The sequence below is a fragment of the Dasypus novemcinctus genome, chromosome 17, assembly GCF_030445035.2.
Source record: "Dasypus novemcinctus isolate mDasNov1 chromosome 17, mDasNov1.1.hap2, whole genome shotgun sequence".
Lineage (NCBI taxonomy): Eukaryota > Metazoa > Chordata > Mammalia > Cingulata > Dasypodidae > Dasypus > Dasypus novemcinctus.
The window spans coordinates 53,996,339-54,140,517 of record NC_080689.1 but is presented as its reverse complement, the minus strand read 5'-3'; the positions used below and the strand labels follow the sequence as shown (position 1 = coordinate 54,140,517).

At 45.3% G+C, this 144,179-nt stretch overlaps 1 long non-coding RNA gene across 2 annotated transcripts; it reads right to left on the bottom strand.

The window, feature by feature from the left end:
- Positions 1 to 38,932: 38,932 nt before the first annotated feature.
- LOC111765723 (uncharacterized) lies at positions 38,933 to 123,698 on the bottom strand. Of its 2 annotated transcripts, none has more exons than XR_011646113.1 (3): positions 123,180 to 123,698; positions 113,839 to 113,902; positions 38,933 to 39,209 (listed from the first exon to the last, which is right to left on the bottom strand). It is a non-coding gene; the product is annotated as an uncharacterized lncRNA (long non-coding RNA). The 2 variants fall into 2 exon arrangements; XR_009181164.2 differs by lacking the exons at positions 38,933 to 39,209; positions 113,839 to 113,902 and adding exons at positions 122,227 to 122,625; positions 122,757 to 122,839.
- Positions 123,699 to 144,179: the final 20,481 nt, after the last annotated feature.

The window sequence follows — 144,179 nt, the reverse complement described above, 5'->3', positions numbered from 1 at the left end:
CGGCGCCCAGCGCAGGCCCTGGCCCTGAGACGAAGGATGAACGAGCGAATGAATGAGAGAAGCCGTGTCACATGCTCGTTAAGAGCTCGTTGAGAGCTCCACTCTCAAGTGAAGCCGGGACCCGGGCCACGTCCCTGCGCGCACCAGGGCGCTGAGGCAGGTGGCGCAGGGTTGGATTCCGGGTCGTCCAGCAGCTGTCTGCGGGATGTGGGCTAAAGCCACACAACTCCTCTAGAAGAAACAGCTCACCCTCCACTCCCTCCAGTCGTTTCTACTTCCCGCTGAAACACAAACCACGGGATTGTAATTTCTTCCATCCTTCGACCCCCAGCCCCGGGGCGAAAACGGCGCTAGCCTGCAAAGATGGTTTCAACATCTTAACATCCGATCGATTTCGTTTTTTATTTCAACTTTAATATCTGCTCTGGTCACGGCAGATAGAAGAGGACTCCCTGCAAAGTCTTTTTACTTTGTCACATTTGTTACATTTTTATGTGTCGTCTTACTTTGGAAAGAAAGCGTTCTTTTAAGGGTTCTGTGAGAAGGGAGTCTTACTTAGGCGTGGATGACTTGAATTACAAAGGAAGGCAATTTACTATAGATTTCTTGCTGGAAAAAAGTCATCTTAAAACACGTCATGACAAATATTTGTGCAAATCAAAATGCCTTGGTAAGGAACTTTAGGGAGCTGTCCAAATTTTGAGAGCACAAGGATTTCACCACTTGAAGTGGGCCATCTATTGGCTCAAGCATGGAGGAGGGTTGGTAGAGGGGCGTGTCAAGTGAAGGACTACCGGTATTTTTATCTGATCTTGCAGAATGCGATTTTACTTCTCTATATGCACCGAAGAAAATGATACCTACCGAAGCACTCTCTGATTTGCCAACCAGCCCCTCTTTTTGGTTCGACTACCACTTTTATGCAAAAGACTCTCAAATCAAGTTCCAGCAATGAATTTCCACTGCCCTGTTTTACATTCCCACCTGGACATCCTGCAGGCATCCCAACTCCACTGTCCAAAACCAAACTCGTGATTGCCTCCCTCCAGCCTGCTCATCTTCTTTTTTTCTGTTACCCTCATTGACTGTGCAAATCATCTCTGCTTGAAACCTCTAGGTGACTGTTGATTTTTCTCCCGCTAGTGTATTCTTTCACCTGATCAATTGCCAAGTCCCACAGACTGGTCTTTTGCAGTATTTATCACATCCACACCTCCCTTCCATCCTCACTGCTACCTTTCTCCTCACATCTTACTGGTTCTCGTAATTGGCCTTTCCACCTTCAATGCTCCTCTTGTCCCAACCATCCTTTCTTTTGCCTTGTCCCCAAGCTAGTCTCACTAGTGAATACTGTACAAGTTAGGATTAGGTTCAGCTTCAGTCCAGGAAGAAAGAAGGAGCAGTGAAGGCGATGCCCTCTCCTTTAAAGGAGACATCCTAGAAGTTGTGTACATTATTTCCCTTATATTTCACTAACTAGAATTTAGTCCAGTGAGCATACCTGTTTGCAAGAGAAGTTAGGTAATGTAATCGTGATTTTGCACAGGCATGACCCACTTAAAAATGGGGGGGGGGTTCTGTTATTAAAGAAGAAGGCAAGAATGATGTTGGACGACTAGCAACCTCCTTCATATCATTTTTTATTTAAGAGCTTTCAGTGGCACACCATTGAATTAAGATGTTCTTCATCCTGGCCTGATCCAGCCTCAGCTTACTTTCCAGGTTTGCATCCTCTACATGTGCATAAAAAATGAGACTATGTGCTGCTCCCACATTTTCTTGCATCCCATCCAGTCCCAGTTCAGATACCACTCGCCCCTCCAAGCCTTTTACTTTAATTAGAGAAATTGTGGGTTAACAGAAAAGTCTTGCATAAAATACAAGTTTCCATGTACCACTATATTATTAACACCTTACTTTAGTGTGTTATATTAGTTACAATCCATGAAAGCATATTTTTATAATTGTGCTATTAACTATAGTGCCTGATTTATCTTAGGGTTCAGTGTGTTGTATAGTCCCATGGATTTTTTTCCCAGTCTGTCTTAATCCCCCTTGCTCCAGTTTTGCTTACTGCCCATAACTTCTTTTTTTTTTTTTTTTTAAGATTTATTTATTTATTTAATTCCCCCCCCCTCCCCTGGTTGTCTGTTCTTGGTGTCTATTTGCTGCGTCTTGTTTCTTTGTCTGCTTCTGTTGTCGTCAGCGGCACGGGAAGTGTGGGCGGCGCCATTCCTGGGCAGGCTGCTCTTTCTTTTCACGCTGGGCGGCTTTCCTCACGGGCGCACTCCTTGCGCGTGGGGCTCCCCCACGCGGGGGACACCCTTGCGTGGCACGGCACTCCTTGCGTGCATCAGCACTGCGCATGGCCAGCTCCACACGGGTCAAGGAGGCCCGGGGTTTGAACCGCGGACCTCCCATATGGTAGACGGATGCCCTAACCACTGGGCCAAAGTCCGTTTCCCCCCATAACGTCTTGTGCTGTTCTGTTCTGGAGCACCCCAGAGCTGTGTTAGTAGTTAACTCTCAATTAGGAGTAGGAAAGCCCTTGCACTGGTGGTGCTTTCACTGGACATAAGTAAAGCGCTGAATGAGAACATGCTGGATATATCTGTCATTGAATTAGTAAGACCTTCCCTTAGGAAGGTCTGGTCCCTTGGGGCCTCTTTCCCCTGGTTGCCCTATAGCTGCTCTGCCTACTTGTGAGGCACACCAAGAAAAAGGTGTCCTTTCCAGGTCTCTGAAACAGTGGATGATGCTTCTATTTCTATGAAAAGGCTTCATGTCCTGCCTTCTTTTTCTCTCCTTTCTTTTCCTAACGTCCCTCCTTTTGCTCTTCCATTACATTTGTCTTTTCATATATTTTTCATGCCTACTGCTTGAAGGTATTTAGTGCAAAAACAAAAACAAAAAAAACCACCAACAACAAAAAACAAACAAGCTGGTTATTAAGTCCTGTATTAGACACCTTCCCCTCTCCAACACTAATGTGTGTTCTTTCTGGGTTCTAGATGTATAAATCCCAAATTACAGAAATACTTTAAAGGCAATCCAGTCTGATGATTCTGCTTGAATCCTGTGATAGGCTGGAGTATTGTTCAGCAAGTGTTTCGTCCCACTTGGCTGAGCATGTGCTTACTTGCCCCATGGACTGGGGACTTGACTGAGTGACTTACTTGGCCAATGGACTAAGTGGATGCGATGCGAGCAGAAGCATTCACATCTTCTTGCATAGTTGGCCTTGGGCTCCTGCACATGCCACCCAGCCTGCCCCAGGTAGGTGGGGGCTGCCCCTTCAGCATGGCTGCAGGACAAAGACAGGGGAGTGTATCTGAATCTAGTCCACAGTTTTGAGCCAGTTCAGCTCAGCCCAGGTGTCTCTCCACCTAAAGGAGTGCACCACAGTAAAACCCACAGAACTGTGTGTGAGAAAAAAAAAAAAAAGTTTGTTGTTGAAACTCACTGAGTTTTGGGGTCATATACAATGCTGCAACAGGTGAGTGATACAAATCTTTTCTTCAACATTGGTTACAACAGAGAAAATGTGGCATTGGTGTGGGAAGGGTGGCCATGGTGGCTCCTGGGTGCGGGGAATGGGAGATAGAGATGAGATGTGGAGGCATTTTTGGGACTTGGAGTTGTCCTGGGTGGTGCTTCATGGACAATTACGGGACATTGTAGATCCCCCCAGGGCCCACTGGATGGAACGTGGAAGAGTGTGGGCTATGATGTGGACCATTAACTATGAGGTGCAGCGATGCCCAGAGATGTACTTACCAAATGCAATGGATGTGTCATGATGATGGGAGAGAGTGTTGCTGTGGGGGGAGTGGGGGGTGGGGGCGGTGGGGTTGAATGGGACTTCATATTTTTTTAATGTAATATTTTTTAAAAAATGAATAAAAAAAAACTTAACAAAAAAAAAAACATTGGTTACAGTTATCTATTACTGCATAAGGAACCAACACAAAACGTAGTGGCAAAAAACAACAGCCATTTTCTTACGTTTGTGATTTCGTAGGCCAGATATCCAGAAAGAGCATAGCAGGGTGGCTTGTCTCTGTTCCTTGATGGCCGGTTCCTCCCCTGGGGTGGCTTGAATGGTTGGAGGTGGCTGGGACATGTCACCCCAGGCCATATGCCTGTGGCCTTGGTTCTGCCTTCCAGTTCTCCACATGTACCTCCTGAGGCTGGAATGTCCAGGATGGCTCTTTCCCTCACAGAACTCCTTCCTCGCCTAGTTTGGCTGGAAAAGCTGGGGCTTACTGAGCAACTCACTCACTCTCTACCCGGCTAGCTTGGGCTTCCCTACAGCGTGGAAGTCTTGGTGCAGTCAAGTTTCTTACATAGTGGTTGACATCCCCCAGAGTGTTCTAAGAAATCTAGAGGCAGAAGTTGCAAGATTTCTTCTGACTTAGCCTCAGAAGTCTCAGGACATCATTTCTTTCCCAATCTGTTGATTGAGCAATTTGCTAAGACCAGCCCAGATCCAAGGGGATGACAGGTAGGTCCACCTCTCCATGGGAGAAGGAGCAAAGGAATTGCAGCCATCTTTGATTCACAGTAACATCTCTGCTTAAATGTGTATGCGTTCTAAGCCAGAGCAACACATCTAAGTTGCTATCTCCAGAAGTTCCCCAGCCCTTGACTTTTTTTGGACAACCCTGCTAGTACGGTTCCTTTGGCATCATGCCCCACCCCCCCATGGGGCATGATGGGATGGCTTCCTCATCTGTTTGCTCATTGTTTTTGCTCATTTTGTGCTTGTTGTTTGTTTGTTTTAGGAGGCACCGGGAACCGAACCCAGGACCTCCCATGTGGGAGGCAGGCACTCAACTGCTTGAGCCACATCCACTCCCCTGGCATCATGTTTTTAAACCATGTTCTTACAAACATAGCTGCACCACCTATCATGAAAAAGATTCAGTTTCTCTCATTAAAAATAGGTATGGATTTCTTGCTTATTAAAAGATAAGATCGTTATTCCTACCTTGTCAAATTGTCTGTTTATCACTCCTAGTAGGCTTATATATCTGGGAATAGTTTGTGCCATATACAAATGCCACCTTTTACTAGTAAAGGTTTTCTTAGTTCTAAGTTTGTATCTGATGCCAGTTACATATTTTCTACATTATTAGTATTTCATTAGAATCACTAGTGGCATCACCATAATCACATGGTAGAAATTATTTCCTGCTATGAATGGACTGAAAAAAGAAAATTGTATTCTTCACTGCAGGCAAAATTAGAGTATTCTAGAGTATTTCTTTACCTTCACTGAGAGACACCAGAGAGTTTAACTAACCATTATATTGAAAAGGCTGAACTTCAGTTTAGTTCTTTCGAGTCAGCAAAACACAGCTTTGTAGAAGGTACAATGTGATTTTTTTCTAAAAAAAGAGTATTTACTTTTCAAATAGAACAGATTACTTAGCAAACAGAGCAAGCAAGGTGAAAATCCAAATTAATAATAAATCCTTTTTCTTCTATGATGGTTAACTTTGTAACTTCCTTAACATTAAAGTACTCATGACTTTAAAGTATAATCCTTCCTGGAGGCTCCCTCAATATTATCTCCAAAAAATGAAAGAGAAGAAAAAAAAAATGAAGAAAAAGAGTCTGTAAAGATGCCCCTAGAGTCAAAAAGGTCAGGCCTAGATTCAGATAAACAATTTGAGTCAATACTAAAAGGGAATTTGGTCAGAGTGAGGGTACAGGCAGAATGAAACAGAAATAAGATGTCCATTTCTATGGTTTCAGAGACCAGCTAGAGATGTGTTAACTGACATTATAGTCTTAGCTAGGATTTAAGACATGAGGAGCATCAGAAGAGATGAGTCACAAGATGGGTCTGTGTTTTGTGGATTCTCAGGGTAGGATTTAATTCAACAACACAACCAGATGCTTACTGTGTTGCTAACTACGCTAGGCCAATGGAGTGAATACGAAGAGGAGAGTAAGAATTACTCCGGGAATTCCTTAAAACACACATTCCTGGGCTTGGAGCAAAGTGTAGGAATCTGTATTTCAGCAAGCCAACCTCTTCCTCCCTCCTCCTCAGGTTATTCAATCAGGAAGTGTTTACAAGGGCATAGGATTAAGAGAAGTCCATGAGGAGGTCCAGGCCTTCAAAGGCCTCCCTCACGTCCTACTGAGTGTAGTGCTAAGTGGTGAGATGCAGGTGAGGGCCGCGGGAGGGGTGTTGATGGGGTAGAGAAGAAATGGATTTCAATTAGAATGAGTTCTACATCTCACTACAGCTTGTGCCTGGTATAAGAATCCACTGGGGTGAATTAAAGTCTATTGGGGGAAGCGGACTTGACCCAGTGGTTAGGGCATCCGTCTAGCACATGGGAGGTCCGCGGTTCAAACCCCGGGCCTCCGTGGCCCGTGTGGAGCTGGCCCATGCGCAGTGCTAATGTGCGCAAGGAGTGCCCTGCCATGCAGGGGTGTCCCTGAGTAGGGAAGCCCCATACTCAAGGAGTGCGCCCCGTAAGGGGAGACGCCCAGCACGAAAGAAAGTGCAGCCTGCCCAGGAATGGCGCCGCACACACGGAGAGCTGACACAGCAAGATGACACAACAAAAAGAAACACAGATTCCTGTGCCGCTGACAACAGAAGGGGACAAAGAAGATGCAGCAAATAGACACAGAGAACAGACAACCGGGGCAGGGGTGGGGGAAGTGGAGAGAAATAAATATTAAATCTTAAAAAAAAAAAGCGCCTATTGGGGGAAACAGATGTGGTCTCCTGAAAAGATAACTAACCTTTTGGGTCCCCAACAGAGCTCTCATCAGATCATCTGGAGAAGGTTTGGAAAAGACAGATTCCTTTGCTCCACCCCCGGAAAATTTGTTTTTGTAGCTCTGGGATAGGACCTAAACATCTGTATATTTTCAATGCTTCCAATTAATACACTGAGATAAGACAACCAATGCGATGGAATATGGATTTATATGTATATATAAAGCATAATTTTGAAACAACACAGAAAAATTTTCTATGGACTCCATGTTGAATTTAATGTGGCCTTTCTTAGGTGTGGCAATGGTGTTTTGCCTGGTAGGAGACAATGGCCTTGTTCTTGGGAGACCATGGAGAAGTATTTAGGAGTGAAGCGTCATGGTATCTGCAAATCACCTCTGGGTGGCTTGGCTAAAGGGACACATGCAAATATAAGGAGAGCAATGCAGTGGGGGAAGCAAGATGTTAATGTCTGGTCAAACTAGGTGAGGATTATACAGACATTGAAACTTTTTTGTAGGTTTAACATTTTTAAAAATTAGAAAACAGTAATTTTTTTTAAAATTTTGCAAAAGAAAATAGATGATAGGGTGAAAGCTCCACATTTGATTTTGTTGTGCAACAGATTTGAGAAGCCTTAGTAGAAATTTATGTTTTACAGGAACTTGGAGCAGGGAGAGGTTGCTGTGGACTAGAACTGTGATTCTCCACTCATTTTCTGCTAGGGCACACGTGACAAATCACACTGACATACAGCCCACAGCCACGGGTGGACCCAGGCTTAGATGCTATTCTTGACTACCAACCTGTAATGCAACACATTTTCTCCCACTGGAGAAAGAACATTATTGGCCTACAAGTAAATGATGTTATAGGGATAACTTTGAATTCTCTCAAATTTATTTTAAAAATAATAATGTCCTAACTTCGCTGTACTTTTAGGTGGAAGGGACTAGAAATTTTAATAAATCACTGATATGCAAAAAAATATAGACTCTTTATTATATGTAATTGATCTAATATTTGTCCTGCACAGTCACATCACTGATTTATTGTGGGAAGGGGAAAATGGCTTAACTTGCCAATGAATGTAATGGCAGTCTTTTCCAGATTAAACAATCTCATATGGATAATTCAGAGTCTTTGGGTAAATAACCAGTGTTTCAGACTTCTTCTTTATCAATAAGTGACTCGGCAATAAATGTGATTATAGAACTTGTAAGGGAGGTTATAGGTGTTTTTATGTTTGGTTTCTTTTGCTTTTTAAATGAGGAAGAGTACAGCTCTACTTTATAAGAAAAATGCATGGGCATTGTGGTCGATTGCAAAGATAGCCCCATTCTTTACCTCTGCCTGTATCCTTACCCTTTGCCATGATCCATTTCAGGGCTCTCAAGCTCTGAATCTGGGCTCAGCATGCAGTTTTTGACTAATGGGGTATAACTGATCTATGCCCCTATACCCTTCAGAGACAAGGAGAGGTTTGAAATAGAGTTACACAAGGGGCTTTTCTCTTGTGCCTGTGCCGTTCCCATGAGAGCATGCCTAGGCTAGCCTCTTTGGGGGTAGGGGGTGAGAGACACACAGAGCACAGCTTGCCTAGTCATCCTAGTGCATGCGATGTTCTAGATCAGTCAACAGCAACTGTTGTTCCCCAGATATGGAAGCAAGCCCAGCCAAGATCAGTAGATTACGGTATATACCACCAAGATTTTGTGTTGGAAACTGAGGCACAGTGGCCTCACAAGAAGAGACGTGCTGTCTCCATGGCTCCGCTTGCCCCCTAAGGAATGCAGTAATTAAGAGTTCTTGGCAAATGAGATGAAGCTGTTAAAGGCTGAAAGAAAAGATGAGCACATACCTTTTGTAGTGAATAGAACACTTAGACTTTGTACCTTGAGATAAGATTTTTTTAAATTCCTTAGACTATGGGTAATGCTGCTTGATGTCACGTAGGCTACGTGTTCCTGCTTGTTGGCACATAGGCTATGTGTTCCTGCTTGTTGTCATGTACACTGGGGTATATAGAGAGCCTCTTGTAAACAACAAAGTCGTCTGAGGAGTCATTACTCGCAGACCCCCTGATCCCAGCTCGCTCGTTCCTTCACTCCTTTTCTCTTTCTTTCACTCCCGATACCCTTTGGGTCCAAATCTCAACTATTTTGTAGTTGTTTCATTAGTCCAGGTACTTCAGGAAGCAGATGCCAAGATGGGATAAAATGTACAGGGATTTTATTAGAGGAAAACCCGATGTGAGAGAAGATGGGGAGGGAGCTGTGCAGCTGGGAGAGTCATCAGCAGGCAATGCAAATCTGACCCTGCCTGAAGGACTGAGGGGGTCCTAGGATGTTGTAGGTCATTGTTGGGACCTTGGATTTTACTATAAGTGAAAGGGAATGCTGCTGTGGGGTTTTTAGTGGGATTTGGCTGATTTAAAAGAATCTGCTGTGTTAAGCATAAGAATATAGGGAGGATACAAGAAGAGAAAAACAGGAAGACCTGTTAGGAAACTATTGTCATTATCCTAGTGAGATGTGATGGTGGCTTAGGTTAGGAGGTGGGGGAAATATTCAATTCTGAATGTATTTCAAAGGTAGAACCAAAGGGATTTGCTAGTGGATTGGATATAGGATTGTGGCAGCAGAGAGAAGTTGCTGTTTGTGGTGTTGAAGGCCAGGATGTGAGAATTCTCTGAGAAGGAAGATTTATTATGACCAGCCGGGTCCAGTGGACTTTTGACCAAAAGACCGAGTCCTGAGCCAGTCTTGTAGGTTGCTTTTATATAGAAAGTATAGGGGAGTTAGGAAGTGTTTGGCGTGAAAGTTTCGGTTTGTTAGGACTTGGTGACTTTCTGGGAACTAGGCAGGCTGGGCTGGATGGCATGGTTACAAGAGGAGGGGTTGCAGTTCTTATTGTATGCATGCACACAAGGCTTATGCTGAATGTTGTTTTGTGAACTTACGCACACAGCCCATATCATTCCCCCCTTTGATGCATGCTTAACTTAAGCTTTGACATCAGGATGAGAGAAAGAGAAGGAACAAAGATGATGCCATGGTTTTAATCTTGAGCAATTTCCAGGGTGGAACTGACGTGTAAGATGGGAAAGGTTGAGTGGAGCAGATAGCTTGGCCACGTGAGTGGGTAGGAGGGAGATTGAGATGTTCAGTTGTGGACATGTTAAGTTTGAAATGTCTATTCAGTCATCCAAATGGAGATGTTGAGTTAGCAGTTGGGATCTGAGTCTGGAGGTCAGGAGAGAAGTCTTGGCTGGTACGTATTTGTCATGGTGAGCAAGCCTAGGCTGCAAAGTATCACTGAGTTAGTTAGCAAAAACAAAAGTTTATTTCTTATGCACAGGGCTCTGCTGCATGTCATTTTCACTCTGGAATGCTGACTAATAAAGGCTGTACTACCTGGAATGTTGCTGTGGCAAGAGGAAGAAAAGAGCTGGCCAGTCTCAGACCTGTAGTTACAGACTTCCACTTGAAGTGGCCCATAACTTTTGCTCCAATTTCATTGACCAAGTCATATGGTCATAATTAACCCCAAATGGTGAGGAAGTTCAGTTCTCCTGTGTTCCCAGAAAGAGAAGAACCAGAAATATGGGTGAGCCACACCAACACCTACAAGAGCTGGAGGAACAGGGGAGGAAGTTATCAGCACATAGTTGGCATTTAAAGCCATCCCTGAATGAGGTAACCAGGGAATGAGTGCAGATAGAAAAGATGAGAACCCCCAAGTCTGAGCTCTAAGAACCTTCAATATCTGGAGTATAAACATAGTCACTATAACAAGCCTAAGATAGCAGTTTTGTTCCATGTGGTTACTTGGGTGATTTGTAACTCTGGGATGAAGAAATGAATCAATAGTATTGATACTTTAGTATAAATTGTGTTTATGGAAGTATAGTAACAAGTTTTTAAATTTTTATGCTGCTTTGTATATGGTTTGTTCCTTATGATTCTATTAAGTGATTAAGAGAATCTGATTTATTTATTAAATTTGTAACTCTGCTTTATTAGATTTATAAGAGTCTCTTAATTAGGAGGATTTTACTTGTTAGATTTATGAGTCTGCTATTTGTGTTTGAAGTACTTGGAAGAATCAGATATATTTGTGACTATAGTTTGAAATCTGTAAGGGAATTTCATTAATCAAATTTGTAAATGTGTTCAATGTTTAAGGAGAAATTAATCTGTCAAATGTATAAGCATATTGAGAATAAAAGAGCAAGTGAAAGTGTTTTTAATTTCAATTTTAACACAATTACTATATTTATAAATAAAACAAAATTTTTATGTTGAGCTTAAAGTCTTTAGAAAAAAACTGTGTTTATAGAATTATAATCTAATTCATTATTAGTGACAATATGAGTGACACCAAATACACACAATGGCAGCTCATGGATGCTAGAAACCCAACTAACCCTCCCTCTCCTTCTAGTCCTTCTTGAGATGGCATGGAGGGGCATTTCTGTGACCCTGAGGTGATGTAGGGGTCCCTCAGGCACTTGCTGGTCCATCTCTAAAGGCTGGACTTAGGGCTTGGCACTTGCCCATTGTCTATCACTGTTCTGATTGACCTTTCTTCCATGCTGATGGTCATATGTCTTTTCTGACTGGCAGGGACCCAACTGATTATGAAACATATTGAACATCACCTGGGCTAGTAGGTGATACTGGTCCCATCTGGACTTTGGGATCACAGTCATGTTCCATGCCTTGCCTTTTGGTCTACAAGTCACCATGTGCAGAAGTTCTTTATCTTGCCTTGAGATTTCCTCTAGACAGTCCAACTCTCCCAGCACCTTTGAGACTCCCAAGGACATGTAGGAACTTCTGGATCCTCTGCACTTCCAGGAGCATTGTAGACACTATAATGTGGTGTAGAGGTTTGTTGAAGCAGGGAACAGTATGGAGTACTGGTGTGGTTTGTTGAATGGTGTAGCAATATGGTGTAATAGGTGTTTGGATGGTGCAGCAGTTTGGAGTGGTGAATCAGACTGTGTTTATATCCTTCTCTGCCATTTTTTAGTTGTGTGATCATGAGCAAGTTACTTAACTTTTCTGTGTCTCATTTCTTTTTTGTCTTCCCAAAGAAACTTTATTTTTTCATAAAGTTGAAATGCAAGTTACATGACCATTTTTAATTCAGCACAATAAAATTTTTAACCACAGAATGTCTATAAGAATGATAGCTTTAATGATGTGGACCATTGACTATGGGGTGCAGTGATGCTCAGAGATGAACTTATCAGGTGCAATGGATGTGTCATGATGATGGGAGAGAGTGTTGCTGTGGGGGGAGTGGGGGGCGGGGGCGGTGGGGTTGAATGGGACCATATTTTTCATAATGTAATTTAAAAAATAATAATAAATAATTTAAAAAAAAGAATGATAGCTTTAATAAATATCTGAACTCAAATTAATCTTTAAAAAGTACACTTTTCATACTATTTGTCATTGACTCTGTTAGACTCTTGTGCAGCTACATCTCTAAAATGCTTTTATACCTATTAGTTGTACTACTCCAGTCAGCCCCTCTGAAAATGACTGCTGCTCATGGACAGATGATACACACATACAGACATGACTAGAGGAACATGCAACCATAAAATAGCTTCTCCCTAAAACAACAGATACAAATTGATCGCAGACTCTGCTTTTCACTGCAGCTGAGAAGGCAGCATAAACCTCAACCCAATCTGGGTACCCGGCCATCCTGGGTGATTGTCAGTGGGTGAGGTACCCTGTGGTGCTGCCTTCCAGGTGCAGCCCCTGCCACCGGGGAATGGCAGGGTCTGGAGGGTGGGGGGGGTAGATGCCACCATCATCACAGGGCTGGGGTGGACAGTCTCTACATCTCTAATGCTGCCAAAACCTAAATTCAGGGACTCTACTCCTCCCCAGCTGAAGGTACACAGACATCTTCCAAGCCCCCCAGCTACCGAGCAGCCCTGGCAAGGGGTGGATGGGGGTGGGCTGTGGGTGGGATGTCCATCCCCTTGCGTTGGGAGTTGGAAGCTGAAGCCCCATTTCTGCTGGTTCACTGGCTGGCAAGTGGTTATTCTGTCCCCCTCCCCATCTGCTGCTGTCTCCTCTGTCCAGTGGCTTTACCCAAACTTTAATAAGACATACCAGGTTATGTCAGTGGTCAAAGGAGAAATCGCCCAGGAAAGCAAGATCTGCTTTCTAGCCAGAAGCAGAAATCCCATGATTTTTTTCCTTTGCAGTTGTGTGAATGCCATACACACACACACACACACACATATATATATACTTTTTTTTTTTTTTTTTTTTTAATTTTAACGATTCCAGTTTCGTTGCTTCTTATCACAGTATGGATAGGGGTGCGCCAGATAGCTGGCTGGTTTGCTTCAAAGCGCAAACCAAGGCACTTCTCCTGAGCTCTATCGGGAGGTGGGAGGTAAAGGAGCAACCTGACAGCTCGCTGTGGGGGCCCACTCCTCTACCGGCCGCACACCCTACGGCATGAATTTGCCATCAGCTTGAGACAGTGCTGCGGGCTGTGCAACGACGGGACCCAGTAACCGCAGAAGCTAAGGGGACGTGCAGCCTGAGGACTGGCGCGGGGCGCGCGCACGTAGCCCTGGCAGAAGGGGGCGGTCTGTGTGTGCCATCCCACGAGCAGGTGACTTCTTTGCCTCAAGAGACTCTTCATGGAGTTGCCACAGCCCAAGTACTTGCGGAAGGGTCTGTTGACCTTTCTCAGACTTTGAAAGATTTGCGGTTTGTTTGGGGTTGAAACCTACCATACCTTGACTATTGTGACTGACCTGAAACAGCGAAGCTCAAAGCTGGAAGAGGATTGATGGCTGAGCTGTCACGTGCCGTTTCCAATTTCTTGAGTGCTGTGAGTCATTGTTTGGGCGTTGTAGTATATTCTGGAAAAGTCACAGTTTCTAAAGTCCAACAACACTGGAGGGGCGGGGTTCCTGGGAAACGTGCGGAGAGAGGCGGCAGCTCAGGCGAGATGGCGCTGCCAGCCACGGATGCTCTGAGACCCTGGGTTTGAACTGGAAGAAGGGTTTCTATTAATAACATCACTAGTTCCGTGATTGCCAGCGTGGTCAGGCTCTTCCTGAGCTGAGTTGCTTTTATCTTATTTTTTTTTAAGATTAATTTTTAAAATTTATTTCTCTCTCCCCATCTCCCCCCCCCCTCCCCCCGCAGTTGTCTGCTCTCTTGTGTCCATTCCCTGTGTGTTCTTCTGTGACTGCTTCTATCCTCATCAGGGGCACAGGAATCTGTGTTTCTTTTTGTTGGTCATCTTGCTGTGTCAGCTCTCCATGTGTGCTGCGCCAGTCCTGGGCAGGCTGAACTTTCTTTTGTGCTGGGCGGCTCTCCTTACGGGGCGCACTTCTCGGTGCGTGGGGCTCCCCTAGGCGGGGGACACCCCTGTGTGGTGTGGCAGTCCTTGCGCGCATCAGCACTGTGCATGGACCAGCTCCACACGGGTCAAGGAGGCCTGGGGTTTGAACAGCGGGCCTCCCATGTGGTAGGCAGACGCCCTATCCATTGGGCCGAGTCCACTTCCCCTGGGTTGCTTTTAAAAAGAGGCCTGCAGGAGCAGTGGATTGGGGCTTGTCAAGTTTAAAGAAACCTCAGGTGCTTGGGCCTTCAGAGTGGCTTAGAATGAATGTACCTTGTTTTTTATTTTTTTTAATTTAAAAAGTTGTTTTTATTTTTGCCTCATTTTTTAAAACGTTATTTCAATTTTGAAAAATGAAATAACAGATAAAAGGCAGCTTAACAAATTATGGAAACAATACTTCAAAAAAATCCTCTTGAGGCACATTCATCTTATTTAATCCTAAAAGCAAACTCAATTGTTTCTCCACTGTTCTGAAAGATGAATCAATGAACACAGATTAATTAAATGACATGACCAAGGTCTCCTTGTTCATGAAGAAAATAAGAAAAAAAGGCTTGATCATATTCATGTCTCATGAAACTAAATCCTATCTTTTTTTACCTTTAGTATTGATATAGTACCTTCTTTGCCTTTAATACGAAAATAGCACTATATTATTGTTAACTATAGTCTGTATATTACATTAGTTGTGTTTTCCCCATGTGTCACCATATTCTTAACACCTTGTAATAGAGGAACATTCTATTATAAATACAAATAATACAATTATTTGTATTATTAACCACAATTCTCATCTACCTCCCAAACCACTATATTATGCAGTCCCTAGATTATCCTCTAGTTGTCTTTGAATTAACATTAACCTCCCTAGACTACCCTTTTCTACCACAATCATGTTTATAAATCTGTAGTTGTACTTATTATAATGTGTATACATCCACTCTATCCATTTCCACATATTTCCAATCAACCTTATTAAACATTCTACATACATTTAGTATCAGCTCCCCCCTCTCAACCTACGTTCTGTCTCCTACTTACCTTTACTCTATAGTTTAATTCCATAAATTTACTCATCGTATTTAGTTCATATCGGTGAGATTATACAGTGTTTGTCTTCTGTGTCTTGCTTATTTCACTCAACATAATATCCTCAAGGTTCATCCATGTTGTCATACACATCCCACGTTCGTTTCTTCTTATAGCTGAGTACTAGTCCATCTTATGTATATATCACATTTTTAAATCCATTCTTTGATTGATGGGCACTTAGGTTGTTTCCATCTTTTAGCAATTGTGAATAATGCCACTATGAACATGAGTGTGCAAATATCTGTTCATGTCCTTGCTTTCAATTCTTCAGAACATATTCCTAGTAGCAGGATTGCTGGATCATGTGGCAATTCTATATTTAGTTTCCTGAGGAATTGCCAAACTGTCTTCCATAGAGGCTACATTTGACCCACAGTGAAGGAGTATTCCTATTTCTCCGTATTCTCTCCAGCACTTGTAGTTTTCTGTTTTGTTAATAATGGCCATTCTGTAAGGCATGAAATATCTCATTTAGTTTTGATCTGCATTTCTGTAATAGCTAGTGATGTTTAGCATGTTTTCATGTACTTTTGGCCATTTGTATTTCCGCTTTGGAAAAATGTTTATTTAAGTCTTTTGCCCATTTTTAAATTGGGTTGCTTGTCTTTTTATCATTGAGTTATATGATCTCTTTATATAAGTGGAAATCAAAGTCTTATTGGATGTGTGGTTTCCAAAGGTTTTCTCCTATTGTCTGTGCCTCATTTTATCTTCTATAAAATGGAGCTAATATTAGTATACCTCATAGGGCTGTTGAGAATCAAATGAGCTATTACACAAAATAATTAGCCTAACTCCTGGTACATCGTAAAATACTTAATAAATGTTAGTTAAAATAATAATTATACAATAAAACTTCTATTATTATTTTATGTGATATTGTTTAATTACTAAACTGGTTAACATGTCATAATAAAGGAAAAAAATCACTTCAAATCCTAGTTTCATTCCAGGAAAAAGAATTTTAATTCTTGTTCATGATGTGTCTCAAAAATGCAAAGAAGAATCCCAGCAAAACCTTCTATGTAGCAGGGGCAGGTTAGACATTCCTCCATCATGCCTCATTTTATTTTTCTCCCCTCAAGTTCTGTCTCAGCTTTCCTGAACTCACCTGCAGTAGAGGAGTGCTGGGAAACAAGTCACCATCTACAGGAAGGCCCTGGCAGAGGACAGCGGGTTGAAAAATCCAAACTGCGCCTTGCAAGGACAACACCAATCAACGGAAGAGGACTGGGCATTTGGCCCTGCTTGACAGCTGGCCTTGGCCCTTGGCAAGTCCCCTGCTGGTCTGGCACATTGCAGGAGTGGACAGGCCATCCTGACCCCTCTCCACAGGAACCCTTTTCCCATGCCCAGGCAAGGCCAGTGTAAATGTCCCATGTCTCTCTTTTGAATCACCTCCATGTTCAGGATGCCTGAGGCCAGGCCAGCTGGGGACACTGACTGACATGAACTGGAGCCAAGTCCCTGTCCTGAGATGAAAGGCCAAGGGATCCCGTTTAGCAGGCTAGGAGGAATGGCTATCTGCAGAGGAGATGAGGTTAGCACCAACAGTGGGAGGTCAGGTTAGTGTTTTGTTCCCTGGGTATGATCTGATGAGAATGGTACTTCCCCTCCCTAAAACCCATTACCGCTGTCTAACCATGAAAAAAGCATCGGAACAAAAACCAATTGAGGGGCATTCTGAAAAGCACCTGGCCAGCACTCCTCAAAACTGGTAAGGTCATCAAAAACAAGGAAAGTCTGAGGACCTGTCACAGACACTAGGGGCCAAGGAGACATGACAACTAAATGTGATCTGGTGTCCTGGTTGGGATCCTAGAACAGAAGAAGAACACTGGCTAAAGAGTCTGGAAATCCGAGTGAAGTAATGTGTCAGTATTGGTACACTCATTGTGACATATGTACCATCCTAACAGAAAATATTAAGAATAGAGGAAGCTGGGTGTAGAGCATATGGGAGTCTCTGTATTTTCTTAATACTTTTTCTGTAAATCTAAGACTATTCTAAAATGAAAAGTTTATTGTGAAAAAATCTGCCTGGAAGAGATCTGCAGTGAAGTATCTGCCTGTTCACAGTGGTTGTCTTTGGAAGTGGAATGGAGTTGGGGCCTGCTACTTTGAACCCCTTCTATGTGCAGAATTAGGGGTTGGAGGGACCAAGGTGGGTAAAATGGGCATGTCTAGCCCTTGCAGAGTTTACAGTCCATCAGGGAAGGGCTTTATATATTTCTGCATTCTGTTTGATTTTTTTCTCAATAATTATGACCTATTTTCATAATTAGATTTTCTGAATAATCATAAATATAGCAGAAATCTGAACGAAAGTGATGAGCAGAAGCTTCTCCTTATGAACCTTGATGCTATACAAATGCTATAATACAGGTTTGCATTGAAGAAAGCAGAGCAAAGGGTCTCAGATGATAACCTTAAGAAGAGGATCTCATAGATGGATTAGCTTGAGGAAACATCTTTTATTTTACATTTTCTTATAAAATTCTTAAAAATAGTTTTTAAAAGAACAATACTCTGTGTCTCTTTAAAACCACCTGTCTCTAGATTGGAAACAGCTTTGTTTTGGCCAGGAGGTATATCAAATCTGTGCTTTTAGTGCAGTGTACTGTGAAGAATCCCACCTTGCACAGATAGACTGTAGTAAAGGAAAGAAGAATGCAAGTTGTATGTTGTGTAATATTCTGTGTTCTCTTAAATTAGGCTACTCCAAATAGTGTTCATTGTTTTGTCTTAGGCAACTCACATCTAGACTTTTTTTCTTTTAAAAAGTTAAAGCTCAGCTGGTTCATCATCATTTTCAAGTATTCCAGATTTGTGTTTGGTTCATGTACCATTTAAACCCCAAGACCCTTCTTTTCATTTAAAGCTTTCTCATTTAGCCATAGATCTAAGGAGAACAAGTTCATGTTGTATATTTGTTTAATATTCAATAAACATTAATTAATATCATGAGCATATCATGAAAGGAAAGTGGATACAGTATAGACAGTTGGTAAACATAACCCCTGCCTCAAAGCTGTTGATAGCTCTAGCCGTTTCTGTTAGAGACAGGTTATTACATAATTAAAACAAAATTTGTTTAATTGATTTTTTTGTTTGTATATGTGTCTTCTAGAATAAATTTTGGTAGAAAAATAAGCACTGGCATCAATTCTTTTCATGGAACACCACATTTCTTTAGAACACAGTTTATGATACTCTGGCCCAAGTCATTGAAACAATTTATTCCAAATTACATTTATATTTTACTTCAAGAAAACCCAAAAACTTACCTGAAGATTTCTTTGAATATTAGGCTTTTTCAGGAAATTAATCTGTTTATGCATCTCAGTACCAAACCTCTTGTATCCTACTTAAGACCACTAATTTTCCAAATTCCAAATGGATAAATAGAGACACATTGTATATTTCCTGGGTAATTCTTAGAAAAAAAAATCAATAAAACATGTTAATCTGACTCTTACTAGTATCTGCTTGTAGCAGTTTGATATTATTGATGAAATCCAAAAAGAAATATTGGATTATGTTTGGAAACTGGTCTTTTCCTTTGGGCACATTAGAGTGTACTGTCAGTTTTACTTTTACTTGTAAAATAATGGTTAAGGCTTTAATTGGGCCATATCAATAAGATGTTGCATCCCTGCCCCCTTAGTGGTTGGGAACTCACAGAGAAACCACGCTGCAGAGAAGGGAGGTTGGAGGGAGTCCCAGGAAGTAAGCACACAGTGGAGCTTGGTTGTGAGGAAAGAGAAGCAAGTTCTGGGAAGAGAGGAACCCAGGAAGCCTGAACCCTGGCAGACGTCGGCAGCCATCTTGCTCCAACATGTGGCAAAAGACTTTGGTGAGGGCAGTAACTTATGCTTTATGACCTGGTAACTGTAAGCTTCTACCCCAAATAAATACCCTTTATAAAAATGAACAATTTCTGATATTTTGCATCAGCACCCCTTTGGCTGTCTAATATACTGCTTCTTTGTTTTGGCATTCTCAATTTGTTTTCCACAACATGTGACTTGACTTGAAAACTTGAGGAGTGCCTTCATCGCCAGCATTGACTTAGGCCTCTCCCTCCAAGAGCCATAGTCTCCTTTTACTCTTTCTACAGATACTTGTTCATGTCCTGAGTGAAATTAATCCTCCTTTTTTGCATTTAATCATAAGACTTCTTTTTTTTAGATATAATAATAATGTCTGCTACTTAACAAAAATAATACAGGCTTACTGTAAAAAAAAATTTTTTAAAAGACTTAATTTATTAATTTATTTCTCTCCCCTCCCCACCCCCCAGTTGTTTGCTCTCTGTGTCCATTCACTGTGTATTCTTCTGTGTACGCTTCTATTCTTGTCACTGGCTCGGGAATCTGTGTCTCTTTTTGTTGTGTCATCTTGTGTCAGCTCTCTGTGTGCCCTTTCTTTTGTGCTGGGCGGCTCTCCTTACAGGGCACACTTGTGCCTGGGGCTCCCCTACGTGGGGGACACCCCTGCGTGGCACGGCACTCCTTGCGTGCATCAGCACTGCGCATGGGCCAGCTCCACACGGGTCAAGGAGGCCCAGGGTCTGAACCACGGACCTCCCGTGTGGTAGGCGGACACTCTATCCTTTGAGCCAAGTCCGCTTCCCGTAAAAAAACTTTAAAACATTTAAATGTGCGGATCATAGCACAAGATCCCGCTCATAAAGAACTGTTAATGTTGTTTATATTCTTGAAGTTTTTCTAGGCATATATATGTATATATTTTTTTATTCCCCTCCCCTTGCGGCTTGCTTGCTGTCTGTTCTGTGTGTCCATTTGCTGTATTTATTCATTTTTCATTTATTCCCCCCTTCCTTTGTGGCTTGCTTGTTGTTTGCTTTCTGTGTTTATTTGCCACACGCTCTTCTGTGTTTTTTACTTGTCTCCCTTTTTTTTGTTGTTGGGTCACCTTGCTGAGTCGGCTCTCCGCGGCACTTGCGGGCCGGCGGCACTCCGCGGTGTGCGGGCGAGCCTAGGCATATATATTTTTAATATATACAAATGCATCCATAGCAGAGATTGCTGTCTGCCTACATGGCACCTCCCCTTGTTCTTTTCTAAACAACCCATTTTATCCAGGAAATTCAAGCTATTTCCTGTGCCAAGGATTGACTAACCAGTGGTCATGTGATACGATTCTGGCCAATGAGACTCAAGAGGGCGTCTGCTGGGGACTTCTGGGAAAGGTTTCTCCCAATAAAGGGTCACAATTCACTGGGCAGAGGCAGCCTCTCTCCCTCCATGGATGTGGTCATGTCTGAACTCGATACTCAGAACTGCGGCCCGTTGGCCTTGGATAGGAAATCTGGTCGTGCAGTCCAGTTTCAATCCTGGCTATCCACAGTTTAGTCAGGTCTGTGACTGTGAGATTGTTGTTTCTCTGGCTTCGTTGAATATGTTTTTCTTTAATGGCGTCTTCCATCTGCCCTGATGCCACCTGCCATTTCCTTTAGAGCCTGAAAATTCTGCAGTGGAGGCCAAGAACTTCCTGTTGCACTGCTGTTGTCACTCTGTGTCAGTTCTGCCATCCCTCACCCATGGAAGTGCCACAGTCCCCAGCAGGCTGGGGGGAGGCAGCCTTTAGGCTTTTAAAATCTTACAGTAAAGCGATCTTTGAGTCAGCAACAAAATCCATAAAATAAACAAAATACATCCTGAGGCATGGTATCATGTCTTAGCTCGCTGTTTACTCTTCTGACTTTCTTGGAACTGTTATGTGCCTTCCATTTTCATTTCATCTATTGCTTTCTCTTTGATTTGTTCTATTTTCTATGGAATCTCAGTTGCAAGGTGAATTTGTCGATGTCACCACAAGGTTCTCCAGTCTTGCGTTTCATTCCAAATGAATGCTTACAGTCTTTCAAACTTGAAATAAATTAGCTATAATCCTGGTTTTTGCCTAGCTTTGAAGCAAAAGATAGCAGAATGAATTAATTTCTGGAGAATAATTAGATTAAAAAAAATTTTGTTTTGTTTGTCAGAAAAATTTCAGAATTACCCTTAAAAGATATTTTTCTTTTGGAAAGTTGAATAATGTATCAGGATTATTTTCACCATAAGTAAGCAAAATCAGTGAAAATTGGCTTTCAGATGAAGATCTTTATTATCTGTCATAACAAGAAGTCTGGAGAGGGAAGGAGTTCTGGGTTTAACTCAGAAGTTCAGTGACACTATCAGAGACCAGGTTCTCTCCATCATTCTGCTCTACCATGCCCAGCGATTAGCTCTTGTTTTCAAGCTTATCTCCTCATGATTACAAAATAGCTGCAGCATCACATACTCACAGAATGGCATCCCAAGCCAGAAAAAGGAAATGTCCATATCATCTGTACCTTTTTTAAAATGAGGAATATCTTCCCAGAAATCCCCTTGCAGCCTTTCCTCATGTCTCAGGCCCTGTCACATCCTATGCCTTTGTCTAAACAAACACTTTGAAACCCAGGAATTAGCCAGCTATGATGGGATTAGACTAATCAAGAATCATCCCTTACCTCTCTTAAAAAACAGGGAACATGACAAGTGACGACAGAATGGGGTTGCTGGGTGGGCAACCAGTAGTGACTGCCAAAGATAGAACAGCTCCCCAGACTTGATCAGGTTGTATTTAAGGAATTGGAGACTCTCACAAATGGTGTTTTAGTTATATTATGATTTTGGTTTTAATGGGATTACTAAGAGATTTTTCCTTTTAAAAGTTATTTGGCTTAATTGTTTTTTTTTTCTTTAAATGACTGCTTTTTACACTTTTAGTTGTCTCTTAATTGTTAATAGGGCATAGGCTGTAGACAGGGAGATATGGATCCAAATACAGCTCTGCTGCTAACCAGCAGCAACACCTCTGTAAGCCTCAGTTTTCTTGTCTATAAAATGAACCTGATAACGTACATTCTTAGCTTGCTGGGGGAACTGGAAATGATATGCAAGAGCATTTAGAACAATTCCTGGCACTGAGTATTGTATAAATATTTGCTCTTCTCATTTTAGATACAATTCCAACAAAATAGCTTATCTGGTTTCCTAACCTGCACCAAATCAGATAAAAATAGCAAATTAGAAAGAGTGTAATGGCTTACAGGAATCTTGTTTCGGCAAATACGCCTTATGGAAATCAACGCTTTCTCACAAATGCCTAAAAGAATGAATGCAGGGGAGCAGATGGAGCTCAGTGGTTGAGCACCTGCTTCCCAGGTATGAGGTCCTGGGTTCAATCCCCGATACTTCCTAAAAAATGAAAAAGAATGAGTGCTGCTGGGCTCTAACGTGGCCATGTTACTCTTCCTCCATGCTGCTATCACTGTATTTTCTAACCTTTTTAAATGAAAGATTCACTTTATGGTCCTTATCGTGAAAGGTGGGGAGAGGGCTGTGGTAGGCAGAATAATGGTCCCCCATAGAAGTCCTTCTCCAAGTACTGGAACCTATGACTATGTTTGATTTCACAGCAAAGGGGAATTAAGGTAGCAGACCTTAAAATAGGGAGATTATCCTGGGCTATCTGGGTGGGTCCAATGTAATCCCAAGGGTCCTTCAGTGAGGAAGGGGGAGGGAGAAGAGTCAGTGTCAGAGGGATGTGATGTGAGAAAGACTTGACCAGCCACTCGTGGCTTTGAAGATGGAAGGGCCCATGAGACGAGGAAGGCAAGCAGCCTCTGGAAGCTGGAAAAGGCAAGAAAACAGATTCTCCCCTAGAGACTCCAAGAAGGAAAGCAGCTGTGCTGCCACCTCGATTCTAGCCCACTGAGACACATTTTGGATTTCTGACCTTCCAAACTGTAAGATAATAAATTTGTGCCACTAATGTTTTGGTAATTTGTGATTGCAGCAATAGAAAACTAGGGGACAAAATGTAATTTCAACCCAGGCAAAAATGACATTTAGGAGGTAAAATTGACCCTGAAGAGCCCCAAATACCATGTTATGTCAATCCTTAACAAACAAAAAGGCAAATACTAAACAGCTAAAACAGTTGGCTCACCATGTGCCAGAGAGCCAGCTGGTATCATGGGACTGGGAGGCGAAAGCAAACCTCACCTCTCCATCAAGACCCACTGGACTGTTGCAGCTGGACGAATACATTTTCGTGGAAGACGGATAAATGGAACGTCACCGTTTTATTGAAATACAGGAATGGATGCGGTCAGAATGAGAGGTGTTGATATAGTTGCTGAAGGAAGTAGAAATATAACTGGTGGGTATCAGCAAAGGAAGAAACAGTAAAATGGTATGCATAAATAAAAGAAAAGGATGTCTGAATCCACGGTAGTCTGGGGCCACTTAGGGTAGAGGAAAATAGCCTGAGCATCTCGCCTGCTGTGTTTATGGCATGAACATCAAAGTGGCATTAAGTATGTTTCTAATGGTGTATTTAAGAAGGCAAGAAAAGAGGCAAGATATTTTAGCAAAATATTACATCCCAAATGACAACTTTCTTTTTAAGCTTCTGTGCTAAGAAAGAAACCTCAATTATCCAAATTGCAGCTGATATCCCCTTTCCACATGCAAGACACATGAGGCATGGCTGGGTTGGGGTGGGTTTGTGGCTCAGCACACCAGTGCGCCCAGGATCGCTGGGGGTTGAGGATTTTGTTCAGGTCTTTGCTTCAGTCCCAGGGCTCTGAGGATTGTCCAGACACTTGTGCGGCTGCCCAGCCACCGAGGGGGCGCCCGGGGCCAGGGGAAGGCTGCCCAGGCCTGGGGAACTCTTTTCAGGGCTGGAAAGGAGCCTCCATATTTTGTTCCTCTTCCATTACTGTTACCATTAATGACGTCACACTTCTCTGAGGATGGAATGTGATTCCAGGTGATATTTCTTCATGCTGATGACAGCTTTAGCCAGTAGGTTTCTATAGTCCTTTGTTGGTGTTTTGGTTCTTAGCCCCTCTGTGGAATCCCTGCCAAACCATTTTTTTTAAACTTTTACAATAATCCATTATAATTTAAGGGGTTTTTGATGAAAGAAATCTGTATTAGTCAGGGCCCCCCAGAGAAACAGAACTGACAGACAGGAGAAATATATATATATATATATATATAATATATGTAATATTTATAATATAATTATATAATGTGTAAATACTAGGAGTTTGTTTTTTTTTTAAATAGGAATTGGCTCACATGACTGTGGGGATTGGCAAATCCAAATTCCATAGGGCAGTCCTCAAGTTGGAAACTCGAAAAAGGTGAAGTTTAATTCCCCAGGAGAGGCTGATTGGCTGCAAAAGAGAGAGATTCTCCTTTCTGCCTGCTGAGATCCTCAGTTCAACCTTTAAGGCCTCCAAATGATTGCATGAGGAGACTCCTATTGCTGAAGGCGGTCTCCTTTGCTAGTTTTAGATGTAATCAGCCATTGATGCAATCAACTGACTAATGATTTAAATCCACAGAATACCTCCACAGTCACAATCAAGCCAGTGCTTGCTTGTCCAAACAACTGGACACCTAGCCAATTAATACATGAACTTAACCATCACACCATCTTAACCCGTTTTTCTTTATTTAGTTATTTTACCACATTCCTTATTTCATGTTCATATCCATAGAGTCCCAAAGAACAGCAAATCCTTAACTTTGCAACAAGGCTTACCTATCAAAGCTAAAAATAATAACAATACAACAACAACTACCTTTTACTGGGGCTTTATATTGTGCAAGGCACTAAGCTTTTTATGATTTAATTTTCCTAGTAATCTTATATAGTAAACACCTTTAAGATCATCATTGCAGAGATGAGAAAACTAAGGCTTGCAGAGATTAATGAACTTATTCAAATCACACAGCTAGTGGATGGTGGAGCCAGGGTTCAAATCTACCTAGTCTGACTCCAGATCCAAATTTTTAACCACTCCTGCTAATGTACAGAATTTACTTGGGAGCTTCTGAACCCTGGCACACCACAGATTGCAGGCCAAATCTGACCCTTGTGCTTTTGTGTGGCCAGCGAGCATGACTAGAGCAAACTCACACTACATTCCCCGCCCCTTCTGTTCCCCCTCTGCTCCCACAGTCTTACTTCCTGGCCTGTGGCCATATCTCACTGGTGCTGTCACATCGCACAGTCGCTTGCTAGGCAACTGCTCTGTTCTGCCCTTTCATCATTTTTTTTTTTTTAAGTTTTGGGAAAGAGGTGTTATTATATTTGCAGCTATTATTTCATAAAACAAGTACAAGGTGGAAAATGAAAATGCTCCTCTGGGTGGTAAGAGGTGAAGTTCATAAACTTGATTTAGTTGAAGCAAAGATGGAAATCAGTTGGCATGCTGAATAATAGGACTATTTAACCTTGATATGGATGTTTATTTGCTTTGAGGTGGCTGACTTTTGTGCTTAACTGTGAAGGAAAAGAGCAAAATGAAAAAAATATATATATAACATGGTGGAAATATATCTTCAAAGTGGTGTTCTGGGAAGCGGATGTGGCTCAAGCAGTTGGGCTCCTGTCTACCATATAGGAGGTCCAAGGTTCGATGCCCAGGGTCCCTTGGTGAAGGCAAGCTGGCCCATGTGGAGTGCTGGCCTGAACAGAATACTGCACCGCACAGGAGTGCTACCCTGTGCAGGAGTGCTGGCCCATGCAGAGAGCTGGCACAGCCAGATGACACAACAAAAAGAGACAAGGAGAGATAATAAGAGATACAGCAGATCAGGGAGCTGAGATGGTGCAAGAGAATGATCACCTCTCTCCTACTCCGGAAGGTCCCAGGATGGGTTCCCAGAGCAGCTTAATGAAAATACAAGCAGACACAGAAGAACACAGAGAAAATGGACACAGAAAGCAGACACTGGGAGGGGAAAGGGGGGAGCTGTGTTGGTGGGGAATAAATAAAATAAATAAATCTTTTTTTAAAATGGTGTTCATAAAGCAAGGGATATAGTATCTTTAAATCTCTGGAAATATACCACTTTTGTATATTATTTTGAAATCTCTAAAAATATATCAAGTTTATATATTTTAGTATAGTTTTAAGGAGCAGAAAATTAAGGGAAAGAGCTATTTTTATAATAGGAATGCAATCGATTTCAAGCAACTGCCTGCTGGACTAATAATGGCCTGAACAGGGGCTTATTTTTCTCACATTCCACAATGTAGAAGTGGGTGGCTGCTGACATTGGTTCAGTAGCTCAGCACTGTTGAGACTGACACGTCTGTGGTTCTCTTTGCCTTAGTTCCATGGTTTGAAGATGGCAGCTGCCTCCATATTTAAGGAAAAAAGAAGAAAACTATGCACTTCCTTTTTATCAGAAAAGCAAAAGCTTTCCCTGAACCCCCAGCAGATTATGCTTACATCTGACTGGCCAGAACCATGTCCTATGGCCCCCCCTAGCTGCAAGGGAGCCTGGGAAAGCAAGAGGCTGGCTCCATTGCTGCTTTGAACAAATTTAAGGTTCTATTAGAAAGGAAGAAGTGGAATAGATTTTGGGTAGACAATAAATTGTTTCTGCTACCCTAATAATCTTTGTTCTTTGATGCCTTCTCAGGGCTTAGGATAAAACTTCTATAATAGAAGGCACTCAATAAATATTAATAATTGGACATGCAGAAAGAGAAATATACCTTTATCTCCTGCTCCTTGAGAGGATTCTTTCATCAGCTGGCAATACCGAGTTTTTTCTAATTGCCATATGATTGCCCACTCTCCCCTTAGGTAAAAATACCTACTATCGTTTATTGAGTGCTCACTATGTTCTAGGCACTAATCTAAGCACTTTATGTATATTCCCTTTCATCCTTAACACAACCCTATGTTGTTACTGTCCTATCTTATAGAAAAGCAAACAGGCTCAAAGAGGTTAACTAACTATAATTTATCCAAAGTCACAGAACTAGAAAATGACAGATTTGGGTTAGGATTATGGTCACCAGTTTTAGCAAAAAATATACAGGATTCCTAGCTAAATTTACATTTCAGATAAGCAAGAAATAGTTTTGTGGTTTTTTTTGTTTGTTTGTTTGTATTTTAGTATAAGGCTGTCCTATACAATAGTAGGGATATCCTTACATTAAAAAATTATTTGTTGTTTATCTGAAATTCAAAGTTAACTGGGTGTTCTCTATTTTATCAGGCAATTCAAGTTAATAGCCCAGACGATGTGACTTCAGAGCCAGTACTTTTAACCACAACTCCATCCTGCCTGAACTGCAATTATCCTATGTAGTTTCTTGCTTATTTACTTAATACCCATGTCCCTCACTAGAATATAAGCTTCATGGAAGCAGGACCTGTTCATTTCATTCAGTGCTGAATCCTCTGGGCACAGAACAGTGTCTGGTATGGGGTAGGTGGCCAATAACTAATTGTTAAAGAAATGCAGGTGATGTTCTGCTCGGCAGCATTAACTGGCTTGGGTGTAGAGAGCCAGCTGTCAAGCATTCGCGTACCTCCTGCAGTGGCCCCCCCTCCAAAATACATACATGCACCTGTTCAAGTCAGGAGTGGTCATGGGACTTAAGGTCAATGAACTGTGGTTGGAAGTGATTTGTGTCTTTTAAAACCAGTGTCTGATTCATCGTGTTCTTCTTTAACTCTGCCATGTGCTTGACAGTGTTCAGTTAGAGGCTGCTCCATCATCTTAGGTCCTGGAATGAAGATGATCTGGAGCAGAGTTGAGCCGCCCCTTGATGGGCAGTGGTTTGAGTGTGAAATAAATCTTGGTTGTTGTAAGTCATTGGTGTGGGTGGGGGAGGAGCATTTATTATTAGAGCCTACCCTTGACAGCTTATATTCTTGACTGATAAACAATTTAGGATTCAGGGGCCAACTGGTGCTTGGAGAAGCTTCTAGTTACCTTGGAGAATTAAATGTCTGACTCCTCCTCAAATGCAAAGTAGAGATCACATGGGTGTGCATCTAGGTATAAAGTTATTTGTGATATCTAGGTGGAAAGCTAATTGTGAAGCCACTTTGAGCTATTTTTTAAACAAAATAGCAGCCAAAATTTTTACGATGAGCATGGGTTTAACTGGAACCCTCAAGTAACCACAGTTTGTTCCTAAACTCTCATATGAGGAACATTAAGTCACCAGACAATAAATTCAAATTAGGTATGTGACTGAAATAATATTCATCACTGTATTAGTCAGCCAAAGGGGTGCTGATCAAAATACCAGAAACTGGTTGGTTTTTGTAAGGAATATATATTTGGGGTAGGAGCTTACAGATACCAGGCCATAAAGCATAATTTACTTCCCTCACCAAAGTCTATTTTCACGTGTTGGAGCAAGAAGGCTGCCAATGTCTGCAAGGGTTCAGGCTTCCTGGGTTCCTTTCTTCCCGGATCTTGCTTCTCTCTGGGTTCAGGGTTCCTCTCTTCCCAGGGCTTGTTTCTTCCTGGGCTCAGGGTTCCTATCTTCCTGGGACTTGCTTCTCTTTCCTCTGTGAGCTTACTTTCCAGGGCTCCAACATCAAACTCTAACATCAAAAACCCAAACTCTGTCCTTTGCCATGCCTTTTATCTGTGCCCTAATGATGTGGCCCAATCAAAGCCTTAATCATAATTTAATCATACCCAGGTACAGACCAGTTTACAAACATAATCCAATATCTATTTTTGGAATTCCATAACTATATCAAACTTCTATACTCCACCCTCTGAATTCCAAAAAGACATTACAATATTCTAAAAAGAAACCTTAAATCAGTAACAATGCAAGCACTAAATCATATCACAATCAATTTAAAGAAAATATAGTTTCTCTGGGGCAAATTCCTATATTGCTGCAGGCCTCTGAAACTTGCAAAACAGTTTATCTGCTTCCAATACACAAATGAACAAAGGAAAAACACTTTTGTTACTATAAGGAGAATTTGGGAGTCATGGGTCCTCTACATTTCAGTAAACCTGCAGGACATGCTTCATTAGATGTCAAAGTCTGAGAGTCATTCTTAAGACATGTTTTTTTCTCCTTGGGGCCTTATGGGAACACACCCTTTCCACATTCTTGCCCAAAAGGCATTTTCTTGTTTCCACCCTTATCAAGCATCTGAGTGTTGACCAAGCTCCAGACCTCATCCTCCAAGAGTGTTGGGGTGATTGCCACACCTTTCCCAATTTCTGGGTTAGTCTTAACCCCCCTAGTACAGTGATGTGAAGACAATATTCCCCCTAACCTTTGACAAACAGGCTCAACCCTCTCAAAGCAACGAGTTGACCACCTGGCCTTCCTTAACCTTTGGCATACAGGTTTAACCCTCTCAGAGCAATTAGTTGACCACCTGGCCTTCCCTAACCTTTGGCATGCAGGCTCAACCTTCTCAGAGCAATGAGTTGACCAGGTCCACCCCTCTCAGACCTGTAGGGTGCTGACCTTAACTGCCATAATCTGTGGGGAATGTGCTCTACCCTCGCTGTACCCTGGGGCAGCAAAACTCTCCCAGAACATTGGGTGGGAACATCCACCCTCTTGAACTGCTGGTGCAAACTCGCCCTCTCTGTGCATATGGGTGGGGTTCCTCTCTTGGCCCAAGGTGATGTCCTAATTCCAGATCTCAGCTTCCATGGTTTTCCTCTTAAAGCTGTTTCTCCCTCAATCTCTCCTTTCCACGTCTCTTTCAGTCCAAACTGACAGTGGTTTTGTTCATACAGCTCTCTCAAAAACCTTGTTGGTTTAGCATGCAAGAAGCAAGGGTCAAAGCCATCAGACAGTAAGACTTTCCACAAGGCTTTCTGAAATAACTGCATCTTCAATGTTGATTTACAAGTTCCAAGTTTAGTTGAGTCCTCTAATGGGACACTTTATTCTGGTGCTTGATTTCCAGAGGCTTGGAATTTCCAGAATTAGTTTCTGTTTTCTTTGTGCCTGACAGTTCGGCGCTCAGTTATATCTCTCTTGTAGCATTTTGCTATAAGCTGCAAGCAGAATCCAAGCCACATTCTCTGGGTTTACTTTGGAAATTTCTTCAGCTAAATGCCCAGGCTTGCCATTTTCAAATTCTTCCTTCCATAAAACACCGGGAGTTAATTTTGTTAAGTTCTCTGCAACTTTAAAACGCAGATCACCTTTCCTCCAGTTTCCAATAATGTTTCATCATTTACTTCTAAGGCATCATAAAAAGTCTTTTTAGCATCCATATTGCTATCAGCAGTCTTTTCAAAGCAATTCAGGCCTTTTCCATTATGCATCTCATAATTCCTCCAAAAAATACCCCTTACCCATTTATAAAACTGTTTCAGCATTTTGGTAATTGCAAAAACACTTCCCCACGCCTCGGTACCAAATTCTGTATTAGTCAGCCAAAGGGGTGCTGATGTAAAATATCAGAAATTGGTTGGTTTTTATAAAGAATATATATTTGGGGTAGGAGCTTACAGATACCAGGCCATAAAGTATAATTCACTTCCCTCACCAAAGTCTATTTTCACATGGTGGAGCAAGTTGGCTGCCGACATCTGCGAGGGTTCAGGCTTCCTGGGTTCCTCTCTTCTAGAGTCTTGCTTCTCTCTGGGTTCAGGGTTCCTCTCTTCCCAGGGCTTGCTTCTTTCTGGGCTCAGGGTTCCTGTCTTCCTGGGGCTTGTTTCTCTTTCCTCTGTGAGCTTACTTCCCAGGGCTCCAGCTTAAGGCTTCAGCATCAAACTCCGACATCAAAACTCCAACATCAAAAACCCCTCAACTCTGTTCTTTGCCATGCCTTTTATCCGGGAGTCCACACTACTTAGCCATGCCCTAATGACATGGCCCAATCAAAGCTTTAATCATAATTTAATCATACCCAGGTACAGACCAGTTTACAAACATAATCCAGTATCTATTTTTGGAATTCATAACTATATCAAACTGCTATACCATCTCATAAAGCTTGTGGGTATCGGCTCACACTCACAAATTTTATGACCCCGATTAAGAATATGGTGAGTCACTTGTTTTGTTTAGCATGTGTTATTCCTGGTGAATTAGTGGAGATTCTTTGGTTGCAAGTTAAAGAATTGGTGAGAGGTAGCTTGAGGGGGGAAAAAAAGGAGAATTATAATGATGCTGGGTGTGTAGAACCCAAGGGCAGGAATGCTTCAGGACTCAGGAAGGTCTAGAATCAGAACTGGAAGGCTCTTGGGACTTGTCCTTGTATCTGCTTTTCTCTGTGATTCTACTTCACCTTCATTCTCTCTGCAGCCTGGATTTCTCTCTTTTGTGCCCAAGATAGAATATGTTCACTGCTTTCCCCTCTACCTGGCTCCCAAGTTTACTTCACATGTTAATTCCTATTTGAGTTTGCAGCCTCTTACTCCCAATTCCATATTCCCAAGAAAGGGAAACTGACCAGTGCATCTTGGGCCATGGCCAACGGACAGGTACAAGCATGGCCTATTCTGGAGAAGAGTGTCTAAGCATATCCCCCCAACAGTTCCGTTAACATCTGGAGACACCCATTACATTAATCTTCCCTCAAGCTGGCACAGAGTTTTATTATGTTTAGTGAAAATAAAAGAAGATACAATGACATGACTTACATGGTTGGCAGATGAGTCAGGCACGCTTCCTCCCCTTTTATATTTCAGAATACTCCATCTTGGGAGAGCTTGGTTGCTCCCTCACAGGGCAGAGTTCTTGTCGATGTTTCATTTTCAGCACAGCCCTCTGTTGGGCTCCAGCACTGAGGGGAGTCCATGAGGTATTGCGTGTTTGACTACCAAGTGCTCATTAAGGCATTGGCCCACAGTCCTGAGCTACTTGCCTCACTTTCTCTGAATCCCACAGACCCTACTTGGCACTGGTAGACTGTCTTGTGGCAAAGGGAGTCCTTTTCCACTTGGCTTTTGTTCTGTGTATTACCCTTTTTGTTATTTTTTTTGGCCAAGGAGAGATCTTCTTTACCTCCTCCAGAGGACTCTGCAGACCCCTACCCTCTGGCATTTTCCACAATGCCTCTGAGTTGCTGGGAGTTCACAGGGTCACATTTATCCACAGTCAAGTCTAATGGGTATGAATTTTTTTTTGTAATATTAAACTTTATTTTTAGAGAGGTTTTAGATATACATTTACAGAAACAATAATGGGTATAAATGTGCTTCACAACATTCAGCTTCAAGAAACATATTTCTTCTTTTTTAAAAAACTCAAATGAGTAAATTCATTTGTGAACCTGCCAACTAATGGGAAGCCCAATGTAGCCATTACTGGAGCTGGCCCCTATTGCCACGGGGTCAGATGGGGATCCTGGGGTTTACACGAGGCCAGGAAGCTTTGAGGAACCTGGTCCTTGGTCCATGTGAATGGTCAGCACAAGAGTTGCATTCTTTGCTATAGGATGTGGCTGATGAGCTGCAGCTGGCCCCTACCACCTGTGCTGCACGTGGGCTTGGAGAAACACTCTGTAGAGCTCACTTGGCTCTTGGGTCTCAAGGCCACAGGGCTCTGTAAGAGGTGGTGCAGGCCTCCACCACAGGGTGTCCCTCTCCCTAGAGTTCTTCTGTCTCCAGAGCCTTTGCTTCCCCTCTGAATCAGGTAACACCTGCTCCTTTAATCTTTAGAACTTTAGATTCTAAAGTTTAGAGTCTAAACTTTAGAACACCCATCTCATGTCTTTGAGCCTGGACATTAGAAATCAAAGGCCTGTAAAGTCTCTCAGGAGGCAAGAGAAGCTCCTACTTCCAGGATATTGGCATGGGCAGATGTGGAGGTGGGTACTGTTATGTAAAATAAAATGGCCACCTGCGTTTTCCAAGAAAGAATTTTTCAGAAGACAAAAACAATTGACCTGCAGGGACTTCCTGAGAAAGATGGAACATTGGCACATACCCTACAGAAATGCAGATAAGCGATATGGGGTGATGAACCAGTTTTGGTCCAGGAGAGGGAGCTTATCAGATTGGACATACCATACTAACCACAGTGTATCTGCTTTCCCCTCTTTAAGATCCCCCTACATAAAATGGAACTTAATGCCAGAAAACCTTTCCTTGCTTGCTTCCCTCTATAGGTGCTCCCCCCTTTCAACTTCCTTAGTAGAGCTCCCCTCTACTTTCTGAATTGATGCTGCCTGACTCATGAGTTGCTCAATAAACCTGTGAGTTCCTAAATTTCATGAAAAGCTTTTCTTTTAACAATACCATTTTTTCCTTCTTGGTGAGTCTTGAAAGCTAGATGCCACTGATTTCTTCATGATGAGAAGCTGCCACACGCACCTGTTTGCACAGCACCTTGCAGTTTTCCCACCATGAAAGGAGAGGAAGGCCTCCACCCAGGCTGCAGACCGCAGCCTTGAAAGGTTCCCTTCCAAGTTCCCCATCCCCAGAGGCTGCAGGAACAGTGGCAATGTTGGGGGAGGACCCCTCCCTGTGCCACTTCCTATTGAGGGAGTGAGCGTGGGAGTGTCTTGACAAAGTTGAAATGTTCTAAGCCATGACTCCCAGGAATGAGCCTCTCTGGTGCTGAAGGATTATTACCAAACCTTAACTGGTGATGCATTTGGAGAAAGACCTTGATCAAAGGGGTGAAATATTAAATAAAATAGAGTTTTATGGCTAAGAGATTTCAAAGTGAGTTGGGAGGTCATTCTGGAGGTTACACTGTGTTAGCCATAGTAAGCAAAGCCTCAAACCAAAGTGCTCCTGAGGGTCCTAGGGATGAACAGACACCATAGACAAGCTGCATGTCCATGTAAAATCAATACCCTCCTTTGTGAGCTCTATCTGAGAACATATAAAAAGCTATCTCCCCAATATAACAATTATACTCATTTATAAATCCCCTAATCATGATTCTTCTATTTCTTTTATTTGAACCAATAATTTTCAATTTACTTGTTAAACATATTTCTCAGAGACTTAAAGCCTTTGGATTGTTCCTATGCCAGTGGAGCCCTGAAACCTAGCTGGGTTGTGGCCAAATCCTGCTCTCCAGAAAATGATGATGATGAACCAGACCCAGCCCAAAAGCAAGTAGTGTCTTCAAACACAAGCGAAACAATTCCTTTCCTCTGCCCCATAATGTCTACATCCCTTCTCAGCCTGGAGAGGTCAGAGTGGACATCATCCCAAATCCCTCAAGACTGAGGAATGAACAAAAGTAAGGGAGGTGTATAACTACTGTCTAAAGCGGATTTATTGTTTTGTAGTTATTATCTTATGTTAACTTAGTAACTTGTAACATTCTTAATAAAAATAGGACAATTATTTAAAAAGTGCTATCATCAATTGTAACAAGTGTTGCACATCAATGCAAGGTACTGGTGATGGGGTGGTACAAGGGAATCCTGTATTTTATGCATGCTTGTTCTGTAAATCCACAACTTCTCTAATTAAAAAAGTGTCCCAAGAATGCAGTACATTACTGAGCATTTATTTATAATGATTAGGTATTAAATAATAGTTGATTATTCATTGTAACACATAAAGAAGAGGCCTTCTGGCTACGCGCTTCCCCAGGAGACATAGGACTTGAGCTTTTGGAATATTTTTTACAGCCCTGAGCTCCAACTGGAGCTCTTTTGACCCTCTAAATTGTAAGCCCACAAAGGTCAGCATCCCCCGTCTTCATCACCTCTGTCCTCCCACTGCACTTGAACTCTACAGGTCTCCGTAATGAGTCCATGAATTGACTTCTTTGTGCTCCCAGCTCTTCATTTAATCATTCAAGTGAAGAGAAAACTCTTGCCGCATTGCCCTGTAGACCTTCAGGAAGGAAACACTTGTGATGTTTTACATCTGACCCAAGATCAGTATGGCACAATTCCCAGGAGAATCTTGTGAACAAATGCGTTGAGTGTGTCCACAACCCTTCCAGGGAGTGGGAAGGAAATGAGCTGACTGTGCACACAAAGGTCCAGAATTTGAAGCCAACATCCCTCCCTCCAGTGGGGGTTTCCAGTTAGGTTCCGTCATTCTCTGAACTCCCGCTCTCCAAATATAAAAACTTGGCAACGTTATTATTCAAAATTCTCTGTGTGAATCAAAACCACTCTATAATAAGCTGTGCTTCGGCAACACCGTTGAAGTTTCAGGACTCCCAGTGGCAGGGTGGAGCGTGTGCTGCTGGCACCTCTCAGCTCACCTCCAATAGAAGCACCTCCTGGGCCTGTATTGTTCACACATTGTGAAGATGCCTTGTAAGAAAGTTGAAAAGCCTGTGAGGAAAGTAGTTGAGCCTAAGAGGCCTGAAAAAAAATCCATAAATTAGAAGAAAAATTGAAAAGTGATCAAGTGTATTGTGAGGTGAAAACATGAAAGGCATAATAATAACCATGCACATTTCCCCATGTGTCATGCATACAATTTATTTTCTGTACGTTTTATGCATTAATTTGGAATCTCAAACAAACAATTGCCTTGTTCATTTATGTTAGTGTGTATGTGTACCCTATGGAGTATAAAGAGTGTTTATATGTTGGTTGCGATGGAGAAGGAAATGTAACTCAAATCCAACAATGTCCAGCATTATTGTCTTACACACAAAAGTACCCCCTAATGAACTCATTAAATGTTAATTAATTAGGTAATTGTTAAATGCTTTAGACCAGTGGTTCTCAGACCTTACAGTGCATCAGAATCCCCTTGAGAGCTTGTTAAAACTCAAATTGATGGACCTTACCACCAGAATTTCTGATTTAATAGGTTTAGATTGGAGTCTGAGAATCTGTGACTCTAAGAATTTCCCAAGTGATCAGATGTTCCTGATCCAGGCTCGCACGCTGATAACCACGGGGCCGCATTTTTCAGAGCTTCTTGGTGGACTGTAATGTAAGAGTTTGAGGGCTTTAGTGATAGGGAGAATATTGGCTGGAGTTTGGGGATAGGCTGGAATACATTATCATATTCCCCTACTTGTCAACTACTGAAAAATAGATGTTCACTATCTGAAAATTTACAATCTGGCATAGTTATTGGAACAGACTTGAATGAAATTATCCATTATGCCTTTGCAGCCAACTCAGGCTTCCTAGGGAGTTCACTCACCCACTCTCAAATCAGCACAGAAGCATATCCTCCAGGTAGTCTGTGGAGGGCCTGCCTGCCCAGCAGGCCCAAGGCTCGGGGTCAGAAACTTTCCTGAGGGATGGGCCAAGCTGGGAAGAGAATAGCTGCCTGAAAGGGGATTCACAGCCCTGCAAGAAGAGCGAGAAAAGCCTCTGCATTATTACACTGCTCAATTAAAAGCCCTTTCATTACTGGGGAAAACAGTTCAGAGAAGTCTGGCCTGGAGCCTGCAGCTGAGGAAACCAGAGCCGTGGGCAAGTTATTAAGTGCCTTGTAAAAGCCCCACAGGGCCACTCAAGGAGTCCCAGGCTGGCCACTGGGGAGAAGGAACTGAAGGGCCCCTTGGCCACTACTGGGGAGTGGGGAAGGGTCAGTGCCTCTGGGTGGGCGCTGCAGGCCAGTGACACCAGGACCCACACCAGACCCAGGAAAAGGAGGAAAAAGGGAAAGAATGAAGTGAGAGTGTTCCATTCTCAGCTTTAGGATGCCAAGTGGGGATTTAGACATTTTGGAGAAATGGAGCAGACTAGGAAGCATTTGCTCTAAGGGTCAGGAACCCTTCTCACCTCTCATACCTCTCTTGCAGTATTGTTTGTCAGAACTTGTCACGGGCTTCTTGAGACAGGCCTAGAAACTAAAGTTTCTTCTTGGTATTAGACCAGAAGCCGTGCACATTCAAGTTTTCCCATCCTGTGAGGTAAGCTAGATTGAGGTTCCAAGACTTTCAAACACTGTTTGTATTTATTTAAAGACTGCAAAATTCATTCTGATGCTCCTCTCTCACATTTGTTAGTTCTTGGTCTTCCCATCTGGAAAATGGGGCTAGGAAATACCTGTCCTATCCACTGGTATGAGGGTATGTGGGATCAGTACACTTGGAAACGTACATGAACGGATTACTAGAATATTGACTGAGAGTGCAAGTTTGTGTCTTGAGATTGTAAATTCTTAACTCCAGGAAGCAGATGTGGCTCAAGTGATTGGGCTCCCATCTACTTTACAGGAGGTCCAGGGTTCGATTCCTGGTGAAGGCAAACTGGTCTGTCAGGAGTGCTGGCCCACGCAGAGAGCTGGCACAGCAAGATGATGCAACAAAAAGAGACACAGAAGAGAGACAATAAGAGATGCAGCAGACCAGGGAGCTGAGGTAGTGTGAGAGATTGAGCACCTCTCTCCGTCTCCAGGAGGTCCCAGGATCAGTTGCTGGTACTGCCTAAAGAGAAGACAAGCAGACACAGAAGAACACACAGTGAATGGACAGAGAGCAGACAACACTGGGGGGAGGGGGCAGTTTGAGTAAATAAAATAAATAAATCTTAAAAGAAAAATTCTTCACTTCATGGGGGCAGGGCGTGCTCTGATTTTTCACTGGGATCCTTAACTCTTAAAATAGTGAATGACTCATAGTAAGCACTCCTAAACAAAAGTTCGTTGAATGAATAAATGAATGGAAAATAAGAAGAAAAAAACCATAAAATTAGAACTTCACAACTGAAGGGGTCCTTAGAGATCATTTCAAATCTGAATTTTTAAGTCCCAACAAGATTGATCCTTCTCTTCAAGCTATTGCAGCCTCAAGGATCAACAAGCAGGCATACAAAATGGAGCTTGGCCCAAGTCTCATATGCAGTTTCTCTCACTGCTTTGCAGGGACATGAAACTAATTTTGAAAACACCTTTAGCTCTAATTACTGGCTCTTTTTTTTTTTTTTTTGGCGAGAGAAGAAAAAAACAGAACACCAACATACCAGTCCAGCCCTGAACATGACATGTCTGGTCCTATTTCATTTTTTAAAAGTAAAAAATATGTATTTTGAAACCTTCTTGCAATTCCAGGTTCATGGTGGGGTCAAAACACACATATCATCCATGAGCCCTTCTCAGTCGTAGCAAGAGCCAGATTGTAGTTGGCATCAGCTTGTTCTCCTGAAGGCTTCTCCAACATCTTGGACCCACCAGCAGATCATCTCTCTGCTAGAACAAGCTGGCTGGCAATTGTCAACTGGAAAGGACTTCAGCTGTCTTGTGGTGCCTCTACTAACAGAGGTTGTGTGGCTTGCCAAGGTCACCCATATCCCAGCCCCAAGGACACTGCTCATCGACTGAGCCTGAACAGGCCCTCAGGGCCTGCCTTGCCGTGGGATGTGAGTGAGGTAACCCAGCAGGCTGTGGGTCAACGGCAGGGGAAGTTGCAACCGTCCCCTGCAGCTCCTCACTCTGTACTTCTCACCTGCTAGAGCACGAGAGGCGACGTCTGTTCGTGGACGTCCTCCAACCTTCCTGAGCTTTCCCTGGCTCTTTCCTCAGCACAGGAGCTTTGAAGGAGGAGATGCTTGCAGGAGCAGAAGGAAAGGTGCACAAGGATGTTACCTAGGGCAGTTAACAGGAGTTACCTCAGGCAGTGGGATTAGAGGGGCGAGATGGAGATGAATTTTTCCTTTATCCACCTCTGTGTTGCTTGACTTGTTACAACCAGCATGCATTACACACTTTTTCAAGTCCAATAAAAATGAAAAAGCAAGTTGCAAAAGGATACACATAGTATGAGATCATGCATATAAAATGCAAAATCACACATTAAGCAATACTATGCAGTTTACAGATCTATACCTCGGGAACAAAAGCGTAAAACATGCCCCAGACTACACATCAGCTGGGAGAGCAGTTAGAGAAGGGAGCGGTGGGATCAGAGGAAGGCAACTTCAACTAGGTCTGTAACATTTTGTTCCCTAGGAAAAAAAAAAAGAAGCAAACTCAAAGCAAATATGGCAAAAAGTTAATGTTTATTGGAGTGGGTGATGGGTACTTGGGTGTCACATTATTCTCCGTAATTTTCCATATGTTTGAAATATTTCAGAAGCTAAAAGCTTAATTACAATCAAGGGGGAAAAGGAAAAAAAGACTGAGTTTACCCTATTGGTAATTGTCCAGGTGTAAGAAAGGAAGCAAGCCGAGAGGAAGGAAGGCAGGAAGGATTAAAATGAGTTTTGGAGACTTCATTTGCTTTCCTGATTTTCCTTATTCTTCCACAGTGTCTTGTTCTGAAATAAAACATTCAAGAGGCAGAATTAATGTCCTCTGGAGAAATGGATGAACACATGGATGGATGAATGGGCAGATGGACAAATGGACGGACGAACAGTTTAAAGAGCCAAGACACCAGGCTCTCCATCACTGAGACTTACAGAGGCTGGCCCCTGGGCTGTGGGGCTGCACCATGGCTGCCACCTGTGGCTGTAAGACAATGGATTCATGAAATTGGGCCTTTTGCTTTAGCCTGCCAGGCTACAAGTACCTGCACGCCAGGATATCACTGGCGTCCTTCCCCAGCTCTGAGCTGAGAGCTGTGGCTGTGGGGACTGGCAGGGACTGGCAGGGACAGTGTACTACCTCAATTCTTCCTCAAAAGATTCTCTGGATATATAATGATTAAGGCTTTGGCTGGGCCACATCAGTAGGACGTTGAGTCCCTGCCCCCTTGGTGGGCAGAGACTTGCAGAGAAACTGCACCGCAGAGAAGGAAATTTTGAGTTTTGAGCTGGAGCCTGGGAAGTAAACACACAGAAGAAGAACACAGAGGAATAGAGATGGCTCCTTAGACACAGCAGAAGCCCCGGGGAGAGAGACAGGGCCCTTTGCCTGATAGTCTACAGCTGGCCTTATGGAAAGAGCACAGCAGCTGAGCCCAGAGAGAAACAAGCCCTTGGAAGAGAGGAACCCAGGAAGCCTGAACTCTTGGCAGACGTCCGCAGCCATCTGGCCCCAGCACCTGGCAATAGACTTTGGCGATGGAAGTAACTTATGCTTCATGGCCTGGTAACAGTAAGCTTCTACCCCAAATAAATACCCTTTATAAAAGCCAAAAAAAAAAAAAGACTTTGGAAAATGGTGGATGGGGCAGGTATTTTTGAATTTACTCCTTTTCTTGGGGTGTGCCTCCTGGGACTGGGGAGTTGAGGGCCTGGCCAGGGCTCCAGCTGAGGGCATGTCCCCTGGCTCAGAGGTCAGTACTCGTCCAGCGGCCAGCCCTTGTGGGCTCTAAAGCCAGCAGGGACCACGTGCTCAACCCACCCAGGCAACAGCAAGTATGGACAGAGCTCTTACTAAGCTCCGGAGGCTGTACACGTGTCAGATGTGATTTCATTCTCCCAGCAGCCTAGCAGTTAGGTGAGTTGTGTGGCTGCGAGGCAGGTGCTAAGAGATGTGTGGAAAACGAACCTGCCGAGGCAGGTCAGGATTGGGCTGGGAAGGCCGCGGGGGGCGTGCTAAGGATCTCCCCACCCGGTGATGGGAGCTATCAAGGGCTTTTAATAGGGGGCTAAGGGACTGGGGGAGGGCAGCCTGAAGGGCTGGCAGGCAGCGGGGAGCTGGCCGCCGTGACTGCGCCTGAAGGACGCTGGGGAGAGACGACAGCTGGGGCCCCAAGGAGAGGAGAGCGCTCCCCGCTTCGCAGAGCAGCAGCTGCAAGAGGACCGGGGAAGGGGAGCCGAGCGGAGGCGGCTCTGGGCCTGGGGATCTTGCGCCTGTCCGCCTCCTCTCCGGGACTCATTTCCCACGTCTGGAACATGACGGGCTGGACGCCGCCTCTCCTGCTACGATGACGGTGGGTTACATTTCCGCTGCCCCGAGGGTGGGGAGAGCCAGCAGTGTGCCTGGCAGCACCGGGAGCACCAGGGACACTGCCACGCGGCAGGGAGCGGCGGGACACGCGGGAGCCTGCTGGCCACACAGCAAGCAGAACGGCACTGCTCGAGGCAAAGGGCAGCAGGCGCTGCCGAGGCGCCGCGTGGTGGCCAACGGGCTGCCGCGGGCGCAGGCACCGCATCCCCTCTTTACGGTCCCGTCTTCACAGCCCCGTGTTTTCTCAGCCGGGAGGCGCCAGGCCTCTGATCAAATGGCTTTTGCCGTCCTCCTTACGGTCAAGTTTAAGCTTGGGTTAGCGAGCAGGAAAGAGCAAACAGTGCAGCAGCCTCACAACCACCCCGTCCCTGCAGCCTCAATCTCCTCGTGTGCGAAGGAGGGGGTGGAATCACCTAAGGGTCCCTCCTGACCCCCACCTTCTGGAGCCAGCGGTCAGAACGACGCCCTGGAGACCACAGCCAGCAGGGCGGCGCTCTCTGCCTCGGAGCCTGGGCGCCTCCTGCCTTTCCTGTGCAGCCTGGGAGTTAGAGGCTGAAAGCTCTGATGACTGAGTTCAAAGCCTGACCCTTTCTTATCCACTTTCAGCTGTCTAGCCTCTGCAAGTAATGTGAACTCTCTGTGCCTCAGTTTCCCCATGCCTGGCAGACGAAAGGTCCATGTGGCCTTGGACACTGGGGATGATAATGCTACCTACGTCATTATTAGGAATATTAAGTGAGGAAATAAAAGTAAAACCTTTAGCACAGAGCCAGGCACACTGTAGGAGCTCAATTAACATCAGTATTTACTGAGAACCAGGCACTGTACAAGCCTCCGGGCTGAACTACTTACCTATTAGCCTGACATGCAGGGCCCCTGCCCCGACAGACCTACTGTATGGAGGGGAGGTGGATACTTAATCAGTGCTCGTGCATCAGCAGGGGTTAGCCAGTGTGCATGTGCTCTGCTAGGGAAGCAGGTGTGTTGCAGGAACACATAAAAGGGGCACCTGCCCCAGATTTGGGATTCAGGGAAGGCTTCTTGCTGCCTCGAATGCTTGCCTTTGTCTGGAATATATTCCTTCCAATATCTGCCTGGCTCACTTCACACATTAGTCAGGGTGTGCTCAGGCATCACCTCGCCCAAGGAGCCTTCCTTGATCTTTAGGTCCAGAATAGCCCCTACCACACCCCTTTCATTTTTCTTCCCCTTATCCTACTCTATTTTCTTTATAGTACTTATACCATTCACTATTATACTATAGATCCCCCTTTTTATAAAAATTTATTTTATTTCTCTCCCCTTCCCCCCCCAACCCTGGTTGTCTGTTCTCTGTGTGTATTTGCTGTGTCTTCTTTGTCCGCTTCTGTTGTCAGCAGCACGGCAATCTGTGTTTCTTTTTGTTGCGTCATCTTGCTGTGTCAGCTCTCCGTGTGTGTGGCGCCATTCCTGGGCAGGCTGCACTTTCTGTTGCGCTGGGCAGCTCTCCTTACGGGGTGCACTCCTTGCACGTGGGGCTCCCCTACATGGGGACACCCCTGCATGACACTGCACTCCTTGCGTGCATCAGCACTGCGCATGGGCCAGCTCCACACGGGTCAAGGAGGCCCGGGGTTTGAACCGCGGACCTCCCATGTGGTAGATGGACGCCCTAACCACTGGGCCAAGTCCGCCACCCCAGATCCCTTTTTAAAAGGACATGTTTATTAATCATTTACCTGTTATAAGGTAAGTTTGATGAGAGAGGGGGCTTGATCTGCCCATTTTTCATTCCCTCCTCTAGTCCCAGTGTGCAGGGCAGTGCCTGGCCCACAGTGAGCTGTCTGTAAATGCCCCTGGTGAATGAAGCAGCTCCAGACTGGATCCTGCAGGATGGCCGGGGATTGGCTGGGGAGAGGGGAGAAAATCCAGGTGTAGGAAACAGCATGTACAAAGGCCAAGAGAGGAGAGCGAGCAGAACATTTTAACATGACAAGTATGCTAGCCAGGGTCCTTTCCGAAGCAGAAGCCAAGAAGGGATTAGACCTACGAGAGATCTACTGGCAGAAAGTTCCTGAAGGACAAAGGAGGAGACAGAGGAGGCTTTCCAATCATGATGCAGGTCTGACACCTGTAAACGGAGAAGGGGGCGGGGGGGGGGGGAGGGCGGGATGGACAGTGTTGTGGCTGGAATCCTGTCCTCCATAGCATGTCTGAGTCACCCCCGTCATGTGGATGAAACTCCTTGGTAACGAGGATCTTTGAAGGTCCTATTATGAGGCCAAACTGAATCAGGGAGGGCCTAAATCCAATGTGATGAAGCCCTCCTAAGCAGAGGACATGTGGCACAGGAGGAGTGAGTGAGGAGGAAACAAGGAGACTGGTGGCCATGTGACAGAGGCAGAGACTGAGGTCTGGGTTGCCCACAAGCCACCAACAGAATGCTCCGGCCTTCAGAGACAGCAAGATCCTGCCGACACCTTGACGGGGACTTGTAGCCTCCAGAACTGAGAGACAATAAATTCCTGCCGATGAGGCCAATCAGTCTGTAGTAGCTGTTACAGCAGCTCTGGCAACCATGGCAGATAGGAAGAGCCCCAGTGCTCTAACTTCTAAGAGTTTCCACCAGGCCATGGGGAGCCCCAGAGCTGAAGCTGTCCATCAGAGGAACCCCGGACAGGCAGGAATGGGCCTGGACAAGTGCTCTGCTTCGCTCAGTCTTTGGCCGGAGGCAGCTCGGGGGATGTGTGGCCTCAGTGTGAACGTGCATGGGTCCAAGGCGCGGGCACTGAGGCTGGTGGAGCATTCTGCTCCCTGCAGCAGGGCATTTCCATGGCTGCCCCAGCGCGCAGAGGGCAAGGAGGAAGCGTGAGAGACGAATCCGGAGGGCGAGGCAGGAGCCAGGCCTTGAAGGGTCCTTTAGCCCATATGAAAGAGGTGGACTTTATCTTGAGGGCAAGGAGAGGTCGTGGTATGGCTTTGTGCAGGGGAGGCATCTGACTAGATTTGCAGGTTAGAAGGATCACGATGGCCTCAGTGTGGAAAACGGAAATTCAAACCTGTTCAAAGGCTAGAGCCGTAGTCCAGGCTGCAGGGGCTTGAGGTGATCAAGGCACACCTTGTTACCTGAGGGGAGGGGTCAATGGTAGGGGGATGGGAGGGAGAGGCCATGGGGGTTGGTCTTGGGAGCATGAGGCTGGGAAGTAAGTGTTCGTGCTGTCGCTGGTGAGAGGTGACGAAGCTGGATTGATGGTGTTGGAGAGAGGAGGACTGAGAGGAGAACTGACAGGCGGGTTGGGGGTGGCTGCCGGTTCAGGGTTCTCACAGAGGTTAAGGATGAGGCCCAGGTTTCTGACTTGCAGGTTAATGGGGCACAGCGGGACCATTCCATTCTTCTTCTAGCCCACAGATCACCGTTGAGAGAATCAGAGGAAGGGGCCACCGGGGCAGTGGCAGCCTCTGCCGAGGTGAGGGCCTGCAAGGGGAAGGGCTGGGGTCCCCTCCCATGCTCCCTCTCGGCTGGGTGCTCCTGTGCACAACACAATCTGCACATTCACACACAGTGGCCCTGAGATAGGAGACAGAGGGGAAAGCTGCCGAGCTGGGGCTCAGTAGGGTGGGTCTGAGGTGTCTCAGAGTAATGTGAGATTGAGTCTTATTTTTTTTTCCTATTGAGTTGAAATTCACTTACTGTAAAATTAATCATTTTAAAGTAAACAGTTCAGGGGCATTTAACCCTTCAAAATGTTGTGCAGCCATCACCTCTATCTAGTGCCAGAATATTTTCATCACACGTGGTACACTTGGGGTGGACAGCATTCAAGGTTCCAGCAGTCAAAGCTTGGTGTGTTTCCGGGAAGTTACGGGCTCAGAAATCCCATCCAGAGCCATGTCACACGGCTAGGCTGTGTCATACTGCCACCCCAGACCAAACCAGGGTTCTGTTAGTGAAGAAGGCGAGAGTGGATAGTAGGTAGGCCAGAGGTTCATAAGCTTTAGTGTGAATCAGAATCACCTGGAGGGCTTGTTAAAACTCAGATTGCCCTCCCCCTCCCCTGCGGCTTCTGATTCAGTAGGTCTGGGGTAGGGCCCTGTACTTTACATTGCTAACAAGTTCCTGGTTGGTGCTGAAGCCTTGTGGAGCACACTTTGAGAACTGCTGACAACCAGCAGAGTCTGCTGCCCCAGGTCATAGCACTAGCATGGGGTTAGGGTTAGGGCTAGGGCTAGGGCTAGGGCTAAGGTTAGGGTAGTTTGCTTCTGTGTAACATGCAGAGCGGTGGCCAATTGGCCAGTGGACATCAAATGGCTCTTTTATAGAATGGTCATCATTGACTTTGAGAGACAACCCCAGTGTGGCTGCCGTGTCACCTAGTTTGGATTTGCCCTCCCCACAACACACCCTCTTCCCACAGTCCTCCCACTCTATCTGACACACATACGGAGAACTGACCTCAGAATCTTCCAGCCGAGCCAGGAATGTTTTCAAAACTTTTGTTTAGAGACCTCTGAACAAGGTCTAGAGAAGTTCAGACCAGGCTTCAACCTGTCAGCCTTGTTTGAGAGGTTTCCAGCTGTTCCATCTGACAAGCAGGTTCTTCTAGAGATGTGCTGTCTACCCTGTGACATGAATCAGAATTTGCTGCTATCTTTTGCTATAAACATCTAAAGCCATTTGCTGTGTGAATGTCTAAATGTCCTGCATCAAGAAAAGCCTCCTATGCAGACAGGAACCCACTGTGTACTTTTAACAATGACGTTATTTTAAATGCATACTACTACAGTTGCCACTAAGAACTGTCTTTGAATATTTGGGGCTTTTCAGTTATAAGGGAGGACCTATAAAGGTTGTCATGGATCCTGGCCCAAAGTTAGAAGCCCCTGCTAAATCATAGAGAGGCAGTATTTTGGCATGTCCTGTGTATTCAACACTCGAGTAGATTGATAATGTCTTACTATGTGCCAGGCTCCTTGCTGAGTACCAGAGAAGCAATAGGTCCCAATCTCCCAGCAGTCCTAGGATATTCATTTTATAGATAAGGAACTAAGACTTCGCCAGATTAAACCACTTGTCAAAGGACACAATTAATGGATCTGGGATTTGGACCTAATACTCCTTGACTCTAAAACCAGTGCACTTAACTGTTGTGGAGGATCTAGAAGTATAGGATGTGAGGCTTGGTTTCAAACAAGCATGCAGTTCAGTTACAGGGGCAAGCCTTAAATGCATGAGATAATTGTGAATTAAAGGAAAACACTGTATAATAACTACTGAAGTGTATGATGGCATCTGTCTTATAGGTAGTAAGAGTTTGTATCAGTTAGGATTGACTAGATTTTGCTGTATAACAAACTGTCCCAATATCTCAGTGACCTAAAAGAACAAAAGTTTGTTCTGAACTCATGCCTTATGTTCATGAGAAGTCAACAGAGGTGCTCTGCTCATTGTAATCACTCAGAAACCCAGGCTGACAGAGCTGCCCCCATCTCAGATGTTTCCAGTTGCTTTGTGAGGAAGATTGATGAATCATGCACAGACCTTCAAAGCTCCTGCCTGGCAATGACACACCTCAGTTCCATTCAGTTTCACTCACCAAAGTGAGTGATATGGCCACACCTGCCTTCAAGGAGCAGGAAAGTGCAAATCCTACATGTGCCAGGAAGAGTCCTGGAAATATCTGGTGGACCACATTTATGACTTCCACCAAGTTCATAGAAAGAATCATGTACACTTTGGGGTAGTGAGTACCAGTTCAAGTCAAGGCCTAGAATGAAGTCTTCATTTTTACATAGAAGAATCTAGGTCTGAAAATAGGTCAGTAAACAACACATTGGTAAACTAATTGGAATACAAGAAAAACTCCTAATTATTCTATCACCATGCAGGCGACATGGACCATCTCAGTTCCGCCACGCGCCAGGAACCATTCATTGACTTGCCTGATGTTCCTTCCTTAATGTGATGTTTTCAGATGAAAAAGCTCTTATTTCCTGCAGCAATTCAGAATTAGGTCCCTTTGATCATTTTTGCATTGTGTGCCTCCTATCACGTCAGGCTTGTTGGCCAAAGACCAGGAAGTCAGGTCTAGAGGACCCGGGACCTCAAGAAGAGCCCCAGGCCGCATGCTGCCACCTCCAGAGGGGGGCTCCCTGGTCAACCAGCCCTCCCTGTGAAAGCAGGTTAGTGGAGCACACAGAGCCCTGGGCAGTGAAATGGAAAGTGAAGTTGAAAACACACACAGTGATTAAAACAAAACCTGGCAATTATTGTCCAGATTCGTGTTCCTCAAGTTTTTTAAAGCCATACCTTCTGTAGCAGTTTGATATTGTTTATGAATTCCAAAAATATATATTGGATTATGTTTGTAAACTGGTCTGTCCTTCTAGGCATATTAGAGTATATTGGATTCAGAGATTTCACATTCACTTGATTAAATAATGATTAAGGCTTTGATTAGGCAACATCAGAGGACATTGAATCCCTGCCCACCTCACAATGAAACTACAGGGCAGAGCAGAGGAGTTAGAAGGAGTTTTGATGCTAGAGTTTTTAGCTGGACTCTAAGAAGTAAGCATACAGAGGATAAGAGCAGCTTAGCCCAGAGAGAATCAAGCCCCAGGGAGAGAGACAAAGCCTGTCGCCTGATAGTCTATATAGCTGGCCTTGTGGAGAGAGCAGGGCAGCTGAACCCGGACAGAAGCAAGCCCCTCGAAGAGAGGAACCTAGGAAGCCTGAACTCCTGGCAGACATCGGCAGTCATCTTGTTCCAACATGTGGCAACATACTTTGGTGAGGGAAGTAACTTATGCTTTATGGCCTGGTAACTGTAAGCTTCTACCCCAAAGAAACACCCTTTATAAAAGCCAGAAGATTTCTGGTATTTTGCATCAGCACCCCTTTGACTAACTAATATACCTTCTTTAGATTAACATAAGACTCTCAACTCACCTCCACCCAAGATTTTGATACATTGGAAAGCACTTCTCATGTCTGTGTGTCCCCACTTGCCAAGTGGATTTTATTGAATTTTACATTATGTACTTTCTTTTTTTTTTTAATTCTTTTTCTTTATTTTTTAAAATATTTTTTTTATAAAACTTTATTTTTTATAAAACTTTATTTTTTTAATTTATTTTTTTTATAAAACTGAATTTTTCCAAATATAAAATTCTATATTCTTCTTGTAAAAGCACCCATGAACTCCCACACCAGAAAGTGTGTTACTCCCTAGGGATAGGAACCCCAGTTGAGCAACTGTGAGCCCAGCGTAGACAAAGGGGTAATAAAACATATTGGGTTAGAATAAAACTTTGGAGCCAGCAAACATAGATTCAAATCCAGATTCTGCCTTCAATAAATGTATGGTCTTTGTAACCTTTCCACGCCTTATTTTTTCCACCTATAAAACAGGAACATAAATACAGTACTATCTGTTCTGTGAGGGTCACCAGGAGAAACCAGATGATAGAACATTTAGCACCTGGCACATAATGAAGACTCAACAAATGGTGACCACATTGTAACTTGTTGATCAAAATAGAATATAACCAGTGGCCAAATGGAACTGAGAATTCTCACAATGAACCATTTTCACTTCTATGTGCTTCTCTGTTTCATCTTTTTTAAAGGCCTCCCGCCCACTATTTATTCTGGAGGGTGGTGACCATAGATCAAAGGCGTTTAAGAGGTTTTGTGTGAGCTCGTCATTGACAGATAACTAAGTCATTAAAATACTATTGCAAATGAAGGAGTCACAGAATTGTGGAATGATAGATCTGTAGGACTTGTAGAAACCTCAGACATCTGCCACTTTTATCTGACTGATGAGGATACTCAGACCCAGAAAAAAGAAGTGCTTTCCGTGGTCCAAGAGCTCATGTGCCGCCTATGTGAATGGATGATTCCTGGAGTTGTGCAATGCACAACCTGTGCAGCCACATGGCCCTGCAAATCCTGCTGGCCACAGGGATGGAACAAAATGGCCCTAGCAGAAGGCATCTCAGAACTTCCTCTGGGGATATTGAGACAATGACCCTCACTCTTCTCCCATTCCCTGGAACAATATAGCTCAAGAAGCTATGGATACTGTCTTATAGTCACATGGGGAGAGCCTACAGAGGAGAGGGATAACCTAGAAGAGTGAGATGAAGCAAGAAATACAGACACTAAAAGGCATGGTTCAGTTCCTGTAATTCCCGAAATCCAACCATGCCTGTAAGTTGGATTGCATAGACTGCTTTTTGTTTGTTTGCTGGAGTCAGACATTCTGTCACTTGCTATCTTATTATAATTAACAGAGGAACTCAAAGTGTGATGAGTGTCAAAAGAGGAAGACTTTGGATTACTAATGTTTCCTGAAGGAGGTTGTATCAAAGAAGCACCTAACAGGAAGAAATGGATATAGACAGGCTGGGAAGGGAGAGCCAAGGGAAGGAGAAGACCTCAAAGATACAAGATAGGGAAGCCTGGGATGGGTGGAGACTCACAGATAAAAGGCATGGCAAAGGACAGAGTTGAGGGTTCTTAATGTTGGAGTTGATGCTGAAGTCTTAAGTTGGAGCCCCGGGGAAAGAGACAGAGCCGTTCACCTGATAGTCTACAGCTGACCTTGTGGAGAGAGGCAAAGCCTAGAGAGCCTCATGGTCTACAGCTGACCTTGAGGAGAAAACAGAGGAGCTGTGCCCAGAGGAACCCAGGAAGCCTGTACCCTCACAGACGTCGGCAGCCATCTTGCTCCAACATGTAAAAAACTTTGGTAAGGGAAGTAACTTATGCTTTATGGCCTGGTTTCTGTAAGCTCCTACCCCAAATACATACCCTTTATAAAAACCAACAATTTCTGGTATTTTGCATCAGCATTCCTTTGGCTAACTAAGGGCAATAGAGTCAGGAATGAAAATGTAGGTTCCAACCAGGCTGGGAGTTTTGTTCTTTAATGTTGCTGGAAATAAGTGGAACTGGCAGAGCTGAGTTTTAGGATGAATTCTGTAGGGAAAAAAGAGAGATCTTGTTCTGAGGCTATTGTAATTGTCCAAGCAAGAAAGAGTCCATGGCTTCTAGGATGACCAACTGTCCCAATTTGCCCAGAACTGAAGAGTTCCCCAGGATGTGGCACTGGGAGCTGTGCGTTCAGGTGATTCTAAAGGCAGGTCTTTTTTTTTTTTTATTTTTAAAAAAGATTTATTTATTTATTTATTTCTCTCCCCTTCCCCCCCCCACCCCTGTTGTCTGTTCTCTGTGTCTATTTGCTGCGTCTTCTTTGTCTGCTTCTGTTGTCAGCGGCATGGGAATCTGTGTTTCTTTTGGTTGCGTCATCTTGTTGTGTCAGCTGTCCGTGTGTGCAGTGCCATTCCTGGGCAGGCTGCACTTTCTTTCGCGCTGGGCAGCTCTCCTTACAGGGCGCACTCCTCACCACGGGGCTCCCCTATGCGGGGGACACCCCTGCGTGGCAGGGCAGTCCTTGCACGCATCAACACTGCACTATGGGCCAACTCCACACGGGTCAAGGAGGCCCTGGGTTTGAACCGCAGGCCTCCCATGTGGTAGACGGACGCCCTAACCACTGGGCCAAGTCTGCCGCCCTAAAGGCAGGTCTTTTCCTAAGCCAGGGGTACTTAAACTTTTTTGTTCCTTGGACCTCTTTGCCAGTCAGGTGAAAACCATGGACCCCTTACTAAGTCCACACTATACTGTGTATTATTTAATAATATATCACACCCACACCAACATGTCTCCACAAGAATAATGTTTTTTTAAAAATTTAAGTTCAAGCTCATGGACCCCTGGTTAAGAACCCCTGCCTTAGATGGAGTCTCAAAGCTGCCTACCAGCCCTTCTCTGTGTTCCTCTATCCCACTTGCCCCTTCCACTCTTCAAGCCCAGCTCCACCCCTGAACCTGCTGTGTGATAGGGGCAAAGTATTTTATAGTTCAGGGTCAGTTTCCTCACCAGAATAATGACAGAAGATTAGATAAGTTCGCACACATAAAATATTTAGCACGGGGCCTGGCATGCTGTAAGTACTGCCTAAGTGTTAGTTGTTCCTACCACCGGATTTTGGCTGCACACTTAGGCTGAAGCAGTGTTCTCACGCCAGAGGACACAGCACCATGGTACTTGCAAATCAGTCCCACTGGGCACCAAATTGTAACAAAGATTTTCACTTTCACAAACATTCAAACACTTCACCAAAAAGGATAAACCGATGGCAGAGAAGCACATGAAGAGATGATGACTAACCTCACTAGTCATCGGGGAAACACAAATAAAACCTCAATGATATGCCACTGTATATGTAAGAAAATGTCTACAATTGAAAGACTGACAGCCAAGTTTTGGCAGGAATGTGGAGGAACTAGAATTCTCATACACTGCTGATGGGGATGTGAAACGTTTGGAAAAATCATTTGCGGTATCTTTTTTTTTCTTCTCTTTTTTTGTCAGTTTCTTAAAAAGGTAAATATATCATATGACCTAGCCGTTCCATTCCTAGTTATTTGCCCAGGAGAAAAGAAAGCATATGTCCTCACAAAGATTTGTTACAAATATTCATAGCAGCTTTATTTATTAGTAGCCCAAAGCTGGACTCTGCCCAAATGTTCCTTTGGAGATAAATGGCTAAACAAACTGCAGTATATCGTTCAATGGAATATCCCTCTGCCATAAAAAGGAATGAACTATTGATTCACATAACAACATAGATGAATCTAAAAATTGGAAAGCGGATTTGGCCCAAAGGATAGGGCGTCCGCCTAACACATGGGATGTCCAAGGTTCAAACCCAGGGCCTTCTGACCCGTGTGATGAGCTGGCCCACAAGCAGTGCTGATGCGTGCAAGGAGTGCCGTGCCACGCAGGGGTGTCCCCTGTGTAGGGGAGCCCCACGGGCAAGGAGTGCTCCCCATAAGGAGAGCCGCCCAGCGTGAAAAAAAGTGCAGCCTGCCCAGGAGTGGCGCCGCACACACGGAGAGCTGACGCAGCAAGATGATGCAACAAAAAGAAACACAGATTCTGGGTGCCGCTGACAAGAATAGAAGTGGAAAAAGAAGAACACACAGAGAATGGACACAGAGAACCGACTACTGGGGAAGGGGGGAGCAGGAAAGGGGAGAGAAATAAATAAAAAAGAAATCTTTAAAAAAAAATTATTATGCTGAATGAAATAAGCCAAACAAAAGGGTACGTACTGTGTGATTCTGTTTATATAAAATTCTGGAAATTGCTAACTCATTTATAGTGACAGAAAGCAGGTCAGGGATTGCCTAGAAATGGAGAAGAGAAGGCAGAGAGGGGCAGGAGACAGAAAGTACAAATAGGGAAACGGACTTGGCCCAGTGGTTAGGGCATCCGTCTACCACATGGGAGGTCCGCGGTTCAAGCCCCGGGCCTCCTTGACCCGTGTGGAGCTGGCCCATGCGCAGTGCTGATGTGCGCAAGGAGTGCCCTGCCACGCAGGGGTGTCCCCCGCGTAGGGGAGCCCCACGCAAAAGGAGTGCACCCCGTAAGGAGAGCTGCCCAGCGCGAAAGAGCAGCCTGCCCAGGAATGGCGCCGCCCACACTTCCCGTGCCGCTGACAACAACAGAAGTGGACAAAGAAGAAGACGCAGCAAATAGACACAGAGAACAGACAACAGGGTGGGGGAGGTGGATTAAATAAATCTTAAAAAAAAAAAAAAGTACAAATGGGCTTGAGAAAACTTTGGAGGTGATGGAAATGTTTATCACCGTGATTGTGGTGATGGCTGCACGGGTGTAGACATAGGTCAAATTTATCAAGTTGGACACTTTAGATACATGCAGCTTATTGTATGTCAATTTTACCTCAGCAAAACTACATAAAAATTATTTTGCAGATTAAGACTCTCAGCCGTTTGCAACACCAATTGCATAAAAAGGGAACCCAGCTGACTTGGGTATGAAATGAGTCATCTGACACCTTAAACATCACCAACCTAGAGAAATAACTTAAAGGGATCCGGCTCAAAAAATAAATATGAACATGAATTTATGTACAGTTATTCTTTGGAAATTTTTTGTAGTTTATTAATAAACAACAAAATATGTCACCCTGATGATACATATGAATATTCCCCAATGCTAAAATAATTGCCTCCTTTTGAAAGGCTTACAACAATTCCAAACAACATTAGTTTAACAATAAGCCTAGGATTAAAAGAAACATATCTTAAAAAGGAAAACCAAACTAAACAAACAAAAAAACCCCAAGAGCAATTAGCACCAATTTGGTAAAATGAAGATGATGACAGTCAAGGGCTTTTTAAACCACTTCCTGAAGCTATCTCCCCACGCAAGGTTCTGGGCTGCAGTAGAGGGCTTTGTGTTTAAAGCAGACTCCTCTCTGGTCTAATCCAGCGTTTCACAAAGAGCAGCAGCTGCTAAGGAGCTCCTGGCCACGTGAGAGAAATTGTAAGTAGACGGCTAAGAGGCTGTTTTTCCCCAAAGGGGAGAGTGTGCCAAACCCTAGTAGGAAAGAGCTGGGGAGGAAACTTACGCCAAAGTAAGGCAGCAAAAATAAAGAAGTAGCCCAGCTCACAGTGCATGAGGCCCCTTGGAACTGAAATAAATCTTTCCTATAGAAGCAGCAAATGGTATGGCTGTCAAGAAGGGGACATTTGCGGCAGGCAGCAAGGACATCAACTAGCGCTGTGTCCCAGGTGAGCTGCCGGACCTTTCTATGCCTCAGTTTCCTTGCCTGTGAAATGCCCACCTCAGAGGGTCGCTAAGAGGTTAAAAATTGCTAAGAGCCTGAAAACGTTTTGAAAAAGCAAAAGCATTGTACACAGGTAAAGCATGTCATGAAAATGAGCACCGTGTGGGTGCCTGTCAGAAATCAGAGCGGACTTGGAGAAATCTAGGCTCTATGGGGTTTCTTGAATAATGTCCCACAACCAAGAAGATGAGGTGATGCTTTAATTTCTGCCCATTGTGTAATGAAAACAAAGAGATATTTGTCTTGTTTTCCAATTATGCAGACTCCTACCCCCCTGGAGATTCTGATTTGCCCCCCTTCCCCCCATGCTCTCACCCTCCAACCCTTCTGTGTTCAGGAGACTACAGTCTCCCTGAGGAGATGGGAATCAGTTTTGGTTGGTCTTAGGGTCTGACAGGAAATTGCCAGTCAGGGTCCTTCCCCTTGTCTCTCTCCTCCTCAGAGCTGTAGCCGCAGGACCCATGGCCAGTCCCAGCTGACTCCAGACTCTAGAGCCATCTGCCCGTCTCCCACACTGCCTGGTCTCAGCACCCCCTGCCTCAGAGTTAGTGGGGGAGCCCCTATCCTGTCCCAGTGCCTGAGCCTCTGTCATCATAACCTGCCCAGAACCTCCGGCTGCTCAGGAGGACTACTTTGCCCTTTCCAAGCACTGTTAATTTCCCCCCTCCCTGCCACAGGAGTTGGGTTTGGCCCTGAAATCTGGCCTAGTGCCCAGAATTCTGGACTGTTGTCCTCTGTGCGCAAACATGCCTGGTGAGCGGACTCGGCCTGTCAGGACTCCCGCATAAACCGTGGTTTCTCAACCTCCGCGCTGTTGACATCCTGGACCGGGTAATGACTCGTGGGGCCAGTTCCTCTGCACTGGGGATGTTTAGCAGAACCCCTGGCCTCTACTCACCAGATACCAGTAGCTGCCCCCGCCCCCAGCTGTGACAACCCAAATGTTTCCAGACATTGCCGAATGTCCTCTGAGGGGCAAAAGCGGCCCCGGCTGAGATCTACTGGGATAAAGCCTCCTGTGAGCACGCCAGTGCTGCCCCCCGGCGCCCCCGTTTCCCCCACACGGTCTCAGGGACGTTTGCTTGGCTGGCCTGCCCCTTGATGTTAATCTTTTAGGGCTGCCAGAACAAATGACCACAAATGTGGTGGCTTAAAACGGCAGAAACCTCTTCTCCCACAGGTCTGGAGAGTCTGCCATCAAGGTGCCGGCGGGGACATGCTCCCTTTGAAGGCTCGAAGGGAGGTCCTTCCTTGCCTCGTCCAGCTCTGGAGGCTCCTGACGTTCCTCGGCTTGGAGACGCCTCACTCCAGCCTCTGCCTCTGCCTCGTCTTCCCCTCTGTGCCTCTGCGCGTCCAAATCTCCCTCTCCTTTCTCTGATGAAGACACCAGTGATTGGGTTGCGGGCCAGTGCAGGATGATTTCATCTCAAGATCCTTACCTACATCTCCAAAGCCTCTACTTCCAAACAAGGTCACAGTCTAAGTTTCCTGGTGGATGTGAACTTTATTTATTTATTTATTTATTTTTATTTTCTCTCCCCTTCTCCCCCCACCCCAGTTGTCTGCTCTCTGTGTCCACTCACTGTATGTTCTTCTGTGACCGCTTCTATCCTTATCAGCGGCACCGGGAATCTGTGTTTCTTTTTGCTGTGTCATCTTGTTGTGTCAGCTCTCCGTGTGGGCGGCGCCATTCCTGGGCAGGCTGCACTTTCTTTCGCGCTGGGCAGCTCTCCTTACGGGGCGCACTCCTTGCGCATGGGGCTCCCCTACGCGGGGGACACCCCTGCGTGGCAGGGCACTCCTTGTGCGCATCAGCACTGCGCATGGGCCAGCTCCACACGGGTCAAGGAGGCCCGGGGACGTCCCATGTGGTAGGCGGGTGCCCTATCCATTGGGCCAAGTCTGCTTCCCAGATGTGAACTTTAGAGGAGGCACTACATCCTCTAAGGGACACTGCTTGAACTCTGGGTGGCCCAGTCTCCCAACCCTCTTCTTGGGCTTGAGAAAAGCCCACCCAGTCAGGACTGAGGACAGACACCCTCCACGGCTGTTCTGATCATTAGGGCTTGGCTCACTGGATGCATCCGCCTCAGACTTTACATTGGCAGAATTGGTCACCACAGCCAGCTCCCCTGGGCAGAGATGGCAGTGTCAGTGGAACCAGTGGCCACCGGGGGTTTGGCTCAGGTCTTTTCCCCATTTTCCAGACTTGGTTCCCCTGTTTTCCTGGCGACTCTGTGGTTACCAATATCCTCTCAAGAAGTTCCTTTCCTGCCTAGCTCAGCCAGCACCGGTTCCTGGGACTGAAGGTTGCTAGGGATTCTCTCTATTTTTCACCATTCCCACTGTGGGTTTGACCCCAGGGACGACCCACCTCAGCCCCAGGGCCTACCCCCTCCTGACACCCCCTCTCTGCTCACAGTTGGCCTTCATGCCTAGCCAGGTCCTCAGAGGATGAGAGGACAGGAATGCCTTTCTGTTTCAACTGCATTACAATCCTTCTAGAACATGGGCTCCCAGCTCACAAACGCCAGGCTTGCAAAGGAGCCTCCACTGTTCCCACCCGAGTGTGGGCTGCCACCTGAAGCGCCAGAGGAGCTTTGTTAGTTTAGTGTTGAGTTTCAGACGACCTGCGGACCTGGAGAGGAAGAAGGAAGCTAGACTTGCTTTATAGGACTTGACTCCAGGGAAAAGTGTTTCTCCTTTGCCCAGAGCTTTGTAGAAGAATAAAAGAAGGAACTCACAAAGGGAAAAAATCAATAGATTTTACTACACAAAAATGAAAACTAAATGAACATGAAGTAATGCCTTAAATAAAGTGAAACTGTTTATAAAAATAGTTGCAATAAATACAACAGGCAAATATTTGCTAGCCTTATGTGTAAAGAATTACGCAACTCCTTAAGGAAAACATTAAACTTCATGTAAATAAAGATAAATGGCACATCATATTGTTTGTCAAAAAAAAGTCTTATAAGCCTAAGAAAAATGGTTAGCTGTTTAAGAAAGAAAATAAATGAAAATTAAAATAATGAAATCTGATTTTTCATCTATCAAATTAGAAATCATGAAAAAAATATAACATTTGATGTGGATGATTCTGGGGTGAGCTCTCCCTTCAACTCTGCAGAAGGGAGTGTGGCTGGCAGGCCCTGGGGAGCAGCTTGGGTGCATGTGTCAAATGCCATAAGAAAAATGTTCGTGTTCTCTTGATCTGGAAACTCCCCTCTTAGAAAGCATTGCATTTAGTATATAGTGTTGAGGATTGAATTATTCCCCCACTGAAAAAACATGTTAAATCTTAAGTTGCATTCCTGTGGCTGTGACCCCTTTTGGAAATAGGACCTTTGGAGGGTGTGGTTATTAGTTAAGGTGTGCCCAAATTGAATGAGTATGGGTCTGAAACTGTAAGACTGAAAGCCTAATAAAGAGAGGAAATTCAGAAACACCCAGTCAGGAAAACCTGAAGCCAGAAGCAGAAGAAGCCAGAGAGGAGAGAAAATAATGGCTGTGTGACAGAAGACAGCCATCCCGAGAATGCTACTGGCCTCAGGAGAAAGCATGACCTTGCTGACACCTTGATTTTGAACTTTTAACCTTCAAAACTGTGGGACAATAAATGCTTGTTGTTTAAGCTAACCCACTGTGTGGTATTTGTCATAGCAGCTCTCGCAAACTGAGACCCAGAGCACATTGGATTTGTGCACAAGTGCTGGAGCTAGGCTGCTTGGTTCAAATCCTTGCTCTGCTGTTTGACTGCTCTGGGCCTCAGTTTTCCTGTCTATATCCTTGGGCATAGTAAAACATTTCAGGGCTATTACTGGATTAAATATGTGTTAACACTTGTAAAGTGCTTACCATAGGTAGTACATGGCACATAGCGACTTCTCAGTAAATGTTAGCTATAAATGCAGCACTATACTATTTAATAGCAACACACATAAGAAATAACTTAAGACTTATACAAAGAAAACCACACAACATTGTTAAAGGAAATCAAAGAAGACATAAATAGAATATTCCATGTCCATGAATTGGAAGACTATCATTAAGATGTCTGTCCTACACAAGTTGATATACAAGTTGAATGCAATCCCAATAAAAATTGCAACAGCTTTTTTTTTTACTGAATTGCAAAAGCTAATTATGAAATTTATTTGGAAGGACAAAGGCCCCCAAATAGCCAAAAACACATTGAAAATGAAAAATTAAATTGGTGGTCATGCTACCTAACTTTAAAGCATGTTACAAAGCTACAGTGGTCAAAACTGCATGGTATTGGCACAAGGACAGACATATTGACCAATGAAACCGAATTGAGGGTTCTGATATAGATCCTTGCATATATGGTCAACTAATACTTGACAAGGCCACCAAGCCCACTCATCTGGGACAGAATGGCCTCTTCCTCAAATGGTGCTGGGAGAACTGGAGATCCATATCCAAAAGAATGAGAGAGGATCACCATCTCATGCCCCATACAAAAATTAACTCAAAATGTATCAAAGATCTAAATATTAGAGCCAAGACCACAAAGTTACTAGAATATAATGTAGGAAGCATCTGTGAAATCTTGTAATAGGAAATGGTTTCATAAACTTTACACCCAAATCACAAAACACAAAAGAAAAAAATGATAAGTAGGACCTCCTCAAAATTAAAAACTTCTGTGTTTCAAAAGAGTTTATCAAGAAAGTGAAAAGGCAGCCTACCCAATGGGAGAAAATATTTGGTAATCATTTATCTGATAAAGGCCTAATATTCAGCATATATAAAGAAATTGTACATCTCAAAAGTAAAAAGACAATCCATTTTAAAAATGTGCAAGAGATTTGGATACCTATCCAAAGATGAAAAACACATGAAAAGATGCTCTACATCTCTAGCTACTAGGAAAATGCAAATCAAAACTACAGTGAGATATTATCTTATACCTATTAGATTGGCAGCTATTAAAAAAAACCCAGAGAACTACAAGTGTTGGAGAGGATGTGGAGAAAAGGGAACCCTCATCTAGTGCTGGTTGGAATGTATAATGGTGCAACCATTGTGGAGGACAGTTTGGTGGTTCCTCAGGAAGCTTAACATTAAGCTGCCGTATGATCCAGCAATCCCACTGCTGGGCATGTACCCAGAAGAACTGAAAGCAGGGAAACGAACAGATATATGCACAACAGGGATCACAGTGGCATTATTCACTATTGCCAAAACTTGGAAGCAACCCAAGTGTCCATCAACAGATGAACGGATAAGCAAATTGTGGTATATACATACAATAGAATATTACTCAGCTGTAAGAAGGAATGAAGCATTGACAAACAGGACAACATGGATGAATCTTGAAGACCTTATATTGAGTGAAGTAAGCCAGTCACTAAAGGGTAAGTATTATATGACCTTACTGATATGACCTAAGCAAATTGAGCAAACTCACAGAGCTAGAGGTGGAAGATAGGTTATTAGGAGACGGAAAGGGAGTAGAGTGTGGTGAACTGATGCTCAATATAGGCAAAACCTGTGATAAGGTGGAAGGGGGGTGTTGGCAGTGGATGGGGGTGATAGTGGTGCAGGGATATGATTGGGATCAATGGTGCTGGAATGTGAGGATGAGCAGGGTAGGGGGTTGGGTTGGTTTATCCATAGAACTGGGGGAAGGGCTGGAGGAAGGAACAGGTAAACTCGGGATTTGTAGGTCTGTGGTTAAAACTACAATGGTGGGAATGTTATTTTAGCAAATATGGCAGGGGAGGGTTATTGGTGCAGGGCATCTGTGAATGGGGGAATATGTGGGAAAAAGCGCACCTGGGGGATGTTTCTATGGAATGTGGAAGTGTTCATCTTGTCATAGGGTGTTATTGCAGTGGTTGGAAACCCATACAACAAACAAGAAAATATAAAACTCCCATCCTGGGGAGTCCTGCTATGCTCTCAGTTAGAGGGGCAAGAGTCTCTTGAGAACATAGGAAGTACCTAATAAAAGAAACTAGACCAATATGTCAAGCCCTCAATATTAATGCATGTAACTATGAACTTTATTCTTCAAAAATTGCAACCTAGTGGTTACCATGGGTTCTGAGGGGAAGGGAGGGAAGAATGGATGGAGCATGGGGTATTTGTAGGGCACTGGAATTGTTCTGCATGATCTTGCAATGATGGATACAGGCCATTATGCATTTTGTTAGAACCTATAAATGTGTACGGTACAGAATGTGAACCATTGACCATGGTTAGTGGCAATGCTTCAATATTTGTTCATCAATTGTAACAAATGTACCATACTCATGTAAGTTGTTATTAATAGGAGAAAATGTGAGAAAATGGGGGAGGGGGTGGGGTGTATGGGAATTCCCTATATTTCCTATGTGACTTTTCAGTAACCTAAAGCTTCTTTGAAAATAAAGTGAAAAAAAAAATAAGACACTGAAGGAACATACCGAAGAAATTGTCACTGTACATAAAAAATAACAGTTCTTATGGAGATGAAAGACACAGTATAGAATGTTTTAATTTTTAAAATTATTTTTTATTTGTTTGTTTATTTAGGTTTCATTTTGGGGGAGGTTTTGGATTGCAGAAGAGTTGCAACTGTGGCAGGGGAGGACCACTGATATGGGATGTCAGTGACGGGTGGGGAAGGATGCACCGGGGGCATGCCTCTATGGAATATGTGTTCAAGTGGTCTTGGGGTGTTTTCTAGGTGGGTGGAGACCCACACAATAACCAAAAGAATATTTAAGTCCCATCCTAGGGAGTCGGCTACACTCTCTAATAGAGTGGCAAGAATAGGCAGTGCCTAGTAAAGGAGGACAGACCAGTATGCCAGGCCCTTGATATTGATGCTTCTACTAATGAACCTCATCCTTGTGAAATTGAAACGTATATTGCCTAAGAGTTACCATCTGACACCTCCTTGTTGCTCAAATATGGCCCTTCTCTAAGCCAAACTCAGCAAATAAACATACTAACTCCCACTCCCGGCATGGGACATGACCTCCAGAGATGAGCCTCCCTGGCACAGAAGGATTATTACCAAACGCCAACTTGTAATGCATTTGGAAAAAGACCTTGACAAAATGGGGGAGATATTAAATACAAATGAATTTTTATGGCTAAGAGATTTCAAAGTGAGTCAGTAGGTCTTTCCAGAGGTTACACCTATGGATGTCTTAGAAGGATCTCACTGACTGACAAAGTAGATACTACCCCAAATAGCAGCGCTCCTGAGGGCTCTGGAGACATCTGGATACTACAGGCAGGGCAGACAACCCCAGGAATTTGGCACTCTGTCAGTGGGCCTTACCTTGGAATATATGATAAGCTATTCCCCCAAAATATCAGAGTTGAACTCATTTATAATTTTCCTACACATAGTTCTCCTGCCTCATTTATTTGAACCTATAATTAGCACTATACTCATTTAATATATGTCCCAGAGACTTAAATTTTCTGGCACTTCATATGCTGATTGAGCCCTGAATCTGAGCAGAGATGCAGCCAACACCTACTCTTTGTTTCATCAGACTTACACAGAAAAACTAACAAAAGGATGATAATGGACAATAACTGCGATACTTAGGCTAATGTGTCAACCCAGCCAGGTAATTGTGCCCATTTGTTCAGTCAAGCAAGCACTAGGCTAATTGTAACAGAAGGACATTTATGGATTTTAGTTATCAGTGAGTTTACTGCATAGATGGTTGATTACATCTACAGTCAACCAGGGAGATTGCCATCAGCAATGAGTGATGTTTTATCCAATGGGCTAAATGCCTTAAAAGGGGAAGTGATTTCAGCATTCAGAGAGAATTTCCCAGCTTGTCTTTGGACAGCAAATGTTTCCTGGAAACTCATCAAGGCCCTTCATTGGACTTGCAGCGGAGACCCTGGTTTGCAGCCTGCCTGCGGAACCTGGATTTGTGCCTTCCCACGGTCATGTGAGAGACTCTTACAAAATCTCATACTATTTACAGATATCTCCTGTTGATTCTATTTCCCTAGAGAACCCTGATTAATACAATGCCCACCCCAAAAAACAGATTATCTACAACTGCAAGCAAGACACTTCTATCCATCTGCCCCACAGGACCTAAGCCCCTCTCAATCAGAAAGAGAGTGGGCATCACCACCCCCAAACCCTCAAGACTGAGGAATGGACAAATGTAAGGGGGAAATGCAACTATGGAATGAAGTAGAATTATTATTATTCTGGTAATGGAAGAACTTGTAACATTGATATAAAGACAGTGGTCACAGAGGTTCTAAGGGGAGGGATAGAAAAGAATAGGTGTAACATGGACATTTTTGTTTTGTTTTTTTATAAAGATTTATTTATTTATTTCTCTCCCCTTCCTCCCCCACCCCGGTTGTCTGTTCTCTGTGTCTATTTGCTGCATCTTCTTTGTCTGCTTCTGTTGCTGTCAGTGGCACGGGAATCTGTGTTTCTTTTTGTTGTGTCATCTTGTTGTGTCAGCTCTCCATGTGTGCGGCGCCATTCCTGGGCAGGCTGTACTTTCTTTCCTGCTGGGCGGCTGTCCTTACAGAGTGCACTCCTTGTGTGTGGGGCTCCCCTATGCGGGGGACACCCCTGCGTGGCAGGGCACTCCTTGCACGCATCAGCACTGCGCATGGGCCAGCTCCACACGGGTCAAGGAGGCCTGGGGTTTGAACAGTGGACCTCCCATGTGGTAGACGGATGCCCTAACCACTGGGCCAAGTCTGCCGCCCAACATGGACATTTTTGGAACATTGAAATTGTTCTGTATGACATTGCAATGACAGATACAGGCCATTATACATTTTGTCCAAACTTAAAAAGGAAAAAAAAAAGAAGGAACTTAAATGTTCCCAAATAAAAATTATTAAAGAAATAAATCATGGTACAGTTATACAGCAGCATATTATGCAGTATTAAAAATAGTATTTGAGGGGAGTGTATGTCACTTAAGTGATTGAGCACCTGCCTCCCATGTACAAGGTCCCAGGTTTGATCCCTGGCACCTCCTAAAAACAAAACAAAACAAACATGCACTTGGGGGATTGTTGCTGTTCCTTTATTAAAAAACAACAACAACAAAAAAAAACAAATGAAAAAAACAACTCTCACTGGGGATTGGATATAGCTCAGTAGTTCAGTGCCTGCTTTCCATGTACAAGGTCCTGGGTACAATACCCAGTACCTCCTAAAAAAAATAGTACTTTAGAAGAGTGTTTTATGGCTTGGTGATAAGGGAAATGAGTTTCCCAACCACATACCATAATTAAAAGAACTTGGGGGAAATGAATGTGACTCAACCAGTTGGGCTCCCATCCACCATATAGGAGGTCCAGGGTTTGATGCCCAGGGCTTCCTGGTGAGGGCAAGCTGGCCCACGCGGCAAGCTGGCCCACATGGAGTGCCAGCCCACACAAGAATGCCACCCCATGTGGGAGTGCCACCCGGTGCAGGAGTGCCACCCTGCACGGGAGTGCCAGCTGATATGGGAGAGTTTGTGCAGCAAGATGATGCAACAAGAGATATAGAGGAGAGAAGATAAGAAGATGTTGCAGAACAGGGAGCTGAGGAGGTGCAAGAGAGTAATTGCCTCTCTCCCATTCCAGAAGTTCCCAGGATCAGTTCCCAGAGCCACCTACTGAGAATACAAGCAGACACAGAAGAAAACACAGTCAATGGACAGAGAGAGCAGACAATGGGGGAGGGGAGGAGATAAATAAGTAACTAAATCTTCAAAAATAAATAAATAAATAAAAGAACTTTGTCAGATATTCCCAAAATTCAAAACTCCAAATGAATACCATGATGCCCTTTTAAAATTAAATAAAAAAAATACGTATCTAAACTCTTTCAGATGTTTACTTTATCTTGATTACTGAAATTCTCCATGTTGTTTATTCTCTTTTCAAAAATATATTTTACCTCATCTACCATTACTCCATCCATTTTCAAAATATCTACTTGACTCGCTTTTAGAATGTACACTAAAAATTAATTTATCTGCGAGTACAATGATCTCCCTCCCTTCTGGGTCCCAAAACAATTTCTGGAAAGTCAGGTCTGGGTTTCTTCCCAGTCCTTCTGGGAGCTGCTGAGTTTTAGAACTGGGAATTGCAGAGAGCACAGAGGAAGCGGCCACTTGAAAGTCTTCGGGAACAAAGTCAATGCAGGCCCTGCTTGCCAAGATTTCTCAGCAATTGCCAGCGGTTTATTGGTGCTGACCTGGAAAAGACAGTTGAGGGGGGACCCAGCTGCCTTGGGGGAGGTGGTTGGCAAGACCTGTTTAGTGGCCACTCTAGGGAACCCCACAAGAGAAGGATCTAATCTTTCTTAGATCTGAAGTCAGTGAACTCAAAAGGAAGTGAGGGATGGGATATGTAAAGGACAACAGTAAAATTAGCTTCTTCTCTGTACTGAGTGCCTACTGATTAAGGTATTTCCATATAATTATAACTTTTACAGCATGTCTGTGAATTCAACAGAGGAAGTTCAAGGCCAGTAAAATTGAGAGCTGGGATTCCAACCCAGTTTGCCCTCTACAGAGCCCCATCTCTTTCCACTATGCCACAACATCGCTTCCCAACGATGACAAGAACATGATTTAGACATCTATATCAAAGCATAGGAGCACATTTTATATTCCCAAAGAACAGATATAAAATATTCTACTGCATTAATAAAAGTTTTCTATCTCACCATGGAACACTGCCATTGGCTTTGCCCATCTGACCACGGTCAGCTGCTGCCATGGTTAACCCAGCTTCCCCAAAGATACCCTCACACCCCCAGTCTGGGGGGAGGGTTGTGCCCTCTACTGCATGAGTAGTCCACAGTTTATTTATCTGTTCACCAGTTGATGGACATTGAGGTTGTTCCTGGTTTGGGGCAATTATGAAAAAAGCAGCTGTAAACATTCACTTACAGGTTTTTGAATGAACGATTTATCTGGGGTAAATGCCTAGGAGTAGAATTGCTGGGTCATATGGTAAACATATATTTAACTTTATAAGAAATTGCCAAATTGGCAATGTCATCTACATGGTGATGTAAGACATCTGCTGGAAAGGTTTCACCTCAGAAACAACTAATAAAAGGTCAAATCCCACTTGCTTTGAACTGTGGATAGCAACAGAGACTGGAGAAGGACTCCACAAATGCTCAATCAAAGAAAAAGGAAAAAAAAAAAACGCCAGAAAACATAGGGGATCCATGACTCAGACCTGCCCATCTGCCCTCCCCTCACTCACCCAGCCAGCGCAGCTTAAGTCATGCGGAGGCAGCACTCCCTGGGCACCTCCCACCACGGATGCCGACCATAGAGCCACGCACAGCAGTGAATCAGAACCCCACGCATATCCAGGCACAGGGATCCAAGTCTGCAGAGACCTAGGGTGAAACACAAGTCACTGACTAGTGTGTGCATGCTAAAAGCCCCCCAAGAAATAACAGCCTTAGCAGAACTGTTGGCAAGAGGTGAACACACTGAGCCCAGTCTCTGATAACTGGACCTCCTAAACACACACACACACACACACACACACACACACACACACACACACACAGACCTTTATGGATTGACCCAATCTGGCTCCTCAAGGCAGGATACTCTAAAAGGGAAGTAACCAGAAGCAAAAAAGCCTCACGGAAAAAAAAAGGGAGGGGGGCTGCTGAACTGCTATAAGGCAAAAAGGGTCCCAGAACTGGTAAGTGTTATAAAAAGGACCACTGAGGGAGAGAAGTTAAATCATAGGAGCTGGGGATAAAATTTTGCACAAAACAAACAGAATAGATGAAGATTCCAGGAGAAGGAACAGAGGATAGGAAGCTTTCTCCTGGAGGTAAAACAATTGCACACAAAAGGGCAATCTTAAAAGTTGTACAACATATCCAGAGCAAGAAGCAGAAGCAGAAGGCTTGAGAAAATTTGAATGGGAAACATGGGTTACTCTAAAAGCCCAGTATAAGTTGGACCAAGCACTTAACACAAAGCCAATCAACAAAAAAAAAACCCTAGACAAGGGGAGAAACTTGCCTTCAGAATGACCACATCAAAATATTTAGATGCCAGGGATTTCATCAACATGGTGACTTAATACAACCTCTGAAAAAACCTCCCCAAAGGTACAGTGAATAAATGGACAAATCCCACTTGCTTAGAACTCTGGAGGATGATAGAGACTGGAGAAGGACTCCACAATCACTGAATTGAAGAAAGAGAAAAATATCAGGTTGGAAACTTCTGTCCCAGGGCTGCCAGTCCTCTTCCCTCCCCCTCACTTGGTCCCACTCAGCTTGGCAGTTGCTCAGAGGCAGTGGCCTGGATCTCTCTCACCTCCCACTGGGAACATAGATTATAAAGCAACTCACAGCAGTGTGTTAGAACCACACACGTATCCAGGAATGGGGACCCAAGTCCACAGAGACCAAGGGCAGAACACAAGCCAATTAGGAGTACTGCATTCAAAAGGGTCCCCAAGAGTTGGGGAAGAGACCACAGTAGAACAGTAGTTGCCACGTGGTACACTCACTTAATCAATCCAGTTACTGTTGGCTCAACCACCTTAATGCAAAACGGACTTTTCTGGAGTGACTTATCTTTCTGGATTGACCCATTCTGGCTCCCGGGGGGCAGGACACCCTAATGAGGAGGAAACAAGAGGCAGAAAAGCCTAACAGAGAAAAAAAAAAAGTTGGGGTGGGGCGGCAGTTAGAATGAACCATTTTAAGATGGGAGGGTCCCAGAACTGAAAAGTGTAAGGAAAAATGGGAGTCTGAGTGAGAGAGAAAATTTTTTAAAATCATAGGAGCTGGGGAGAAAATCTTGCACAAAACCAAACAGAACAGATTAGGATTCCAGGAGAAGCATGGAGGAAAGGACACTTTTTCCTGAAGGTGAAACAATTACACAGAAAGTATAATCTTAAAAATTGTACCCCATATCCAGGGCAAGAGTCAGATGAAGAACACTTGAGAAAATCCAATCAATGAAACTCGAGCTATTCTAAAGGTTCAGAAAAAGACCAAGTGGCAAAGTAGGGCCTTAATGCAAAGCCAGTCACCAACAGAACTCTAGATAAGTGGGAAAAACTGACCTTCAGTGTTAACTCATCAAGATGATCAGATACCTATATATCAGCAAAAACTTACAAGTTATACTAAGGAACAGGAAGATATGGCTCAGTCAAAGGAAAAAATTGAAACTTCAGAGGGGCACAGAATTTGGAACAACTAATCAAAGAAGTTCAAACAAATCTCCTAAATCAATTCAAGGAGATGAAGAGAAGTATGCATAAAGCGATAAAGGATATTAAGAAGAGAAAGAGTGAGCATGAAGAAGAATTTGAAATTATAAAAAGAAACACAGAAATCACTGGGATGAAAGGCACCATAGTAAAGATGAAAAATACACAAGAGGGAGCATTTTGGGGACCTTGAGTTGTCCTGGATGATATTGCAGGGTCAGATGCTGAACTTTGTATATCCTGCCATAGCCCACTGGATGTACTGGGGAGAGTGTGAACTACAGGGTAAACTGTTGTCCATGTGGTGCAGCCGTGCTCCAGAGTGTGTAAACCAGGTGTGATGAGTGTGCCACAATGATGGAAGGAGTTGTTGGTGTGGGAGGAGCGGGGTGGGGGGGTATACAGGAAGCTCTTATGTTTTTTAATGTGATTTTTTTGTGTGTGATTATGTATCTTCAAAAATATATAGTTTACAAAGGGGGTGGGGTGGAGAGTGGGGTATATGGGAACTTCTTATGTTTTTTATGTTTTTTAATGTAACGTTCTCTGTGATCTATTAACCTTAATTTAAAAAGTGTAGAAACAAAATACACTAGAGGCATATAACAGACTGGAATAGACAGAATAAAAAATCAGTGAATGCGAAGACGGACAATTGAAATCATACCTTAAAAACAAACAGAGAAAAGAATAGAAAAAATTTAACAGTGTCTCTGGGTTTTGAGTGACAGCATGAAGCACACAAACATACATGTCATGTGTGTTCCAGAAGGAAAAGAAAAGGGAAAGGGGGCAGAAAGAATATTTGAGGAAATAATGGCCAAAAACTTCCCAATTCTTATAAAAGTCATAAATATACATGTCCAAGGATCGCAATGTACTCAAAACAGAATAAACTCTATGTTTTCATTTCCTTGGCTTCTTACAGCAGATACCATGAAATAGGGCCAGCTTAAACAATGGGAACTTAGTCACTTACAGTTTTGAGGCTGGGAAGTGTCCAAATCAAGAAATCATCAAGACAAAGCTTTCTTTCCAAAGAGAACTGCCAGTGATCCTTGGCTTCTCTGACACATGGCAAGGCACATGGCAGCATCTACTGGTCTCTTCCTTCTCTTCTGGATTTCACTGCTTTCAGCTTCTTGCATCTGTGGATTTCTCTCTCTCTCTCTGTATTCATTACATTTATCAAGGACTCCAGTAAAAGGATTAAGACCCATCCTAAATGAGGTGGTCCACACTGTAACTGAAGTAGTTTCATCAAAACTTCCTACTTACAATGGGTCCACACTCACAGGAATGGATTAAATTTAAGAACGTGTCTTTCTGGAGTACATATAGCTTCAAACCACACACCCTAGTAGACCTACTCTGAGACATACTAATCAGCATGTCAAATGCTAAAGATAAAGACAATTCTGAAAGCAGCAAGAAAAAGAAATCCATCACATACAGGAGATCCTCAATAACACTAAGTGCCAATTTCCCATCAGTAAGCATGAAGGTGAGAGGCAGAGTTATGATATAGTTAAGGTATTGAAGGAGAAAAACTGCCAAATTCTTTATCTGACAAAACCGTCCTTCAAAAATGAGGAAGAGGGGATCAAATGTAGCTCAATGGTTGAGCACCTGCTTTCCATGTATAAGGTCCTGGGTTCAATCCCTCCTTTTAAAAAAATGATGGAGAGTTAAAAATATTCACAAACAGAAACAGAGAGTGTTCATCACCAAAAGACCTGTCCTATAAGAATTACTAAAGGGAGTTCTTCAGGTTGAAAGGAATAGACAGAAAAGTGTCATGGAGTAGTATGAAAAAACAAAGATTATCAGTAAAGGTAACTTTATCAGTAAAGGTGAAACCCAATAGTTTTATATCCTCAATATATAACTCTACTCTTAAATTCCTATAAGGGTCAGAATAAAATTAAACCAGAAAAAGGCATATATCCTGTTAATAGACATGCAAAATATAAAGAGGTGATGTGGGACAAAAATAACATAAAGAGGGGAAACAGAAGGATATGGGAGTATACAGAAGGATATGGATGCTATAGAAACCAATTTGGTAAATTTTCATATTATAGATGTAGGTTGTATAATACAAACCCCCAGATAACCATAAAGAAAGTATTTTCAAAAGCATACAGAAAACAGAAATGAGAAAGGGATCAGTCAGATACATCACAAAAGATCAAATATACAGAAAAAGAAGTTGCAATAAAGGAAAAGAGAGACAAAAATATATGACATTTAAAAACCAAAGGACTAAATAGCTGAAGTAAGTACTGACTCTACAGTAATAGCACTGAATGTTAATGGATTAAATTGTCCAATCAAAAGACACAGATTGGCAGAATAGATATAAAAGCATGATACTATTACATTTTGTTTACAAGAGACTCATTTTAGATACAAAGACACAAATATGTTGAAAGTGAAAGGATGGAAAAAGATATTCCATGCAAATATAACTCAAAAAGAGCAGGGGTAGTTATACTAATATCGGACAAAATCTAATTTAAGTCAAAAGCTGTTACAAGGGACAAAAAAGGACACTAATATTAATAAAAGGGTCAATTCACAAAGAAGAAATAACAATCATAAATATTTATGCACCTAATCAGGGTGCCCCAAAATACATGAGCCCCTTGTATTACAGTTAGCCCAGTGCTTCCTTGACCAAATAACTGGGCACAATTACCTGGCTGAGTTCACACAATAGCGTAACCATCACACGCCACATTAACAAAACGAAGGGGAAAAAATACATGATTGTCTCCATTGGTGCAGAAAAGGCATTTGACAAAAGCCGGCATCCTTTCTTGATTAAAACACTTAGAGGAAAGTGGCTATGGCTCAATGGATTGGGCTCCCATCTACCATATGGGAGCCCTGGGTTTGTGTCCCAGAGCCTCCTTGTGAAGGGAAGCTGATCCGCACCCATGGAGAACTGATGGCCTGTGCCCTTGGAAACCTGGTACAGCAAGATGACGCAACAAAAGGAGATAAGCAGACAAGCAGAAGAACGCGCAGCAAATGGAAATAGATACAGAAGATCACACAGAGAATGGACACAGACAGCTAAAAAACAGCAGGAGAGGGGAGAGGGGTAAGTTTGTGAAGGCTATGTACAGTGTGAGGGCATTTATGTAAATTTAAAAAAACACAAAACAATACTGATGATATTCAGAGATATATACATGAGTGTGTAAAACAAAAACAAAAACAAACAAAAACACTTAGAAAAATAGGAATAGAAGGAAATATCCTAAACAAGATAAAGGGTCTATATGAAAAACCCACAGCTAAAATTATTCTCACTGTTGAAAGTTTGAAAGCTTTCCCTTTAAGATCTGGAACAAGACAAGGATGACCATGTCACCACTGTTATTTAACATTGTATTGGGAGTTCCAGTCAGATCAGTTGGACAAGAAAAACAAATAAAAGGCAACCAAATTGCAAAGGAAAAGTAAAACTTTCACTATAGGCATATGGCACAATCCTATATATAGAAAGCTCCAAAAAATCTACAAAAAAGCTACTATAGCTAATAAACAAATTCAGCAATGTGGCAGGGTAGAAATTACATGCAAAAGTCAGAAGTGTTTCTATCCACTAGTAATGAACGATATGAGGAGGAAATCAAGAACAAAATTCCATTTATGAAAGCACTTGAAAGAATCAAACATCTAGGAAAAAATTTAACCAAGGATGTAAAGGACTTATACATAGAAAACTACAAAACTGCCAAAAGAAATCAAAGAAGGTCTAAATAAGTGGAAGGACGGACATTCTACGCTCATGAATTGGAAGACTAAAAATTAAGATGTCAGCTCACAATGATTTACATATTTAATGCAATCCCAAACAAAATTCCAAGAACCTACTTTTCAGAAATGGAAAAGTCAATTATCAAATTTATTTGGAATGGTAAGGGGCCCCAAATAGCCAAAACCATCTTGTAAAAGAAGAATGAAGTTGGTGGACTCTCATTTCCTGACTTTAAAGCTTATTACAAAAAAAAAAGAAAAGAAAAGGAAAAAAAGAAAGCTTATTACAAAGCTGCAGTAGCAAAACATCATGGTACTGACATAATGATAGATATATACACCAATCAAATTGAGAGTTCAGAAATAGACTCTCACATGTGTGGCCAGGTCCATGCAATTAGGAAAGAACTATCTCTTCAACAAATGGTGCTGGAGAACTAGATATCCATATGCAAAAGAATGAAGGGGAACCCCTATTTCACACCTTATATAAAAATTAAGTCAAAATGGACCAAAGACAAAAATATAAAGCTATTGGAGAAGATGTAGGGGAGCATCTTCAAGATCTTGTAGTTGGCAGTGGTTTTTTAGACTTTACACCCAAAGCACCAGTGTGAAAGAAAAGATAGATAAAAGGAGCAGCATTAAAGTTTAAAACTTTTGTGCCTCAAAGGCTTTTATCATGAAAATGAAAAGACAATCTACTCAACAGGAGAAAATATTTGGAAACCACATATCCAATAAGGGTTTAATATCCTGAATACATAAAGAAATCCTACAACTCAGTGATAAAAATATAAACGCCATTTAAAAATGAACAAAAGGAAGCACTGCTGCTTTCTCAGATAAAGAGGCAAAAATCTCTGGAATATAAAGGCAGTACTAATAAAAGGAAACAGACCAATATGCCAATTCTTTGATATTAATGCTTGTTTCTTGTGAACCTTATTCCTATAAAATTGAAACTCAACAAGATAACAAAATTTTTTAAAAACTTTTTTTAAAAATTGAAACTTAGCCTAACAACCACTAATGAATAAAGTTACCTCCTGGAAACTTTGTTACTCAAATGTGGCCTCTCTCTAAGCCAAATACAGCAAATAAACTCCCTACCTTCCCCCCTGACATGGGACATGACTCCTGGGGATAAGCATCCCTGGCACCAAGGGATTACTACAAATTGCCAAGCATGACACATTTGGAAAAAGTCCTTGAATAAAAGAGGGAAACATTAAACACAAAAAAAATTTTTACAGCTAAGAGACTTCACTGTGAGTCAGGAGATCATTTCAGAGGTTATGCTTATACAGGTCTCAGGTCGATCTCACTAACTGCCACACTAACAAAGCCTCAAACAGGGGTGCTCCCAAAGGCTCTAGAGTCGCCAGACACTATAGGCAAGGCACACAACCCCATGAAATCAGCACCCTGTTGGTGGGCCTTATTTTGGAATATATGATAATCTATTTCCCCAATCATCCCCAAATCCTCAAGATTGAGGAATGAACAAACTTAAAGGGGGAATGCAACCACAGACCAAAGTAGATGTATTGTTATTGTAGTAATGGAAGAAGTTGTAACAATAATATAAAGATAGTGGTTACCAGAGGTTCTGAGGGAAGATAAAGGGAAGAATGGGTGGAAGACAGGGCATTTTTAAAGCATAGGTATTATTCTGCATGATACTGCAATGAGGGATACAGGCCATTATACATTTTGTCAAAACCTATAAAACGTACAAAGTGTCAACCATAATGTAAACTATAGACCTTAGTTAGTAGCATGTTTCAATACTGGTTCATCAATTGTAACAAATGTACCACACTAATGTAAGATGCTATTAATAGGTAAAAATGTGTGTGTGGAAGGGTGATCTATATGGGAATCCCCTATACTTCTGATGTAACTTTTCTGTAATCTAAAACTTCTCTGAAAATAAAGTTTATTACTATTTTAAAATGGACAAAAGACTTGCATAAACATTTCTCCAAAGAGGATATACAAGTATCTAAAAGGCACATGAAAAGATTCTCAACATCATTAGCTATTAGGGAAATGCAAATTAAAACCACATAAGATACCATTTCACACCCACTAGAATGACTACTATTAAAAAAAACAACAGAAAATTGCAAGTGTTGGTGAGGATGTGAAGAAAGTGGAATACTCATTCATTACTGGTGGGAATGTAAAATGGTGCAGCCACTATGGAAGATAGTTTGGCAGTTCCTCAGAAACCTAAGTACAGAATTACCATATGACCCAGCAATCCCACTTCTAGGTATATACCCAAAAGAGATGAAAGCAGGGACTAGAACAGATATGTGCATACCAGTGTTCATAGTAGCATTATTCACAATTGCCAAAAGCTGGAAGCAATGCAAGTATCCATCAGCTGATGATATGGTATATGCACACAATAGAATATTATTCAGAATTTAAAAGAAATGAAGTTTTGATTCATATGGCACCATGGATGAACCTTGAAGACATTATGTTGAGTGAAGTAAGCCAGACACAAAAAGACAAATATATATGATTTCACTGATATGAAATAATTAGTATACACAAACTCATAGAGTCAGAATCTGGAGCATAGGTTTGCGCCAGGTTGGGGCTAAGAACGGGATGTTAATGCTTGAGTTGTACAAAGTTTTTTTATTGGGGTTGATTGAATGATGGTGATTGTAGCACAACACTGAGTTTGTAAATAACAGCATGGAATTAAATATTTGAATGTGGCTAAAGGGGGAAATTTTAAGATGTGTATATATAGTATTAGAATAACGATTTTTAAAAAATACAACTGTACAACACATTGAACCCTATTATAACTATAATGCACTATAGTTAATAGTACAATTAGAATTAATAGTACAATTATAAAAATGTTCTTTCATGAATTGTAACAAATTTACTACACTGAAGCACAGTGTTAATAATAGGATGGTATATGGGAAATCTGTAGTTTATGTATTTTATGCATGACTTTTCTGTAAACCTACTTCTTCAATTAAAAAAAAGATTGCCTACCTGTTTTCCAAAGTGGCTGTTCCATTTTGTATTCCCAAAGAAATGCACGAGAGCCTTGAACATGGTATTATGTTTTTTTACTGTAGCCTTCTGATAGGTGTGTTGTTGTATCTCATTGTACTTCTAATTTGCATTCCCCTAATGACTAATGATTTGAGTATCTTTGCATGGGCTTATTTCCTACCTTCTTTAGTAAAATGTCTGCTCATATCTTTTGCCCACTTTTATTGGGTTGTTATTTTCTTATTGTGGATTTCCTTGAAGATCTTTATTGACGTATAATTGACACCTAATAAAACTGTACATATTAAAGTATACAGTTGAAGTCTTGATATGAAACCATCCCCCCAAAAAAGATGAACATATGCATCCCTTCAGAAGTTTCCTCATGTCCCTTTATACTCCTTTCCCCAAGCCCCTTCCTGCTCCCTCCCCATCCTACATAACCACTGCTATGCTTTCTGTCACCATACATTAATTTGCCTTTTCTAGAATTGTATATAAATGGAATCAAACAGTATGTACTCTTTCTGTCTAGCATCTTTCTTGTTTAATTATTTTGATATTTATTAATGTCGTTACATATATTAATATTAATAGTTCATTCCTTTTCATTACCAAGACATATCTTGAATGGATACACCCCATTTTGTTTATCCATTTACTTGTTGATGATGGTTTGGATTGTTTCTAGTTTTTGGTCATTACAAACAAAGCTGCCATGAGCTTTTTTGTATCAATACACTGTCATTTATCTTGGGCAAAAACAGGAAATGCCTAAGAGTGGAAGGGGTGGGTCACATAGTGGATACATGTTTGACTTTTCAAGAAACTACCCAACTGTTTTCCAAAGTAGTTTTACCATTCCACATTTCCATTTTAGATAATAAAAGTAATTTTAAAAACATAATAGTTTTACTGGTTATGGCTTGGCTGGTCTTTGTCCCCATGCATAAGGAAGCAACCTCTGAATCTTTGGAATGTCCAGTGATAGGGCCCAGGACCACACCTGAAAGTTACAGTCTCTTAGGAGATTGCAAGGAATAATCTCTGGAATCTCCAGAAGAAACCAGCCCAGTTGACATCTTGATTTTAGATCCTTCAGACTCATTTCAGACGTCTGGCCTTCTGAACTGTAAAAGAATAAATGTGTGTTCTTAAGCCACTGTTTGTGGTAATTTGGGGAAATGATGTTTTAGGGCCACTTGAAGGTCTAAGTCTAGGAGGGTCCAGAGCCCTGAATGAGGGGCCAGCAGCCAGATGCAAGGGACAGCTGACTTACAAATGCTTTCACACAGGAGTTTGCTCTATTAGATGTGGGCTCCTGGTGCACAAAATCCCACCAGGTGGAACCTTCCTCTTTCCAACCCATGAGCTCTCAGCGTTGAGCCTGGCAACCACGAGTGCGCCACACATGCTTTCTGAATAAAAGCAGTGGTCCTAACTGATGGCCAGAGAGTATAGGCCAGTGCCACATTGGCAGAGGCCCTGGTACCGAGGCACACAGAGGAGAGGTCCAGGGCATTCTCCTGTGACTTCCTCTCTGGTGACAAGAGCGCCAGCTGGCTCACATCAACAATGGGGGTCCATCCAAGTTGTTCATACTCCCTCTGATCTGACCAATAACACTCCCACAGAATCACCCAGGGGGAATCACCTGCCTTTTTCCACCTCTTTCTGGGGTAAAGTGACTCTTTCTTGGATTGGTGGCACCTGGCAGGGAGAGTGGTCTCTGCAGGCTTTGTGGCCAAAGGACTTGGAGAATCTTACCCTCCAAGAGACAGGGTTGGGGGCACTGGCCCATCACATGGAAGGGAGGGAGCCCTGCCTCCCAGCTCCCCAGCCATCTTTCGGGTCTACGCTGGGGTTTCTCACTGACAAGTACCCTGACACGGCCCTAGCGCACCTCCAGAGATTCCTGAGAGAGCTGAGGGTGGCCCCAGGAGGCGGACCCATGCAGGTGGCAGAGGGCTGTGGGTTTGCTGTAACTAACTTCTTTCTCTTAAATTAGGATTATATAATTTTTCCCATGTGCACTTTTCAATAGCTTAAGGTAAGTGTTCTCAAAAGGCAGGCCCTGGACCAGCAGCCTCAGCAGCATCAAGGAACTTGTTACTTGCACAAATGATCAGGCTGCCCCATTGCTACCAACCTGGAAACACTTGTGTGTGCTTTTTTTTCCCCAAAGATTGATTAATTGATTGATTGATTTCCACCCCACCCCCCTTGCGGCTTGCTTGCTGTCTGCTCTCTGTGTCCATTCGCTGTGCGTTCTTCTGTGTCCGCTTGTCTCCCTTTGTTGTGTCATCTTGCTGTGCCAGCTCTCCCTGGACGTGGGCTGTCAGCTCTCCGCGGGCACAGGCTGTCAACTCTCCATGGGCGGGGACCAGCTTGCCTTCACAAAAGGCCCTGGGACGCAAACCAGGGCCTCCCATATGGTAGACGGGAAGACGGGAGCCCAATCGATTGAGCTACAGCACTTCCCTGTGTGTGCTTTTTAAAATAATTTTAAATTTACAGGACAGTTACAAAAATAATGCAAGCCCCATTCAGAGAATGCCAACATATTCCCATCCCCCCAGATACTCAGATTTACCAATTTAAAAATGTTGCCACCTTTGCTGTTTCCTTCCTCCCTCCCTCCCAATTCTCTTCTGACCCTTTGCAAACAGGTTACACACATCATTCTCCTTAAGCACATAATAAATACTTCCACGTACATTTCCTATGAACAAGGATATTCACTTATGTGAATATTAAGTGCACCTTAAGTGCAGTTATCAAGTTCAAGAAATTTAACATTGATATAAAGCTTACATTCTTTTTTTTTAGTAAAGCTTACATTCTATATTCCATTTTTTTCTTATGTCTTTTGAGCCTTTTCTCCTCCATTCTTGGATTCCATCCAGTATCATGCATTGCATTTAACTATCATTATATCTTTTTTAGTTTTCCTTTTTTTTCCTCATTGTGGAAACATATATAAAGCATAAATCTTCCCATCCCACCCCTCTCTCCCTCTCTCCCTCACTCTGTCTAATGCGCGCGCGCGCACACGGCCGGGAAAGGTCAGTGTCCTGAGCAGCGCAAGTCTTCAGAAGCTCATTCACAAAATCATACGGCTTCCCTCCCCCTAACGTTCCAACAGGAGCCTCCTGCTTCCACACGACTTTCACACAGCCCTGATTCAACCCTTTGTGAGGCCCTTACTTTTGCATTCCAATTGGGTACAAAGCTGAAAGCTGTTTTCCCATTATCTGTCAGATGAATGCTTGGATTAGCGTCGGAGCTGCCCAGCCGTGTTTGGTAATCCGAAACAGAGACGCTGGAAAGCTCAGGGCAAATTCTGGTTTCCTGGAAGGAATCCAGCGGGAAAGCAGGAGAGAAGGGAACGCTGGTGACACAGCGCCACCCTGTGGCGGTGAGAGGAAGAGCCGCTCTTGTTAGGCTGCTGCTTTAGATCTCAAGATTTTTTTTAAAAATTTGCATTCAAACTTTATTTCAAATTCAAAAAATAAGATGGACAAAAGGCAGCTCAAAAAGTTATGGAAGCATGACTCCTAAAAAGTTCCGTCCGTGCACTTGGATGTGGCAGCCTCACGTTGGTACAGGTGTGCCGGGCCTTGGTGGTAACAAGATAGCGGTACCACACTGGGGAGGAGGGGGGGGAAAGGGGGAAGGGGGGAGGGGAGGAAGGGGAGGAGAGGGGGAAGGGGGGAGGGAGGAAGGGGGGAAGGGGGGAGGGAAGAGGAGGGGGAAGAAGGGGGAAAATAAATCAATAAGTAAATCTTAAAAAAAAAGAATCCAGGAGCAGCTTCTCTGGGCGGCTGTGACTCAGGGGCTCTGGTGAGTTGCAGTCCAGATGTGAGCCAGGGCCAAGTCTCTGAAGACTTCTGTGGCTGCCAGCAGGAGGCCACAGGGACCTCTCCGCAGGACCACTTCCTCCCAGAACAAATGACCCGAGAGAGAGAGAGCAAAAGGTACAGTCTTCTATCATCTCAGAGTGACATTCTGTGTGGGTTGCAAGGTGACTCCAAAAAGATAGGTCCCCTGGAGCAGGTGTAGCTTGAGCTCCTGCTTCACATGTACGAGGTCCAGAGTTCAATCCCTGTTACCGCCAATAAAAGATAGGCCCAGGTCCTAATCTCTGGGGTACGTGTAGATGTGACCTTATTTGAAAATAGGATATTTTTACATGTTTTATTAAGGACCTTTAGATGAGAAATGTCCTTTTTTAAAAAAGATTTATTTACTTTATTTTTCTTTATTTATCCCCCCCTTCCCCAGACGATTTTCTCATCTGTCTGTACACTGTTTGCTCACCTCCAAGAGGCACCGGGAACCGAACCCAGGACCTCCCACATGAGAGGGGAGTGCCCAACAAACTGAGCCATATCTGCTCCCCGCAGGCTGCAGCATCTACTGGCTTGTGGCATCTGCTCATTGCGGTGGGGGCAGCATCTAGCTTGTTGTGGCGGGGGCGGTGTCTGCTCGTCTTCTTTTAGGAGGCACTGGGACCCAAACCCAGGAGCTCCCATGGGGTAAGCAGACACCCAACTGGTTGAGCCACATCTCATTCCCAAGAAATATCCTTTTAAAAGACAGAAAAGGAGAAGACACAGAGACACAGAGAAGGCAACGTCATGATGGAAGTAGAGACTGGAGTGATGTGTCAAAGCCAAGGAACTCCAAGAATTGCCGACAACCACCCGAAGCTAGGAGAGAGACATGGAACGGCTCGTCCCTCGGGGCCTCTGGAGAGAACCAACTCTGCCGACACCTTAATTTCAGACTTCTAACCTTCTGAGCAGTGAGAGAATAAATTTCTGTTATTTAAGCCATCCCATTTGTGGCCATTTGTTACAGTAGCCCTAGAAAAGGAATACACATCCAATCACTTCTGCCATATTCCATGGGTCACAATGACCAACCTGGAAAATAAAAATCACCTGGAACCTCACTAGCCGTAAATAATCACTGTCACCACAGAAGGTGGTGCCTTTATGACTTTTCTCTATGTATGTGTGGCAATATTTTTTCCAGCTCTTAATTCATGTATGATTCTCTCCTTTTCTTCAGCTCTACTTTCAGCTGGGAAGTCAGACTTTGGTTAACTTCCTTTCCCTGTGGAAGATGTATACTTGATTTCTATTATAATTATTATTATTTTTAGAGGAGGGTTGAAGCTGGGACCTTGTGCATGGGAAGCAGGCGCTCAAACACTGACCTGCAACTGCTCCACAGATTTCTATTATTTTTAAGGGATCCCTTAAATTTGGACACGTTTTTCACATTACCAAATATGAAGTTAATCAGAATCTTTATCCCCCCTCTGAAACAATTCGAGGACATTAAATATTAAATCTAATCATCACCGTCCATTTTATAAGTTATTATTCTCCAGGACATTAGTTCTGTGGTAGTTGGAGGCTCTTATGGACCCAAGAAAAATCAATTTCTTGGAGCTAATCCATTCCTGTGGGTGTGAACCTATTATAGGTGGGAACTTTTGATTAGGTTGCTTCAGTAGGCATGGCCCAGGGTGGGTCTTAATCCTCTTCCTAGGGTCCTTTATAAATGGGGTGAAAACAGAGAGAGAAACAGAGAAAAACCCCCCAAAAGCTGAAAGAGAAAGTCCCAGAAGCGAGAAGCTGAAATCAAGGGAACATAGAAGCACAGAGAAAAGCCCAGAAACTGAGAGAGGAAGCCACGGAAACCAGGAAGCTGAGAATGACAAGACCTGGAGGAGAAGGGAGAGGCCACCGTGTGCCTTCCCATGTGACAGAGGAGAGGGTGTCATCCATGCGTTGATTTGGACATTTTTCCCAGCCTTGGAATTGTAAGCCTTTAAGTTAATAAATCCCCATTATAAAAGCCAACCCATTTCTGGTACATTGCCTTGGCAGCCTTTAGCAAACTAAACCAATTTCCGTTTCATTTTTATGTTAGTTTTATAAATAAATTTTGTTTTTGAGATTTGCCTACTGGTTTACCTATTTCTTTATTCACCATCGCTTCTTGCATCCCAAAGCAAGATGCAATCTTTGCTCTAGACTTGATACCTGGCCCTCCCACCTTCTCTCCCTCCCTTCTTTATTTCTTTTCTTGAAAGCTCAGCATTTCTAGGAATTTGTAATAGATGAATTTTCAAATCATCTCATTTCTATCTTGATGGTAGTCCTTTTAGGCAGGCTTGAAAAAAAAACACTTAGATCCATTGAAGAGATTACGTGTCCTAAAGGGGCAGGAGGTGAACAGGTCTCTAAGAAGCAGAGAGAGAACGGGCATGAAGGGAGAAGGAAGGGTAAGCATCAGAAAAAGGGGCAGGACTTCAGAGTTGATGGCTTCAGAGGGTGCATCGAAGTGAGACTCCAGCCTCACCCAGATTCCTGTGCCCCAGCCAGACACCGAAGCTTGCAGGAGCTGTGTGGACAGTGAGAAGGTTGTATCAGTAGGACCTAGGTTTATGTATCATTGAAAATCACAGGAGCACCTCGATGTGTTTGCAGCTATGAAAGGCCAGGAAACTGGACACAACGGTGGTGGTGGGAAGACCTAGAATAACTGAGGGTGAGTTTCCCACCAGGAAGGCTGTGGCTGCTTGAGGTTATTTTATGAATCGTAAAAGGAAAAAGATTGTTTGTAAACTAATCTATTTCTCTGGGTGCAGTACCCTTTGATTGCATTAAATTCAGGGAGATGTCTTTAATTAGATTTCCTATTAAGATTAAGGTTTGATTCAACCACGTCAGGAGGGCATGGCTCAGGTTGAGCCCCGGGCCCCCTTGCTGGATCTGATATAAAGAGACACACAGAGCAGACCCAGGAAGGGAGAGCGCTGTCATTTTTGATCCTGCCATGTAATAAGAAAGGAGAAAGCTTGGGCAAAGAGAGCAGAACAGCTGAGACTGATGTAGAAGGCCTAGAAAGAAACGAGCCCTGTGAGGAGACAGAGGACTACAGGATCACTTGAGCACAAAGCCTCCAGAGGCTGGGCCCACAGAGCTCAGGAGGAGAGGAAAGCCCAAGGGGAAGGAGAGACCAAGCCAAGGGCGCCCGCCATCTTGCTTCAACATGTGGCAGCTGGCTTTGGTGAGAGGGCACCTCTCATGGTGCCTTGAGCTGGACTTTTTATGGCCTGGAGCTATAAGCTTTTACCCCAAATAAATACCCTTTATAAAAGTCAACAGATTTCTGGTACATTGCATCAGCACCCCTTTGGCAGACTAATACAAAGGGTGAGGGCAGAATTAAGTCAATTAAAAGAAAACAAAAGAATTAAATATTTCTTGCTTAGTTTGCAGAATAAGATTCACCCACACAGACATGTATTCTTTTAAAAATCATAGTCACCCTTTTTTCTATCTTGCTTTTTTCACATAACTTATTTTATAGGCATGTTGCTGTGTCAATATCTATCTTCAAAACCAGGTCAGCAAATGATTCCACCATGTCGGTTTTCACACATCCTGAATATGTACTGCTTCACTGGCTCGGAATACAAAGTGAGGGTCTCATACTTTCACAGCTCGAAGACGCTAGGCCCCAGGAGCCTTCCAAGAGGCTGCTTCTTCCCTCCCAGGGAATCCTCAACCCTCTTTTTGTTTGTTTTTATTGATTATTTTACATTAAAAAAAATATGAGGTCCCCATATACTCCCCACTCCCCTCACCCCACTCCTCCCCCCATAACAACAACCTCCTCCATCATCATGAGACATTCATTGCACTTGGTGAACACATCTCTGAGCACCACTGCACCTCATGGTCAGTGGTCCACATCATAGCCCACACTCTCCCACAGTCCACCCAGTGGGCCATGGGAGGACATACAATGTCCAGTAACTGTCCCCACAGCACCACCCAGGACAACTCAAAGTCCTGAAAACACCCCCATATCATATCTCTTCCTCCCACTTCTGACCCCCAGCAGCCACCATGGCCACTTTCTCCGCATCAGTGCCACATTTCTTTGGTTGCTAATCACAATAGTTCATGAATAGAATATCAGTAAGTCCACTCTAATCCATACTCTATTCCTCCATCCTGTGGACCCTGGAATGGTTATGTCTACTCCACATCTATATTGAGAGGGGGCTTAGATTCCACATGGACGCTGGATGCAATTCTCCTGCTTTCAGTTGTAGGCACTCTTGGCTCCCTGGTGTGGTGGTTGACCTTCTTCAACCTCCATGTTAGCTGAGGGGTAAGTCCAATAAACCAGAGTGTAGGAGTTGCAAGTCTCTTGAGGTTCAGGGCCTGGCTATCACATGGTCAGTCCAGAGATTCAAGTCCCCTGGGTATACATTAAACCCGAGCACCAACTACCATTCTGGTAAAAGTAACAGGAGAGGCTTGTAGACAAAGATCACATCTGAGTCCAGCTCCACCACACAGAAACACAAACTCCAAAGTAGGGCCAACAGACATGGCACTGAATTCCATCTGCCATGACCATAGCACCTGTGGGTCTCTGTAGCTCTCAGAAGAACCAATACCTGAGTTTGTATCTACTTTCTCTGTCTCTGGGACTCTGCTGAGGTGTGCATAAGGGCGACCCCTCTGATAACCTCCTGGCTCTTTTTGTAGACTCATGGCCATATAAACTCATTTGTCCTTTCAATTTCCCCCTTTTATTCAGGTCAAAAAGCATTTTTAACTCCTGGTATTATATGTAAACTGAGATACTCTGCTGGTCCAAGTTGACTCTTTTGTTCAAAGTCATTTTCTAGTTACATCATCAGCCAATACTTGGTAGTAATCCCTTGGCACCAGGGAGGCTCATCCCCGGAAGTCATGTCCCACACTGGGGGGAAGGCAGCGCATTTACATGCTGAGTTTGGCTTTGAGACTGGCCACATTTGAGCAACATGGAGGGTCTCAGGAGGTAACTCTTTTTTTTTTTTAAGATTTATTTATTATTTTCTCTCCCCCCCCCCCCCCCCCGCCGTTTCTATTTGCTGCATCTTTTCTTCTTTGTCCACTTCTATTGTTGTCAGTGGCATGGGAATCTGTGTTTCTTTTTGTTGCATCATCTTGTGGTGTCAGTTCTCCATGTGGGCAGCCCCATTCTTAGGCAGGCTGCATGTTCTTTTTCGTGCTGGGTGGCTGTCCTTACGGGGCACACTCCTTGCGCAGGGGGCTCCCCTACGTGGGGGACACCCCTGCGTGGCACGGCACTCCTTGTGCGCATCAGCACTGCACATGGGCCAACTCCACATGGGTCAAGGCGGCCCGGGGTTTGAACCGCAGACCTCCCATGCAGTAGACGGACGCCCTAACCACTGGGCCAAGTCCTTTTCCCAGGAGGGAACTCTTAGGCACACTGCAGCTCTAGGCCTTGTTCTTATTTCGGGTGCACAAGCTCACAAGCATAGTCATTAGTATCAAAGGCTCATTGTTGGACCTTCCTTCTTTTATGGGTCTTTGCCGTTGCACTTGGGGATTGTTGCTGTTCCTTTAGGGACTGTGATAGAGCTCCCCTGGCTAAGAACTCAGCACTCCCTCAGTTGTTGTTTTAATTGTAACCACTATGAAAATATCCAAACATTTTTATGTACCTTGGATATATGCCCTGGAGAACTCCCTGCCCACCATGTGTCCCCTGTCAATAACATCCCACACCAGTATTCCTCCCCTGCCATTGTTGAACCTCTCTGTGATCCAAAACTTCCTGAAAAATGATGCCCAATATATTGCTCAACCCTCTTTAACCTCCTCAACCTCCTCAACCTCCAGGCACCTGCTCCACTCAGCAGCCAGGCAGGCTCCTGGTAGCTTCCGCCTGGAGCAGGGACACAGGGACACCTGTACCTCCCAGGAGCCTGTGACTTCTCGGCTGCCACCAGGTGCCACCAGCGGTTTAGCAGTTGGGTGCATTCCTTGGTCCCCATGATGGTGGGGAAGCAGACTGTTTCCCCAGTCCTAAAATGGAGTTATGCGTTTCCATGTACAGGTTTTGTAAGACTTAAATGGGGGAAGAAGGACTAAATAGTTTATAGGAATCCTAAGGGCATTCACCACTATTCTCATTGTCCCCCCACCCCCAGGAATGTGGTAGAATTGCCCTTCCTGCCCTCTTACTGAGGCTGTGAATGATTTAGGGACCAAAGAAATGTGCGCAGAAGTGACTGGGTCACTTCCAGGCAGAAAACACAAGAGTCAGGCCTGTCTGTCCTGCCCCAGCCACTGCGCCCGGTCCACAGGGTGGCTCGTTCCTAGCTTGGTCCTGAGGGGAGACCAGCGAAGGAGAGCCCCAGGCACCCCGTAAAAGCAGCATGAATGGAAAATAAGCCTTTGTTGTTTCAAGCACAATTGAGATTTGGGCTTCATTTGCTACTACAGTGTAACCTAAGCTCTCTTGACCAATCTTTTTTTTGTCAGAAAGTATGAACTTATTCGTAGTTAGAGAGGCTTAATTTTAAAATAGAAGGGAGGTTCATGCCCACTAGAATGGCTCTTTTTTAAAACACGGAACGAGTTTTGGGGAGGATGCAGAGAAGGGGGAACCCTCCTATCGCTGCAGCGAATGTACACTGGTGCGGCTGCTGTGGAAAACAATCTGGCGTCTCCTCAGAACGTTCTGTGTGGAATTATCATATGACCTGGGGATCCCTGTGGTAGGTCTGTACCCAGAAGAACTGAAAGCAGGGACTCGGTATTTGCAAACTGATGTTTATAGCAGCATTATTCGCGATAGTCAAGAGGTGGAAACCCAAGTGTCGGTGAGCAGATGAATGGATAAACAAAACGTGGTTAACCCCACCATGACATATTCTTCCGCCATGAAAAGAAATGAAGTTCTGATACCTGCTACAAGATCTTTGAACCTTAAAGACTTCACGTTAAGTGAAATAAGCCAGACCTAAAATGACAGCTATTGGGTGACTTCTCTTTTATGAAATAACTAGAATACACAAATAGAGACCAAATACCAAGTTCCAGGGGTGGAGGTGGGGGTGGAGTGAATGGGGAGTTAATGCTTAATGGGTTCTGTTTGGGATACGAAAAAGTTTTGGAAATGGAGGGTGATGATGGTAGTACTGCATAGTGAGTGTAATGAATGCCACTGAATTCTATCCTTGACAGTGACTAAAATGGGAAATTTTCTGTTGTATGTATGTTATCAGAATTTCAAAAATCACAACAGCTTGGAGAGATGTGTACAAGTAATCAGGACTGTTTCAGCGTTCTTGCCCATTTCTCATTCAATGACAAGGGTTTCAGTTGCCTTAGATAGAACAGCTTCCAAGATAGACCCCGCACAGAACACTTTCCTGTTGTCCCTTCAGTGAGTCAGGCTAATTATTTTGGGATAAATCTGCCATCTGACCTGTACCATCAATGGCCCTGACAGAGGTCTGGATTTCCCATTCTTCCATGCAAACTTCAGACAACTTGGAGATTTCAAAAGCAAGATGTCAGTCTTGGCTCCAGAAAGGCTGAGCTAGTCAGAAAATGCCATGGGCCACCTAAAGAAGGTAGAATTCTTGGAAAGGTGAATATCAAAAGCTTTTCTCCTGCTGGGCATTAGGGAGAAAGACAGTGCCAACTTACCTACTAGGCAGGTAGACATGGTACCCAGGGCCTGTGATACTTTTAGGTGCCCACAGAAATATTTTAATTTCCTTTATAAATGAGAAGAATGAACTCTTAGATTGAAGAAAAGGTTTTAATATATAATGTTAATACAGTGATCTTTATACCAACTCAGTAAAAAATAGAAAATTTTAAATATTTTTTTATGTTGGAAAGGGCCCATGAAAGCAAAAGTGTCTATGGCCACCAAAGTCACAAGTGGCCCTAGAGAAAGCTCTTCACAACTAACACAAATCAACACAAATGAATACAGACATGGCATTGTTGTCTCCTGGAATATCTTTTTCCTTCATGGGCATGTTAAAAGTTCCACAATTATTAAAAACTGGCCACAGTGATAGTTGAGGGGGAGACCACCGCTCCAATCCAGCTACAGTAAGTCTGGATTGAAGGACACAAATATTCTCTACGGGAAGGTATGTTGTGCAGAATCTGAATTCCTGCCTAATTTGTCTCCAGGATCAAAGCAAAAGGAAATCATGAGGACACTGGGACAGAGCCTTGATCAAACCACACCTGAGCCCACCCCTAGACTTTTTTTTTTCAAGGTACCTGGGCTGGGCATTGAACCTGAGACCTCATATATGGGAAGTCAGTGCTCTACCACTGAGCCACATTGGCTTCTCTGAGTTGGTTTTTTCATTTGTTTTGCTTGTTTTTGTTTTTTTCAGGAGGCACCAGAAATCAAACTTGGGATCTCTGTGTGGAAGGTGGGAGCTCAACCACTTGAGCCACATCTGCTTCTCCCACTAGATTTTTGAGTTACATAGTCCTGTATTTTTCCCTTTTACTCTTCACACCAGTTTGAGGTGCCTTTTCTGCTACTTTCAATCAATGTTACTGATACTAAATATACTATTATCATCCTCTCTTTATAGACTAGGATCAGAGGGGTTAGGTCGCTTGCTCAAAGTCACAGAGCTGATAAGTAGAGGAACCAGGATTTGATGCCAGGCAGTGTGACTCCAGAAATTATCCAGATTTATCTTAACATGTGCTTTGCATTGATATCAAATGCTTTGTTTTCACATTAAAGTTCAAACCACGTGTTACCTTATAAACTCCATAACTGTGAACATATCTGAGCAGAAAGGAGCTGATGCATATAAAAAATTTGTCCTATTTTATACATTCCTTTTAAAGAGCTACCTCATTCTGGGAAAGCATACTGGTATCATGTAAAAAAGAACTCCCTTTTCCCACATTGAATGTAAAATGGTGCAGCTGCTATGGAAAATATTTGGCAGTTCCTCCAAAAGTTAAAAGTAAAAATACCTGGGAAAACGGATTTGGCTCAACTGATAAAGCATCCACCTAGCACATGGGAGGTCCAGGGTTCAAACCCAGGGCCTCCCAACCCATGTGGTGAGCTGACCCACGCACAGTGTTGATGCGTGCAAGGAGTGCCGTGCCACACAGGGGTGTCCCTCGCGTAGGGGAGCCCCACATGCATGGAGTACACCCTGTAAGGAGATCCGCCCTGTGCGAAAAAAGCGCAGCCTGCCCAGGAGTGGCACCACACACACAGAAAGCTGAAACAGCAAGATGATGCAACAAAAAGAGACAGATTCCCAGTGCTACTGACAAGAATGCAAGCAGACACAGAAGAACACACAGTGAATGGATACAGAGAGCAGACAACAAGGGGGGTAGGGGGATGGGGAGAGAAATAAAGAAAAAATAAATCTCTTTTTAAAAAAGTAAAACTACCTGGAAGCAGATGTGTCTCAAGCTACTGGGCTCCTGTCTACCATATGGGAGGTCCAGGGTTCGATTCCCAGGTCCCCTGGTGAAGGTAAGTTGGCCCACACAGCGAGCTGGCCCTAGCAGAATCCTGACCTACGCAGGAGTGCTGGCCTGCGCAAAAGTGCTGGCCTGTGCAGGAGTGCTGGCCTACATGGAGAGCTGGCACAGCAAAATGATGCAATAAAAAGAGACACAGAAGAGAGACAATAAGAGACACAGCAGACCAGGGAGTGGTTACATAAGTGGTTATCAAGAGACTGAGCACCGGAAGGTCCCAGCATCGGTTCCTGGTGCTGCCTAAAGAGAAGACAAGCAGACACAGAAGAACACACAGTGAATGGACACAGAGAGCAGACAATGGGGGGTGGGGGAGGGTAAATAAATAAATAAATCTTTTTTTTAAAAAAGAAGACATGCCTGATCCACTTACAGTTGATGGAGGTATATATATATTTTTAAAAGTAAAACTACCTTGTAACTTGGAAAATCCAATTCTAGGTATATGCCCCCCAAAATTGAAAGTAGAGACTCAAATAGATATTTGCACATAGCAGCATCATTCACAGTTGCCAAAATGTGGAAGCAACCCAAGTGTCCATCAACAGATGAATGGGTAAACAAAGTATGATATATACCGACAATGGAACATTATTCAGTCATAAAAAGGAATGAAGTTCTAAAACCTGCTTCAACATGGATGAACCTTGAAGACATCATGTTGAATGAAATAAACCAGATACACAAAAGGACAAATATTGTATGATTTCACATACATGAAATAACTAGAATGTACAAATTCACATAGATAGAAATTACAGTGCAGTTTACCAGGGACATGGAGTTAGAACGGGATATGGGGAGTTAACGCATGATGGATGCAGGGTTTCTGTTGGGTGATGTAAAAGTTTTGGTAGTAGATGTTGGTGAGGGTAGCACAACATAGTGACTGTGATTGATCCTGCTCAATTGTATGCTTGGGAGTGGTTGAGGTGGGAAATTTTATGTTGTGTATGTGTTTCCACAATTAAAAAACAGAGAAAGAGATGAAAGGGATGGCAATTAAATGCAGTACACGATCCTGGACTGAGTCTAATAATGGAGTCTTGAACTTGAAAACTCTACTTCATGTGGTTACGTAACTGGTTATCCTTGATCTTAGGGAATGTACATGGAAGTATTAAGCGTTCAAGGAGCACAATGTGAGCAACCTGTCGGCACCCAGTTTACTGTGCCAAACTCTTGGTCAGAACAAAAGACACCCACTACCACCTGCAGGGGAGGTCTTGCTGCAGGAGGGTAGCAAAAGCACAACTAGCACAGACTCTGACAGAACAACATTTACTCACACAGAGAAGAGGCAAAGCAAGGTCAGTGTTTTCATTTCCTAGGCTGCTCAAAGCAACTACCATGTACAGCGGTTTGGCATTGTTTATGATTTCCAAAAATACATAATTGGATTATGTTTGTAAATGGGTTTGTTCCTCTGGGCATAAATAAATTATGATTAGGGCTTTGACTGGGCCACATCAGTAGGATGTGCCCCTTGGTGTGGGGACTCACAGAGAAACCATACTGCAGAGAAGGGAGGTTGGAGTTTGAGCTGGAGCCCAGGAAGTAAGCACATGAGAGATAGCAGAAGAGCAGAGCCCAGAGAGAATCAAGCCCCAGGAGAGAGATGAGACTTATCCCAGCCTATAGCTGATATTGGAAGAAGCTGGGACCACAGAGCCTTAAGAGGAAGAGGAAGCCTGAACGTCAGCAGCCATCTTGCTCCAACATGTGGCAACAGATTTTGGTGAAGGAAGTAACTTATGCTTTATGGCCTGGTAACTGTAAGCTCCTTCCCCAAATACATACCCTTTATAAAAGCCAACAGATTTCTGGTATTTTGCATTGGCACCCTTTTGGCTGACTAATACACCATGCAATGGTTGCCTTTAACGATGGGAATTTATTAGCTTACAGTTTGATGTCCAAATCAAGGCGTCATCAAGGCCATTTTTTTTTCCTGAAGACCAGCTGCCAGCGATCATGAGCTCCTCTGCTACCTGGCAAGGCACATGGCAGCATCTGCTGGTCTCTCCCTTCTCTTTGGGTTTCAATGATTTCAGCTTCTTGCTTCTGTGGCTTTCTCTCTTTCATGTCTGAATTCATTTCATTTTCATCCAATAAGAGGATTAAGATCCATCCTGACTGAGGTGGGTCATACCTTGCCTGAAGTAGCCTCTTTAAAATGGCCTACTTACAATGGGTGCACACCCACAGGAATGACTTAAATTTAAGAACATGTTTTTCTGGGGAACATACAGGTTCAACTCACCACAGTCAGCTTCGCTGGTGGGCGTCCGTCCCGCTGGCCAGCAGGTCCCCATCCACGGCCTAGGCTGGGACGTGGTCTGCACACACCTCGTGCTTGTGTTGTATGGGAAGAACCCTGCTCCCCCGCCCACTGCTTCCCACCAGTATCCAATAACACATACACACTTTAGCCAGACAGTCTTCAGTGAATGCTTCATGGGCTCAGGGCAAAAGGGCAAGGAGTGTGCTGGGAGGAAACTATCCACAAAGGCATGAGTTCTAGCCACCTCCTGGGGCTCTGGAAAAGGGAGTCAGCCCACATTTATCACCCCGTCCTAGGAGCCAAGCTGCCATCCCTGCTCCCAAACACAGGGTTGGCGCATCCCCTGCCAACAACCTACTCTCAAATATTGAGAAAATGGATAAAGAGATGATAGATGAGAGAGAGAGATAGAAAGAAAGAAAGAAAGAAAGAAAGATAGATAGATAGATGATAGATAGATAGATGATAGATATAGAATGAATGTTAAAAGTTGGTAAATCTGAGTATCTAGGTGAGGATATATTGGAGTTTTCTGTATTGGTTTTGTATTTTTTTTCCAACTGTCCTATAAATTTGAAATTATTTCAAAATAATTTTTTTAAAGATTTATTCATTTATTTATTTTCCCCCTTCCCCTCCTTTTCCTCCTTCCCCTCCTCCTGCCCTGTTGTTTTTGCTGTCTGTGTTGTCTTCTCTTCTCATTTTCTCTCCTCTAGGATTCACCAGGATTCAATCCTGGAGACCTCTGATGGGGAGAAAGATTCCCTGTCAATTGCACCACCTCAGTTCCTAGTTTCTGCTGTGCTTCACCTTGACTCTCCCCTTGTCTCTCTTTTGATGCATCATCATCTGGCTGCATGACTCACTTGCACAGAGCACTCGCTCACCACGCAAGCGCTCGCACAGGCACTCATGTGGTCACTGGCTCACCATGCGGGCACCGCAAGGGCACTGGCTTGCCGCACGGGCACTGGCTTGCCACATGGGTATGCTTTCTCTTCTTCTTTTTGACCAGGAGGCCCCAGGGATCAAACCCAGGTCTTCCCATATGATAGGCAGAAGCTCTATCACTTGAGCCATATCCGCTTCCCTTTAAAAAAAAAAATCCTCCCTTTCCAAATGCTGAAAAGAATTTGCAGATCAAGAATTTGAAAGGCCCAACTTCACTGCTTCCCACCTGTCTCCCTCGACCCTTCTCTCACCCACTTTTTTTTTAATTGTGGAAAATATATATGTAACATAGAAATCATTTCAAGCATTTTTAAGTGGACAATTCTGTGACATGAAGTACACTCACCATATTGGGTGATTTTCACCACTATTTCCAATACATTTTCATCATCCCAAACTATAACTCATACCCAGGAAGCCAGGGGTTCTTACCTTTTTTCGTTCCACAAACCCCTCTGCCAGTCAGGTGAAAACCACAGACCCCTTACTAAGTCCACAAATAATACACTACATTGTCTATTATTTAATAAATATATCCCACCCACACCAACACGTCCCCACAAGAATAATGTTTTGCTGAATTTTCAATTCAAGCTCACGGATCCCCTGAAATCTTTCCATGGACCCCCTGGTTAAAAGCCCCTGTATTAAGCAGTAATTCCCATTCCTCCTGCCACCTGGTACCCCGCTCTTCCACCTCTGTCTCTGTGATTTTGCTCATTCTAAGTATTTCTCATAAGACAAGTCCTTTTGTATGTAACTGGCTTATTTTGCTCAACATGATGTATTCAAGGTTCATCTATGTCACAGTATGAATCGGCATTTCATTTCTTTTTATAGCTGAATAATATTCCATTGTATGTATATACCCAAGCTGTGTGACTCAAAAAGTGAACCCTAATGTCAACTCTGGGCTATAAATTAATAATAGCATCATAATATATTCGTTCATCAATTGTAATCAAGATACCAGACAAACGTAAAATGTTAATAACAGGGAAAACTGTGTATGTAGGGAGGGGGTATGTGGGGCTCCACTTTCTGCATAATTTTTCTGAAAACCTACAACTGCTCAACAACAGAAACAAACCACATTGACATGCCACTGCACCCCCACTGGAATAACTTTTTTTTTTTAACTGGAAAATAACAAGTCCTGATAAATATGCAGAGAAAGAGGAACCCTTGTACATTTCTGGTGGGAATGTAAAATGGAGCAGTTTCTGTGGAAAACAGTTAGTAGTTCCCAGAAAGTTAAACACAGACCTACCATATGACCCGCTAATCCTCATTCTAGGTATATGTTCAAAATAATTGAAATTATTTAGTGAAATAAGCCAGATACAAAAAAGACAAATCCTGTGTGATTCCACTGATAGGAAATAACTAGAATATGCAAATACGTAGAGACTGACCACAGGTTACAGGCTACTGGTACCAGGGACTGGGGGACGGGGAGGGGGAAATGAGTCCTTGCTTGGTACAGAGCTTCTGTTTGGGGTGACGGAAAAGTTTTGGTAACAGTTGGTGGTGATGGTGGCACATCATTGTTAATGTAATTAATACCATGGAATTGTGCACTTGAAAGTGGTTAAAATCCACACTTCTGTGGGGAAATAAACATGTAACTAATCACCTGTCACTTGGAAAACAGTGTTGTGGACCGCCTGCAGGCCTGCTGAGCTCTCAAAATTCACGTTCTGTGTAATCTATGATGACCTCATGCAAGCAGTGTTTGTTTCCATTTCTTTTCCCCCAGTCACTTGCCATATTTTGATAATGCTCTAAATTACAGGACCTAGAACTGGTCTTTAATTAGAATGATTTAATAGGGCTTACTGACAAATACCATAGAATTAAGGGAGCCACTAATGAAATGCAGCATCGTTGTATCTGTTCTCAGGTGGCAGCTTTTAAGATGCAATTAGTACCATGCAAAATATTTCTTTAGGATATTATCTCATTTATCCATTCCATCTCCTAATGAATGCTGTACCTCCAGCTGCTTTTCACTCCTCCACACGAGTATTTTCTCATTTTCAGGTCACTCTTGGCTTCTTAGACTCCAGAGAGCCAGGATACGATAGGCCTGGGAAGCTGACTAAGGCAGGCAAACACCTTAAATGTTTTCACCCATCTCTGCTCCTCGGCAAAGCTTAGTGAGTTTAGCCAGCCCGGCTCCTCCCCGCGCACCCCCAGCCCCAGCAGGCTGTCTGTGCTAGCCACGCCCCACTCTTGGTGGGGGGCAGGTACTTCCAGGCCTCACATGCCCCCTGGAGTACCAGGTCCCCTGAGAAGCCCTTCCTTAACCTCTTCATTGCCCTCGGCTCCACTGCCTGGCAATCAGCAGTGCCTGCGTCTGCCCCTCCGTTGTGCGATCCTTGAGGAGAATGATGATTTCATCTTTGTCCGCCCCAGCACCGCACCCAGCATGCCGCACAGAGTAAATGCTCAACAAATACTGCTTAGTGATATCACTTCAAAGTAAGCATAAGTCTTTCCTGTGTAAAGGTGCCATCCATGAATCAGTGCCTCTTAAGCCTCACCTTCTGCCTGACTTCACTGTGGGTTTTTTTCTGGCTCCTGACTAAGCTGTTTCTGAACAAGTAGGGGCTTTCATCAGTTTATTGGGGCACCTACAGGTGGCAAGCACTGCGCTAGGCACAAAAAACAGAACAGCTCCCTGCCAACAAGGAATTTATTATCCCGTGGTGGGAGATAAGGCGAGTGTCCACATACCAAACACAAGGTCGTGAGGGGTGGAAGCGGGCTCCTGAGGAGAAGACAGTGTCCACCGAGGAAGGTTTGGGGGAAGGAACTGCGAAAGCTGAATTTTTCTCCACCATGAAAGGGAAAGGTGTGGGGCTTGTTGTGGAAGCAGAGAGATTCAATGATCGCATATTGAAGGCCAGGACTCAGGAATGTTTTGAGAAGGAAAAAATTATTTATTTATTACGATCGGCCGGATCAGGGGACTCCTGTCTAAAAAGCCGAGCCCTGAATAGGATTTCTGGGTCCCTTTTATACAGAGGATGCAGGAGCAGGGGAGTCAAATGGTGCTTTTATGAAAAAAGGACTTTTCTTTGTTAGTTTCTTAGAGTTTTAAGTGTTTGCTTGAGTACCAGATAGGTTTTGAATTAACATATCCCCCACATTCTAGGTAAGCTCGAATTAACATATTACCCACATTCCAGGTAAGCTTGAATTAACATATTACCCACATTCCAGGTAAGCTTGATTTAACATATTGCCCACATTCTGTCTGGACATAACTTTGAATACACATTCAGTCTACATCCTTTCTGAATATTTAAAGCTTATAGGGCCCACATCACTTACTTGGCTTTCTAGAAACTGGGCACACTGGACACAGAATTAGATAATTTTGAATTCATGTGCAGGCTATATTAGGGCTCACCAAGTAATCCAAGAGGAATGAAACCCAGTACAGAGTCAGAAGAAGGAGAAAGGGAAGCAAGAAGACAAGGTGGCGGAAGACTCTGCAGCGTGACCCTGCCCCAGCCCGCATCATCAGTAGACATTAAACCCAGCAACCATGTGGTGAGGGGTGGGTTTTGTGGAAACCAAGGAAAGACAGTCTCAGCTGGCATGACTTGGTAGAAAAATGAAACCACTCTGAGAAGGGGGAGCTGAAGAGACAGAAAGGGCCACAAGAAATGAAAACCACTCCCCTGCCCCCAGCAATGAGTAGAAATGGGGTGGGGTGGGAGAAGGCTCTCGGCTTTCCATTGACTTTGGAATCTGTGTGTGTGTGTATGGGGGATATGAAGGTGATTTCATTGAGATCACGGGGGAAAAGAAGCCCTGTCTTATGTTCCAGTAACAATATAAAGCAGAGCAAGGTAATTACACCTCACTTAGTAAATTGAAACAGCTACGATGATGGTGTTGAGGAAGACAGTGATGATGGTGGTGACGGTAAAGACAGACAGAGTGGGCCCAGGACAAGCTGATTCTCCCTCTGAGCAGGTTCCCCGTGCCCTCCTTCCTCTCCTCCTCCCTCCTGGCTGCAGACTGGAGCTGCAGTCCCAGCCGAGACTTAAGCGAGAGAGGTCCTGGCTATGGCCGAGGCACACAACCTCTCCCCTGACTCTGCTGGGATCCATTGGTTCAGGTTTTCCTGATCACACTGGGAAGATCAGAGACAAGTTGGGGTGGTGGAGCAGTAAAATCCAGCACACTTCACAGTCTGCTTAAAGAAGAAATAGAGGCCAAACTGACTTAACAAAGGGGGCCTGTGCCAGGAATCAAAGGCCAGCTTCCTCGAGTTCTCTGCATTAGAGGTGGGGCCCAGGCCCTGACAGCGTTGTCACATTACCCCTCGTTTGCTTGTTAGTGCCTTCTTGGCACATTTATTCCTAGGGAGTCTCATGGGAACAAAGTTCTTGGGCTCCAATCCTTTTTTCTTTTTTGTCTTTATGTTTTTTAATGTCACATTCAAAAAATATGAGGTCCCCATATACCCCCAACCCCCCTCACCCCACACTTCCCACATCAACAAACTCTTTCATCATCATGGGACATTCATTGCATTTGGTGAATATATTTTTGAGCACTGCTGCACCTCTTGGATAATGGTTTACATTATAGTTTACACTCTCCCCCAGTCCATGCAGTGGGCCATGGCAGGACATACATTGCCCAGCACCTGTCCCTGCAGTACAACCCAGGACAACTCCAAGTCCTGAAAATGCCTCCACATCATATCTCTTCTTCCTTCTCCCTACCCTCAGCAGCTACATTGGCTACTTTCTTCACATCAGTGCTTCACATCAATGCTACATCAATGCTTCACAATAGTTCCAGAATAGAATATCAGTAAGTCCACTCTAATCCATACTCTATTCCTCCATCCTGTGGATCCTGGGATGGTTATGTCCACTCCACCTCTATATTGATAGGGGGCTTAGATTCCACATGGATGATGGATGCAATTCTCCTGCTTGCAGTTGTTGCCTACAACAACTTTTGGCTCCCTGGTGTGGTGATTGACCTTCTTCACCTCCCTGTTAGCTGGCCAGGGTAAGTCCAATGAACCAGAGGACAGGAGTTGCAAGCCTGTTGAGGCTCAGGGCCTGGCTATCATATGGACAGTCCAGAGATACAGGTTCCCTGAGTATACACCAAACCCCAGCACTAGCCACAGGTCTGATAAAAGTAACAGGAGACGCTTGTGAAGAAAGATCACATCTCAGTCTAACTCCATCCCACTCAGGAACACAAACTCCAAAGTAGGGCCAACTGACATGGCACTGAACTCCATTTGCCATGACCATAGAGCCTGTGGGTCTCTGTAGCCCTCAGAAGTACCAATACCTGGGCTTGTGTCTACTTTGGCTGTCTCTGGGACCCTGCTGAGGCATGCATAAAGGCGACTCCTCTGATGACCTCCCAACTCTGTTGGCCGCCGCTGCGGCACTGCAGGCGGGTCACTGCAGGCGAGTCGCTGCCGGGGATCGGGCCTACGCCACGGCCGGACCGGGGCGGCAGCGGGCGGCTCAAGGCTTGGGGGACGCGTGGTTCGATGAAAGAAAAACCACGGAGACGGGGTCTATGCGCAGGTCTGATTTTATTCGGGAAGTACATGAGGTTTTATAGTGTCATGGAGGCGGGGAGGTTGTGGGAGGGGCATGTCCGCGGGGCAGCTGAGGATTGGCTGCAGAGGCAAGGGCGGACCTGCGGTTTATGACGTAAGCCATTGATGGCAGGGGGGGTTGTTTCAGAGTTTGTGCCGGGGCGGATATGGGATGAGGGCGGTTGAAATGAGGCGGGGAGAACAGCGATCGGCTGGGAGGGGGAAGATAACAGTGGCTGGGAGGAGGGGCGGAGGGAGGCAGCAGCACAAACTGCTGCTGAGAAGGGCCATAATACAGAGGGGTTACGAGGAACAGGCGGGCAAAGTGTAAGGAAGCGAAAGGCAGGGTGGGAGCAGGGGACAATTGTTCCCTCTTTCGAAAATAAGAACGCACAGGTTTTGCGGGATTGACATTTTGTGGGGAGGAAAGATGAGGGGCGGGTGAGAGGAGGGGAAATAGGAGAGAAAGGAATGAGGAGGGGGTTATCGGCAGGGGGCGTGGGGGCACGAGGGGGGCGTGAGCAGAGGGGGAGGGCGGCTGAAATGCCCGATTCCCCATGCGGAGGGCAGGGAACCCGTGCCCGCAGCTCGAGGCGACCACGATGGGCCCTATCGATGGCCGCCTCCTGCCACCTCCGTGAGCCACACCTGGGCGTGCCGGGCCTCCTCGGGAAGGGGATGGCTTTGGGAGAGGACTAGGACAGCTGTGGCCAAGAGCCTCTGCCGCTCTCGGTGCTGGCGGACGGACTTGCGGATACAGCAGGCGAGGCCTAGGAGGAGGAGGAGAAGGAGGAAAAGGAAGGCATAGAGGAGAAGGCTGGAGGGTTGGAAAAGGGAGAGGAATTTTTGGAGCACGTCTCTAAGGAGGGAAGCTGAGAGGGTTGGGGGCTTGATGGATTCGAGGGTGAGGATGTGTTGCTGGAGGGAGTGGGTGTAATTGAGGAAGGAGGTGTTGTAAGAGGAAAACATCCATTGGCGTAGTGCAAGGCGGGCGGTCACCGACGAGTTGACGGGGTGGGGGGTTAAGCAGAAGCTAGAGAGGGGCCAACGGGCATCACAGGTGGTGGTGGCTATGTCGTAGAGGGCGGCAACGTCAGCGGCGAGCAGGTCGATTTGCTGCTGTAGGTTGAATAAGGCTTGGTGGTGAAGGTAGTTGATGTTGCTTTGGTCGCCGAGGGCAAGGGCTGCTGCTGTGGATGCGTTGATGACGGCGGAGGCAGCGCCAGAAGAGACGGCAAGGGCCGCCGCCGCGGTGGTGGCAGCTGCGAGGGATGCGAGGACGGCAGCAGTAATGGCGGCTGTGATGCCAAAATCTCGGGGGTGGCGAGAAAGGGGGAAATCTACCAGCTGGGGGGCAACCCAGTCGGGGGAGTCAACGGGGAGCCACACAACGCGGGGCTGCATCACCAGGAAGGCGGAAGGGAAGGAAGAGTTCCAGTGGTTTGCGAGGCTGCAGTTGGTGAGGGTGGATTCGGAAGGAGGGGGGCATAAAAGGAAATAGTAAGGGTGTCGAACGAACGGGGTGGAGGTGAAGGTGACGTTGGGGGGAGGGGTTGCAGGCGAGGAGACAGTAGGTGATAACCGAGACGTTGGCGTGGGAGACAAGGCAATTGGGGTGGCAGGTAAGGGCGCGGAGATCGAAGCAGGTGTGGGGGTTGCACAGGGACATGACGCTAAACGTGCGGGGGACCAGGGGGGAAACTTGGAAGGGGTTTGCATAGCAGGGGGTAAGGTCGTGGGGGTCGGAGATGTTGCAGGGGGCTCCGTGGAAGAGGCCACCAATGCGAGGCGTGGGGTAGAGGCAGGGGGTCCAAGGGAAGGTGGGAAGGCGGGCCGGCAGGGTGTCGGCGTGGCAGGGCTGGACGAGGGGCCGCATGAAGGGGTGGGAACTGGGCATGGGGGCGGAGTTGGTGGGGAAAAGCCAGGGACCTGTGACATTGAGAGCGGAGGCGTTAAAGGAGGAGTCGACGTTGAGGGGGGAGGTGGGGGAGAGGTCAAGAAGAGTGGCATTGGTGAGAAAAAGGCAGGAGTTATTGCGGGGGTTTACGCACAGGGAAAGGTTGGTGACGAACTGCAAGGCGTGGAGGGGAATAGGGATGGAGACATTTGGCAACGACGAGGAGACAGGAAGGGCGAGGGGGTCGCAGCTTTCTGGGAGGAAGTCGCAGTTGGGGGAGTACATGGTGGGGAAGGTGGGGGAGTGAGGGGAGAGAAAGAGGAAACCAGGCGGTTGAAGAAGGGCGGCCCAAAGGGGTGTGGCCTGGGCTGAGGAGGCTAAGGAGAGCATAATGATGAGAAGGTGTAGGAGGCAGGGGGTGGTAGGAGGGCGCCGGGCAGGGGAGGCGCGAGCACGACGGAGAAGCTGGAGAATTTGCTGCTCGATGGAGGCATCTTCAAGGGAGAAATGGCTCAAGCGGCGGACAAGAAGACGACGTCGACGTCGCTCGCGGCGGGAGAGAGCTGGCGTGGTCCCTGCGGGTGATGGCGCAGGAGGGGCAGACTCAGGTGGGCTCGACTGGGCAACTGGAGGTGTCATCTGCAACGACAAGAGGAGAAAGACCTCACGGGGGGGGGTGAGATGCGGAGAAGGGCCATCATTACGGCAGGGGGGAGTCATCAGGGGGAGGGGGGTCGGGAGGTGGAAGATCGGCAGGGCCGTGTGGGGTGAAGGGCTTGACAAGACGAGCAGGGATCCAGACAGGCTGGGGTGCGGATTCCGGGAAGACGCAGGCAAATCCTCGCCCTTGGGTGAGAAGGGGCGCTGGTCCAGTCCACTTGCTAGTGAGAGGGTCACGCCAGAGGACGAGAGGGGCTGGAGTGGGCCGGTAAGAGGGCCCCCAGTGCTTGTGGACGGGCGAAAGCCCCTCAGAGTCAAAGGTCATCAGGTTGTGCTGGATGAGCACTTGTGTGACTGTTTCACGTGGGGTGAGGCGGGGTTGAGTCTCTCTAGTCTTCTGGACGAGGATCTTGAGGTTTTGGTGAATTCTTTCAACAAGCCCTTGGCCTTGCGGGTTGTATGCGATGCCGAAGTGGTGGGTGATGTTGTAGAGCTTCACAAACTCGGCAAAGGCGGCGCTGCGATAGGCGGGGCCATTATCTGTCTTTATGTCCCAGGGGACTCCCATGAAGAGGATGGCTTCCCGGAGCGCTTGAGTGGCATACTTGGCAGACTCTCCCGGGAGGGCGACGGCGTAGCAGAGGTGCGAAAACGTATCGATGGCAACATGAAGGAACTTCCATCGGCCAAAGGAAGCGACATGTGTGACATCTAATTGCCACCTAGAGTTGGGCCGCAATCCGCGCGGGTTGACACCCTGGGGCTGGAGTGGCCCCAGGGGCAGCAAAGGTGCGCAGGAGCGGCACGCACGCACCAGATGTTTGCATGTCTCGATGGGAAGTTCTGGGAGGAGTCGATGGAGGGCGGGTGCACCAAGATGGAAGCGCGCATGCAAGGTCTTTGCCTGGTTGATAATGTCTCCTACGGCAGCTGCAGGGCTGAGGGCATTGATGGAAGCACCTTGGGCGGCTTGGTCAGCGAGATGGTTGCCGTGAGCCAAGGGGCCTGGGAGGCCTGAGTGGCTCCTAATATGGGCAATGAACCAGGGTTGTCGCCGCCTCTCTAAGAGGAGTTGAAGGTCAGCTAAGGCCAGGTTGATGTCCCGGTTGCCGATGCTAGCAGGCGGCAGGAAGGCCGCAAAGGCAAGGATACGAGAGACCTGCAGGCAGTAGAGACTGTCCGTGAAGATATTTACTGGCTGGTCCTGGAGATATCGGAGAGCCAGAGTGACGGCTTTCAATTCGGCCACTTGGACAGAGCTGCTATGTCGGCGGACGTGGCAGAGGGGTTGTGTGGAGTTGGGCTTGTAGAGGACTACAGCAAAGCAGTGCTTGGAGGCATCAGTGAAGGCGATGGCGACATTGGGGAGTGGCTTGGAGGACGGGAACGGGAAATGGTCAGGAGCTGCGACGGGGAGCGTGCTGAGGCCTTGTATGAGGCGGTGCTGGGGGAAGTGATTATCGAATGGGCCGGAGAATAGGAGGAACAGTGCCTGCATATCTGTGGAGTCCTTTAGCAAGTGAGTGACCTGCTGAGTTGTAAGGGGCCAAATGATGACATCTGGATGACGCCCGTAATGGTGGGTGGAGCGCTCAACAAGGGCGATGGCGAGCTGCGCGAACAGGATGGATTGGGGGGTGATTCTGCGAAGCTTGCTTTTAGCTAAATGGACCCACAGGAGCGGACCGTCCTGCCAGATGAGGCCAGTGGGGGTCCCACGGGTGGGAAGGACGAGTCCTGCAAATGGCTTGTCTGGGTCTATTCGCTGGAGCAAGCAGTCCATTAGGGCAGAGTTGACAGAGCTCAGGGCGCATTCTGCTTCATACGACAGGGTGACCCTCTTTGTGGGTGCCTGTGATGGTGGGCCAGTGGTCTGAAGAAGCTGAAACAGAGGCTGCAGCTGATGTGTGGTGACTGGCAGCGACGGGCGCAGCCAGTTGAGCTGGCCACAAAGCTGTTGGAGATCATGGAGCGTCACGGTTTTGGGGACGTTTATAAGCGGCGCCATGGGCGTGACCGTTTCCGAGATTTCAAAGCCCAAGAATTGAAATGGTGGGTGGAAAACGGCTTTCTCTATGTTGATCTGAAGACCGATATCTTTCAGATTGGAGAGAAGACTGGCAACTATAGCTTGTAGTTTTGGCTCGCTCGGATGGGCTACAAGGATGTCATCCATGTAATGCACGATAGTGGCCTCGGAGGTTAAGGGCTCAATAGCAGTAGCCACAAACAGCTGGCAGATGGCAGGGCTGTTCTTCATGCCTTGGGGGAGGACGTTCCACTGATACCGTTTGGCAGGCCGGTGGTGGTTGGGCTGGGGAACAGTAAAGGCGAACCGTGGGCGGTCATCCGGATGCAGGGGGATAGAGAAGAAGCAGTCCTTGATGTCGAGGACTGCCACATACCAATCTCGCGGGAAGGCTGACGGGTGAGGCATGCCGGGCTGAGGAGAGCCCATGGGTTTGATGTGCTTGTTAACCTCTCGCAGGTCGTGGAGGAGGCGTGGCTTGCCAGATTTTTTTATGATGAAAAAAATGGGAGTATTGTATGGACTGGTGGAGGGCTCAACATGGCCAGCACGGAGCTGCTCTTCCACGAGGTCCTGAAGAATAGCTAGTTTCGGGGCAGTCATAGGCCATTGCTCCACCCAAATGGGTTCCTCTGTGTCCCATTGCAGAGGAACGGGTGCTGGAGGTCGAACGCGAGCAACGGCCAAAACTATTGGGGGGGCAGCGATGGCTGCGAAGTAAAAAGAACGGCGCCTGACTGGTGAAGAATGTCGCGCCCCCAAAGGACTTGCTTGATATCCCTGAGAACCAGGGGACGGAAGAACCCTGACCGTCCATCGGTGTCATGCCAGGCAAGATCTTCAGCCGCCTGTTGCGAGGAGGACTGGCCTGTGGCGCCTATGATGACGGGTCCGGCTGTGAGTGGGAAGTCACGAGCTTGGGAAAGTGGGATGCAGGAGATTTCGGCGCCGGTGTCAAGAAGGCCGTCCATCCACTTTCCATTGACCTTAATGGTGAGGCGCGGCTGCGAAGCGGGCGACATGGGAACGGACCAGTGGATGCCTACGGGCGGGGCTGGCGCGGGGTGATTGGAGCCTCTTGGTGGCGGGGCTGAGGCTTGCCCCGCTGCCCGTTTAAAGGCTGTCTCGGAACACGGCAATCGCGGGCCCAATGATACCCTTTTCCACAGCGCGGGCAGGGGGTGGAGGGCGGCCGGGCGGCAGGAACAGGGCGCGGTGGTGGCACCATAGGCTGGACTACGGGTTGCGGCGGAGCCGGAAGGTTGGGGCACTCACGAGCGAAGTGGCCCAATTCGCCGCAGCGGAAGCAGGTGTTGGTTGTTTGAACTGCCGCGACAATAGCCGCTGCAAGCGCAGATGCTTGCCCAGAAACTCCGGAGCATGCGAGGACCCAATCTTGGAGTGGCTTGTCACGAAGGGGACGAATGATGGCTTTGCAAGCTGGGTTAGCCCCCTCTTGCAGGATGTCCTTAACGAAGGACTCGCGGGCTGCGTTGCCGACAACTCGCCTCTCTGCAGCGGCCTGCACACGAGCTACGAACTCGTTAAACGGCTCCTCGGGTTTTTGGAAAAGCTTCACGAGGGGCTCTGGGGCGGCCGCGGCGCACGAACGGAAGGCTCGAAAAACACAGTCACGGAGCTGGATGAAAAACCCAGGCGGGGTGGCAGTGTAGGCGCTGGGATCGCCGTAAGGGCCGAACCCGAGAAATGCGTCTGCAGGGTAATGCACACCCTGACGAGCATTGTCGGCAATCTGACTGTCGATCAGGACACCGAGATGGGCTCGCCAGTCAATGAATTGCCCCGGGGAGAGAACCGCTCGGGCTAGAGAGATCCAGTCGTAAGGGATGCAGCGAGGGATGGTCATACGCTCGAGAATGTCTTGGGCATGAGGGCTGGCAAGGCCATCCTCTTTGATCGCGTTGCGGAGCATTTGGATGTCTTTGGGAGAGAAGGGGACCCACGCTTGTGGGTTCTGCGGAGTGCGAGCGGGATTGAGGGGGAACATCTGAGCCAGAGGCGGAGTGGGGGAGGTGAGAAAGGCGGTGTCGTACGCTGGTGGAGGAGGATTCCCGATGCTCCCGCTATTGCTGGAGCAGGCGGGAGGTGAAGCGGGCCATGAAGGTGAGGCACTGGTGGTGCCACTGGGCGCCGGCCAGGAGGGCGTGGCGGCAACGGTGCTTCTGATTGGCCAAGATGGCGGCACGGTGACGTCACGCCTGACATCACTTCTGGCCTCGGGCCAAGATGGAGGAGTGGCCACGTCATTTCCAGGTACAGGCCAAGATGGCACCGGAGGCTCTGCCGGTTTAGCCGAAAATGGCGATCGGCAGGCATCCGGGACGGGACCGGATGGCGACGAGACAGGAAGAGGTGGGTAAAGGCGGGAAGAGGGCGCCGAGGAAGAAGAAGGAGGAGGTGCGCCATGTTGGCATTGTTTGCAGGACGCGGTGGGGGGGGAAGAAGGCGGGGGGTCGCCATGTTGGTTGGGATTCGGATCGGAGGCTGTGGGGGGATCCAGTTCGAGCGCGGCCTCTAGCTGGGCGGACAGAGAGCGAGTATCGTCGTCTCCATCAGGATCGCAGGTGAGAGGGTGGCTAGGCTCACAAGCGAGAGCAGAGGCAGGGGAGGGCACACCTTGGAGACAGGCGCGGATAGCGACGAGGGTCGGGATAAGGCCGGGGGGAAACTGCTTGCGATCGTGCTCCATAGCGGACGTCACCCGCTGAATTAGACGTTCATAGGTCTCTGGGCTCCAGAGAGCACAGGTGGTGAGCCAAGGATTAAAGGGTAGGAGAAGGTCCCAGTACCGCTGTAGCTGACGGAGAGAGACCTTCACGTGGTGAGTCTCTAAAAGGGCAGCGAGCAAGCGGACTTGAGGAACCTGACGGGATGAGAGGGAGGCCCCCATCGCGGCAGAGGGCTCAGGAGGGGGGTGAAGGGAGCAACGCCGAAGAGTCCCTACCTTGAGCGGCGGCACGGGAGGACGGCGATGGGTCCCGTGCGAGGTTCAGCAGCGGACTGGCCAAGCGAGGGGCCGAAGCTGGGGTCCCTGTTCAGGCGCCAACTGTTGGCCGCCGCTGCGGCACTGCAGGCGGGTCACTGCAGGCGAGTCGCTGCCGGGGATCGGGCCTACGCCACGGCCGGACCGGGGCGGCAGCGGGCGGCTCAAGGCTTGGGGGACGCGTGGTTCGATGAAAGAAAAACCACGGAGACGGGGTCTATGCGCAGGTCTGATTTTATTCGGGAAGTACATGAGGTTTTATAGTGTCATGGAGGCGGGGAGGTTGTGGGAGGGGCATGTCCGCGGGGCAGCTGAGGATTGGCTGCAGAGGCAAGGGCGGACCTGCGGTTTATGACGTAAGCCATTGATGGCAGGGGGGGTTGTTTCAGAGTTTGTGCCGGGGCGGATATGGGATGAGGGCGGTTGAAATGAGGCGGGGAGAACAGCGATCGGCTGGGAGGGGGAAGATAACAGTGGCTGGGAGGAGGGGCGGAGGGAGGCAGCAGCACAAACTGCTGCTGAGAAGGGCCATAATACAGAGGGGTTACGAGGAACAGGCGGGCAAAGTGTAAGGAAGCGAAAGGCAGGGTGGGAGCAGGGGACACAACTCCTTTTTGGAGACTCGTAGCCATATAAACTCATTTGTCCTTTCCATTTTCTCCTTTTACTCAATGTCAAAAAGCATTTTTTAACAACTGATGTTACATGTAGGCTGAGATATTCTACTGGTCTGAGTTGACCTTTTTATTCAAGGTCATTTTCTAGTTACATCATCAGCTGGTACTTGGTAGTAATCTCTCGGCACCAGGGAGGCTCATCCTCAGGAGTCATGTCCCATGCTGGGGGAAAGGTAATGCATTTACATGCTGAGTTTGGCTTAGAGAGTGGCCACATTTGAGCAACATGGAGGCTCTCGGGAGGTAACTCTTAGGCACCCTGCAGCTCTAGGCCTAGTTCTTATTTCAGGTGCACAGGCTCACAAGCATAGTAATTAGTATCAAGGGCTCATTGTTGGACCATCCTTCTTTATTGGTCTTAGCCATTGAACTTGGGGGATTATTGCTGTTCCATTGGGGAATGTGATAGAGCTACCCTGGCTAGGAACTCAGCACTCCCTCAGTTGTCATTTTTAACTGTGATCACTATGGAAATATCCAAACATTTTTATGTACCCTGTATACATGCCCTGGAGAACTCCCTCCCAACCATGTGCCCCCTATCAATAACACCCCACACCAGTATTCCTCCCCTGCCATAGTTGAACCTCTCTGTGGTCCAAAACTTCTTCGAAAATGAAGCCTAATATATTGCCAGGTTCCATTAAAAGTAAAATGGAATATAGTGATGGGTTTAAAGGTTAGATATAGAATACATACTAATTTAGAAAAATTAAAGTAAAAATAAGTTGTGGTATCAAAAATTTTTTTTAATGAAAATGCTTTGTTTTTGGTGTTTTGCCTTTTATCACTGCAATAAGTGTTGCCCTGTATGTACAGTGGCAAGGCAATTTCTTCCATTTCTTCCTCAGTGTCTATCCAATCCTATTTATTAGCTGGTTGTGTTGCCTTGGGTAAATTACTTCACTTCCCAGTGCCTCAGTTTCCTCATTTGTAAAATGGAAATAAGATCATTGTATTGAGCTAATATGTGTAAAGCACTTTAACCTCACTTGGTTCATGGCCAAGGTCAGTGAATGTTAGCTGTTGTTTCTCCCACCAAAGGCCAATGCCTCCAGAAAACATGCTGCTGGTGTTTAACCTCTTCCCCCACCAACTGCCCTGTCCTGGTGGATAGCACTCCTATCTATCTAGCTGAGGAAGCGGCAAATCTAGGGGTCTTCCTTGACACCTCCCTTTCCCCTCCACCAAAGCATCAACAAGCTCAATTCTTCAGCACCTCTCAGATCTGCTCTCTCTCTGCCTCCACAGCCTCTCACCAGAACCAGTATGGTACCCCTTCCCCCCACACTACAATTACCACCCACTGCACTATCCCATTGTCCAGTCTGAAGCCCAAGTGATGCTTTGAAATGCAAATCCAATCCTGTCATCCCCTTCCTCCAGTCTCCCTGCTTAAACCTCTTAATGACCTTCCCATCCCAGACCTGGCTGACTCTTTTAGGATGCTTTGGACAAGTGGATCAGAAAAATCCTACCAAAGTGTGCTTAAAATAGAAGGAAATTCTTTACCTCTTTAACAGATAGACTGGATTCATGCAGGCTTCAGGCACTGCATGATCAAGAGTCCAGAGTCACCAGTGAGGAGGGTCCTAGCCAGATACCTGTGGCCTGAGAGGGAGGCCCAGGTTTGTTTGTTTGTTTGTTTGTTTTCACTCTTTCTTTCTTTTCTTCTCTTCCTTCTTCTTTTCTTTTTGCTCTTTTTTCCTCTTCCTTTCCTTCTTTTGTTTTTTTTCTCATCTTCCTTTCCTTTTTCCCTTTTTTCTCTTTTTAAAATTATTTTTCTTTGATTTATTTTTTCCTATTCCTCTTTTTTCTTCTTTTTTTCTTTTTTCTTATTTTCTTATTTTTTTTTTCAGTTAAACATGGATAGTTCTAAAGATTTAAAGTAAGTAGAAACAGGTATAAAAGAAAAACCTTAACACAAAGCCAAACAAACATAAAACCCTAGGCAAGAGAGAGAAACTGACCAACAGAGTAAACCCATCAAGATAAATAGATACCTAAACATCAGCAAAAAATTACATCATACTAAGATTCAGGAAGATATGGCCCAGTCAAAGGAACAAATTAATAAGCCAGAGGAGTCACAAAATTTGGGACTAATCAAAGATGTCTACACAAATCTAAATGAATTCAAGGAGATGAAGGAAGAGATGAAGGCTTTGAAGAAAACACTAGGTGAGCATACAGAAGAACCGTAAACATACATAGAAAAATAACAGATCTTATGGTAATGAAAAGCAGAATAGAAAAAATTTAAAAATACAATAGAATCACACAATAGCAGACTTGAACAGACAGAGGAAAGAATTAGTGGATTAGAATATAGAACATCCAAAATCACACAGATAGAATAGATAGAAGGAAAAAGGAAAACTTTGAACAGAGTCTCAGGGAATTGAATGACAGCAAAAACATACAAACATATGCATTATGGGTATCCCAGAAGGAAAAGAGAAGGAAAAGGAGGCAGAAGGAGTGTTTGAGGAAATAATAGCTGAACATTTACCAATTCTTATGAGGGACAAAGATGTGTATATCCAGGAAATGCAATGTTCCCCAAATTGAATAAATCATAGTAGAACTACTCCAAGACACATACTAATCAGATTGTCAAATACCAAAAATAAAAAGAGAATCTTGAAAGCAGCAAGAGAAAAGTAATCCATCATGTACAAAGGATGCTCAATAAGATTAAGGGCTGATTTCCCATTAGAAACCATGGAGGCAAGAAGGCAGTGGTATGATATATTTAAGGTACTGAAAGATAAACTGCCAACCAAGAATTCTGTATCCAGCAAAATTGTTCTTCAAATATGAGGGAGAGATTACAGTATCCACAGATTAACAGAAATTGAGAGAATCCATCAAGAAGAGTCCTGCCCTACAAGAAATACTAAAGGGAGTTCTACAGATTGAAAGGAAAGGACAGGAGGGAAAGGTTTGGAGGAGAGTGTAGAAATGAAGGGTAACTAAAAGGGTAAAAAAAGAAGCAAAAATGAGATATGACATATAAAAGCCTAAAATTAAACTGTTGTCTTTTTTTTTAAGATTTATTTTTTATTTATTTCTCTCCCCTTCTTCCCCACCCCCAGTTGTCTGTTTTCTGTGTCCATTTGCTGTGTGTTCTTCTGTGACTGCTTCTATCCTTATCAGTGGCACCGGGAATCTGTGTTTCTTTTTGTTGCGTCATCTTGTTGCGTCAGCTCTCCGTGTGTGTGCAGCGCCATTCCTGGGCAGGCTGCACTTTCTTTTCACACTGGGCGGCTCTCCTTATGGGGTGCACTCCTTGTGCGTGGAGCTCCCCTACACGGAGGACACACCTGAGTGGTACAGCACTCCTTGCACACATCAGCACTATACATGGGCCAGCTCCACACAGGTCAAGGAGGCCTGTGGTAGGCAGATGCCCTATCCATTGAGCCAAGACCGCTTCCCTAAACTGTTGAAGTAAGTACTGCCTTTACAATAATAATACTGAACATTAGTGGATTAAGCACCCTAATTAAGAGCCAAAGATTGGCAGAATGGATTTTAAAAAGTATGGTCTAACACTATCTACAAGGGACCTGCCTTAGACCCAAGGACATAAACAGGTTAAAAGCAAAAGGCTAGAAAACAATTTTCCATGCAAACAGTAACCAAAAAAAGAGCTGGGGTAGCTGTACTAATATCAGACAAAATAGACTTTAAATGCAAAAATGTTATAAGAGACAAAGAAGATCAAAATATATTAATAAAAGGGGCAAGCTACCAAAAAGAAAGAACAATCATAAATATTTATGCATCTAACCAGGGCCCCCCAAAATACATGAGGCATGCACTGGCAAAAACTGAGGGGGGAAACAAACACCTCTACAATAATAGTGGGGGTTTCAGTACACTACTTTCAGCAATAGATAGAACATCTAGACAGAGGATCAACAAAGAAACAGAGCTCTTGAAGAATATGATAAATGAACTAGAATATAGAACATCACACCCCCAAACTGCAGGATATCCATTCTTCTCTGGTGCACATGGATCATTCTCCAGGATAGACCACATATTAGGTCATAGACAAATCTCAATGAATTTAGAAAGATTGAAATTATACAAAATGCTTTCTTTTTCCACAAAGGAATGAAGCTGGAAATCAATAACGAGTGAACTCTCCCTCGCCCTGCTCTTGCCGGTGAACCTGTCCTGTCCTCTGTGCGCCACTGTCACCATTTTTCCTCTGCCACATGGCCACACAAGTAACCCTGGGGACTTATAATCTATAGTGGGGAATTGTAGCTTGTAAATTAGCCCTCTTCACCCCTTTTCATCCCCTTCCTCACTACCTGGGACCCCTGCTCTGTTATTTTCTGTTGTTTTCTCCCATTTCTCTTCCCTCCCTACCTGAATAAATTACTGGCCTAACTAAAATAATAATAATAATAATGAGGGAAGAACTGGAAAGTTCACAAATACATGGAAGTTAACACATTTTTAAACATCAGTGGGTCAAAGAAGCTTTAAAAATCAGTAGATATCTTGAGGTAAATTAAAATGAAAACACAATATATCAAAATTTATGGCAAAGGCAGTGCTGAGAGTGAAATTTATAGCCCTAAACAACTACATTAAAAAAGAAGAAAGAGCTAAAATTAAAGACCTAACTACATATCAGGAGGAATTAGAAAAAGAACAGCAAACTAATTGCAAAGTAAGCAAAAGGAAAGAAATACTAAAGATTAGAGCAGAAATAAATGAAATTGAAAATAAAAAACAGTAGAGAGAATTAACAAAACTGAAAACTGGTTTTTTAGAAACGTAATTAAATTGACAGAACTTGAGCTAGACTAACAAAGAAAAAAGAGAGAAGATGCAAATAAAACCAAAAACAAGAGAGGGGACATCATTACTGAACCCACAGAAATAAAAAGGATCATAAGAGGATGCTATGAACAATGTATGCCAATAAATCATACAACTTAGATGAAATGAATGATTTCCTAGAAACACACGAAAAACCTACTTTGACTAAAGAAGAAATAGAAGACCTCAAACGACCAATCACAAGTAATGAGATTGAGTTAGTCATCAAAAACCTCCTGTATTAGTCAGCCAAAGGGGTGCTGATGCAAAATGCCAGAAGTCTGTTGGGTTTTATAAAGGGTATTTATTTGGGGTACAAGCTTACAGTTACCAGGCCATAAAGCATAAGTTACTTCCCTCACCAAAGTCTGTTGCCACATGTTGGAGCAAGATGGCTGCTGGTCCTTCTGCAAGGGTTCAGGCTTTCTCTTTTTCTTAAAGCTCCACAGCCCCAGCTTCTTCCAGTATCAGCTGTAGGCTGAGATGAGTCTCATCTCTCCTGGGGCTCATTTCTCTCTGGACTCAGCTGCTCTGCTCTCTCCACAATGTCAGCTACATCAGGTTAAGGGCTCATCTCTCTTTCCAGGGCCTCTGCCATATCTAATGGAGCCTTTTCTCCTTCCACACATAATTGCTTCTCTGTGTGTTTACTTTCTGGGGCTCCAATATCAGAACTCCAACTTTGTCTTCTGCCATGTTGCTTTTCTCTGTGAGTCCTCACCCAGAGACTCAATCTGTGAGTCTCAGCGGGGACTCAATATCTCACTGAGTGGCCCAATCAAAGCCCTAATCACAACTCAATCAAGTAAATAAGTGAAACTCTGAATCCAATACAAACTAATTGTAGCAGTTTGATATGGTTATGAATTCCAAAAATAGATATTGGATTATGTTTGTAATCTAGTCTGTACCTGGGCATGTTTAAGTTATGATTAGGGCTTTGATTGGGCCACGTCATTAGATAAAAGGCATGACAAAGGACAGAGATGAGGGTCTTTGACGCTGGAGTTTTGATGTTGGAGTTTGATGCTGAAGCCTTAAGCTGGAGCCCTGGAAGTAAGCTCACAGAGAAAGAGAATTAAGCCCCAGGAAGACAGGAACTCTGTGCCCAGGAAGAAGCAAGCCCTGGGAAGAGAGGAACCTTGAACCCAGAGAGAAGCAAGACCCTGGAAGGGAGGAACCCTGGAAGATTGAACCGTCACAGACATTGGCAGCCATCTTGCTCCAACACATGAAAATAGACTTTGGTGAGGGAAGTAACTTAAGCTTTATGACCTGGTATCTGTAAACTCCTACCCCAAATAAATATCCTTTATAAAAACCAAACAATTTCTGGTAATTTGCATCAGCACCTCTTTGGCTGACGAATACACTAATATGCCCAGAGGATCAAACAAGTTCACAAGCATAATCCAATATCTATTTTTGGAATTCATAAATAATATCAAACTTCTACACCTTCCAACAAAGAAAAGCCCAGGACCTGATGGCTTCACAGGTGAATTTTACAAATCATTACAAAAAGAACTACTACCAATCTTGCTCAAACTCTTTCGAAAAATTGAAGAGGTGGGAACATTACCTACCTTATTCTATGAAGCCATCATCACCCTAATACCAAAGCCAGATATAGATGCTATAGAAAAGAAAATTATAGACCAATCTCTCTATTGAACATTGATGCAAAAAATCCCCAACAAAATACTTGCAAATCAAATCCAGCAGTACATTAAATGAATTATATACCATGATGAAGTAAGTGTTATCTAAGGTATATAAGGATGGTTCAATACAAGAAAATTAATTAATGTAATACATTACACTAACAAATTGAAGGAGAAAAATTACATGATCATCTCTATCAATGCAGAAAAGGCATTCAACAAAATCCAGCATCCTTTCTTGATAAAAACACTTTGAAAGGTAGAATAGAAGGTAACCTCCTCAACATGATAAAGGGTATATTTTTAAAAAGAACAGCTGACACCATACTCAATGGTGAAAGACTGAAATCTTTCCCTCTGAGATCCAGAGCAAGGCAAGGATGCCCACTGTCAACATTCTTATTCAACATTATGTTAAAAGTTCTTGCCAGAGCAGTCAGGCAAGAAAAGGAAATAAAAGGCATCTATATTGGAAAGAAAGAAGTAAAACTTTCACTATTTGCAGATGACAGGATCCTATATAAAGAAAGTCCTGAAAAATCTACAACAAAGCTACTAGAGCTAATAAGTGAGTTCAGCAAAGTAGCAGGATATAAGATCAACATGCAAAAGTCAGCAATATTTCTATACACTAGTAATAAGCAGTCTGAGGAGGAAATCAAGAAAAAAATGAATTTACAATAGCAACTAAAAAAATCAAAGACTTAGGAGTAAATTTAACTAAGGAAATAAATGACTTATACCTAGAAAACTATACAACATAGCTAAAAGAAATCAAAGAAGACCTAAATAAATGGAAGGACATTCTGCGCTCATGAATTGGAAGACTAAATATCATTAAGATGTCCATTCTATGCAAACTTATTTACAGATTCACTGCAATAAAAATTCCAGAAATGGAAAAGCTAATTATCAATTTTATTTGGAAGAGTGAGGGGCCCTAAATAGCCAGGAACATCTTGAAAAGGAAGAATGAAGTAGGAGGACTCTCATTGCCTGACATTAAAGCATATTACAAAGCTACAGTGGTCAGAATTGCATGGTATTGGCACAAGGATAGACTATTGACCAATGGAAATGAATTGAGTGTTCAGAAACAGACACACATATCCATGACCAACTGATAATTTTTTTCCCAACTGATATTTGACAAAGCTGCCAAGTCCACTCAATTGGCAGAATAGTTTAATCAACAAATGGTGCTGGGAAAATTGGATATTCATATCCTAAAGAATGAAAAAAGATCCTTATCTCACACCCTATACAAAAATCAAATCAAGATTAATCAAAAGCCTTAATATAAGAGACAGGACCTTAAAAATCCTAGAAGGAAACATAGGGAAGCATCTTTGAGATCTTGTTGTTCACAATGGTTTCATAAACTTTATTTACACCCAAAGCACAAGAAACGAAAGAAAAATTGGAGAAATGGGACCTACTCAAAATTTAAAATGTCTGAGCTTCAAAGGAGTTTGTCAAGAAAGTGAAAAGGCAGCCTACTCAATGGGGAGAAAAATATTTGGAAACTACATATCTGATAAGGGTCTAACAGCCAGCCTATATAAAGAAATCCTACAACTCAACAATAAAATGGCAAACAATCCAATTTAAAAAGGGCGAAAGACATGAACAGATTTTTTTTTCCAAAGAGGAAATACAAATGGCTAAAAAGCACATGAAAAAATGTTCAATATCACTAAGCTATTAGAAAAATGCCAATCAAAACTACAGTTTCATACCTACTAGACTAGCCACTATTAAAAAAATAAAACAGTGTGGGGGTTGGGAGTGGGGTATATGGGAACCTCTTATATTTTTTAATGTAACATTTCATATGATCTATGTATCTTTAAAAAAAGATATTAAAAGATTTTAAAAAACCAAAAGTACGTGTGTTGGAGAGGATGTAGAAAAATAGGAACACTCATTCACTGCCGGTGGAAATGTAGAATGGTGCAACCACTGTGGAGGACAGTTTGGCAGTTCCTCAGGGAGCTAAGTATAGAATTGCCATATGATCCGGCAAGCCTACTTCTAAGTATATACCCAGGAGAACTGAAAGCAGAGACACAAACTTGATAAATGCACACCAATGTTCATAGCAGCATTATTCACCAATGCCAAAAGATGGAAGAACCCAAATATCCATCAACAGATGAATGGATAAACAAAATGTGGTATATACCTATAGTGGAATATTATTCAGCTGTAAGAAGGAATGAAATGCTGACACATGTGACAATATGCATGAACCTCAAGGATCTTATGTTAAATGAAGTAAACCAGACACAAAAGGACAAATATTGTATGATGTCACTGATATGAACTAAATATAATATGCAAACTTACAGAGGTAGAATATAGAAGATAGGTTACCAGGAGATAGAATGGGAAGCTGATACTTAATCTGTGCAGAGTTTATAATTAGGTTGATTGTAATGGTTTGGACAGAGGTAAGGGCAGTGCAACAGGTGAATGTAATTAACAGTGCTGACATATGTCTGTGAACATGGTTGAAAGGGGAAGTTTGGGGTTGTATGCATGTTGCTAGAAGGAAAACCAAAGGATAAAACTTGGGTTGGTATAACACAGTGAACCCTGTGGTAGCTGAGTATTGTGGTTAATAATAGAAATATAAGAAATGTTCTTTCAGGATTTATAACAAATATATGTCAGTTGTACAGGTTGTTGACAGGGGGTTGTAATATGGGAGAAAATGCACTTAAAGTAAAATATGGATTATTGTTAACAGCCACAGTTTAACAGCCTTGCATCAGTTGTAACAAAGGTATTACATGACTGCTAAGTGTCAAAAATGGGGATGGGGAATGGAGACATTGCATATTTGATTCTTAGAAATAGAAAAATGTTATACACTACAGACACAACCAAATATCTTTGTCTGTTATACTGTTTTACTCTGAACCTTCTCTGAAAGTACATGTGAAGAACTTCTTATAAAAATGAAGGATGATTGGGTTTGTTAGTGCCAGGCTTTGAGAGGTGGTTGGGTGGGTGGGCTGGGTTGGACTATCCATGAGAGTGTGGGGAGGGTGGGGGAAGGAGCAGTTGGATTCTGGGTATGTGATTAAACATATAATGTTGGAAATGTTCTTTTGGCAACTATGGCAGGGGAGGTTTACTGGTGTAGGGTGTTGGGTGGGGGAGAGGGGTATAAGGGATAGGGCGCACCTGGGGCATGCTTCTGTGGAATATCTAAGTGCTTATCTTGTTGTAGTGTGTTATATCAGCGAATGGAGACCCACACAATAAACAAGGAAATATTAAACTCTTACTCTGGCGAGTCTTGCTATGTTCCCAATTAGAGAGAGAAGAATCCCTCAAGAATACAGGCAGTGCCTAATAAAAGAAAACAGACCAATATGTCAAGCCTTCAATATTATTGCAAGTAACTATGAATCTTATTCTTCAAAAATTGAAACAGTTGTTGCCATAGATTCTGAGGGGAGGGGGAAGGAAGAATAGAATAGATGGAATGTAGGGCATTTTTAGGGCATTAGAATTGTTCAGCATGATCTTGCAATAACAAATACAGGACACTTCAAATTTTGTCAAAACCTATAAAAGTGTACAACCCAAAATGTAAACCTTAATGTAAACCATTGACCATGGTTAGTGTCAATGCTTCAATATTTGTGCATCAATTGTAACAAATATACCATTCACATGTAAAATGTTATTAATAAGAGAGAAGGGAAACGGGGAAGGGCATTGGTTATATGGGAATCACCTGTATTCTCTATGTTACTTTTCTGTATCCTAAAGCTTCTTAGAAGATAAAATGAAAAAAATAAGACGTTAGGGGAATATATGGAAGAAAATGTCACTGTATGTACAACAGATCTTACAGTGATGAAAGACACAATATCTAAAATTTTTAAAAATCTTTATTATTACTATTTTTAAATGTTTAATGTCATTGGTTATTTTTTAAATTATTATTTCATTTTCTTTTTTTACAGTTTGGTGCAAAAGTAATTACGGTTTTGCATTGTTGAAATTTGCCATTTGATATTGGAATACATTCTTAAATAAATGTGGTTATGTTATACATCATTTTAATGTGCATTTCTTGCTTTTCATTTTTTTTCCTAATAACTTATTATTTGCTGTTTATTTTACATTTATTTTAGACTATGGAAATAATATTAGACAAAAAAGTAAATCTGAGCAATTTTCTTCTTTGAGTTCAAAATGGGTAGTGAAGCAGCAGAGAAAACTTGCAACATCAACAACTCATTTAGCCAGGAACTGCTAATGAACGTACAGGGCAGTGGTGGTTCAAGAAGTTTTGCAAAGGAGACGAGAACCTTGAAGATGAGGAACATAGTGGCCGGCCATCAGAAGTTGACAATGACAAATTGAGATCAATCACTGAAGTTGATCCTCTTACAACTTCACGAGAAGTTGCCAAAGAACTCAATGGACCATTCCAGGTCATTTGGCATTTGAAGCAAATTGGAAAGGTGTAAAAGCTCGATAAATGAGTGCCTCATGAGCTGACCAAAAATTTAAAAATCATCGTTTTGAAGTGTCGTCTTTTCTTATTCTATGCAACAAACCACTTCTCAATCAGATTGTGAGGGTGACAAAAAGTGGACTTTATACAAAAAATGGTGATGACCAGCTCAGTGGATGGACCTATAAGAAGCTCCAAAGCACTTCACAAAGCCAAACTTGCACCAAAAAAAGTCATGGTCACTGTTTAGTGGTTTGCTGCGGGTCTGATCCATTAGGGCTTCCTGAATCCTGCTGAAACCATTACATCTGAGAAGTGTGCTCAGCATATTGATGAGATGCACTGAAAACTGCAATGCCTGCAGCCAGCATTGGTCAACAGAAAGGGCCCCGTTCTTCTCCATGACAATGTTTGGCTGCATGTCGCACAACCAGCAATTCAAAAGTTGAACGAATTGGGCTGTGAAGTTTTACCTCATCCACTATATTCACCTGACCTCTTGTCAACCAAATACCATTTCTTCAAGCATCTCAACAACTTTTTGCAGCGAAAATGCTTCCACAAGCAGCAGGATGCAGAAAATGCTCTCCAAGAGTTTGTCAAATCCCGAAGCATGGGTTTTTTTATAGTACGGGAATTGATGAACTTATTTCTCATTGGCAAAATGTGTTGATTGTAATCATTCCTATTTTGATTAATAAAGATGTGTTTGAGCCTAGTTATAATTATTTAGAATTCATAGTCCAAAGCCACAATTCCTTTTGCACCAACCTAAATATGTTATTTGGTTATTTTGTTGGCTTCTTTTTTGGAGAGGTTTTCGGATCACAGAACGGTGACAGCAGTGGTGGGGAAAGATCACTGGTACAAGGTGTCAGTGATGTGGGACTACATGGGAAAGGGTTCACCTGCGGCATGCCTCTAGGACATATGATTATGTTCAAGTGTTCATGGAACATTGTCTTGGTGGGTGGAGAACCACCCAATAACCAAAAGAATGTTGAATTCTCACCTGGGGAGTTCTGCTACCTTCTCTAATAGGACAGCAAGAATCCCCTGAGTACAAGGACAATGTCTAGTACAGAAAGACAGACCATTATGCCAGACCCTTGGCATTGATAATTGTACTTATGAACCTTTTTTATGTGAAATTGAAACTTAGCTTAGTATTATATACTGCCTAAAACTTACCCCCTAAAGTTTCCTTGTTGCTCAAATGTGGACTCTCTCTAAGCCAAACTCACCATATAAATGCACTACTTTCCCCTCAGCATGGGACATGACTCTCAGGGATCAGCATCCCTGGCACCGAGGAATTATTACCAAGCACCAACTAGCAATGCATCTGGAAAAAGACCTTAACCAAAAGGGGGAAATGGTAACTATAGATGAGTTTTTATGGCTAAGAGATTTCAAAGTGAGTCAGGAGGTCAGTTTAGAGGTTACACTTATGCACATCTCAGCAGAATCTCATTGATTGTCACAGAAGTGCCTCAAATAGTGAGGCTCCTGAGGGCTTTACAAATATCCAGAAACTATAAACAGGACAGACAGCTCGGGAACTTGGTGGGCCTTACTTTGGAATTTATGCTCCCCAGTGTAATAGTTAGACTCATTTATAGGTTTCTACATATGGTTCTTCTGCCACTTTTATTTGAACCCATAATTAGCACTATACTTGATATATGTATGTCCCAGAGACTTAAATCTTTGGTCTGCCCATGTGCCAGTTGAGCCCTAAATTTCAGCAGAGTTGCAACACCTACTCCGCAGTTCACCAGACTCACCCAGGATAACTAACAAGGAGATGATAATGGACAACACCCATCCCAAGGAACAGAGAGTGTCTGCAACTGCAAGCAAGATAGCTCCATCCATCTGCCCCATGGGATCTAAGCCCCCTCCTAATTAGAAGCAGAGTGGGCATCACTATCCCAAAATTGGGGAATGAACAATGGACTAAAATAGACTTATTATTTTTCTACTACAGACTTATTATCATTATAGCAATGGAAGAACTCTTATCATTGATGTAAAGGCAGTAGCCACCATAGGCTCTGAGGGATAGGAGAGGAAAGAATAGGTGTAATATGGGGGCATTTTCAGGACATTGGATTTGTCCTGCATGACATTGCAGTGATGGATACAAGCCATTGCATATTTTGTCATAACTTAGAATATTGTGTGGGACAAAGTGTAAACTATAATGTAAACTGTAGTCTATGGTTAGTAGCAATGCTTTGGTATGGGTTCATCAATTGTAACAAATGTACCACACTAATGAAGGATGTTGTTAATGTGGGAAAGTGTGTGGGGAGGGAGGGAGTGGGGCATATGGTAATCCATTATATTTTTTATGTAACATTTATATAATCTAAAACTTCTTTTAAAATAAAGAAATTAACTATATATATAAAAAGAATGAAGGCAAATATATAATTTATGCTCTACCTGCTAATTAACATAACACTGGTAAGAAGGTAAAGATGGGATATAGTCAGGCATCCCTGCAAACAGGGTTTTTTGAACATTTTGAAAGTTCTATAGTTGGTGCTGGGGTTTAATATATACCCAGGGGATCTGAATCTCTGGACTGACCATATGATAGCCAGGCCCTGAGCCTCAACAGACTTCAGCTCCTACACCCTGGTCTATTGGACTTACCCCACTCAGCTAACATGGAGTTGAAGAAAGTCAACCACCACACCATGGAGCCAAGAGTGCCTACAATTGAAAGCAGGAGGATTGCATCCAGCATTCATGTGGAATCTAAGCCCTCTCTTGATATAGATGTGGAGTGGACACAACCATTCCAAGGTCCACAGGATGGAGGAATAGAATATGGATTAGAGTGGACTTACTGATATTCTATTCATGAACTATTGTGATTAGTAATTGAAGAAAATGTGACATTGGTGTGGAGAAAATGGACATGGTGGCTGCTGGGCTTGGGGAATGGGAGGAAGAGATGAGATGTGGAGGCATTTTTGGGACTTGGAGTTGTCCTGGGTGATGCTGCAGGGACAGTTGCCGAGCATTGTATGTCCTCCCATGGCCCACTGGATGGAATGTGGGAGAGTGTGGGCTATGATGTGGACCATTGCCATGAGGTGCAGCAGTGCTCAGAGATGTATTCACCAAATGCAATGACTGTCTCATGATGATGGAAGAGATTGTTGCTATGGGGGGGGGGGTGAGAGGAGTGGGGATTATATGGGGACCTCATATTTTGTGAATGTAATATTAAAAAAATTAAGACAAAAAAATAGAAAGTTATATAGCTAGATATTTCTATGGGATATAACAGCAACCTGATTGCAGTAGGTATGTTTTCTGGATAGATAGAGGCCCACACAATAGCTAACAAAATATTAATTTTCCTCCTGGGGAAGTCCTGCTACTTTTTCAAATAAGATGTCAAAAAGCTCTGTATTATATAAGCCTTGTGTAATAGAAGAAGCAGGCCAATAAGCAAAGCCCTTGATCTTAAGGCTTGCATTTACAAACCTTATTCCTCTAATAATGAAATTAAGCCTAAATATAATCAATGCCTGAGAGTTGCCTCCTGAAAACCTCCTTGTTACTCAAATGTGGCCTTTCTATAAGCCAAACTGCAAATAAACTCATTACTTTCCTCCTGATATGGGACATGACTCCCAGGGATAAGCCTCCCTGGCACCAAGGGATTATTAATATGCATTAATAAGCTATGCATTTGGAGAAAGACTATGGTCAAAAGGGGGGAAATATTAAATAAAATAGAGATTTTATGGTTAAGAAATTTCAGAGTGAGTTGGGAGGTCATTTCAGAGGTTATGCTTATGCAGATCTCAGCCAGACTTCACAAACTGCCACAATAAACAAAGCCTCACCCTGTGCCTCAACAGAGTTGCAACTCCTACTCTCCAGTTCGTTGGACTTACCCAGGTCAGCTAACAGGGAGGTGAAGATGGTCAACCACCACAACAGGGAACCGAGAGTGCCAACAACTCCAAGCAGGAGAATCACATCCATCAACCATATGGGGTCTAAACCCCCTCTTGATATAAAGATGGAGCGGATATCACCATCCCAGTTTTCATAGGATGAAGGAATAAAATATGGATTAGAATGGACTTACTGGTATTCTACTATAGAACTATTGTGACAAGTAATGGAAGAAACTATAGCATTGACATGAAGAAAGTGGCTACAGTAGTTGCTGACAGCAGGGAGAGGGAAAAAGAGATGTGATATGAGGCATTTTCGGGACTTGGAGTTTTTCTAAGTGATATTGCTGGGACAGATGCTGGATATTATATATCCTTCCATAACCTACTGAATGTACTGGGGGAGAGTATAAACTACAATGTGAACTATAATCCATGTGGTGCCGCAGTGCTCCAAGATGTATTCATTGAATGTAATGGATATGCCTCAATGATGAAGGAGATTGTTGCTGTGGGAGGATTTGGGGGGTGGGGTGGGATATGTGGGAACCTGTTATATTTTTTAATGTAACATTTTATGTGATTTATGTATCCTCAAAAAAAATACAATAAAAATAAATAAATGCTCATTAAAAAATAGTTTAAAAAATACAAGAAACAAACAAAGCCTCAAACAAAAGTGCTCCTGAGGTCCCTAAGGACATCTGGACACCAGAGGCAAGCCACATGACCTCATGAAATTAACATCCCCTCAGTATGCCCTGTCTGGGAAGATATGTAAATCTATTTCCCCAATATAATATAGATATACCCATTTATAAATTCCCTGATCAGGATTCTTCTACTCCTTTTATTTGAACCTTTAATTTACAACTAAAAGTCTTTTAGACTATTCATGTGCCAATTGAGCCCTAAAACTTCTCGGATATGCAGTCAACTCCTGCTCTCCAGATCTTCAGGTCTGCCCTGGACAGCCAACTAAACAATGAAGATGGAGCAACCCACCCCAATAACAAGGAGTGCCTTCAGCTGCAAGCAAAACAATTCCATTCCTCTGCCCTAAAATATTAACGTCCCTTCTCAGTCTGAAACAGTCAGAGCAGACCTGGTCCCAAACCACTCAAGACTGAGGAATGAATAAAAACTGGGGTTGGGGTGGGAGGTGCGGCTGTGTAACCACTGGCCAAAGCAGATTTATTGTTATTGTAGTTGTTAATTAACTTGTAACATTGATACAAATAATAACTTTTTAAAAAATTTAAAAATAAAGACACTAGAATCATTTTCTGCTATTCCCTCAGCTCTGCCTTCCTCCCTAGGCATCAGCTTTATCCACAGCTCAGGTTCTTTTTTAAAAAAACTTTTTTATTTTGAAGTAGTTTCCAACTTTCAGGACAGTTGCAAAAATAATACAAAATCAATATGGAGAACTCCAACACACCCCTACCCAGATACCCATTTTGATCAGGATTAAGTGGAAAACTTCCAGAGAGGACGAGAGAACACCTTGCTCAGCCATGAAATAAAATGCCTTCCTTTCAGCCTGAATGGGCCAACTGAGAGCATGTTTTGGCTCATTTCTGACGAAAACAACTCTTAGTAACATACCATGCACGGAGTCCTTCCATTCCCTATCCTTGGTGAGAAATGGGTCCTTTATTACAATAACACAAGGGAATCATGCTTTTAAAATGCAATGCAGGGAAATGGATTTGGCTCATCTGATAGAGCATCTGCCTACCACATGGGAGGTCCAGGGTTCAAACCCAGGGCTTCCTTGACCCGTGTGGAGCTGGCCCACGTGCAGTGCTGATGCCCTGCCATGCAGGGGTGTCCCCCATGTAGGGGAGCCCCACGCACAAGGTATGTGCCCATCAAGGAGAGCCGCCCCATGTGAAGAAAGCAGAGCCTGCCCAGGAGAGGCACCGCATACATGGAGAGCTGACATAGCAAGGCGACGCACCAAAAAGAGACACAGATTCCCAGTGCTTCTGACAACTATACAAGTGGATAAAGAACACACAGTGAATGGACACAGAGAGCAGACAACGGGGGGAGGGGGGAGGCATGGGAAGGGGAGAGAAATTTTTAAAAATCTTAACAAAAAATGCAATGCAAATTGAAAACAGGAAGTTTTGTCTTAGAGAAGCTCAACTCTGAAGTATAGGAAAGCGCTAACCTTTAATTTTAAAGTCACCCACTGTCCCTGAGGATGGATCGGAGACCAGTGCTCCCCAGGACCTTGACTTCATGGTAACAGGAAGCAAGAATAGACACCTGGACCCCAGAGAAGGAGGTCAGAGGACAACGGGCTTCCGGGCCTCGTCTGAGACAGACTCTAGGTGGGATGGAAAAGGTAGGAAGACGCTGCTGTCGTAGCTGCTGGGCCCTGGACGGGTTCTCGGTGTAATTTTCTTCCTTCTGAAAAAGGACTTAGCCAGCTCACCCTTGCCGGCCCGGAGGGCACAACAGAGGGGTGACAGGAGATTCTCACGGGATGATTGCTGCTTGCTTGGTCTCTTTGGATTAGACACATTTTTAGAGATCCCCTTCCATTCTGGTCCCGCTGGGAAGATGATGCTGGTGGTGACGATGATGATGGTGAGACTGCCCCCTGGCTCGCCACCCCTGTGAGAGTGATGCACCGGCCCTGCACCGCCCCCCGAATCACAGCCAGGCTTTTGGTGAGCTGGGAGAGGCTGGAGGGAGGAGAGGAGGCGCCGACAACGTCCCCCGGCCCGGGCGGAGAACAGTGTGAGGAAACTGAGCTGTCCTTTCTCTTTGAACGGAAAATGTCTTCTTCGGTCCAGCATCTGTAGCGTCAGAGCGATGATGGAACAGCTGTCACCTTTGGGTCTGACTCATTAGTTCACCGTCTCTCCCACCCCTATCCGCAGCGTCCTCCCTCCAAACCCACCCACCCCGAAAATGCCTGAGCACAGTCTACTATTTTAAGAACTGAATTCCCCGTCGACATGGCAACTTCCGCCGGTACCGCTTGTCGGTTGCCGCCTGGATGGCTGAAAAGCCAACTTTGGCCAGTCGCTCCCACCAGCCTCCTGGAGAGGTGGTTCACAAATCAGGCACGGCCAAGGGGTGGCGCGGACACACATGTTCCGTCACATATTCTTCTTCGTGTGTTTGCCTGCTTTACAACCCTTTAAAAATGTAGACACCTTTCTTAGTTTGCACAAAAATCAGTGGGGCCAGAATTGGCCCAAGGGCTATAGTTTACCAAACCCCGTTGTAAGGCGAGGGCAGCAGGTTTCGGGGGCTGTCACTCACGGAGGAAGTTTGGAAGAAGATCAGGGAGAGGGAGGAGGCTGCCGGGGGAAATGATGGAAAGGAGGGTGTGGAGAAAAGGCAGTGTGACTGGTGGTTTTGTTTTTTTCATTCCCCCAAATATATGATTTATTATACTTTAAAGGTTTACATATATTCTTCATGGGCTTCAAAATTAAAGTCTTAGGATAAGCCATCTTCACCAGGTCCCAAATAAGGATTGAGGTTTACAATCTATGATTTCCATTCATAGAAAATGCTATTTATTTGATGACCCCTCACCAGTCTTTACAAAGATCATATTTCCTTCAGAAATGTTCACAGAAGACTGTTTTGAATATGCCTTTCCTTTTTTCTCCTTTTGATTTTTTTTTTTTATTATGGGAAATGTTCTGCAGACACAGAAGTAGAAAGAATAATAAAATGAACCCTACGTACCTGATATAACTAATTTATTTTTAAAGGGCATTGAAGAAAAGGTTTGTATTTTCTTAAAAAGTGAAGTGAGAAGGGGAAAAAATACCTCTGCACATGATTTTTGTATAGAATCCAGTTCTGGGTCATACCCGAAGGTGTTTGGTGGGGGGCTCGGGATAGGAGGAGCATCTGGAGGAAAGAAAGAGGACCACTCTTTGCTGGTTGCCATGGAAACCATCCGGTAAAAACGATTGGGTCTCCTTCTGGGGCAACCAGGTTCCTGCTAATGGATTCTGGGTCAGAACTGCAGGAGAGACCCACGGGTGCCCAGAGAGGCCCTTCTCCTTGCCGTCTCGGAAATTCCCTCTGCCTCTCCCCCCATACTGGTATCAGCTGGAGGATATCCTCCTGCTGAATTTCTATTGTTTGATTAAAAGAGAGACACTTCGGTGTCTGGTTCCTGGATTTCCGGACTGACTTCATTTTGCGCTGAGTAGGCCAGAGACAAAGTGTTAATCTACTTACTCACTTTCAGGAATGCTGGGAGGTTAGCAGATCCCTTCAGTCCTGGAGACACCTCGAGGGTCCCCGGATTCCTGGGAGGAAGGCCTGGAAGGGCCTGCCGAGGTCCCTGCTGGTTCGCGCATGAGGAAGCTGAAAGCAGCTGTGGTCTAACCAGGGACCTGCCCTGCAGAAGAGAAGAGGGTCTAGCCCTGAGCCGAGGCTCGCCTTCCCCTCCTGAAGGAATCTGAGCCGCCACAGAACGTCCATCAGTCGCCAACGTCCCAGGCTTGACGGCGGCCATCGGATTATTTGCTACAGTGCGAAGTGGGAAGAGGCGGACCTTTGGCGCCACACTCCCTGGACTTTGGTCCAATCCGCACTTGATACTATTTCTACTGTGACGTTCTCTTCTATCACCTACAGAGATACCCTGAAAGGGGCAGACAAGATGCCCTCCACCCATAGGGGCATGCGCAGAGGCAGCGGCGGACCTGGAATTCGTCTCCCAGGGATAAACGTGCGCAGAGCCCAAGGCACCCGAGGCCCGAGCTGGGATCCCCAGGCTTTGCTCTTACTGCAGGGCTCGTCCTGCAGTTCCGGAAAAAGAAAACTGCGCCGGCGAGGAACAGCCACCAGGGGGCGCCCGGGGCCGGAATCGAGGGAAACGGGCTTTTCGGAGCGAAAGCGGCAGGAAGGCAGGTGCAATACCTGTAGGAAGTAACCAACCCTAGGCCTTCAGACAGCAATTACTGATATCGCGTGGGCAGCTGCATAAGCGTCCGTATCTCCCACATCTCTTGAAGGCAGTGACCATGTTTTAGTCTCTGCTTCCCCGACGGCTCACAGCCCCTTTGCCCCTTGGTGTGCTGAACTGCGGCAAATGAGCCACTCTCGCTGACAGGCAGGAAGGGAGCACGTGCTCCAGGAAGGAGCCGGAGCGGGCAGATCCTCACCAGAGTGGAACCCAACTGTTCTTGTTGTGCGGAGGTCAGGGACACAGGGCAAGCACTTAAAGACTGCAGGGTGGGGCCTAAGGGTCACGGTAGGAGTTGAAGAAATAAAGCAACAGTTGTCAAACTTTTTGGTCTCAGGACCCCTTTACACACTTAAACATTCCTGAGGACCTCAAACAGATTTTGTTCATGTGGGTTATACCTATCAGTATATTAGAAATTACAACTGATCATTTAAAAAGTTCTTATTTCTCTCAAAATTACAATAATTAACCTAAGGCATGTTAACATAAAAACCTTTTTTTTAAGGAGGTACTGCGGATTGAACCTGGCACCTCCTACATGGGAAGCAGGTGCTCAACAACTGAGCTACATCTGCTCCCATAAATACCATTTTTGAACAATAACTATGTTTCCCAAAACAAAAATGTGAGAAGTATGGCACTATTTTACATTTCCGCAAATTTTTTTAAATGTCTACCTTAACAAAAGACAGGGTCTCAGATCTGCTTCAGCATTCAGGCCGTTGTGATATCAGACTGAGTTTTCCCAAAGCATGCTGCTTTGTACCCTACTGAAATGATGAGAATGAAAAAGGCAAATGACAAAGTAATTTGATGATGAAAGTCGTTTTGGCTTTGCAGACGCCCTGTCTATTGTGATTCGAGTAGAGTATAAATTGCATAGCGTGTTACTGTTGGATAAGGACCCAGATGCTTTCTGTACAAGGGAGGCTACTTTTGGGTGAAGGGTGAGGGCTGAGGGCCAGGCTGCCAGTGCCAGGAAGCAGGGCTCAGCTGGTGTAGACACATGCGTGGTGTGTGGCCATCACATCCTGGGAGGGTTAGAACTGTATCCTAGCTAACTCCTCTCTGCTTGCTGGCCTAGCCTGCAGCTGGCAGTGTGGAGGCCAGACTCTCTCTTGAGGCCAGAAGCTTACGAAAAGATTGATTTTCCCTTGCAGAGGAACTTGTTTTTTTCTGAATCAGATAACCTGCTGACTTTACACTCATTTCAGTGGGTTCTTACCAATCCAGAAAATCCAAAACAGTGGCCCCAGGATCAAGAGTCTATGCTGGGAAACGGATGTGGCTCAACCAATTGGGCTCCCGTCTACCATATAAGAGGTCCAGTCCAGGGTTCGATGTCCAGGGCCCCTGATGAGGGCAAGCTGGCCCACGCGGAGTGCCAGCTCACGTGGGAATGTGGCCCCACGCAGGAGAGCCACCCTGTGTGGAATGCCGCTTCACGTGGGAAAAGCCACCCTGTGCAGGAGTGCCGGCCAATGCAGAGAACTGGTGCAGCAAGATGACACAGCAAGAGACACAGAGGAGAGAAATCTTAAAAAAAAGTCTGTTGAATGCTTCCTTCTGAATAAAGAACAGATGTAGTTCAAGTGGTTGAACACCTGCTTCCCATGTATAAAGTCCTGGGTTCCATCTCCAGTACATCCTAAGAACAAACAAAAAAAAAAACTCTCGGTGGCGAGTGGATGTAGCTCAGTGGCTGAGTGCTTCCTTCCCATGTACAAGGTCCTGAGTTCAATCTTTGATCCCTGCTTTAATTTTTTTTTTTTTTAAAAGGAGGCGATGTAGGGATTTCCAGAATCAGAGGCCCAGGTGAGAAGAGTTTCTTCCCAGTTAATTCCCTCCAAGGGCACCAAACCTGCATGATTATGAGTGATTATCATGATCATCTGAGGCGGACTCCTAAGAATGCTGATTCCTGGGCCCACCTCAGCTGCCCAGGCGCAGTCTATGCCCTTGAGTGAGCCCATACCACCAGGTTCAGGAGCGGCTGGCTCCTCCATCTCTGGTCGACCGGGTCAACAAAGGCCCTCCATCCTTGGGCATCTGAGAACCACTTGGGTTCCCTATTTAAAATTTTTAATTGCCCAGGCCCAACACACAGGGTAGATCTGGGCTGGGTCCAAGAAGATGTTTTTAACCAACAGGCCTGAAGGGATGTTGCTTAGCCGGGGTGATTGCAGTCTGTGTGTTACAAATTATACCACAAAGGGACTTGATGGCACAACTCAGAATTAGTACAGCCTCAGCCTTCTCTCGCTCATCCTTCGAATGATCAGAGCTCCTCCTGGGAGCCTACATTTAAATTCTAGAGTTTACAAGTCTTGTTGGATGATGGTGACGGGACAGCCTTCCTCCCCAATCCCAGAACCGGGCCCTCCAAGGAGAGATCCCCTGCTCCTCAAACTCCAGTGTGTCTGGGAAGCGGATTTGGCTCAACAGATAGAGTGTCCACCTACCACATGGGAGGTCCGCAGTTCAAACCCTGGGCCTCCTGACCCGTGTGGAGCTGGCCCATGCGCAGTGCTGATGCGCACAAGGAGTGCCCTGCCACGCAGGGGTGTCCCCCGCGTAGGGGAGCCCCACGTGCAAGGAGTGTGCCCAGTGCAAAAAAAAGCGCAGTCTGCCCAGGAGTGGCGCCGCACACATTGAGAGCTGATGCAGCAAGATGACACAACAAAAAGAGACACAGATTCCTGGTGCTGCTGACAAGAATAAAAGTGGACACAGAAGAACACACAGCAAATGGACACAGAGAGCAGAAAACTGGGAGTGGGGATATGGGAAGGGGAGAGAAATAATTTTTTTATTTAATCTTTAAAAAAAACAAAAAACAAAAAACACCAGTGTGTCTGGGGACGGCCTGAGCCCTGGGGATGCCCACACTGACCCACGTCCGCCCACTCGCCTTCTCTGTACTTTCCTACCATCTTCCTAATACAGGCTTGGGTCAGAGTGTCTGTGGAAGGATCACAGCCATCTTTCAAAAGACCTAGGCTAAAGGTGTGAGAGTGAAAAAATAAAAGCCGACTTGTGAACTGGGCTTCCTTCCTACCAGGAGCCCTGCTCCCCCTCTCCCTCCTAATTTTCTAAGTGAGATTTCAGGGCCTCACCACAGAAGACGCCGCCCCAGCTCCGAGCCATGGCCTGAACAGCCTCCTGTGACGGCTCACAGATTATTCTAACAGGGTCCTACGGGAACAGTGCGGGGCTCCTGGAGTCTGCTCGCAGGCTGCCAAGCTCTTCCCCTGCTTCTCCCTCTGGCTTCACAGTGACCGCGTGACGCACTCGTTAGTGCCTCTGAGCTCTTTCCTGAATCTCTCAAAGCATCAAGTCTTGGTGAGTGGTGCTTCTCTTTCCAACTCTGTCTAGGCACATACACACACGCCACCGCACACGCTCTACCCACAGGCTGGGGCTCCGCTGTATCCTTTAGAATCCCCAGCCAGCCCCGTTCGCGTTCTGCTGGGGTGGGAACTCCATGGGAGCCACCAGAAGAAAGTGGGTCCTTCACAGTCAGTGTTGGCAGATGTGATTGCAGAGAGACATGATGAAAAGGATTGAACAGGCACAAATCAAGGATATCTCCCAGTTCTGGGCCCCTGGCTGCTCCCCAAACCAATTCCATCCCAATCTCTGGGGGGGACTGCAGTTGGCAGTGGGGTTGGTGAGCACCGTCCTACTCCCACTTCTAAGAACGTCTTCCCGTCGGCCCTAGTGGGTTGACTTGGCTTGGAAGTATCCAGAAGAAGAGGATCTCACCCAAGGAAAAGAAGCACTACCGGAATGAAGTACTCATTCATTCGTCAAACATTTATGGAGTACCTCCCAAGCTGCCCTGTGCTAAGTATTAGAGAGAGCAGATTGAAAATAAAACGTACGTAGACTGAAAATAAAATATAAGACCTCAAGAAGTGCTGTGAGGGCCAGTCATGTCAACTCACGACTGCAGGGAGGTTCAGCTTGGACCCCAGGATTCAGGCCACTCTTGGTGGACTAGGGAGGGAGAGCTTTAGGTGTGACTGAGCACATTTGGGGGGAAAAATACTCATCCAAGGCAATTTCTCAGTGCCTATGGGAGGAGCAATTACAGGGAGCAATTACAGGGAGGAGCAACCCATCTTATGATGGGTTATCTCTGGAGCATTTTTAAAGAACAAGCTTTTAGGTTCTTCCCATTATGCTTTATAATCCTCAATGGAAAGCACTGCTTTCCTCCCAGTTTACAGACTGGGATATGGAAATAGATTAATTCGCTTCCTTCCCATAGGAAGAAGAGCTGGCAGCGAACTTCTGGTCTGATTTCAGAGCTCATTTTCTAACTACGGCCCTGACCCCAGTGCTAGAGCTGGGCTTCCGTGAAGGAGATGGTTAAAACTGACACCGCCATTTCACTGACATCTCAACGGAGCAAATGCCGGGCGCCACCAGTCAAGTGGGCAGTTTGGGGCTGGCAGTGGCAGTGGTGGTGGGTGGTGGCTCAGGTAGCGGTGGGGGATGTTGCTGTGGTTCCAGCAGCCACGGTGGGCAGCCAGCCATCACCTCCCGGGCACGATAGCGTCAAGTGGACACTTACTATGTCGAAGACACTGTCTCAGCACTCTACATGGATGAGCTTATTTAGTACTCACAACCACCTCATACTTGTAGATTAGGAAACCGAGGCACAGACAGGGAAAATAGCTTTCCTGGGACACATACCAGGCAAAGGTGGAGCCAGGATTTCAACCCAGGCACTCTGACTACTGTGTTTGTGGGCTTAAGCACTTACCTTCGGTGAGTATAAGGGATGCATTATTTTTAAATACTTATGCCCCAGAAAAGAAGAGAGCAAATATGGAAGGCTGAGAAAACAAAACAAAACTTTGCCACTCCTTCCAGCCAGAGGTAGAGCCTCCTTCCGCTCCCTCTGAGTCTGGTTCTGTGACTTGCTAGGACCAATGGAACGCGGAGGAGGTGAGGTGGGCCGGGTCCAGACCTAGGCTGGGCGGAGCCTTGTGGCTTTGGCTTTCCATCCTCGGAACCTGCAGCCACGGGAAGGAGCCCAGCTGGGCTGGCCTGTCTGGGGGGGAGGCCCACACCCCATCATCCCCTCACCCCTGCTGAAAGCCTGCCAGCCACCAGATGTGATGAGGCCATCCTGAACAGTCACCTCAGCCTCAGGAGCCCGCCCAGAGGAGGTCAGCAGAGATGGCCCGAGTCAGAAACACCTCCCAGCTGACCACAGAGTCCCGAGCAAATGAGTGTTTATGAAGTCACCGCGTGATGTAGCAAGACGTACCGGATACAGCGGGAAACACCTCAGGGAGAGGAGCTGCAGGAATTCCTACCAGTTGGTACAAGTAGAAACCTTCTGTCAGGGAAAAGAGAGTCAGAGGAGGCGGGGAGGTGGGTAAGGACCTACCTGTTTCCTCAAACCCAGCACTCCCCCCCACTTCCGGCCTTGGCCAGATGGAGTGGCAAAGGGAGGGAAACTTCAGGTACAGAAGAAGCTGAAAGCAGGGGTAGCACTGCTGGCTCTCACAGGGGGCTTTGGAGGGGAGTACCCAACCACACGGGTCTGCCTCGACAGCTACAGTGGTGCTGAGCGTGGACAAAGAGCAGAGAGCCCCCTGGAGCCTCTCTGGCATCCCGTGCGCCTTAGAAAGGATCCAGAAATCCCCCGTAGGCACCTGCAGAGATCCAGAGAGTAAGATGTGTGAGCCGACCCTCAAGTAGCAGCAGTGGTAGGGAAGAATAGGAAGATTGGAGAAATGTTTAAGATGTACAAGGCACAAGAAAAAGACTAGACATTACTTATTAAGTGCCATTGTCTTATAAATGCCCGTTTGGTGGTTTTTGTTTTTTTTTTTCCTTTACGTAGCTGGCCATCTGCCCTTGTTTTAAAGGTTCACACCTTCCTTGAGACATTCGAATCTTAAAAAACGAAGCCTCCAGGTAAAGGGATGATACATTTTTGGTAGGATTTTTCCTGTATGCTGACCCCTTCCCTGGGCTCTTCGTCTCGGCGCCAACCACAAAACTACAGGAGTCACTTTCCAGGGCCTCGGCGTTGAACCTCTGTAATTCCCTTACCCCAGTGTGCCCGGGCGAGGGGGTCTCCCGCTCTCCCCTCCGGCCCCGGAGGATTGGGGGAGGGGCGGCCGGGCCCCCGCGCGGCCGCCAGAGGGCGCTGCGCCGACGCGGGACCGGCGCGGCCGCCCGGCCGTGTGGCCTGGCCTGGACATTGCTTCAAGGCCAGCGTTTGCGGCGCACTCCTTTCCTAAACATGTTTCTAATTTTCCCGGTATCTCTTGCACGTGAAAATTTTAAGAAGGAAAAAAAAAAAAAAAGCAGCCCATTGAAGAGTGTGAATACCATCCACGTGCCTGCTTTTCTCTAGTTCCAGGGTGGGCAAACGGGGCTTTGACCCTCCGTGCCGTTTCCTTCCAGAAACCTGGCTCCGCAGCTTCTGTTCCAGTAAAGCCCGGCTCCCTACACTCCACTCACAGCTCAGGACAGAGGCCCATTTAAACAAACACGCCCGAACCGCGCCGCCTGGAAATTCTCTGGCTCAAAACCAACAAGCCCGCGGGCTTTCCCCTCCAGGAAAAAAAAAAAGGGTTTCGTTTCCCGCCAGCCAGCCGGAGCAGCGGGTTCCCGAGCAGCAGCGGGACGCGCGGGGCGCCGCCCAGAGCCGGGGGGCGCGCCCGGGAGCGGCTCCGCCCAGCACCCCGGGGCCGTGCGCGCCCCCCGGCAGCAGAGACGCGGGGGGCGGGGGGCTCCCGTGGGCCACGCCGAGGGCAGCAGGCGGAGGCGGAGGGGGGCAGTCCAGGCTGGTGGCAGGGCCTGGGGGCTTCTCGTGCTCGGGCGGGAGCTGACGAGCCCGACAGCCCCGAATCGGCGAACAGACTGAGGTGGCCGCCGAGGACCGGGGCGCGGGGGCCGGAGGGCTCTCGAGAACTAGGGCGGGGGCCGCGGTGGTTCCTGGGTCTGGCGGTGCCTGGCCCCTGGGTTTCTTTCTTTCTTTTTTCTTTCAGACAAGGAAAAAAAAAAAAGCCTTCCTGTCGCCTGGGGTGCTTTCTCAGTCACTTCTCGCGGGCAGGAAACTGCTTCTGGTTGGAGCCTCCTGGGATTGGCAGAGTTAAAATCCTTTAACCCAGGATGCCTTGGGCCTTTTGTTCTGCCCTGACAATGGAATTGGTGGAGGGGGCTGGGACGCCCCGGAGCTCCACCGGGTTTGGTGAACCTCGTGTTTAGTCACTCGGTGAATCAAAGCAATTTAGTCTTGGGGAGGGCGGGGTGGGAGGAAAGAAGCCCCAGGGCCCAGGGCTCGTGTCTAAGAGCGACTGCTGTGTGTTCAGCAAATCCTTCGTTACCCAGAGACCTTCCAAAACTAGGAACTTAATGTTGGTCCCCAAAAGGTTGGGTAATGGGTTCTTCTTGCCCCTGGAATCCAAGGGAACCAGTTTCAGGTTCCCCTGGGCTCCCAGATTCTTCTAGATGTCTTAGTCTTCTAAAATTCTGGGCTTTCCTGGGAGGGCACTTAGTTACCGACTCTCTGAAATACCTTTCGACCACGTGAGTCATCCAAAATCCTTGGTTTTGAACGATCACAGCCTTGATTCATATCTTGAGTAGCCCCCCACCAACGCATACGACGTGAGGCAGCTTTCAAGCCCTTCAGCTAGGCACAATTTTCTCCCCAGCTCCGCACCTGAATCCTCCCCGCCACACACACTACCACCCCAGCCAACCTGGCCCCTCAGGGGCCTGTGGCCATAGCTCTTCCGTCTCTGTGTCTTTCTGGTCAGGTCAGTTGCCGTCTGGAAACAATCCTTCCCCATCTTCCGGTCCAGCCAGTCATAACCATGCTCTGTTCAGATCTGACGTCCCTTAGCTAGTCAACATGCATTTATTGACAGCCTACCATAGGCAAAGCCGGTTTTGGGCCCTGGGGATACATCAGAGACCAGGTCAAATACCTGCCCTTAGGGATTTTATGTTCTCATTGGGGGGGTGGGGGTGGGGGGTGCAGAGGGTATACAAAGAGCCAAACAATTTCACATGCTGGTAACTGCTACTGAAGAGGCTAAGCCAGAGTAATGTGACATAGTTGGTGTGTGTGTGGGGTGGGCTGATGGGTGCGGCTTTATTTAGCTAGGAAGGTCTTTCTGAGGAGGCGACATTTGAGACTTTACTGATGCAGGCTAGTATAGTGAAAGAGGGAAGGTGGCGCTGCCTGGCACACCACATGGCCGTGAGACCCGCCCAGAAACCTCCTGAAGGGAAGGCTGCTGGAATGATCCCATGAGACCCTGGCCACGAGATCCCATTTGGAACTCCTTTTGGGGTCCAGGGGAAGCCCTGGACACCTTCAAACAAAAGGTCTCACCACTGGCCCCCTGAGAGATAACAGGTAGGGCCACCCCTCAACACCGAAGGGCAGGGAAGGAAAAGTCTTAAAAGGCCTCATCTGGGGCCCAAGTGTGCGACTCACTGTGTGGCACACCCTCATCCATGACCTGGACTGTGTACTCTTTTCTTGTCTCTTAGTAAATGCTTTACTCCCTTGCCTACCTAGAGGGGTGTCCTTAAATTCTCTCAAGCGACATAAGCCAAGAAACTAGAAGCCCAGAACCCAGAGAGTTCCGCTAGCATTATGGGTGGGGCAGAAGCAGCTCTGTGAAGATTTGGGGAAGTATGCTTCTAAGCAGATGGGAGAGTAAGTGCAAAAGCCCTGAGACCACGAAGGTGGGCATGCTGGCACCATGTGCACAAGGAGGACAGGAGCTTTGTGGACAGAGGCAGGGTCCACATCGTGTAGGTCCTCGGAGGCCAGGGTAAGGGGTGTAAGTTTTATTGGGATTAAAATAGGAAGCCTTCAGAGTGTTTTAAACTGGGGAGTAAGGAGATCTCACGCCTAAGAAAGATCACTCTAGCTGCTGTGCCGAGTGTGGACAAGGAGCCAAGGAGAGCAGATAAGATGTTTTTGCCTGAGTCCTGGCAAGAGGAAATACAAAACCTGGCTGTGGAGATGCTCAGTGGTACTGGCTCCTGGATCTATTTTATAGATGGAGAAGACAGGCTTTACTGATGATGTGGCTTCCGAATGGTGCTGAGAATGAGGTCTCCTTTTAGGCTGAATGAAAATGTTGCCCATGTGGCAGGTTGCGTGTGTGTATATTGGTAGTTCTGTTTTGGCTCTGCCAAGAAGAATCATCGGACATAAGATGGAGATATGTAGACAGGGTTGAGTCTGGAATTCAGGGGCATCTCATCTTCAAATTTAAATTTGAAGGAAACGGACTTGGCCCAATGGTTAGGGCGTCTGTCTACCACATGGGAGGTCCGCGGTTCAAACCCCGGGCCTCCTTGACCCGTGTGGAGCTGGTCCATGCGCAGTGCTGATGCGCGCAAGGAGTGCCCTGCCACGCAGGGGTGTCCCCCGCGTAGGGGAGCCCCACGCACAAGGAGTGCGCCCCATAAGGAGAGCCGCCCAGTGGGAAAGAAAGTGCAGCCTGCCCAGGAATGGTGCCGCCCACACTTCCTTGTGCCACTGACGACAACAGAAGCGGACAAAGAAACAAGATGCAGCAAATAGACACAGAGAACAGACAACTGGCAGGGGGGGCGGGGGGCGGATTAAATAAATAAATCTGTTTTTTTTTTAAGATTTATTTTTATTTATTTAATTCCCCTCCCCCGGTTGTCTGTTTTTCTGTGTCTTTTTGCTGCGTCTTGTTTCTTTGTCCGCTTCTGTTGTCGTCAGCGGCACGGGAAATGTGGGCGGCGCCATTCCTCGGCAGGCTGCTCCCTCCTTCGCGCTGGGCGGCTCTCCTTATGGGGTGCACTCCTTGCGCGTGGGGCTCCCCTAGGCAGGGGACACCCCTGTGTGGCACGGCACTCCTTGCGCGCATCAGCACTGCGCATGGGTCAGCTCCACGCGGGTCAAGGAGGCCCGGGGTTTGAACCGCGGACCTCCCATGTGGTAGACGGACGCCCTAACCACTGGGCCAAAGTCCGTTTCCCAAATAAATAAATCTTTAAAAAAAAAAATTTAAATTTGAGAACCAATATGAAGAAGGTATTCAATGTGTTGGGCCTGGATAATTACACCTATGGAGAGAGTAAGGATAGAAGAAAGCAGAGGACTGAGCCTGAAGCCACTCCATCAATGAGAGATCCGGTAGAGGAAAAGCCAGCAAAGAAGACTACAAAAGAGTGGCCTGTGAAGTTGGAGGAAAACTTGTGGTTACAAGGAAACTGAGCAAAGAAAGTATTTTGAGAAGGAGGATACATCTGTCTGCTAGTACTGGGTAACAAACAATCATCAAAAAAATCTCAGTGACACACAAGAGTATTTATTTATTTTACATACACATCTGTGGGTCAGCTGGAGGTCAGCTAGATGACCTGGCTTTGGCCGGACAGCCCTAATCTATATTTAAATCTGAGCCTGCCTCTCCGTGCACTTTCCTCATTCCCCTTGGACAGCAGGCCAGTTAGGACATGTTTCCCCATGGTGGTAACATAGGCACAAGTAGACGAATGGAAACATGCTATGCCTCCTAAGGCTCAGACTTGGAACTGGCACAATGTCCCTCCTTCCCACATTCCATTGGTGAAAGCAAGTCATACAGACAATCCCAAGGTCAGGGGCCAAGGGAGTATGTGCCATCGTTAGTGGGAGGAACTACAAAGTCACATGGAAAGGGATACGGGGCCGGGGAGGAGTGACAAACATTGGCCCAATAATTCAACCTGCTACAAAGGGAGTGGTCAAATGTGTTCAATACCACAGGGAGGCCAGGTGAAGGGAGGACAGTGAGCTGGCCACTCCTCTAATCAATGTGCAGGTCATTGGTGTCCTTGGTAAGAACTACTACGACAGAGTTGAGGAGGAGATAAAGGCCCAGTTGGAGAGGATGGAGGGGAGAACAGGAAGTGAGGAAGTAGAGCTCTCCGTACATGGACAACTCTCAATAACATTTGCTCTGAAGAGGGGCAGAAAAAAATTTAGAATTGCTAAGAGGAGATATGAAGTCCTATTTTACTCTATAGGGTAGGATCTAGTAGAGAGGGAAAAACTGATGCTGTAAGAAAGAAATGGAATACTTGTGCAGGTGGGAAGAGATGGGAGACAGGGCGCAGGTGGAGGGTTGGCCCTAGATGGGCAGAGGAATGTAGAGTTGCAGGCATTCTGGTGACCTTGGTGGTGGGAAGACAAGACAGTTGGTCTGATTGTACCTATTTTCTCTACAAGAGATAGTCTGAGGTCAGACTGAGAGTGAGAGGAAGGGGTGTTGAAAATATGTGGAGAAAGGAGAAAGTGTGAAATTGTTGCACCGTGGAAAAGGAAAAGGAATTTTCTAAGAAACTGTAGTAGAACGGTCCAGCAGTTCAAATACCCATTTTAAATTTTTGGCCGTGAATTTGAAGCGAGTCCATGCAAAGTAGCTGCGAGATTTTCTTGAATGGTATTCAACTGCTCCGTGCAGGTGTGAAATAAACAGTTGGTTTAACCATGGTTGGGTTTTTGCCAGGTGAATATGACGGAGAGAGACAAGTAAAAGGGAGGTAGGAGTGTGTGCAAGGGAGCTTTTGCCTGCTGGATCACAGAGCCTAAACTGGCTGAGAAGTGAAGACCCGAGGGGATGGGGATAAATAGTGATGGAATCGTAGAATCATGGATTGGTGGTCTCGGGTGGGGAATTGCTGGCATTGGCATTGCAGTACTAGAGTAAGCGCGGTGGAGGGCTGGCAGGTGATGGTATCTGAACCTGAGATTTTAGAGAAGGTGTAGGTACTCATGGTTCCAAGGTCTAGAATGACCAGTTAGCTGACGCAGGGCTGGAGGAATAAACTGCTAGAGCCAAGGCAGTCCAGGCACTTAGGGGCCAGGGTGTTGAGTGGGTGGTCAGCATAGAAGCCGAGGTTAGCAAGACTGCTGATGTGGAGGAGAAGGAGCTCAGGGGATGGGGGGAGTGCCCGGGGAAGATGTCCGCGGACAGGAACTGGGAGGGTGATGATGGTAAATGCTGACGGCGTGCCTTCCAGAGGAGCTGGGGTTGTGAGCAGCGAAGAAGAAACGGTTTGGAAATCTGAATAGTGAGAGAAAAAGAAGCCTCCAGACCCGGCAGTGCATGACCAGGGGGTGGGGGTGGGGGTGGGGGAGTGGGAGAACAGAGCTCCATTCCAGAAAGGGCTCGGGGTATCAGTGTCCCCAGGTGACGGGTTCCAGGATGAAGAAAGTGAGGGGTCTGGTCTTGGGGGAGATTGAGAATACTGGCAGGGGGGGTAGGGGTTTGGGAAGGGGGGCATGGAGATGGCTGGTTTGGGGCTGCCCTCCCTGGCTATTGGAGGCCTCAGATCAGTAAGGTGGCAGGAAGCAGGAACTGGCCCCTCCATGGGATCTTCCCAGATTACGGGGTGGGGTCGGGAAGGGGAAATGTGTTTGTGATTTCCTTTTCCAGGAAATTTCGGTCGGTCATGATTCAAGGATGATGGGTGTCATCATCTACTTCCTGGAGTCTTCTTCCGTGCAGATGTCTCTTTTCCTCCATGAGATGTAAATTTCAGGCAGGAACCCCAGATGTACTTTATTGCACCCCCTCCAGTCCGCCACAGCACCTGGCACATAATCGGTGCCAGAGAAATGTTCGTTGATGGAGGCGGATACAAAGGCGGCTCAGGTTTCCCTGGACCGCCCAGAACACGTGCTCGCAGGAGGGGAGCCGCGTCCTGCCGGCCCCGCCCTCGCCCGCAGCCCGGGGCCTGGGGCAGCCGGGCAGGTGCGGGCACCCGAGCCCTGGGCTCCCGACCCGGGGCGGGGCCCCAGTCGGGGCACCCGGCCGCACAGGGCCTGGCCCCCGGACGAGTCGGGCTCCGGCCCACGCCCCGGCCTCTGTGGAGCGCCCCCGGCCACGGCGGACACCCGGATTCTAGGGCTTGTTCCACCGTTTGGGCCGCTGAGAGATCCTGGGTAGACGGTCACTCCTCAGCCTCAGTTTCCAAATCCGTGCTTGAGGCCGGTACCTGTCCTGCCTGCCTGGGGTGGTGTGAAGTGCACCGGTGAACCCAGAGAGGGGCAGAGCCCAGGCAGGCATACCCGGTCCCTCAGCAGCCACCCTGCAGCACGCGAGACGACCGAAGCCCCCCAAACCCATCTCAGGAGCAGACCCCAAAGCGGCAACAAGCCCCTGTGCAGGGGTCCCACCGAAAGGAAGAGCCTGATAGGTGTAACTTTCCTTAACGCCGCGGTGTGTGGCATTTCCTGTAGCTCCTGGCTCCCAGTGCAGAAATCAGCTGCTGGGTTTAGTAATGCTGGAGGAAAGAGGCTGGAAATCTCTCCTGGGCGGGCAGCCCCTACCTTTCCAATTCCTTACTTATCTCCCGTGTGCTTGCTGGGGTGTGGAGGTATAAAGGAAACCCTTACCGGCAGGGCCCTTTTCTCCTCAAGTGGTGACAACTGCACGCTCCCGCCACGGTCACTACAAATACTCACATATTAATCTGTATCTTTGGTCCTGGTACTTAAAAAACAAAGGAGCACTGGGGAAATAGATGATAGTCTAAAAGAGGTGGGAAGAGAAGACTTATCAGGAATGCACTACTTTAATATTCACAGCTCCCCCCACCCCAAGAGGGCAGGGCCCAGGTTGCCTAGTGTGATGGGAATACATCCCGGGGTCCCCGAGACCTTCACGTCTAAGTCCATGTCCTGCAAGGCTCCTGTGTTGGCTACTGGAACCTCCAGCAGTGGTTCACACTCATCCTCTGGCCCCTTGTCTGGGGTATAATGTCACAAAGGAAAACTGCTCTCTCTTCCCTGGGATTTGGGTGCCAGGGCTGGGAGGCCCCTCCAGGCCCAGTGCCCCAGGTGAATGTGAAGGCAGGAAGTGACTGTTGAGTTCACACAGGGATCCCCGAGCAGGGGGAGAGAGAAGCCCCCACCAGCCAACCCTGGCCTGATGTTTTGCAGGTCTCCTGAATTCTTTCGGTTCCAGACCTTTATTGCCTTGCCAAGTCCTGTGGGAAAGATCAGAACAACTAGAAATTTCTTGCAGAAAAGCACCAGGTGCTGAGCAGGTCCCAGTCTGAGTTAGAAACAGCTGGGGGCCTGGGCTGCTTGGGTTTGGCAATTCCTGTGTTTTCTGGGCCTGCCAGACAGGCAGGAATCGTTTACCCCTGGAAGGCAGTGCCATCCCTGGTGCTGGGCTGGGGATGAAGTAAATTCAGAACACAGGCCTGGGGACAGAAACTGGGTGTCTCCCACCCTCCCACTCCCAAGCCCCAGGACAACACAAAGGGCCTCCTCTGCTGACCAAGCAGGAGGGAAGGGGCTGGCGGGGGAGGGCCGGGACTGTCACCCAGTACAGAGCCAGGCAGCTGCAAATAAAACTCAGGCCCAGAAGGCTCAGACAGGCATTCAATCTTCCCCAGAGCCAAGAAATCCTGGCTAGAAACTTGACTACTAAGCGAAGAAAGGCCCCGGGAAATACTTGAAACCGGGTGAGACCCCTGACAAATAGGGAGCAGAGCCAGATGCTTTCTTCCCCCAGCCTGGCCCAAACACAAGAACGGAGCTGGCCAGAAAGGACCCGAGGGAGGTGGTGGAGGATCCTGGGAGGGCCCAGCAGGAGGAGGAAAGCAGGCAGCGGGGTAATTTTTACCCAGTGCAGACCCCAGAGCTCTCACACAGCAAGTCTGCCGAGGGGCGAGCCCCTGGCTTGACTTCGCACAGTCCCAAAGCACTCAGACCTGCCCGAGGCTGCAGAGGGTTACAGAAACTCCAGAGTGGCAGGGTGGATCTGGCCACAACCTGTGGCCAGGCCCCCAGGGTGTGCTTCCATTCAGGGAAAGGGAGTTTGCAGGGAAGCTGCTGAGGGCAGGCAGCCCCCAGACCCCATCCCAGGCTGTGGTCTGTACCCTGGCCCCCACAAAGAACCCAGATCTTGCACACCAGCTCAATCGGCTTTGTTTTAGATGAATTTGCACAGTAGCAGGCTACGGTAAAATGTAGAAACCTGCAAAGGAATGTTCTTTTATTCATATTACTTATAATGTGTGGAGGGCTGTTACTTTTTAAAAGTTCTAAAATTAAAGAAAAAAGAGAAATCATCCTGTTTTGAGGATGGGTTCAATGTTTCAATTCTCTTTATCCTTTGCCAGATCTTGGGGGGGAGAAAAAAAGAATGAAAAGAAATATGCCACAGTATGATGGCTTTTTCTTAAAAAAAAAAGCTTTTTCTTTCCTGAATATGAAAGTAGAACATGCTCTATAAAAAGGAATTCAGCAGAAGATATAAAGGGAGCAAAAATCACCCATAATCCTACCACCTAGTGATGGCTGATATCATTTTTGTGTATTTTTTTCCTATGCATACAGATAGGTGTTTTTATATGAGACAAAATTATTGACTTAAGAGTGATCTTAGGGAAGTGGATGTGGCTCAAATGATAGAGCGTCCACCTACCATATGGAGGTTCCAGGGTTCAAACCCAGGGCCTCCTGACCTGAGTGGTGAGCTGGCCCACGCACAGTGCTGCCGCGCGCAAGGCGTGCCGTGCTACGCAGGGGTGTCCCCTGCGTAGGGGAGCCCCATGTGAAAGGAGTGCACCCCTCATGAATAAAGTGCAGCCGGTCCAGGAATAGCGCTGCATACACGGAGAGCTGATGCAGCAAGATGATGCAACCAAAAAAAGAGACGCAGTCTCCCAGTGCCGCCTAACAATGCAAGTGGATGCAGAACACACAGCGAAAGGACACAGAGAGCAGACAATGGGGGGGGGGGGGGGGGGAGAAATAAATAAAAATAAAACTTAAAAAAAAAAAGTGAGCTTAGCCTTCTTCCTTTCCCCTGTCCACTGAAGAAAACCCTGAATTTGCCTATGCCTACTAAGTTTCTCCTCACTTCTCTCTTTTAGAGAGAGGAAAGGATTATTACCTATTGAAAGAAAACTACATTGATCATTAAATAATTGGGGTAGGTCAAGGCAAAACCTTATGGCCTGGGGTTTAGCAGAATTTTCTGAGTTGGCACTTCTGAGACTCTGGAGAAGCTGTGAGGCGCTGGAGAACCAGGCGTGGAGGGAGGGACCTCTGAGACATGCCAATGGGTTATGACCTGCAAACTCATTAGTGTTCTTCCAGAGATGTAATTAAATAATGGCCTTTATTTCCTATGAATTTGGACCATTAAACTACACTTAGTGTGGCCTGTACACACTGAACACCATGGTCGCCTCCTCTGATTGAAAAGGACTATGTTTTTCAAAATAGGGTCATTCTCTATGTGCTCTGTTTTCCTTTTTTTTTTTGGAGGTACCCAGGATTGAACCCAGGACCTCATATGTGGGAAGCAGGCGCTTAACAAATGAGCTGCACCTGCTTCCCCCTCCTTTGTTTTCAATGAAATATCATGGTGAAGTAAATGCAGATATGTTTTATCCTCTCAAACACCCAGATGGAGGCACTTCATTTCACCATAGTTTTTACCATAATTTTTTACTGTAATTTATTTAACCCCTCCCCCTTTGGTGCTCATTTATGTTGTTTCCATTTTTACTATAATAAACAATTACCAAGAGGTTTCCTTATGTATATACTTCTTTAAACTCTTGCTGAATTCTTCCTTAGGGTATATACCTAAACATATAACTGCAGGACCAAAGGATAAGAACATTCAAAATTTAGTACCTGGTGCCAACTTGCTCTCTGTAAAGACTGAACAAATTAACACAACCACCTGCCGGTCTGTGGTTCTGCTCTCGGGTGAATTGCTCCCATGGTGGAGGGCAGAGTGGGCAGAGATGCTTGGTGAAGACCTTGGCCCAGGGTGGGGGCAGAAGGAGGGTCTCCAGGGTAGAGGGCGAGACAGCCAAGTGAGAGCTCCACGGAGGATTTACCTTTACAGTCCTTTCCTTTGGAGAATCACCCTTTCCCCATTCCATAGTAACCCCACTAAGCCCGTAAGATCTGGGAGTGCTGACCTCACACCTTCTCCCCCACCCCATCCTGGGCCGGCGGAAGGGGCGACCACATGACTGGAGCCAGATGGGTCAGAGGCCTCCATGTCCCTGGTCAGGGTGATTGCTTCCAGGATAAATAGACATATGCCCTAGGCCCTAGGCCAGGAAGATGTCGCCTCTTTCCCTTGCTAAGCATCCCAGGTTGCAAGAACTGGGGGTGGGGGTGGGGGTGGGGAGGGCAAATCCTCTGCCCACGCGAGGGCTGCAGACATGGGTGTGGAACTGAGAGACCAAGAGAGGAGTGGAGGGCTGTCCCAGGATCCAGCCCCATCTCAAGCCAGCAGGATTCCTCCCAGACTTTTCAAATGGACCCATGCATTTTTTTTTCCCAATTGCCATTTTAGATTTTATTTTTTAAAGCACTGTGGGTTTTTTCTTTCTTTTTTTTTATTGAAGTGAAAGTCACATAACATAAAATTACTGACCATTTTAAAGTGTTCAATTCAGTGGCATTTATTATATTCACCATGTTGTGCAATCATCACTGTCATCTAGTTCCAAGACATTTTCATCTCCCCCAAAAGAGACCCATGTCCATTAGGCTGTCCCCCCCCCCCACCCCCCACCTCCCTGCCCCAGCAACCACTAATCTACTTTTTGTCTCTATGGATTTGCCTATTCTGGACTTTTCATATAAAGGGAATCATAGAACATATTTTTTTTGTGACTGGCTTCTTTTGCTTAGCCTAACGATTTCGAGGTTCTTCCCCACTGTAGCAACTATCAGTACTCTGTTCCATTTTATGGCTGATAATCCATTTTTTGTATACACTGCATCTTGTTTCTCTCTTTATCCGCTGATGGACATTTGGGCTGTTCCACCTTTGGCAATCGTGACTGGTTCTGCTGGGCACATTTGTGCAAGAGCGTTTGAGTCCTTGCTTTGAATTCTCTTGCACGTGTACCTAGGAGTGGAAATCAGATGGTCCTTTTCTAGCTTAAGCTTGTTTGAAGTGGGCTTCTGTCCTGGGCAACCGAAGAAGCCCTGACTTACTCAGGCCTTGGAAGAGACACCCATATGGACAAACTGGGGAGGAGCGAGGCAAGTATTCTACCTGGAGAGAATGGGCAAGCTGAAGTGGAGATGTGGGAAACAAAGCACGGAGTAAGTGTGTACTTGAGTGCGACTCCCTAGGCTCAAGGGGTGTTTCTGGACCAGTAGCAGAGCCCCGGGGGCAGGAGGATGACCTTAGAGCAGCTGCTTTAAAGATCCTGTCTGTGAGAGGAGATAACACCCTCCTTCTCTCCTTCCTCTTTTTACTCTTCTTCCCCTGCCTTCCAAAGCCTGCCCAGAGATGAACCATGGGGTGGAATTCGGATGGGAAAGAACACACCTTCTTCCTGCCCCCCAATGGCTCCCTCGTCTGTCTGCTCGTTTTCTTTAGGGGGTACCAGGAACCGAAATGGGATGTGCCCAACTGCTTGAGCCACTTCTGCTCCCTGCTGGTTGAATCTGCTGGTTGCAGCATCTGCTCGTCTTCTTCAGGAGGCACCAGGAACCAAACCCGGGACCTGCCAGGTGGGAGGCGGGTGCCTGGTTGCTTGAGCCACATCTGCTCCCCCAAAGAACACACCTTTTTAAGTTAGAAGAGTTCTGTGCCTCCGAAGCTCTGCCAGCGTTTGAGTTCTCCACCTGAGTCACATTATAGAGAGTGGCCGGCTGCCTTCAAATATGCCTGCCCTGGCCCTGGCTCTGGATGGAGTGAGGTGCCTGCCCCAGGTTACAAGAGCAGACTCCAGGGCCTCTGTTCCTCTTTCCTTCGTTTCCACGGTCCACCCCTCTCTGCACCCCTGTTGTTATAAGTCCAGTTTTTTTGGATCCAACCATGTCAATTGAAATCCATGTTTCTGTCCACACTAATTGAACACGGTTTGAGATTCTCCTCAGGATCAAAGTCATGTCCCTACCATAGAAAGTAATGTGGACACAAAGCAGTTCTCTTCTAGTCTCTTCATGTTGATTGAGCACCTTCTGTGTGGGGCGTGCTGGATAATGGGAAAGAAGAGACGGCAGGAGCCTGGGGTAGAGGGGGCTGGAAAATGCATGAAACAAGGCTCCTGACCCTGAGGAGTGCACAGCCAGTGGGGGGACAGATGTGGACTGAGAGGAGGCAGGGGGAGTGCAAGGGAGAGTGGACAAAATTACAAACAGAGGAATTTGGTTCTGGATGCCTCCTTTTACTGTCTCCTTCAGCCTACTTTTTTCCTTTCTAGAGTTCTATCCCCATTTCCCAACATTTGCCCCCCAACTAGCATCCTTTCTCCAGGAGAGAATACATTTTAAAATACATTATTGACTTATTTTAATTTATATTTTGAAATTTTAATCAAAGTAACAGCTTCACACCGTTGAAAAAGCCACACAATGCACACAAGACCTGTTACTAAACAAGGGCAGATCCTTGCCCCACCCCTTCCTACTCTGCCCTCCAGAAGCAGCTACTTTCAATTCTTTTAGCTTTTTCTTCTGATATTTACCCCTGTTTTCCTGAATAATATACATATGTTGCTATTTGTTTATTTACATACTATCAATTGATTTTGTATAATGATCACTGGTCCTTTTTTATACCTTCCCCTCTCATCATCTTAATAACTATTTCATTGTTTTTGGTTCAACAAAATATTCTGTGTTTCCATTACTCTGTAAACATCATTCATTGATGAGTCAAATAGTGTATTTTGAGTACATCTCCTTTCTGTATAATTCTATTTTTCCTGGAATGAATGACTGTCTTGTTTTTTATTTGCTTGGTTTCTATGTACTTATCGTTAATTCTACCCATGTGATGCAATGGATCTGTAGAACCCTCCTCAGTATTATTTCCACATGGTCAAATGTACCAGATAATCCATGCCTGCCATTTTTAACTCCTAGAGATTTTCTTTGCAGAACCCTGTGCTGTCCCACCTACCTGGATGTGCTGTCAGGACCTGAAGCCTTGTTGTCTTTTTGAGGGGGTTGCCTGGGTTGCTCTCCTTGTCTAAATCCTCAGTGTCTTAGTCCATTGTGCTCCTTTTTCCTGTTTTGCTCTTGTGTTGGAATATACCTGGCAATGAATTTCTGATAAACAATGTTTTAATTGTCCTAATCTTTGAAAATGTCTTTCTTACACACTGGGATTGGCTGGCTATAAAATTCTATGTTGAAAATAATATTTCCTCAGAGTTTTGAAGGCATTGCTTCATTGTCTTTTAGCTTCCAGTGTTTCAGTATTGCTATTTGTGTTAGGCTGAATTAGGTATGCCAGA